At 46.7% G+C, this 144,179-nt stretch overlaps 1 protein-coding gene across 2 annotated transcripts; it reads right to left on the reverse strand.

Moving 5' to 3' along the window:
- Positions 1–44,139: 44,139 nt before the first annotated feature.
- On the reverse strand, positions 44,140–105,195 carry OGDH (oxoglutarate dehydrogenase). Of its 2 annotated transcripts, XM_044279181.1 has the most exons (23): positions 105,092–105,195; positions 93,400–93,654; positions 75,182–75,370; positions 72,144–72,246; positions 65,162–65,277; positions 64,914–65,068; positions 63,300–63,446; positions 63,108–63,198; positions 62,851–63,030; positions 62,634–62,762; positions 56,853–57,032; positions 55,678–55,830; positions 55,466–55,568; positions 54,433–54,561; positions 54,199–54,349; positions 52,123–52,250; positions 51,732–51,910; positions 51,205–51,276; positions 49,555–49,680; positions 49,140–49,212; positions 48,264–48,427; positions 47,987–48,141; positions 44,140–46,641 (listed from the first exon to the last, which is right to left on the reverse strand). In XM_044279181.1, the coding sequence occupies exons 2-23, from the start codon at positions 93,619–93,621 to the stop codon at positions 46,521–46,523; spliced, it is 3,066 nt and encodes a 1,021-aa protein (XP_044135116.1). In that variant the 5' UTR covers positions 93,622–93,654; positions 105,092–105,195; the 3' UTR covers positions 44,140–46,520. The 2 variants fall into 2 exon arrangements, with proteins under 2 accessions (XP_044135116.1, XP_044135117.1); XM_044279182.1 differs by lacking the exons at positions 72,144–72,246; positions 105,092–105,195 and adding an exon at positions 72,457–72,550.
- Between the last annotated feature and the right edge of the window lie 38,984 nt (positions 105,196–144,179).

Genomic DNA, 144,179 nt, shown 5'->3' on the forward strand with positions numbered 1-144,179 from the left:
CCTGTACTGTGACATCACTGTGAACATTATCCCTGTACTGTGACATCACTGTGTACATTATCCCTGTACTGTGACATCACTGTGTACATTATCCCTGTACTGTGACATCACTGTGCACATTATCCCTGTACTGTGACATCACTGTGTACATTATCCCTGTACTGTGACATCACTGTGAACATTATCCTGTACTGTGACATCACTGTGTACATTATCCCTGTACTGTGACATCACTGTGAACATTATCCCTGTACTGTGACATCACTGTGTACATTATCCCTGTACTGTGACATCACTGTGTAGATTATCCCTGTACTGTGACATCACTGTGTACATTACCCCTGTACTGTGACATCACTGTGTACATTATCCCTGTACTGTGACATCACTGTGTAGATTATCCCTGTACTGTGACATCACTGTGTACATTACCCCTGTACTGTGACATCACTGTGTACATTATCCCTGTACTGTGACATCACTGTGTACATTATCCCTGTACTGTGACATCACTGTGTACATTATCCCTGTACTGTGACATCACTGTGAACATTATCCCTGTACTGTGACATCACTGTGTACATTATCCCGGTACTGTGACATCACAGTGTACATTATCCCTGTACTGTGACATCACTGTGTATATTATCCCGGTACTGTGACATCACTGTGTATATTATCACTGTACTGTGACATCACTGTGTACATTATCCCTGTACTGTGACATCACTGTGTGCATTATCTCTGTACTGTGACATCACTATGTGCATTATCACTGTACTGTGACATCACTGTACATATTATTCCTGTACTGTGACATCACTGTGAACATTATCCCTGTACTGTGACATCACTGTGTACATTATCCCTGTATGGTGACATCACTGTGTACATTATCCCTGTACTGTGACATTACTGTGTGCATTATCCCTGTATGGTGACATCACTGTGTACATTATCCCTGTACTGTGACATCATTGTGCACATTATCTCTGTACTGTGACATCACTGTGTGAATTATCCCTGTATTGTGACATCACTGTGCGTATTATCCCTGTACTGTGACATCACTGTGTACATTATCCCTATACTGTGACATCACTGTGTACATTATCTCTGTACTGTGACATCACTGTGTACATTATCCCTATACTGTGACATCACTGTGTACATTATCTCTGTACTGTGACATCACTGTGTACATTATCCCTGTACTGTGACATCACTGTGTACATTATCCCTGTACTGTGACATCACTGTGTACATTATTTGTGTACTGTGACATTACTGTGTATATTATCCTGTACTGTGACATCACTGTGTGCATTATCTCTGTACTGTGACATTACTGTGTTATCCTAGTACTGTAACATCATTATGTACAATATCCATGTTCTGTGACATCACTGTGTGCATTATCCCTGTACTGTGACATCACTGTGTGTATTATCCCTGTACTGTGACATCACTGTATGTATTATCCCTGTACTGTGACATCACTGTGTACATTATCTCTGTACTGTGACATCACTGTGTGCATTATCCCTGTACTGCATATTACTGTGTACAAAAATGATGGGAGTAATAATCTCAGAACATTGACAGATATAATGGAATAGAAATACATATCAGTCACATTGCATATTTGTATTTTGCATATGACTTCATGTTCGCCATGCCCCTTCTCATCCCCTTGCCTAAAGGTATTTATATAAGGCTCACACAGTAAAAACAATGGCGTCATAAGGACAACCCATACCCAACACCGACAGATCCCGCCGTTAGCATGTTCACGCGTTTACATGCAAATGACGTGTACGGCTCCATATGCTGCCTCTGCTTGTTGTAAGACGACACTGCGTACTGCAGAAGGGTCATGGAAGATTTTGCTCAGACGTGTCGGCTGATGAAGTTTATATTTAAGGACCAATTTGTTCTCCTGCTGTGTAAGTGTTATTCTCCTGTCTTACTTTGTTTGCATTTTTTTTAATTCTGCTTTTTTCGGCTCAATTAAAAAAAAATCTGAGCGTTAAAGAGAAGCTGTCACCATGAAATGCAGTGCAGTCTGCAGGTTATAGAGCAGGAGGAGCTGAGCAGATTGATAGATAGTTTTATGGGAAAAGCTTCAATATAACTTTACTTTATATTTAAACCTCTTCTGTTTTTATGCTTAGGAGTCATGTGGGCGGTCCTACTCAGTGATTGACAGCCTTGACAGTATGCGTAGTCATGCCGAGCTAGCTGTCAGTCACTTTGTGGCACAGCCCACATGACTCTTAGGCATAAAAGGAGCAGAGATATAAATGTATAAATACAAGTTTCACTGGATCTTTTCCAATCTGCTCAGCTCCTCCTGCTCTATAACCTGCTGCCTGCAGACTGCACTGCATGTTCATGGTGACAGGTTCCCTTTAAAGGGGTTTTCCAACACTTTAGAACTGATGACCTATTCTTTGGAGCGCTGGTGTCTTTTCAAACAGCTGATGAGCGGGCAGGGGTGGATTGGGAACCTAAAGTGGAAAAAAATACCTAAAAGTGGCCCCCTATTGTGGGAGGGTCTAAATTGACAGGAGGCGGGGCAACAAAAGTAGGGGGGTCAGCAATACAATAGTGCAAAATACCACATACCACAGTGCCGCACAATATATTGCCCCAAAAGCCGTCCCTCTGAGTTGGCCATAAATACTGGCCAATTTCTCTCCTCCTCTTCCAGTTGTCTCTGACTAAGATATGGAGCAGGGAGATGCGGGACACAGCTGAATTCAGGGGGGCATGTCGCTGGCCGGGTCCATGTGCACAGAGTCAATTACTACTGATAGCTCATTACATACTCAGCCAGCGGCAGAGATGGGGGCTTGAGTGGCCCCCTGGGCATGGGCCCAATGGGGAATTTCCCTGTAAGTTTTATGGCCAATCTGCCCCTGTCAGCGAGGTAAAAGGGAACCTGACATGTTGAGCAGGGAGCAGGTTATAGAGCAGGAGGAGCTGAGCAGTCTGATATATAGTTTTATGGGAAACGATGTTATCCATCTATATTATTGCTCATTCTGGGCTTTGCAGTCCAGGAGGCGGTCCTATCAGTGATTGACAGCTCTCTATGTATGCACAGTCATAGAGGGCAGCCTGTCAATCACTGATAGGACCGCCTCCTCATAGAGGGCAGCCTGTTAATCATGGATAGGACCGCCTCCTCATAGAGGGTAGCCTGTCAATCACTGATAGGACCGCCTCCTCATAGAGGGCAGCCTGTCAATCACTGATAGGACCTCCTCCTCCTCATAGAGGGCAGCCTGTCAATCACTGATAGGACCGCCTCCTGGACTGCAAAGCCCAGAATGAGCAGGAATGTAAATGAATAAAATACAAGTTTTACTGAGTTTTTCCCATATACCCATATATCAATCTGCTCAGCTCCTCTTGCTCTATAACACGCTGCTTGCAGATTACTTTGCATTTTCATGGTGACAGGTTCCCTTTAAAGGGGTTTCTGATATTGATCACCGATCCTCAGGATAGGTCATCAATATCATATGGGCGGGGGTCCGATTTCCAGGACCCGCACTGATCAGCTGTTTGAAAAGAACACACGCCCCTGCGAGCATTGCGTTCTTCTCACTATTTGCCTGCTCGCCATCGCCATTGCAGCAGTGTAATTACAGCTCCTCGGCCTCATTCACATGAATAGGACACAGTGTAACTGCAACTGATCCTTCCCATTGAAGTGAATGGGACGGCGGAGCTGTAATTACACTGCGAGCAGGTAAACAGAGAAGAGAAGGCAGTGCTCGCAGGAGCGCCGCGTTCTTTTCAAACCGCCGATTAGTGGGGGTGTCGGGGGTCAGAGCCCCGCCGATCTGATATTGACAACTTATCTTGAGGTTAGATCATCAATATCAGAACCTGAACAACACCTTTAAGTACTATAGTCAAGATATAAAATAAGATGATTACTTCAGTCTGGGACAAAAACCGCTCACAAGCATGTAATTAGAAAAATATTAGCGCAATCATCTGTGAGTCAGAACTCCGCCGCAGGGATGAGGCGGCCGGTGTACATCATTAATAATTTTATGGAGCACAAGTTCTCACCTCAGGTAGAAGGTTATGCAATTATAATGCAGAATTTCATGTCTAATTATCCCCGTTAATTAAGAATTATTTGGATTTCTTTGTGTGACTAGAATTTCCTTCCACAATATTCACACCTTGAGCAGTGAAAGTAGTGTATATATTGTCCAGGGGTTGTCCAGGAACAGCACCTTGCAAAAACAGCCCCACACCTGCCCAAGGGTTGTGCCTAGTAATGCAGCTCAGCTCTGTAGAAGTGAAATTAGCGGAGCTGCAATACCACACACAACCTTAGGACAGTTGTGGCGCTGTTTAAGGAAAAAGCTGTCACATTTTTCAAATTTTTTACGACAAAAAACACCAAAAAGTTCAGTTGGGACCATAATCTACATCTACATGCATTTCCGTTCCCGAAAAAAAAATAGAACATGTCCTATTTTTGTCCGCGATTTGCAGACAAGAATAGGCAGTTATATTAAAGGCTGTCCGTGCCGTTCTGCAAATTGCGGAATGCGCACAAACGCCATCAGTGTTTTGCGGATCCGCGATTTGCGGACCGCAAACAAAAAAAACAACACGGTCGTGTGCATGTAGCCAAAGTCATACTGTAACATTAATCTAGACCTTAGACCAGACCCCAGAACACACATCTAAATAAATTCAGACTTCGGACTAAAAAAATGAAATCATACACTAGACCAGATCCCTAAATAAGTAGTTAAAGGGGATTTTCTGAGACTTTACAACTGATGACCTATACTCTATAGGTCATCAGTACCTGATTGGTGGGGGTCTGACACCAAGGACCCCCGCTGATCAGCTGTTTGAGAAGGCACCGATGCTCGCAGTAGTGCTGTGGCCTTCTGGCAGCTTTGCCTAGGCCATGTGACATCACGTTCATTGGTCACCTGGCCTAGGTGCAGCTCAGCCCTATAGAAGTGACTGGGACTAAGCTGAAATACCAAGCACAGCCACTAAACAATACACAGCGCTGTGCTTGGAGCGTCTCACAGTACTCACAGAAGTCATTGCCTTCTCAAACAGCTGATCGGCGGGGGTCAGGAGCATAGGTCATCAGTTGTAAAGACTTGGAAAACCTTTCTAAAGGGCATCTGTCAGCAGTTTTGTGCCTATGACACCGGCTGACCTGTTACATGTGCACTTGGCAGCTGAAGGCATCTGTGTTGGTCCCATGTTCATATGTGGCCGCATTGCTGAGAAATATGATGTTTTAATATATGCAAATGAGCCTCTAGGAGCAACGGGGGCGTTGCCGTTATACTTAGAGGCTCTGCTCTCTCTGCTGCGCCCCCTGCAGGGCCAGCTAGTGAAAGCATCATCACACCTGGCCCTGACTTCTACTAAAATCAATCAAAGTGCAGAGAGAGCTGAGCCTCTAGGTGTAACGGTAACGCCCCCGTTGCTCCTAGAAGCTCATCTGCATATATCAAAACATAATTTTTCTCAGCAATGCAGACATATAGGAACATGGGACCAACACAGATGCCTTCAGCTGCCAAGCTTGTACCAGGTCAGCCAGTTTCAAAACCCTCCATTTACTCACCATTCTTTGCTCCAGGTTTCTCTTTACTTCCAAGTGCTGCCATGTTCTGCAGCCAGTGACAGGACGTTGTGTGCACCACCGTAGGACCCTGTAAAAGCAGTAAGGATAGCGGTCACACGGCCGTTTTTACAGCCAATTGCATTTTATGGCGCTATTCACCCGACATTTTTTTAATGGCCATTGAATAGCGGCCGTCAGAAAATAGGTTGTGTCCTATTTTTGGCCTATAGTTTATTTTTTCACAGCCAGATTGACCTCATTGAAATCAATGAGACCGTATATAACAGCCGTTAGACGAGCGCACCTCCTCCACCTGCACACTCGTCTCTTGATGCAGCAGGACCTGCGCTCCCAGCGTGATGACGTCACCATGAGCTCCCAACAATATTTTTATTTTCCTTGGCACAATCTATGTTTAAAAAATCCAACAAACCTGCAGTTTTCGCACGGGGCTCCATAGGGAAGAGTAGGATAGCCTTCAGCTACGCAATTCATTAGAGGTATAATAAAATAAATACGTTTGAATGAGATTTGTGCTTGTGCTCATGTCTAGCGAACATAAGTCTTAGGCTGGCTTCACATCACGTTTTATGCCTCCGTTTGACATATCCGTCAGAAAATAAAGATACAAAAACGCAGCACCCCACGTTCTTGTATCCTGCATAGTCTGGTAAAAAAAACGTATACAATGGAACTCTATGGTGAACGGATGCCACTGTATAGCATCAGTCTGAGGTATTCGTTTAACGTGTACATTTTTGGTATACGTTAAATGGATGGGAAAAAACGTTATGTGAACCCACCCTTAGTGTTTGGCTAACTACGTCAGTTCCATAGAGATAGCGTGACCCCCCTACTCCATTCAGATGGAGGATTCATGACTCTGGTTCTTGTGATCTAAGGGGCCCCCAGTGGACCCCCCTTCCCCTATCTTACTTTTATCACCTATCCTAAGAATGATTGGGACCACAGAGATGTCGGCACGGGAGTGAACGAGTATTTCAAAGGTGAACCAATTAGTATTTCTTATTTTAACCCATATATAGGGTGGCCAACTCCTATGATGACCGGTGTTGGTAGGAGCGACCAGGGATGTTGGGTTTTAACATTTCTGATCCTTTGTTACCATAGGAAATAAACCACTGGAACCAGTCTGAAATGTAAAGCAGTATATTTTTTTCCCCAGAGTCTTAACATTATTGTGTTATGGTGGTACCGCATCTATTACCCTCCTTCTTACTCTCCGCCTTGGTCTCAAGGCTCTGGTCCTCCTACATGTCTCCTGCCTGCAGGCCGCGGCTTGCTCCTTCTGGCATAGTTCCTCACTCTGTCCCTGGAGCATGCATGTTCTCTTGCTGACTCACTCACTTCTGGTTGTTAATGGTGAGGTGCTACTAACTTCTGGTTGTTAATGGTGAGGTGCTACTAACTTCTGGTTGTTAATGGTGAGGTGCTACTAACTTCTGGTTGTTAATGGTGAGGTGCTACTAACTTCTGGTTGTTAATGGTGAGGTGCTACTAACTTCTGGTTGTTAATGGTGAGGTGCTACTAACTTCTGGTTGTTAATGGTGAGGTGCTACTAACTTCTGGTTGTTAATGGTGAGGTGCTACTAACTTCTGGTTGTTAATGGTGAGGTGCTACTAACTATAATTGAGGACTCCCTGCCTCAATCAACAAAGTAGATAAATGATAAGCAGTGTAAGCGAGCACTCACACTATGGCATCAGTTGTATATATTTATTATTATAGGTATAAAATGCCAATTATAAAATACAATATCACATTAAAAAGTTTTGTGCAATTGGTCGGCCGATCCTAAAAATGGCAGCATATATATAGGAAACCACAGTATGAGTTAATAGCAACAGTAGATGGATAGATGTTACAATAGCAGCATTCAAAATATAATCAAGGTACCATCAAATAGCGATCAACAAACTGGTGACATAGAAATAGTGCAATCAAATATTAGAAAAATCCCTTTAAATTATTTTTAAAAAAATTTGAAAATTATTTAAGCAGCTGTCCAGCAGAAATGTGTAAGAGGTATGACCCCTTGGTCATTAGTATCCAAAAATAACGTGTAGTGGGTGAAACACTTCAAAATAAGAATTGTGTCAACGTAGAAGACACCTGATAATTAGCTGTGCATTGATGGATGCTGAAGTATTTTTGTTTCCTTCTGTGTCTATTAGATATAACCGCTTGTAACAAAAATCGTCCCAATGGGTTTATCATCCAAATAGTCGATATCACAGTTCATCCAGTGTGGCTAATAATGGAGTGTCGCGCTGATATTAATCTGTGATGTCTTGTTTAATAGTGCACCTACATGAAAATGATATCATGGGCACAGCAATTGCATTTGTATGTTCCAACTAGTCTCAAATATTTAGGAGAGATCACTCTTACCTCCTGTCGATCTTGTCAGGAAAGACTATTCGTGTGATAGCCCGGATGGTGAGCTGGAGACACCCCAACGCCTCACTCCTCGTGTTCTCCGATGATCGCGCCAAGTATCGCGATGCTATGAATGAGACGCTATCGCGATGCTATGAATGAGAGCTGAAAAAAGACATCTGTCCATCCAGTTCGGCCTGTTATCCTGCCAGTTGATCCAGAGGAAGGGAAAAAAAATAAAATAAAAACTGTGAGGTAGAAGCCAATTGTCCCCATTTAGCGGAATAAAAAATAGTGTGAGTGCTCGCTTACACTGCTTATCATTTGACTCTTAAAGGGTCAGCGTGCGTGCCCTGATTTGTTCATGCCTATGGCTGGTCATCTGTGGGTCTAGAGAAGGGATTAGCAACCTTCGGCACTCCAGCTGTTGTGGAACTACAACTCCCAGCAGGCTCCTTTCACTTCTGTGGAAGTTCAGAGAATAGTCAATCAAGTGTGCATGATGGGAGATGTAGTTTAACAACAGCTAGAGTGCCGGAGGTTGCTGATCCCTGGTCTAGAGGAAGGTGCCTGAGTTTAGGTTTCCTAGTTGCTAGTAACCAGTGAAGGTGTTCTGTTTGTCAACCCCTGTACCGCCCTCTGCTTGTTTACCGACTCTTACCCTTCACTTCCTGTCCTGATCTTATTCTGTTTACCATATTGACCCTTTGCTGCCTGACCTGACCTCAGACTTGTTTCACTTGCCTACCCTGATCTCTGCCTGTTTTCTGACTTTGAGTATTGTCTGACCCCTCAGGTACTTTAACCTGTGTCTCTGATGTCAACGACGCTGGGGCTATTACAAGAGGAAGCAGCCTGGTAGGTCTCCTGCAGCGAATGCCAGATCCCTATACAGGGGTTTAAGTGTGAAAACCAGGGGCTGCTAGAATAACACCCTTATGGCTTGCCCTAAGTCAAACCAGTTAGTTGATGCAGTGGTTTGATGCCCTACGGACAAAGGGAGGAACTTTGCCGGGAAGAGCAGGTCACAACCTGCAAGCAGGAGGCACCTGGTAGTGGTGGGACCAGACCCTCAGCGGCATCAGCCACAGAAGGAGTGTAAGAGTTGTGGCGCCTGTGCCTGACCCAGCAGGATAGCGGCGGGAACGGGTGCCACCATAACATACTGCATTTGGTATTTGATATGGTATCATGGAAAGTAACAGGCGCATGGTCATTTGTGAAGGCTGTGGAGATAACTTTGTGATGTTCTTTTTCATATTTTCCATGAAGCTGTGCATGGGTGGCCAACTCCACCACAGGTGACACATCACGCCTCCGAGCACCCACAGCTTCAATCCATTTCCATCATGGTATTATTTTTAAGTTGGTGTCTTGTACTTTGAGGAAGGTTTCTTTTGGCAATGAAACCCCAGCACATCACGTGTTAAAAGCTTACAGGACAAACTGCGCAAAAACAGATCAAGTAGATGGCTTGTCCTGAGAACTGCATACACAGACGCAGCTAAGAAAACAAACAAGGCTGCATCGTCTTCAGCGTGTAGAACTTTGATTAGAAGATGTGTTTAACACTTCAGGTGCCCAGTCTAAGGGTTGGACCTTAGAAGTCCATAGACGTCCTTTAACAGGACATTCAGAATGATTAAACGGCCATAGAAAATTATATAACATTACATGACATCAATCTGTAAGGGTAAAGAGCACAAAACAATAATCACAGACAACTCCTTTAATATGTGTCCAGCTGTAGACCCCTGGCACACAGCTGAACGTTGCAGTCATCCAGACATTTCCCCTGCAGCAAACAAACAGTTCTCTGGCTCACACAGGGGGTCCGAGAAGGGGACCTACTTTATGACTTCTATATACCCTATGGACATGGAACATATGGACAGGGATTGTCCTAATTGGACAATCCCATTAATTTGAAATATATGCTACGGTCCACATGCAATGTCCCATTTAGTTGAGACCTCATTATGTTGCCAGCAAGTGTATTTTTTATTCTTTGTATATAGATGGCAGGTTTGTATTGATCCCTTCAGACAAACTTCTAAGAGAGGAGCTAGTTCGAGTGATTTGAGCCAATTTTACTAAAGGGTGCACACGTCTTAATAAATTTGTCAGATTTTGGACTGTCTCAAAGTTAGAAAATTAAATCTATGCTTGCTCATAGCATCAAAGTAAGCTCTACTGTCTTTTAAAATGCTATGGATACTTTTGGGTGGTGTTTTTATTAGTGCATTTTATTTATTTTTGGCTCAAAAACATTTTTATTTATATCTGGACTCTATAAAAAAATGTTTCCAACTGTTTGTCTTCTATGGCTTTCAGGTTGCCTTGACTCTGCAGTCTGTACTGCCCCCTTCTGAAATCGGTCAAAGAGCTGAACTGTTCCTTATCTCTGGTCTCCTGACAGCTCATAAACACTAATTTAAGCTAAACTCTTTATCAAACTGCTAACAATTTAGTGTTAATGAAAAGGAAAAAGAACAGTCTGAGTCAGTGAAGCCTGTAGAAGACAAGTGGTTAATATTTTTTTTTTTACAAAGACCAATTGAACACAATTGGCTTTTTAGCCCAAAATAAACATGCCACCAAAGGTGTCCATGTGAAATCAGTCTAAAACATAAAGAGCCAACCTACTTCTTGAAGACCATGCCACTTTTATCAGCACTTTCAAATTTTCTCTGTCCACAGCTGAGCTCTTCGACAGCTAAGCTTGAAGACTTAGGCCTCATGCACACGACCGTTGTGTGCATCCGTGGCCGTTGTGCCGTTTTCCTTTTTTTTTCGTGGACCCATTGACTTTCGGAAAATCGGAAAATGCACTGTTTTGCAGCCGCATCCGTGATCCGTGTTTCCTGTCCGTCAAAAAATAGGACCTGTCCTATTTTTTTGACGGACAACGATTCACGGACCCATTCAAGTCAATGGGTCCGTGAAAAAACACGGATGCACACAAGATTGGCATCCACGTCCGTGGTCGTAGGCTACTTTTACACAGAGGGATCGGAAGATCCGTCTGCATAAAAGCTTTTTCAGAGCTGAGTTTTCACTTCGTGAAAACTCAGATCCGACAGTATATTCTAACACAGAGGCGTTCCCATGGTGATGGGGACGCTTCAGGTTAGAATATACTAAAAGAACTGTGTACATGACTGCCCCCTGCTGCCTGGCAGGTGCTGCCAGGCAGCAGGGGGCAGACCCCCCCTCCCCCTGTAGTTAACACATTGGTGGCCAGTGCGGCCGCCCCCCCCTCCCTCCCCTGTAGTTAACTCATTGGTAGCCAGTGGGCCCCCCTCCCCTGTAGTTAACTCATTGGTAGCCAGTGGGCCCCCCTCCCTCCCCTGTAGTTAACTCATTGGTAGCCAGTGCGCCCCCCTCCCTCCCCTGTAGTTAACTCATTGGTGGTCAGTGGGCCCCCCTCCCTCCCCTGTAGTTAACTCATTGGTGGCCAGTGGGCCCCCCTCCCTCCCCTGTAGTTAACTCATTGGTAGCCAGTGGGCCCCCCTCCCTCCCCTGTAGTTAACTCATTGGTAGCCAGTGGGCCCCCCTCCCTCCCCTGTAGTTAACTCATTGGTAGCCAGTGGGCCCCCCTCCCTCCCCTGTAGTTAACTCGTTGGTGGCCAGTGGGCCCCCCCTCCCTCCCCCTCCTAATTAAAATCTCCCCCCTATCATTGCAGTCCCGGTTGCAGTCCCGGTTGCCATGGTTATTTAGCAATTTGTAGAATCATTATACTTACCTGCGAGCAGCGATGTCTGTGTCCGGCCGAGAGCTCCTCCTACTGGTAAGTGACAGGTCTGTGCGGCGCATTGCTTAATGATCTGTCACTTACCAGTAGGAGGAGCTCCCGGCCGGACACAGACATCGCAGCTCTCAGGTAGGTATAATGCTTCTACAAATTGCTAAGTAACCTTGGCAACCGGGACTGCAGTAGGGTCCTGGTTGCCATGGTTACCGATCGGAGCCCCAGCGATTAAACTGGGACTCCGATTGGTACTCTCCGCTGTCACCAATGATAGGGGGGGAGATTTTAATTAGGAGGGGGAGGGAGGGCCCACTGGCCACCAACGAGTTAACTACAGGGGAGGGAGGGGCCCACTGGCCACCAACGAGTTAACTACAAGGGAGGGAGGGGGGGCCCACTGGCCACCAATGAGTTAACTACAGGGGAGGGAGGGGGGGCCGGCCGCACTGGCCACCAATGAGTTAAAAACGGGGGGGGGGGGGGGGCAGGCAGCAGGGGGCAGTCATGTACACAGTTTTTTAGTATATTCTAGCCTGAAGCGTCCCCATCACCATGGGAACGCCTCTGTGTTAGAATATACTGTCGGATCTGAGTTTCACGATCTAACTCATATCCGACAGTATATTCTAACATAGAGGCGTTCCCATGGTGATGGGAACGCTTCAAGTTAAAATATACCATCGGATTGGAGAAAACTCCGATCCGATGGTATAAAAGGGACTCCTGACTTTACATTGAAAGTCAATGGGGGACGGATCCGTTTGCAATTGCACCATATTGTGTCAACCCCATCCGTCCCCATTGACTTGCATTGTAATTCAGGACGGATCCGTTTGGCTCTGTCCCCATGTCCGTGGATCCTCCAAAAATCAAGGAAGACCCACAGACGAAAAAACGGTAACGGATCACAGACCTACGGACCCTGTTTTTGCGGACCGTGAAAAAAAACTGTTGTGTGCATGAGGCCTTACACAATAGTCATCAATGTGGATGGATGATAAACCTGTTGCTACTTGGGCAAGATGCTTGGATATAAGTGTTTTTCCACAAACTCTTCCAAGATGCTTTATAATAGGGTGCCCACAGCTATAGACAATATTACAGTCCAGTGTGCCCAATGATTTTAATAGAATGCAGAGTCGTTGGAGGAAAGATGAACATTTGTGAAGGAGTGCCAGCAGCTAGATCCTCACTATCTGCTCTTGGAGATCCTCAATATGGAATGAGACAACCAAGCCTTTTTGTCTGGGATTAGAAGAACAGGTCTGTTTTCCATTAATGTCTCCACTCTGTTCAAGTGAATGGTGATGAGTTGCCACACCAGAAACTTCCCATGGGCAAACATGGAGCTGTTTCTGGAATATCAAAGCAGATTTCCATCCTAACCATACATGTTGCCAACAGTTTTCACCGGACTGGGCACCATTGATGCCTCCAGTAAAGGTGAGCATATACAGTAGACAGAACGGTTGAACAGCCGTTGAATAGACAATTATTTGGTGAACAATCATTTCAGAAGCTCAACCATAGACACTTTAGTTATTGGTTGTTACAATTCTCAAAACTGGTCAAACATGTTCAGTGTTACTGGACGAAGGACAAATCCTGTAAACGTTATTCCAAAGAAAGATCTTTCTTCCACATATGTTTTTTTCTTAAGACTTTTCTCTGACGATTGGATAAAAATTTCAATTGTGAATGACTTCTTTTCATATAATGGCGGTCTGTCATTGGTTGACTAAAATGATTGTGGTTACATTTCAGACATCATATAGTCCATGGCAATCTCTTTCTAACAAAGCTAGAACCTGTCCTGTACCTCACATGTATCCAGAGATCTCCCCAGTCATTGCTTCACTTCTTCTACTAGATTTATTACAGCTTGGCAGCTGAGGGGGCATGTCCTTTCTCAGAGGAGAGCTTCTAACATAAGATATGGCTGGTGACAGTTGAAGATTTAAACTGAGCACGTGCGACCACCTCAGTGAGGTGGACAAAAAATAAGGAAAAGAACAAACAACAGGTGGAACTATACAGATACATCTTATTGAATAACTCAGCGGCTGTACTATATTTTTAATTACATGCAATTACAAAAGTATTCAGATCCAGGGGCTGGTTTGAAAAATGTAGAATATTTTTCATTGCACAACCCATTTAAGGTCCATGCACTAGGCAGCAATGCCCATACGTGCAGCATGTACATTCAGCAATGATTTTTTATGGTATTACGCTTGATCACGTTCGATGGTAAAATAGTTTGCTGTTCTTATTTTCTTACATCCCTGGATGAGCAAATTGTGGCAATCACCTAGCCTCAAGATGCAGTAATCATCCATCTCGAGGTCAGACTGGTGCTGAATATTTTTTTTGCATGCTATAAATCATCCTCCCACAAAAAAGCTACATATCTTCCTGGATGATAACACCCCTTGTAGTCCTACCCGGGCAATTATCTGATTGATGCCACTTTTTCTTCCAATGACCCATAATAGGTGCTTCCTGCTCTGGATATCAAAGTGATCGTAGGACACATTTTTGTGGATCCCAGACCAGTGGGCATTGCAGCCCACACCAGACTGTATCCAATTATAATGAATTGACCCCACCAGAGCGTCTAGCTTGGGGGGAGACATGGGGGGGCAATGACACCATTGTTAGGCAGAAAGTTAAAGGTTTTAGGGGCCTTGTTTCTCTTCCCTGTATCTCTTTTCCCGCCCTTTTTTTCTATTTCAGGTAAAATCACCTCAGAGATGTCTTACCTGCATTCCAGAAGTTTCCAGCTGCTGCGTGTCAAGAAGGCAGCTGATTGGTTGCTGCTTGTTGCTGGGGGAGATTTCCAGCTCCCTGATTTGTTGCTGGATTATCGGCGGGAATCTGTTCCCCTTTATATTTCCAGGTTCGGCGGAGCTGGCTCAGAAGTGCCTGGAGAGCTGACCAGCGTCCCACCCCCCCCTTCCCCTAATTTTTCACGGTGTCTCCTGTCGCTGGGCTTTTTTTTTAGAGGGGTTGTGTCGCTCAGCTCATGCTGAGTGGATCTTGGTCTTTATATGGTTAATTTATTATTGGTCTTATGGTATCGGTTATGATGGTATTTTAAAATTAATTAATTTATTTAACGTATGGTTGTAAAATATTTTGACCCTTAATAAAGCACAGCGGCCATTTCCTCCACTATGTTGTTGATGTCAATTATTAATTTAGGAATACGTCAGTATTAGAGTGTGTCATTTGCCCCCATGCAGTTTTCTTCTTGTAAGAAATACAGATTTAGTATAACATTTGACGACTACATCTACAGATTAATGCCGAGTAATACCCTGCAGTCAGGAAGTAAGTGCCTACACGATACGCTTGTTTTGCAGGGGGGGGGGGGGGCTGTGTATTTAGAAGCGGTGTGTGAGTATAGGGGGGCTGTGTCAATGCGGCCTCCTAAGAGCTCAGAACACTGTGTTCTCGTACTTCTTCTACTTCTGGCACAAACGGCATATTAATAGGAGGAGGAGAAGATTAACTCCTTCCCTGATCCATGGGAGGAAAGCAGCGTGGACACAGAAGGCAGGAGCTTCAACATGAAATCACAAAAAAACGGCAGGATTTTCCATGAAAGGAAGGCACAGCTCATGTCAAACCTTTTCCCATGAGAAAAATTCTAAGGGAGTCACAAAGACCTATATTAATAGTAAAAGTCTACTAGTCTAGCAGGATGCTGGACTAGCAGATCATCCGAAGTATTGGATGCTTTGGAGAATAAAACTGGGACTTGGAAGCCCTCCATGAATATCTCCAAATCCTCAGATACAGTATTTTAACCACTTCCTGCTTCTAAATTCAACACTTGAACCCAGATGATTCAGGACCATCAGGTTATGGGCAACTGTGAAGCCCCCGATACTGGATTACATTCACTTTATTTTGAGAGTGTGGTATCATGCAGGGGCGTTGCTCGTGTCTGAAAACATCTGGGGCCCAAGCCCCAATGAATATGGCCCAGTTCAATAAGTCGTCCCCTCTCCCCCCCCCCCCCCCCACACACACCGCATTTTGCTGTACTTTCTATACAGCAGCACATACCTCTCACATCCAGTGCCTCCAGGTGACGTCTCCTTTGATGTAGATCTTCTCCGTCATCTTCTTCTCCATTTTGTCTGGACAACTTCTTTCAGCCGCGTCTCGTCTCTGCAGAGTGTGACGCACGGACCTCTTAGCTTCCTCACTTTTCTATTATCATCTCCCAACAGTGTCCCCACAGTGTTATCCTGCTGCTCACTGTGCTCCCCAATACCCCCAAATACTATCCTGAAGAAAAATTAGTGCTCCCATAGTAATAGTGCTCCTCATAGTCCCACCAATAGTAATTCCCTTCTAGAATGCCCCCATTAGTAATACTGCCGCCTCCCCCCAGTGGTAATAAAGCTCTCTGCAGACCCCTCAGTAGTAATAAGGCCCCCATAGTGCTCTTAGTAGAAATAAGGCAGATCTATAAGTCCCTCCTATAGAGCCCCCAGTAGTAATAAGAATGCCTAATGTCCCTTGGATTAGCAGTGCCTCCTGTAGTTATATTCCTCCCTCCACCATACAGTCCCATGTAAATAACATCACTCCTTCCTACAGCCCCCTCCAACAAACAGTCCCATGTAAATAACATGACCCCCTCCCCAGCCACCTCCAACATACAGTCCCATGTAAATAACATCTCTCCCTTCAGCCCTAATATACAGTCCCAGTTAAATAACCACAACTCCCAGTATTGCTCTGCCTCTCCCTTTACTTACCTCTCCTCATGTAGCAGATCTCACCACAGCTTCTTCCGCCAGGACTTCCCCTGTTCACTGCCGTCCTCTCCTGCACTGGTCACATGATGGTGACATCATTTTAGGTCCTTCTCAACCACTGCCTGTTTTACTGGTCACAATGACCTGTGATGTCATCACAGGTCCTTCAGCTCTTGCAGCACATTAGATTCAATTGTATTGCAATCCTGAGGATGGCAATACAGTTGTAACTAGCTGGCAGACAGGACATGTTTTAACCTAGCAACGCCCTTGGTATTATGCATCATTCAGTGAGATCTCCCATTTGATGCACCACCATTTACACCAAGGTCCTCCACAGAAGCAAGTCTACGAATATTTTCTACAAATACACCATAGTAATTCTTATTGCATTGTACTCATTATTGCATTGTACTCATGTACTAAAAATAATTTTTTAAATTGGTCTTTATTAAAAATATGGAATCCTTTTTTCTGTACAGAGCTGAGATGCTCTATAAGCAGCCTGTGGAGTTTCTGTCAGACCTGGAGCTGACGGGCTCCTTATCTCTGCTTTTTGACATTATAAACACTCATTATAGTTCTTATCTTACTGATAACAATGTGGTCTAAATAAGTGTTTAGGACATCTCAGTAGTTTAGAGATAAGGGTTATTAGACAACCAGAACAAAGTAAAAAGTACCAGTCACACAGTTAGAAAAACAATTAACCCTTTGTGATAGAATGGCTCAATATTTTTAATAAAGGCCAACTGAAAAAAATGATGTTTAGTCAAAAATTAGTAACATGCAATCAGTAAATACCTGAATAGTAATACAACCTAGTTTTTTTTCCTTTGATTATGGGTATAAGAAGCATTTTTTTCTGGGATTTTGTACCTTTTAACTTAGTCCCTATAGTGTGTTGTACCTAATAAAAGAATTATATTACCTTGCTCCCCACCGCTCCTGTCCTGTTCCCTGGCTGCGTTCGGCAATCTTCCAGTACAGATGGGGTCACATGCGATGCTGCAGCCAATGACAGACCTCCGCACTGACGTGTTCCGAAGCGGTATGTGACCCAGCAGTGATGCGCTGCTTGGGGACAGGTCACCACTGAGACCTGTCATGCGCTGTGAGTCCATCCGTATCGCCGCAGGAAGTAAACAGGCCGGGGACCAGAAGATCGCTAGACAGAGGACACCAGACTGGAACGGTGAGGAGCAGGTGAGTATGATTCTTTCATTAGGTGCTCTACGTTACGGGGGATGGGGTGATTAAAAAGGGACAAAATTCTGGGCTCATGCACACAACCGTATGTATTTTGCAGTCCGCAAAACACGGATCCGCAAAAAAATACGGATGGCGTCCGTGTGCATTCCGTATTTTGCGGAACAAAACAGCTATGTGCTAAAAGAATCAGGTGAACCACAGCTATGTGTCTGATTTTTTATCAAGATTTTAAGATCCATCATGGATATAAAGGAGCCCAAAACATCAAAGTGAACTAAATCTAATAGGTAGAAGTAGCAGTCACACCCAGGCCCTGCTGACCCCCACCAAATAAGGAGACACCATTATTATAAGGGACACATTGTAGGTGGGGGTCCGTGTTATGCATTTTGCACTGGGGCCCATGATCTTCTAGTTATACCTGTGGCGTGTTTATAAAGACTGTAATATATGATGTCATCATACCGTATATGAGAGATTCCCCTTTATATAAAATGTTATTACATCCGTGTGTATTATATGCTATGTTACCTCTACTGTGGCCACTGTGCCGTTATAAGGAGTCACCCCTGTGTATTATATGCCATGTTACCTCCATTGTGGCTACTGTGCCGTTATAAGGAGTCACTAGGCATAAGCTACAGTATGAGTGAGGCCAACCTCTGCTGGCACCACTGCGCTATCTCTGCATACAAAGAGCCTGAGGAAGTAACACTGCGCCGTTATAAGGAGTCACCCCTGTGCATTATATGTCACCTACGCTGTGGCTACTGCGCCGTTATAAGGAGTCACCCCTGTGCATTATATGTCACCTCCGCTGTGGCTACTGCGCCGTTATAAGGAGTCACCCCTGTGCATTATATGTCACCTCCGCTGTGGCTACTGCGCCAGTATAAGGAGTCACCCCTATGCATTATATGCTATGTTACAGTTGTGTTCAAAATAATAGCAGTGTGTTTTGAAAAGTGAATAAAGCTCTAAATCCTTCTAATAGCTTTTATTTCCATACACACAAATGCATTGGGAACACTACACATTCTATTCCAAATCTAAACATATATCAAATTTGTGTTGTTCCTCTAAAAAAATTAAGAAAAGTGAATATTAGACTGTTAAAAAAAAAATAGCAGTGCTTGTATTCTTCTTTACAAACTCAAACATTCACTATATAAACTGACAAAATGTTTGAAGATTTTGCTTTTCTTTGAATCACTTCACTAATATTTAGTTGTATAACCGCTGTTTCTGAGAACTGCTGTACATCTGTGTTGCTCGGAGTCAACCAACTCCTGGCCCCTGTGGACAGGTATTCCAGCCCAGGATGATTGGACTACATTCCACAGTTCTTCTCTATTTCTTGGTTTTGCCTCAGAAACTGCATTTTTGATGTCACCCCACAAGTTTTCTATTGGATTAAGATCCGTGGATTGGGCTGGCCACTCCATAACGTCAATCTTGTTGGTCTGGAACCAAGATGTTGCACGTTTACTGGTGTGTTTAGGGTCGTTGTCTTGTTGGAACACCCATTTCAAGGGCATTTCCTCTTCAGTATAAGGCACCATGACCTCTCCAAGTATTCTGATGTATTCAAACTGATCCATGATCCCTGGTCTGCGATAAATAGGCCCAACACCGTAGTATGAGAAACATCCCCATATCATGATGCTTCCGCCACCATGCTTCACTGTCTTCACAGTGTACTGTGGCTTGTATACAGTGTTTGGGGGTCGTCTGACAAACTGTCTCCGGCCACTAGACCCAAAAAGAACAATCTTACTTTCATCAGTCCACAAAATGTCTCTATAAGTCAATGTGCTCTTTGGCAAATTGTAACCTCTTCAGCACATGTCTTTTCACCAGTGGGACTTTGCGGGGGCTTCTTGCAGATAGCTTGGCTTCACATAGGTGTCTTCTAATTGTAACAGTACTCACAGGTAGCTTTAGACCTTCTTTGATCTTCCTGGAGCTGATTGTTGGCCTTGCCATTTTGGCTATTCTTCTGTCCATTCGAATGGTAGTTTTTTCGCTTTCTTCCATGTCTTTCAGGTTTTGGTTGCCGTTTTAAAACATTTGCGATCATTTTAGCTGAGCAGCCTATCATTTTCTGCACTTCCTTAAATGTTTTCCCCTCTCCAATCAACTTTTTAATCAAGGTACGCTGTTCTTCTGAACAATGTTTGAAACAACCCATTTCCCTCAGAATTTCAGAGAGAAATGCACTGTAACCAGCATGTACTACATTTGCTGCCTTCCTTCCTTAAATAAGGGTAATAATTGCCACCTGTTTTTCAAAGAATGAATGACCGCACTCATTGAACTCCACACTGCTATTATTTTGAACATGCCCCTTTTTAATTAGTGATTCAATTACACAGAATCAGCAGCATCCATGTCAAGACTGTTGGGTCTGTTGGATTTATATTACTTTACTACACCTGCTAGTAAATTATTTGCCATGTAGAAATATCATTCATACCAAAAACAGTGATTGATCAGGTTAGTGATGTCTGACTGCTATTATTTTGAACACAACTGTACCTCCGCTGTGGCTACTGCGCTGTTATAAGGAGTCACCCCTCTGCATTATATGCTATGTTACCTCCGCTGTGGCTACTGTGCCAGTATAAGGAGCCACTAGGCATAAGATACAGTGTGAGTCTAACCTCTGCTGCCACCACCGCGCTCTCTCTGCATACAAAGAGCCTAAGGAAGTAACACTAGAAAATGTATTCATATGGCCTGGGGCTAGAACACAGTAACAACAGCTCAGCTCCGAATACATAAATTACTGCAACACCTTTGTAAGTTATAAGCAAAGTATGATCACACAGAACTGGTCTAACCTAGGAAGGAGAACAGACTAATGTCACACTACGGTATTACGACACCATACAGCCTCCCTCTAAATTGGACCATGGCACCTATAGAAGTTGGTACTGTTCCATTTTTTGGTTTTCTACTATTCTATGCTTGTGTGAATTGTGTTGTATGTGTCTTTTGACTTTACAGGTCCAGTGTTAGGCCTTATTCACACTGATTATAAGAAGTGATAGTGAGCCAAAACCAGTAGTGAAGCCTCCACAGACATAAGGTATAAGGGAAAGTTCTGCACCTGTTCTGTGTTTAGAGGCGCACCTGGTCTTGGCTCCCAATCACTGATGGAAATCACTGACCAAACACTGATAAAATACTGACTGTGTGAAAGTGGCCTTAAAAGGTGTATTTGAGGTTAGTTTTTAGACTGCATTTCCTATGCGCTACTGTGCCAAATAAGTATAGCTGGGGGATGCCTGCCGTGGAGTTGCAACTTTTTTTTAAAAAAATTGTCCTTCATAAATATGACACAATAGTGATCTACTCAAGGACTTTCACAGAGTTGTCCCTAAAGGTTCCTTTACATGGGACGACACAGCAAGTGACTGTGGGGAAGGAAGCATCTCTTCCAGACAATTGCCTGCTCGTCAGGGGAGGAGACAGGTGTATTCATATGCAGCGATCTCCTCCGCAGTATGGGGAGGAGCAGTCGCTAATGGCATTGCTCGCCCTCATACTGACTAGTTTGCAGGCAACAGATGCTGTTTACACGATCTGCTGCCGGTAAACGATCATTTTTGTGACCCCATGAATGATCTTTTACCCAATGAACGAGCATTTCGCTCGTTCATCGGGTAATCAGCGGCACATTTACACCGCCAGATAATCGATAACAAGCGTTCCCCCAACCATAACCAGTCTCCCTGTGCTAGCCGCTGAAAAACATCCACATGGCATGATGCTGCCACCACCATGCTTCACTGTAGGTTTTCTCAAGACATGACGCTTAGAATTCAGGCCAAAAAGTTCCATCTTGGTTTTATCATACCAGAGAATCTTGTTTCTCACAGTCTGAGAGTCCTTTAGGTGCTTTTATTTTCGCAAACTCCAGGTGGGCTTTCATGTGTCCTTTACTGAGGAGAGGCTTCTTTATGGCCATAAAGCCCAGAATGAGGAAATACACCAGTGATGGTTAACCTTCTGGAAGTTTCTCCCATCTGCACTCTGGATCTTTGGAGCTCAACCAGAGTGACTATTGAGTTCTTGGTCACCTCTCTTACCAAGATCCTTCTCCCCCCGATTACTTAGATTGGTGGGGCGGACAGCTCTAGGAAGAGTCCTAGTTGTTCCAAACGTCTTCCTTTTAAGAACTATGGAGGCCAATGTGCTCTTGGGAACTTTCAGTGGAACATCATTTTTTTTTACCCCTTTCTAGAGCTGTTCCTCCACATAATCCTGTCTCTGGGCTCTACAGGCAGTTCTTTCCTAATCATTGCTTGGTTTTTGCTCAGATGTGGATGGTCAGCTGTGAGACCTCATATAGATAGGGCTGTTTCTTTCCAAACCATGCCCAATCAACAAAATTTACCACAGGCAACTCCAATCAAGGCGTAGAAACATCTCAACGATGATCAAGAGAAATGGGAGGCCCCCTGATCTAAATTTCAAGTGTCAAAGCAAAGGGTCTGAATACTTATGTCAATACAAGATTTAAGTGTTTTTTCCCCCAATAAATTTGCAAAGATTTTGAACATTATGTGGTATAGAGTGTAGAATGATGGGGGAAAACTTGATTTTTTTTAAAATTTAGCACAAGAACACAATATAACAAAATGTGAAAAAATGAAAGGGTCTGAAGCTTTCTGAATGCACTACATCTACAGAATGGGGTTCCCAAAGTGAACGGAGGCTTGGCCATTTCCAGCAGTGCCACATTGGAGAAGGTGGCTGTGCTGACACGGCTTGCTGTCCATTCAATGCTATGGGAATGCCAGAACAAGCTGAGCACGGTCTATTTTCGGAAGTTCCGTAGCAGTGAATGGAGAAGATAACGTTCATGCAAGATGTGTTCTCCTTCACTTTGGGGCCCCTTTCTAGAGATAGAAGTCGGTCCTAGAGGTGGCAATATGCATAAATGTTGAGATAGAACAACTCCTCTCTGAGATGGACTGTTGCATTTATAAAAAGCTGTCAGAGCCCCTTAAAGGGGTTGTGCATGTCCCTCCGGAACAGACCTGCATACTTACCTGCTTCCCGATGCTGGCTCCCGACTCATGCACCCTCCGGGCCCTTGCTGCTTTGGGTTCCTGGATGTAAACTTCTGTAGTGATTGGGTGCAGCAGAGTTTTACATCCAGGGACCCGAGAGGAGCAGGAAAAGCCGAAGAGCACGGGAACTGGGAGCCAGCGTCGGGATATGCTTCCCTTCGCAGGTGTGCCCAAAAAAAAAAAAAACACCCCTCCCCAAATGTACACAACCCTTTTAAGGGGCACCGCTCCTGACTTGGCTGCAAAGACACGTAGGGCCCCCCTGGGGATGTAAGCCGTAGCCTGGCACAATTGTCACAGAAGTCTAGGGGGTCCTACTGTACTTCTCTATGGGGCTGCATTAGGAGTTCTATTCTGTAGGATTGCGAATGAAGTAAGATAAAAAAAGACATGATGAAAATGTGTGGACCCGGCTTTATACTGTCATAAATAAAGGCACGCGCACATAAGACAGAGCTATTTGTTGCGCTATTATAAGGGTGGATCCATCTGGATGAGGGTGGCAGTCGTGTCCTGCCCTGAACCCGTTCACCAGCCAGGAATGTCACATTTTGTGTCTGGTCCTTCCCTGTTGGAGAGGAGCAGCCAAAACCTCCCACAGACCAAAAAATCCCTCCTGACCTAATCAAAGGCATCAATTCCCTGCAAGACTTCAGCCTCATCAGTCCAGATGTGACTGTTAACCATTGCTGCCTGCGCCCTGTACACACTGGACATGTAGTGCACAGTGAGCACAAATACTGGGAGTAGATCCAGTGTACATTCATGTCTCGGTACATGCGTGCCTCATGCTGCCTGACCAGGGCTAAATTCCCAATAAACCAAACCTACTTCTTACTGGCCACGACCCCTTAGCACCTAGTCATCCAATCTTTGCCTTTTCTTTTAGAACGGGAAGGAACGAGTCATAGCAAAGACATTTTTTTCCAGCAGGTTGTGAAATGCCGTGTATAAGTAATTACAACCATTGGAACGGCTCAGTAGCTTCCCTCTAAATATTCGAATGCTCTTCTGATTGACAGACTGAATAAAAAGTACGCTATGCTCTTAAAGGGCAGCTGTCAGCAGAATCAACCCTATTAAACCGGGCATACTGTCTGGTAGGGTTGATCTTGCTGATCAAAATTAAACCTGTCTTGCGAAAATCACTTGTGGCATTCCTGGGAAAAAATGAGTTTTATTCTTAAGGCAAACTAGGGCTTCAGTTCACTGGGGGTGGGGCCTATCCCCTCAGTGCACCTCAACGTTCCAGTGCTGGCCCCACCCCTATGTGCTGTGAAGACAGCATCTGCATAAAGAACAAAAGTCATTTTTTCTCAGGAACACCACAACCGATTTTCACAAGACTGGTGTCCTTTTAATCAGTACGACCAACCCTAGCAGGCATTATGCCTGGCTTAATGGGGTTGATCCTGCTGACAGGTAAAGGCGTTTTAGGCTTAACCACTGTATAAATGGAAAGTTCTAAAATGTTCAAAGTGTGCAACTTTGATGTCCGTGAATTCCAAGGGAGCAGCTCATCCTGGCACAGACAGGGGAAATGATGGAAAATGATGAATGAGATGGGTTCAGATTCGGCTGCAAAACCCCAAATTACGCCAAAAAGTGGCATACTAACAGTAATAAATGACCCCCATTGTATCTTGCTAGTCCTGCTCTGTGCTGAGAAGGGATGCTGTTGTATCCAGCCTAGGCAAGGTAAGCACATCAGCTGCAGAAATGTCACAAAGTCCAGACCGGGCGGTCTGGGAACTTAGGCCTCTTTCACACGAACGATACAGATTGTGTCCGGATCTGTTCAGGAAAAAACTGATGGTCAGTTTTGTCTGCGATTGTGTTCAGTGGTTCCGTTTTTTTTTCCCACACGGATGTTATTAGTTTTAATGCGTTTTTCAGACGCTTGAAATTTTTTTGAAGAATAACAATCTACATGTCCTACCGACCATCAGTGAAAAATGCTTTGCATCCGGATGCAATCGTTTCTCACGGAAGCCCCATTCACTTCTATGGGACCAGGGCTGCGTGAAACACGCAGAATATAGAACATGATGCGATTTTTTTTTTAAACTCATTTTTATTGAAGAATAACATGGCAGGTCATGTCATATGCAGTATCACACAGACATGATGCGATTTTAACGTAAGCAGAGATGGTGCAAGAAAATCAACACTCATGTGCACAGACCCATAGAAATTAATGGGTCAGGATTCAATGCGGGTGCAATGCGGGAATTGAACGTACTGTATGGAAAACTCGCTCGTGTGAAAGGGGCCTTAAAGTGCCCTTGAAAAAAAACTAAAAGAGGCCCCAAGTTGTAGGCAGGTCCAAATGGACAGAAGGCGGGGCCACACAAGTATCCGAGGACAACACAAGTAGATGGGACCAGCAATACCTTAATGCAACACAAAATACCGCCCCAGCAGAGCCAGATACCACAGTGCAGCACAAAATACCGCCCTGGCAGAGCCAAATACCACAGTGCAGCACAAAATACCGCCCCAGCAGAGCCAGATACCACAGTGCAGCGCAAAATACTGCTCCAGCAGAGCCAGATACCACAGTGCAGCACAATATACTGCCCCAGCAGAGCCAGATACCACAGTGCAGCACAAAATACCGCCCTGGCAGAGCCAGATACCACAGTGCAGCACAAAATACCGCCCTGGCAGAGCCAGATACCACAGTGCAGCACAATATACCGCCCTGGCAGAACCAGATACCACAGTGCAGCACAAAATACCGCCCTGGCAGAGCCAAATACCACAGTGCAGCACAAAATACCGCCCCAGCAGAGCCAGATACCACAGTGCAGTGCAAAATACTGCTCCAGCAGAGCCAGATACCACAGTGCAGCACAATATACTGCCCCAGCAGAGCCAGATACCACAGTGCAGCACAAAATACCGCCCTGGCAGAGCCAGATACCACAGTGCAGCACAAAATACCGCCCTGGCAGAGCCAGATACCACAGTGCAGCACAATATACCGCCCTGGCAGAACCAGATACCACAGTGCAGCACAAAATACCGCCCTGGCAGAGCCAGATACCACAGTGCAGCACACAATACCGCCCTGGCAGAGCCAGATACCACAGTGCAGCACAAAATACCGCCCTGGCAGAGCCAAATACCACAGTGCAGCACAAAATACCGTCCTGGCAGAGCCAGATACCACAGTGCAGCACAAAATACTGCTTCAGCAGAGCCAGACACCACAGTGCAGCACAATATACTGCCCCAGCAGAGCCAGATACCACAGTGCAGCACACAATACCGTCCCGGCAGAGCCAAATACCACAGTGCAGCACAAAATACCGCCCCAGCAGAGCCAGATACCACAGTGCAGCACAATATACTGCCCCAGCAGAGCCAGATACCACAGTGCTGCACAAAATACTGCTTCAGCAGAGCCAGACACCACAGTGCAGCACAATATACTGCCCCAGCAGAGCCAGATACCACAGTGCAGCACACAATACCGTCCCGCCAGAGCCAAATACCACAGTGCAGCACAAAATACCGCCCCAGCAGAGCCAGATACCACAGTGCAGCACAATATACTGCCCCAGCAGAGCCAGATACCACAGTGCTGCACAAAATACCGTCCCGGCAGAGCCAAATACCACAGTGCAGCACAAAATACTGCCCCGGCAGAGCCAAATACCACAGTGCAGCACAAAATACCGTCCTGGCAGAGCCAGATACCACAGTGCAGCACAAAATACTGCTTCAGCAGAGCCAGACACCACAGTGCAGCACAATATACTGCCCCAGCAGAGCCAGATACCACAGTGCAGCACACAATACCGTCCCGGCAGAGCCAAATACCACAGTGCAGCACAAAATACCGCCCCAGCAGAGCCAGATACCACAGTGCAGCACAATATACCGCCCTGGCAGAACCAGATACCACAGTGCAGCACAAAATACCGCCCAGGCAGAGCCAAATACCACAGTGCAGCACAAAATACTGCCCCGGCAGAGCCAAATACCACAGTGCAGCACCAAATACTTCTCCAGCAGAGCCAGATACCACAGTGCTGCACAAAATACCGCCCCAGCAGAGCCAGATACCACAGTGCAGCACAATATACTGCCCCAGCAGAGCCAGATACCACAGTGCTGCACAAAATACCGTCCCGGCAGAGCCAAATACCACAGTGCAGCACAAAATACTGCCCCGGCAGAGCCAAATACCACAGTGCAGCACAAAATACCGTCCTGGCAGAGCCAGATACCACAGTGCAGCACAAAATACTGCTTCAGCAGAGCCAGACACCACAGTGCAGCACAATATACTGCCCCAGCAGAGCCAGATACCACAGTGCAGCACACAATACCGTCCCGGCAGAGCCAAATACCACAGTGCAGCACAAAATACCGCCCCAGCAGAGCCAGATACCACAGTGCAGCACAATATACCGCCCTGGCAGAACCAGATACCACAGTGCAGCACAAAATACCGCCCTGGCAGAGCCAAATACCACAGTGCAGCACAAAATACTGCCCCGGCAGAGCCAAATACCACAGTGCAGCACCAAATACTTCTCCAGCAGAGCCAGATACCACAGTGCTGCACAAAATACCGTCCCGGCAGAGCCAGATACCACAGTGCAGCACAAAATACTTCTCCAGCAGAGCCAGATACCACAGTGCTGCACAATATACCGTCCCGGCAGAGCCAGATACCACAGAGCGGGCCGCAGCACGACCACGGGGCGCACACATTCGTGTGCAGGAGGCCTTAGTGGATTTTTTCATAGAATCCATAGCAAATATCCACAGCTGAAACTTGGATTTCTGCCGCACGTGGATAAGTCCCACTGTAATTAAAGGGGGGCATATCTGCCCCATGAATGGGTGCCGGCACTGTAGACATATGCATGTGACATGTATGAATTATTTGCACAGAAATGTCAGACATATTTAGTCCAGTCTGTTAGGGACGTAAAATGCCCCAAAATCTTTGGCACTGAAAGGGCTAAAGGGAATGTCTCATGTATTCAGATTTAGTTTTATTAATCAGATGTAACCCTGTAGAAGGCAAATAATTTGTTCTGTCTTGTCATTACTTTTTTTATTTTTGAAAAAGAAAAAAAGGTGGCAGCCATTTTGGAGACACACTCTCCATCCTGTCTGTATTGCCAGTGCAGCAGGGTGCGTGCGCTTTATGGCAGCCCGGACTGTTGGCTAGCTGCTTAAAGGGAACCTGTCACCCAAAAATCGCCTATTAAGCTGTTTACAGTACCTTATAGTGCTGTATAGTCGTTTCCTGATGCACTTTTTGTTAGTTTTGCAGCATGTATGCTCAGTCAGAAATCGATGTTATATTCAGCTGCTGCCCCGTGCTTCAAGTCAGGCTTGAAGTCACGGGGGCAGCGGCCTCGGCGTCTTACATGGCCCTCTCCCCGCCCCCTGCCTCTGTGACTGACAGCCGAAATCCGATTCCGGGACCGCGCTCAACGGCCGCATGCGCAGTAAAGGGCGGCAGGAGCGCGGTCCCGGCTGCCGCGCGTACTACGCGCCGTCTTACTTTCGCCGCACTGCGCATGCGCCCGACATCCTGTATCAAACGCGCCCGCGCCCAGATGCCGGGCGCGGGCGCGTTTGATACAGGATGTCTGGCGCATGCGCAGTGCGGCAAAAGTAAGACGGCGCGGCAGCCGGGACCGCGCTCCTGCCGCCCTTTACTGCGCATGCGGCCGTTGAGCGCGGTCCCGGAATCGGATTTCGGCTGTCAGTCACAGAGGCAGGGGGCGGGGAGAGGGCCATGTAAGACGCCGAGGCCGCTGCCCCCGTGACTTCAAGCCTGACTTGAAGCACGGGGCAGCAGCTGAATATAACATCGATTTCTGACTGAGCATACATGCTGCAAAACTAACAAAAAGTGCATCAGGAAACGACTATACAGCACTATAAGGTACTGTAAACAGCTTAATAGGCGATTTTTGGGTGACAGGTTCCCTTTAAAGGGATTGTGTCATCTGAAACATTGGTGGCGTATATCGCTAGGATATGCCACCAATGTCAGACAGATGGGACCCGCACCTATCTCTAGAATGGTGCTCCAATGTGAACGAGAGTGGAAAGCGTGGCCACCCCCCATTTCCATTCAGTTCTGTGGGAGCCCCAAAAATAACCGAACCCACTCTCATAGAAGTGTACGAAGAGCATTCTACACTCTCGTTCACTTTTGGGGCCCTGTTCTAGAGATAGATGGGGGTCCCAGAAGTGCTAGAAATACCAATGTATCAGATGACACAACCCCTTTAAAGGGCTTCTGTCAGCCCACTAAACCCTTTTTTTTTTTTCCCGTTAATATTAATCCCTACACTGCAAGCTCCCTGTACATATGCTAAATATAAATTTTCGTTCAGTAGATATTGTTAAAAATCAAGTTTTATAATATGTAAATTACCTTGCTACCAGCAAGTAGGGTGGCTACTTGCTGGTAGCAGCCGCATCCTCCTCTCATCATGACGCCCCCTCCGCCGTTTGATTGACAGGGCCAGGGAACGGGTTCGTTCTCTGCTGGCCCTGTTCGAATTCAAAATATCGCGCCTGCGCCGTACCTTTCTTTAATCGGTGCAGGCGCACTGAGAGGCGGCCTCTCTCCCGGCCGCTCCATCCTCAATGCGCCTGCGCCGGGTGTGGATGTGACGTCATCGGCGCAGGCGCACTGAGAGGCGGCCGCTCTGTCGGCCGCTCCATCCTCAATGCGCCTGCGCCGATGACGTCACATCTACACCCGGCGCAGGCGCATTGAGGATGAAGCGGCCGGGAGAGAGGCCGCCTCTCAGTGCGCCTGCACCGATTAAAGAAAGGTACGGCGCAGGCGCGATATTTTGAATTCGAACAGGGCCAGCAGAGAACGATCCCGTTCCCTGGCCCTGTCAATCAAACGGCGGAGGGGGCGTCATGATGAGAGGAGGATGCGGCTGCTACCAGCAAGTAGCCGCCCTACTTGCTGGTAGCAAGGTAATTTACATATTATAAAACTTGATTTTTAACAATATCTACTGAACGAAAATTAATATTTAGCATATGTACAGGGAGCTTGCAGTGTAGGGATTAATATTAATGAAAAAAAAAAAAAAGGGTTTAGTGGGCTGACAGAAGCCCTTTAAGCCCTCCACCATCACACACAGTCTAGCTGCGTCACCGCTCATCACCAGCAGGGGTCAGCACCTTTCTTTTGCTCTCCCTCTCCCAGCCTTCGATTACAGACGTAACAGCTCCATCTAGTGGCTGAACTGTGCTGCCAGTATTCCTGCGTCTTTTTCTGTCTGCACCTCTTCCTGGTGCAGGTCGCCTGACTGCCTGATGGGGATGATGTCCTTCTTAAGGTGGGCTCTAAAACACTCCCTCCCCTTCCCCCACACAGATCGGAGAATGACACTGGAGCTGCATACAGAGCCTCGTCTGTATAGGGGGCTATAGCACTGGTGTTACATCTTCCACCATCTGCCGATCATGTCTGAGTCTACACAGCAAAGTTTAAAAAAAAAAGAGCTCCAGCTATAGTGCGCATTCCAGTGGACATTTTAAAAACTGCACTATTCCAAAATGTTATAAAAAAAAATACCATCAACATGCAAAGAAAAGTTAAAAACCTAATAAATGATGGGTCATTTCCTAATGATATGTTCCCTTAAACCTTCCAAAAGGACAACGACCCTAAAAGAACGGCAGGGGTGGCACAGGGACAAGTCTGTGAATGTCCTTAAGGGTCCCAGTCAGAGCCCGGACTTGAACTTGGTCAAACAAGGCCTGAAAATAGCTCCTCATCCAACCCAACAGATCTTAAGAGGATCTGCAAAGGAGACTAAGAGAAAATCCTCACTTAAGGTTGTAATGTGGAAGAAGTGCAGGGGTGTGAATACTTTGTGGGGGGGGATTGCTTCCATCACAATTAGGCCGGTGGATTGCGATGTTGATGTGAATTGCTGCCATTTTGTGCCTCCGTCACCCACTGAGCTAATTGATAAAACGTGTAGAGGAAACATAAAGCGAATGGTTGGTAAGGACCAGGCCCGACACAATGGCTGTCAGTGTAATTCCATCCACGGCTATGGCCGCCTTCCCTTTTCTGCTATCACGTGGACTTCCAGGCACACAGACTTCTGATGTAATCTTCCCTCTGACTGCGTCTCCACCTGCGTAGAAGGAATCATTGGAGTGACTCATCCGGTTGCCATTTACATGCACATTTTCAGTCCCCTCTGACTCCTGCTCACTGGAAATTTTCCAGTCTGCTGCTGGATTTTATTCCCCTCAAATCATCCAACACATTTTCGTTCGAGAAAAACTTCACTGTTGGACTGTAAGGCTCTCGCCACTCCGGTTCTCCCTCCTGCCTGTACTCATGGTCACCAGTGACTAGCCGTACTGGTGACCACCGCTGCCCCCATACCAGGGCTGCCCGCAGACAGGGTGATTTTGGGGGCTATTCAGCCACCAAATGCTTTCAGTTGTACCTGAAGTAATCTGCTCAATAGTAAGCTTCCTCCACTGGGGGGCAGCCATTGACTGACCACTGGAGGTGACCATCGGAGGACACATGGCTGGAGCACGTAATAAGGACACTCTCTGGCCGTGGTACTGTCCGTGGGTGTACTCAGGGGTGCACCGCCAATGAGGCCAGGTGAGGCGATCGCCTCAGGCAGCACCAGGTAGGGCAATGAGCGCTTTCATTGTGGCAAAGGGGTTAGGTTAAGAAATTAGCATTGAGTTTTTGCCTCAGGCAGCAGAAAGGCTAGGTGCACCCCTGGGTGTACTCTTCAGCTGTGGTACTCTTCATGGCAAATGTCACTCTTAATGGGGGTACTCTTTGGCTGGGGCATTGTTAATGAGAGGATCTTTATGGCTAGGATGAAAGTTGTGGTCTCATGAACACAACCCCTGCTCTGCTCATATGCCCTATAGGCTTCCATTCTGGTGGACTTCAGGTTTCCATGTATTACATGGATGGATATTCATCTGAATAACCACCATATTATACTACATAGATCCTGAAGCAGCCATTGTAGGTAAAATGCCCTTCTGGCTGTGAGTTCCCCCATCAAAACCAGAAAACACCCCCTTTAAGGATGGGGGGCATCTGCATTAGGCGATAAAGAGGTTGTTCAACTTTGGAGGGGGTTTTGGCGACTCCCGTCACAGTCTCCTGGGTAAACCTACAAGGGGAAGTATACTTCCTTCCTTCCCGGCGCTCCACAGCCTGGGCTGCTCCCTGGATGTCAACCTCCTGTTTGACGCTGCTGCAGCCAGTGACATCTGAGGAAGGTGGCAGTTCACTACTGAAACGCGTCGCTTGTTTTTATACTTTTATTTATTTTGATAAATTTGTTAATTGGTATTCAGTGCAGCGACCTGTCAATCCCAGTGTCATATGTCACAGTACAGGGATAATGTACACAGTGATGTCACAGTACAGGGATAATGCACACAGTGATGTCACAGTACAGAGATAATGTACACAGTGATGTCACAGTACAGAGATAATGTACACAGTGATGTCACAGTACAGGGATAATGTACACAGTGATGTCACAGTACAGGGATAATGTACACCGTGATGTCACAGTACAGGGATAATGTACACCGTGATGTCACAGTACAGGGATAATGTGCACAGTGATGTCACAGTACAGGGATAATGTACACCGTGATGTCACAGTACAGGGATAATGTACATTGTGATGTCACAGTACAGGGATAATGTACATCGTGATGTCACAGTACAGAGATAATGTACACAGTGATGTCACAGTACAGAGATAATGCACATAGTGATGTCACAGTACAGAGATCTTGTACACAGTGATGTCACAGTACAGGGATAATGAGAACAGTGATGTCACAGTACAGTGATAATAAACACAGTGATGTCACAGTACAGGGATAATGCACATAGTGATGTCACAGTACAGGGATAATGTACACCATGATGTCACAGTACAGGGATAATGTACATTGTGATGTCACAGTACAGGGATAATGTACATCGTGATGTCACAGTACAGAGATCTTGTACACAGTGATGTCACAGTACAGAGATAATGTACACAGTGATGTCACAGTACAGGGATAATGCACATAGTGATGTCACAGTACAGAGATCTTGTACACAGTGATGTCACAGTACAGGGATAATGAGAACAGTGATGTCACAGTACAGTGATAATAAACACAGTGATGTCACAGTACAGGGATAATGCACATAGTGATGTCACAGTACAAGAATTACTATTAAAATGTGTTTCCCATTCAATTTTCCCTCATCCATCGTCATCTGTACCTGCACGGTCCGACTTGTTGAGCCCCATAGCAGCTGCCCTGTCTGCCACCCCCACTGATAGTTGCGCCCCTGGTCCTGTATCACAGTGTAACTGTGAGCGGTAATGGCATCCTGCCAGTCCTGCGATTTCATGGAGACCTGTTCTTCGGGCAGAATGAAGGAGTTATACATAATATATATAATAACTGCATAATACATGTAGTAAATAAAGGTTAGCATACAGGGCGATCTGTACCCGACTCTTCAGTCACCACCCATGGGTGCACTTATACCATCCACTAGCCTTGTATTATCAGGGCATCTGTATGAAGCCATAATGTAAAGGTTTGCCCTCCTCCCAGGGCATGATGCCGCCATTTTAAGCTCTTATATGATATCCTTGCTCTGGGAGATCTAGTGAACGGGGTAAGAGGTGTAGCATACGGGCACCATAGCGGATAAATGACTGGGGAGGTGAGAGGAGGCAGACGAGGGAAGCATGGGATTACAGCGAGCTAATGAGGAGTCATTGCCAGTGCTGACTGTCTCCCGCCCCCTTCGTGCCTTGACAGACTCCGGTTGCCATGGATACAGACAGTAATGCAGCTTCTTAATGGGAGGGAGACGCTAAATGGGAGCAGTCTGACTGATGCCAGTTTAAGGGGCCCCATTGTCTGGGCATCTTCTAATTGCCACGTAATGGAGTGTGCCTGCACCATTTTACAACGTAATGACTGGTTTACCTGCTGGCATCTCAGATAGATCAGTAATTAAAACGTAACCTAGTGCGACGCCGATGATGTAAGCATGCCCTTCTCCACGTACAGAAGGTTAGACGGAGAATAAAGGGCACAGGTGGCATCCAGAAGAAATGCTAGTCTCACACGGGCCAGACAGTTATCTTAAAGACACTTAATAATGGAGGGTGTGAAGGGTTACCAGACAGTGGACTGCTAAGGGTTAATGAACATGGTTCGAAGATGACCGTCGTAGCAGCAGTTAACCTCTCCAAAAGACCACCGCTTTCAGAAGACCACTCCCTGAGATAGGTTTTCTGCTCCACTTTAGAACATGCATACTGGCCATCTTCTTTGAGAAGACCACCCCTGAGACTGGTTTTCTGCTCCACCATAGAATAGGCATACTGGACATCATCTTTGAGAAGACCACCCCTGAGACTGGTTTTCTGCTCCACCATAGAGTATGCATACTGGCCATCTTCTTTATGAAGACCACCCCTGAGATCGTTTTTTTACTCCAACATACAGTATGCATACTGGCAATCTTCTTTGAGAAGACCACCCCTGAGGTCGTTTTTTTACTCCAACATAGAGTAGGCATATTGGCCATCTTCTTTAAGAAGACCACCCCTGAGATCGTTTTTTTTTTTACTCCAACATAGAGTAGGCATACTGGCCATCTTCTTTGAGAAGACCACCCCTAAGATATGTTTTCTGCTCCACCATACAGTATGCATACTGGCCATCTTCTTTGAGAAGACCACCCCTGAGACTGGTTTTCTGCTCCATCACAGAGTAGGCATACTGGCTATCTTCTTTGAGAAGACCACTCCTGAGATTGGTTCTCTACTCCACCATAGAGTAGGCATACTGGCCATCTTCTTTGAGAAGACCACGCCTGAGATTAGTTTTCTGCTCCACCATAGAGTAGGCATACTTGCCATCTTCAGCGAGAAGCCAAACCCCCCCCCCCCCCCAATTTTTTTTTTTCTTTATTATTTTTTTTTTTGGGGGGGGGGGGGGTCATCTCAAAGAAATTGCGGTTCATCCTATCTGTTACGGATAGGATGAACCTGCAGCTGTGTGGCAATAAACAGGTTAATGAATAATATCACCTGCCGATCCAAGATCGAGCGGCAGAGGAGGATGCTGGGGGTGGTGGTGGAATAACTGGCAGGGTGGTAATGGAGGGGGGAGATAATAAGAGACAGGAGGAATGATTGCGAACAATGGGGCGGTGGGAGTTTCAGAACCTGGGATGGAGAGGAAGGGTGGAGAGGGAGAGAAGCGAGGAAGGGGAAGGGAGGAGAAGAGCAGAGCTCAGAACAATGAAGCATGGAGGAAAAATATTGATAGTGAGATAGGTAGAGACGAAGGGGCACAGCGTGCCTGAGAGGCTGCGTCACCCGCCCCTCCTTTTGGCGCTCCGCAATGCCAGCTGTTCCCATAGAAACCATCAGCGGGATAGATAGATGTTAACCATTCTCCTGCTACGTCATCTATTAGGAGGTCTGCAAAGTAATGCTTCATTGCCCAAGTTACTAACAGAGCACTGAATCAATTAACCCGAGGCTTGATACGGAACATTTTCCCGGGAGGAGGGACAGCTCGTCACTTCCACTTATTACGCCTGACATGCAATAATTGACTAATAGCGCTGGTCTCGAGCAGTGTTCACATTTGTACCCAATTACGTAGTGCTAATGTCTGTATTCTTTGATGCGCAATTGAATTTGCGGTCATGTGATCTTTTGTGTCATTGCTGAGGAATTTAGCATCAAGTTGTATTTGTTGTATTCTCTTCACTTTGTACGTTTACTGCATCCTCCGATTGTGACGCGCTATGGAATATATGTTGGCGCTCTATACCATCTTCCCTACCTAGCCAGCAGAAATTTAGGTTGTTTGCTCTTTAAAGTGTGTGTGGTCTCCTCTGCCATTAACTACTGGCATAAAACGGTCTGCGGCGCCCTTGTGCAACCGCCCTCCCCTCCTGCTATCACTGCGGTAACCTAGGTTTGACCAACACATTCGCACTTTGTTATGCGCTAGCGCCACCTCCTGGCCAGATAGTCATCTAGGCAAAGTAAGTCAATGCTAGAGCAACACAACCAGGAATGGCCTTGGCCTGACTCCCAGCATCTGAAACTTTTTTTTAGTTTGCAGCGTGAAGCCAAACATTTTCTACAAATATACCCAAAAAAATTCCAGTTGTCCCAATGTATTGCATTTTCGGAACATCTTGGCATGTGACCAGTGGCGCACATAGAGAAGTACGGGCCCCATATCAAGGATCAAACCAGGCCCCCCACACAGGACAGAAGGGTTTCCGCCTAAACCCTTTTCAGTGAACCTTGGGCCATTTTTTATCCACTGCTTCATTTGCTAAAAGTTGCTCCTTTAGAGGGTGGAGTCCTGACCAAGTTTTCACCACCAGTAGAAGAGGAGATGATCCCAACTAAGACTGGGCCCCCTCTTGCGCTGGGCCCCATAGCAGTCGCATGGTCTGCCGCTATGGTAGTTACGGCCCTGCATGTGACCTGCACCTGGATACTGTGCCTACGAAGTCATCAAGTAGGTAGGAAAGCAGAAACCCTGGGGATCAGTACTGACCTGGTAGATCCCATGCCCCTTTCTCTAGTTCCCACAGCTGTGTTCTGTTTACCTGGCTGCACTGGTGACGTCATCTCGACAACATGTGACCGCTGCAACTGGCTTCAGCGGTTTACCAACAGGCAAGTGATTGGCCATGTGTTGCTGATGAGACAACACCGTTGCAGTCGGGTAAACAGAACCCAGTCAGGAGAACCAGAAAGGGGGCACATAATGTGCCAGGTAAGTACCGGGGGCGCAGCTATAGGGGGTGCAAAGGTAGCAGTCGCTACCGGGCCCAGGAGCCTGAGGGGCCCAAAGACCCTTGTGCCACATAAGAAGACACTGGTATTATGGAAAGTGCATGCTGGTCAAGTTGCACCTCTGGCTGCAGGGAAGGGGTTAGGTATAGAATTTGGCATGGGGTGGGGGGTTAGGGGGTGGCATTTACATTTTTTAATTTTTGCCTCCCTGGTCACAAAGCACCGAGGGAAGGGGGGCCCAAGCTGAAATCTTGCACCAGGGCCCATGAGCCTTTAGCTACACCCCTGGTAAGTACTGATCTGTTCTTTACAGCACGCTACTTTCCAAGGTTGTCTGGTTTACTCCTGAAACTTAAAGGGGCTGTCTCACTTCAGCAAGTGGCATTTATCCTGTCGAGAAAGTAAATACAAGGCATTTACTAAATGTACTGTGATTCTCCATATTGCCTCCTTTGCTGGCTGGATTCGTTTTTCCATCACATTATACACTGCTCGTTCCCATGGTTACAGACCACCCTGCAATCCATCAGTGGTGGTCGTGCTTGCACACTATAAGAAAAAAATGCCAGCCTCTCTGGTGGCCGGGACCATGGGAGCGCACATAAGCCAGAGCTTTTTTTCTATAGTGTACATGAACATGGTGGCCGTAACCATGGAAACAAGCAGTATAGAATGTGATGGAAAAATGAATCCAGCCAGCAAAGGAGGCAATATGGACAATCACAATACATTAGTAAGGTTACTTTCACACTTGCGTTTACATTTTCCGGTATTGAGATCCGTCATAGGGTCTCAATACCGGAAAAAAACGCTTTTCGTTTTGTCCCCATTCATTGTCAATGGGGACAAAACGTAACTGAACAGAACGGAGTGCTCCAAAATGTATTCTGTTCCGTTTCTATACCAAAGAGCAAACCTCAGCAAGCTGCGGTTTTCTTTCCGTCATGGGAGTCGGAGCAAGACGGATCCATCCTGGCACAAAATGTAAGTCAATGGGGAAGGATCAGTTTTCACTGACACAGTCCCCCACTGACTTTCGATGGAGTTCATGACGGATCAGTCTTGGCTATGTTACAGATAATACAACCGGATCCGTTCATAACAGATGCAGACGGTTGTATTATCAGTAACGGAAGTGTTTTTGCTGGATCCAGTGAAAACGCTAGTGTGAAAAAAAGACAGGGACGGATGGACGAATGGGAACCAGTGCACAGGACTGGAGCAGCAGGGAGCAGGTAGGTGTCAATCAGGCTAGGAACCAGGCTATACTTACTGACAGAAGACAAGATTCAAACAACGCTTTAAGCAGCATACAGACATGACACAAAGGGGCAGATTTACACATGAAAACGCGCAACGATTTGTACTGTACGCCACTGTACTAAGGCACTTTTTTCACCTGGCTTGGCAAGTGGGCTTTACTTAGTGGGTAAGGAAGAGTGGCACTGCTTGAAGGGGTTAAGGCGTAATTTACCACAATGTGTGCCAAAGTAAGCCAGCTAATAGGGGATATAGACTAGACAGCCTACAGGTGCGCCAGATTTATCATCCGGCATCGGCCACTGATCTGGAGCCAAATTTAGAGTATAAGGCATCATGCACACAGCCTTTGCCCGGCCACGCCCGTATTGCATACTGCAAACAGCGGGTCCGCGGTATATGGACACCGGCCGTGTGCACACTGCATCACAGATGTGGACCCATTCACTTGAAGGTCCGGTGCGGAACAGAGGCACAGAAGCATTATGGAGTGCTTCAGTAAGGATTCTCTCCGTGTCTCTGCACATGTTCTATTTTTTTTTTTGCGGTGCGGACAGATCACGGAACCATTCATGTTGAATGGGTCTGGATCCGTCCGCGGCAACCACATGGATGGTGCCCGTGCATTAGGGACTGCAATGAACAGCTCTCTATATATACACAGTCATAGAAGGGAGGCTGTCAATCACTGATGGGTCCGCACAGTCAGAGGGGAGGCTGTCAATCACTGATGGGACCGCACAGTCAGAGGGAAGGCTGTCAATCACTGATAGGACCGCACAGTCAGAGGGAAGGCTATCCATCACTGATAGGACCGACTCCTCATAGAGGGAAGCTGTCAATCACTGATAGGACCGCACAGTCAGAGGGAAGGCTGTCAATCACTGATAGGACCGACTCCTCATAGAGGGAAGGCTGTCAATCACTGATGGGACCGCACAGTCAGAGGGAAGGCTGTCAATCACTGATAGGACCGCACAGTCAGAGGGAAGGCTATCCATCACTGATAGGACCGACTCCTCATAGAGGGAAGCTGTCAATCACTGATAGGACCGCACAGTCAGAGGGAAGGCTATCCATCACTGATAGGACCGACTCCTCATAGAGGGAAGCTGTCAATCACTGATAGGACCGCACAGTCAGAGGGAAGGCTGTCAATCACTGATAGGACCGCTCAGTCAGAGGGAAGGCTGTCAATCACTGATAGAACCGCACAGTCAGAGGGAAGGCTGTCAATCACTGATAGGACCGACTCCTCATAGAGGGAAGCTGTCAATCACTGATAGGACCGCACAGTCAGAGGGAAGGCTGTCAATCACTGATAGGACCGACTCCTCATAGAGGGAAGCTGTCAATCACTGATAGGACCGCACAGTCAGAGGGAAGGCTGTCAATCACTGATAGGACCGACTCCTCATAGAGGGAAGCTGTCAATCACTGATAGGACCGCACAGTCAGAGGGAAGGCTGTCAATCACTGATAGGACCGCACAGTCAGAGGGAAGGCTGTCAATCACTGATAGGACCGCTCAGTCAGAGGGAAGGCTGTCAATCACTGATAGGACTGCACAGTCAGAGGGAAGGCTGTCAATCACTGATAGGACTGCACAGTCAGAGGGAAGGCTGTCAATCACTGATAGGACCGCACAGTCAGAGGGAAGGCTGTCAATCACTGATAGGACCGCCTCTTGGACTGAAAATCTCAGAATAAAATGGAATGAAAATTAATAAAAATACACGTTATACTAAATCTTTTCCCATAAAACTACATATCAGACTGCTCAGCTCCTCCTGCTCTATGACATGCTGCCTGCAGATTAGACACTATGTTCAACGTGTCACGTTCCCTTTGAGTGCACTGTGTAAACGTATGACATCTGTATGAGACCCACTGCACAACATGCACGATTGGGCAGCCATCCTGAGCCATTTTCAGAGATATGCTTTAAAGCTGCCACACAAACCATAGGAATCTGTTGACCGGAGTTGACACATTGACTTGTATGGGAGTGTTGTGGTCATGCTCTGTGACCTCTGCAAAGTTCATTGCACAGGGAAGGGGATGAAGTGGCATGTCCATTACCTGTTGTCTATGGTGGATCCATGTGTTACTCATGCAGAGGTGCTACTTTTCATTGTAATCCTGCCCGTGTTGATAAGCTGACTGCTGAGAAGTCTCTATAGAACAGTGCCAGCCTGTTATGAGGTTCAGTGGTCAGAGTGAAAACTGAAGGATTTATTTATTTATTTATTAATATATTGATGGTAGTGATGTAGAAAAAAAGAAAATCCTAAAATCTTGATTTAAACAATTTTATTTTCTGATGACACATTCCCTTTAAGGGTATCCCATAAACCCTGGGCAGTATCTGCTCTTATATTAGGCAAGAAATATATAAATGTCATACAGACAAAGGGAGAAACCAGGTGAATGACTCCTAAACCTAACAAGAACATTGCACATTACCAACCTTAGGTGTACTTACCATATTCCTGTGCAAAAATGTCATGCAAATCCAGCCAAACACAAGGCACAGCAATGACAAGTGCCTCTCATTTTTCCTCTTTATGCATAAAAATATATAAACTGTTTAAAAAAAAATAAGAGAACACTTGAATCAGACATCGAATTTTGATGAATGAAAGATTCAAGTTGATAATCTTTCCTTGTATAAACTGTGCAATTTGTTAAGAACAAGAAGATGGAAACCAAAATAAAGGCCTGTCTCACTTCAGCAAGTAGCATTTGTTACGTAGAGAAAGTTAATACAAGGCACTTACTAATGTATTGTGATTAGGGATCGACCGATATTGATTTTTTAGGGCCGATACCGATACCGATAATTTGTGAACTTTCAGGCCGATAGCCGATAATTTATACCGATATTCTGGGAATTTTCATTTTTGAAAAAAAAATTAAAATTCCCACAAATCTGCTGAAAATTAATGTTTATTTTTATTGTAAATCTTTCTTTTTCATTTATATTTAATATTTTGGTGTTTTTATTTTTATTACTTTTATTTTTTTTTAAACTAACTTTTAGCCCCCTTAGGGACTAGAACCCTTGTCCTATTCACCCTGATAGAGATCTATCAGGGTGAATAGGAGCTCACACTGTCCCTGCTGCTGTGTGCTCTGTGCACACAGCAGCATGGAGCTTATCATGGCAGCCAGGGCTTCAATAGCGTCCTGGCTGCCATGGTAACCGATCGGAGCCCCAGCATTACACTGCTGGGGCTCCGATCGGAGGAGCAGGGGAGAGGGAATCCTGTGGGGGGCGCACTGCGACTGGGGTGGGGGGGGGGGGGGGGGCGCGCACCACTGCTTAATAATGGGGGGGGGGGGCGCACTGCGCCACCAATGCTTAATACTGGGGGGGCTTGGGGGGGAGGCGCACTGCGCCACCAATGCCTAATATTGGGGGGGAGGGGGGCGCACTGCGCCACCAATGTCTGATACTGGGGGGCTTGGGGGGGCGCACTGCGCCACCAATGAAGCTTAATTTCTAATTTATTCATATACAGGAGGCGGGAGCTGGCTGCAGGATCACATAGCCGGCTCCCGACCTCTATGAGCAGTAGCTGCGATCCGCGGCACCTGAGGAGTTAACTACCGCAGATCGCAGCTACAGCTCATAGAGGCCGGGAGCCGGCTATGTGATTCTGCAGCTCCCGCCTCCTGTATATGAATTAATGTGATATTAAGCTTCATTGGTGGAGCAGTGGCCATAGCTCCTCCCCTCCTCTTGTCCCCTGTCCTCCCATTGGCTGGAGCGGCAGCAGCAGCACAGGGGGAGGAGACACTGCTCCTTCTCCCCTGTGCTGCTGCTGAGGGAACACGGAGAGCGCTGTCAGCAGCGCGATCTGTGTTCCCAGTACGCTATCGGAATATCGGCAAAATAAATGCCGATACCGATAACGTTCAAAATCCTGAATATCGGCCGATAATATCGGTAAATCCGATAATCGGTCGATCCCTAATTGTGATTGTCCATATTGCCTCCTTTGCTGGCTGGATTCATTTTTCTATCGCATTACACACTGCTCATATCCAGAGGTTACGACCACCCTCTAAATCCAGCAGCGGTGGTCGTGCTTGCACACTATATAAAAAAGTGCCGGCCTCTCTGGTGGCTGGGACTGCAGGAGTGCCCATAGGCACTTCTTTCTATGGTGTGCAAGCACAGGGTGGTCGTAACCCTGGATACAAGCAGTGTATATTGTGATGGAAAAATGAATCCAGCCAGAAAAGGAGTCAATATGGATAATCACAATACATTAGTAAGTGCCTTGTATTAGGTTAGCTATCACATGGAGGTTTGTGTGACCCCCCCCCCCCCCCCCAAGGATATGCCTCACCAGACCATAATCAACCCTTCACCAAACCAGTCACTCCAGATGATGTTGCAGGCAGCGTAACATTCGCTTAGGCATCTCCAGACTCTTTCACATGTTCTCTATGTGAACCTGCTCTCATCCGTCAAGAAAATGGGTCACCAAAAGTGGACATGCCAATTCTGGTCTTCTCTTAAGTCTGTTTCTCAAAGTTTGGTCAGGAACATGCAGAACCACAGCCTGCTGGAGATCATTTTGTAGGGTTCTGGCAGGGCTTCCTCGCACAAAGGAGACGATACCGGTCCTGATGCTGAGTTGATGCCCTTCTGCGGTTCCGTCCAGCACTCCCCAGGTCCTGGTATTGTCTCCATGCTCTTCAGACTGTGCTGGGAGAAACAGCAAACCTTCTTGCAATTACATAAATGGATGTGCCATCCTGGAGAAGCAGGACTACCTGTGCAACCTGATTGGGCTTCAGGTACCACCTATTTGTAGTGACAAGGACACTAGGAAGCCACAAAACTAAAGGAATCAGGAAGGATAAGTAGAGAGTAAATGCCTGCAGCCACCACCTACAAAACCATTCCCTTTTAGGGGGGGTTGTCATGTTGTTACCTCTCCAGGGCAGATAAATGTACAGACTGATATCACTTAAGTTTACATGACTAGGGGATACACTATCATGCTTAAAGGAGTTGTCCCACAAAATATATATATTATTTTTTTTTTAAACCAGCACCTGGATCTGAATACTTTTGTAATTTCATGTAATTAAAAATGTTGTATAGCCCATTCAGTATTCACTGAAATCTATCTGTATAGCGCCACCTACTGTTTGCCCTTTTTCTAAATTCCCTGTCCAGCTCACTGAGGTTTATATACATGCTCAGTTCAATCCTCCAACTGCCACTAGGCAGTATAAAGGGACACCCCCCCCCCCCCTTCCTGGGAGCCAAGCAAAGTAGCAGAGGTAGGGGAGAGAAAGAGCTGTATGCCAGCAACGGGAAGCAGGTATGTATGCTTCCCAGGTCTGCCAAAGGTAGGGGTGGGTGCTAAGTGTTCCCTTAAAGAGGTTGTCCTGATGGCCTATCCTTAATGACAGCAGCGCTGCAGTGACAAGCTCAGCCCACTAAAATGTTGACCAGCTAATCAGCGGGGATGCATGGTGTCAGACTCCCTAATCGGCGGGGATGCATGGTGTCAGACTCCCTAAATCAGTGGGGATGCATGGTGTCAGACTCCCTAAATCAGTGGGGATGCATAGTGTCAGACTCCCTAAATCGGTGGGGATGCATGGTGTCAGACTCCCTAAATCAGTGGGGATGCATGGTGTCAGACTCCCGGCAATCACCTAGTGATAGTGATTGGTTCAGGCTGTAACATCTCGCATCAACAGATAACCATGTATATTATGAATTTCCATATTTTTTATGTAACACATATTGTAGTTCCTCATCAAACGGGACAGGGGTCCGGCGCTCTAGCTGTTGTGAAACTACAACTCCCAGAATGCTCCAATAACTCACCAGCTTGCACATGGTTTGTATCCATTCTGTTTTCAGAAAGGCGAGCAAGCAAGGCTGCAGTGTACAGCACAAGGGATACAGCACCATATTAAATCTCTGAAGAGAAAGGAGGTAGATTTCCAACTACATTACATTTGCATTAAAAGTCATTGATCATAGCTGTGCAGAGCTAAAAAGCAGTTATTAGTAAAACTTCCTAAAGCGTCAAAAAACACAGCAAAAATCTAATACATTTCCACCTTGTGATGGATGCCACAGAAATGGTGGTTAAAGATTTTCCGGGACACTCTCTGAAGACAGATTTTTATTTATTTATTTTAACAAAATAAATAAGATTGCTTTGTGTCAGTGGCCTCTTCATTATACTTTTCCCGTTTGGTTCCTCTCTCTCCGCCGTGTGTCAGAATTTGGCACATGCAACTACAATGGGTTAATGGTTTCAATCCAAATGTGGGGGGAAAAAAACAAACTTCAAACTTTTGCAAAGGAGGCTGGGCACTTCTCATATTTGTTAACATTTACGTCACTTATTTCACAAGCTCATATGTTAGGGCGGTTCTTTATTACTGCCATGGCCAGAACCTACAGTAACACCTCAAAAATCTCTAATTGTTGTGCCGACTTATGGGCACTAGAACTGGAATGACAACTGTGACAGCTCCCATACCGCTGTCCTATGACAACTCTTCCTGTTTCAGTGATCAGAAGGGCACAAGTGTTAAGGGGACACTTGGTGACCAATCAAAATCCAGAATTCATTTTTCCAGAACAGGTGATTAGTTGCTATGAGGCCCCCTATCCTCAAAAGGGTCTTTACAACTGATGACCGGTCATCAATATCTGATCGTAGAAGTCCGACGCCATTTTGGAATATCTGATCGTAGGAGTCCAACGCCATTTTGGAATATCTGATCGTAGGAGTCCGACGCCATTTTGATTGGTCACCTAGTGACCCCTTAACACTTATGCACTTCTGAACACAGAGACAGGAAGTGTTGTCATGGGACACCTGTAAAGGAGCTGTTACAGAGGATAGATCATCAGTTGTAAAGTCTCGGAAAACCCTTTTAAAAGGGCATTCCCATCACAGACAATGGGGGCGTATCGCTAGGATATGCCCCTATTGTCTGATAGGTGCGGGTCCCACCTCTGGGACCCACACCTACACTGAGAACGGGGCGGTGGCCGGGCAAGCGCCGTGTTCTCCCATTCACTTGGCGGTGGCCGGACCCTGGGGAAACCCGGGGTTCTCCAGCCACCATTCTCCCGCTCCGTTCTCAGCGTGGGTGCGGGTTTCAGAGGTGCACCTATTAGACAAGGGGGACATATCCTAAAGATATGCCCCATTGTCTGTGATGGGAATACCCCTTTAAGATTACTCTGAGATGAAAGATGACAAGCAGAGGGGTTTTCTCCAAATGCTGGTACCACGACACACTGAATCAGTTTTAAAACTTAAAGGTTCGAGTCAGAAAAAGGGTATGTTTTTTTTTTTTTTTTCCCCTAGAAGCAGCACCATTCCCGTCCATGGCCTGAGGTATAGACGCTCAACCTCATTCTCTTGTATCAGAATGAGTCGCAATACCAGAAACAGATCATGGACAGCTGTGGCGCTGTTTACAGATAAAAAGCAGACCCCTTGTTCTAATCCTGGACATCCCCTTTGAGGGGTTTAGTAGTTCTCCTTTAAGGGGCCCGGATAAAGGTGATTGGCAATAGACTAAAATCGCTCCTCCCTTCCTAAATAAAAATATATAACTGTATAAAAGCTGTAGGAGTAATCTGCTGCTGTCTCGAGAATAATCGGCTGGAAGCAGATACCTGATATAGTGCGGTATATGATAAGTGGTTCATGGTACAAGCTGTCATATCAGTCTCTCCAGAGAGCGCAGAAACACCTACGACAACATGAATACTTCCCTTCAATTTGTCATGAGATAAAAGAAATCTGCAGATTCTTCCCCAGGCAGCAGGTCTCCCTCCGGGTGCATTGGCAGAGCATTACCCCGCAAACCTTAATGTTAATTAATATATAGGTAGACTGACATGGGAGATGTTAATGGGGTCCTGCACTAACCTCACTCGCAGCCATGCACTAATGGCCCACATCACCATAATATCTGTGCACAGGGCAGAGGTACCAGTTTAGAACGTAACCCTGGGGGGCAGCGTGGGTAGTGGCGGTTATGTAACACAGGAAGAAGCTGCGTTGATATCAGATTACAAGCGTTAACTAAAATGTATTTACTTGTATAAAATGTGGCTTTAAAAAATATTGCATGACCGCCCGAATTGTGTCCCTGGTCTGCGGGACTCCATGTGTCTCTTGATACTGTCGGAAGTAGACATGGGTTATACACAGTAAGGATTCCATAGCTCTCGTGTTTAAATAGTAAAAGCAGCGCCCCCCCGTACATATCGCATTCATATACACATCAGATATGTTCCGCTGCACCAGCAGATTCTCTCCCTTTGTAAGAAACTAAACTCCTGTTGGTTTTGCCCCATTAAAACCATTTAATGGTTAGTGGTTGTAGGGCAGCGATGAGCCGCCGTGGGTAACTTTTCTCTGGCCAGGTTAAAAGCAAAGATGCATAGGGGAGAGGAAGCCCCCGCTGAGTGTATGGATAGAAGATGGGGAGTGCAGAAGGAGGGAGGAAACGTGTGCTGGTCTAAGAGAGGCCCTTGAAGGCATCCAGATTGAAAGCAGTATCCAGGAATCTCTTCAGTTCCGTCGTGTGGGTCTTCTTGTTGCCGGTGGCTGGGGCTGCTGCGGGATCTCGGCCGGCATACCTGGAGCATAGAAAGAGAAGTGTCATCAGAAGGAGGACCTCCCACCGGAAGCCAAACTCTCTTAGGGCTCATGCGCACGACCGCATTTTGTTTTCGTGTCCGTTTTTTTTTTTTTTTTGTTTGCAGCATGTATGCGGAACCATTCACTTCAATGGGTCCGCAAAAAAAAAATAAAAAAAAATATGGAAATGACTCAGTGTGCATTCCGTTTCCATATGTCTGCCATTTCGTCCCGCAAAAGAATATAACATGTTCTATTCTTGCCTATTTTGCAGACAAGGACAAGCATTTTTACAACGGATGCAACACGGATGTCACCCATTTTTTATTTATTTTTTTGCGGATCGCTCATGTGCATGAGCCCTTAGTCAGTGATCATGTTAAGCCCTACATTTGGCGAATGTGCTATAATAAGATCCGGGGAGAACACTGCATGGCAACAGGAGTCTATAGGCGACGCATGCGATTGTATGTCATATGTTGGCTCTTTAGGTTTGGTGTATATGTTGGGAAATCTTCCTGCCATATAAACAAATTCTGAATGGCGCCCTATCAACTTCTAAACACCCCCCTTCCCTCAATGCCACGGGATATGTCGGGTGAAGCATACTTACTTGCGCCCCGACACTCGGTTTTGGCTCCTAGGATCCACAGCTATCTTCTCCAGACTTGCAGCACAGCAGGTAAACATATGGCATGAACAGGGGTCATGTGCACCGCTGCAGCCACTGACCGGCCACAGTGGCGACGTGTCCTCTAAGAGGCATATGACTCAGTGACATGCCACCTGGGGGACATGTCACCGTTCCAGCCAGTCATTGGCTGCAGCTGTGTCCGTGACCCCTTTTTCAAGCTGGAGCCAGGATAGAGTATCAGGAAACAGGTACATATGCTTCAACAGGGTGGGGGTTTAAAAACGGATATGGGGTGGACAACCCTATTAACTTCTATATCTTGTATATGATCCAATAAAATATATGGAACAATAAAACAGTTGTATAGCAACTTAAAGGGGTTGTCCATCAATATTAAAGGCGTTATCAGTTAATATATACTGATGACCTATTGTCAGGATAAGTCATCAATATCAGATCAGCAGGGGTCCGACCCCCGGGACCCCTGCTAATCAGCTGTTAGAAGAGGACGGGTGCTCAATGAGCGCTGCAGCCTCTTTCTAGGCCATGTGACATCACCGTACATCGCTCACATGGCCTAGTTGCAGCTCAGCCCCATACAAATGAATGATGTTGAGCTGCAATAACCAAGCACAGCAGCTGTACAATGCTTGCAAAGCTGCTGAAAGCTGGCTACTTATATGATGTGGACAGATGTGCTTCATACTCACCAGACAGGTTTAGTGCGGTATATTGTGGTGCGTAATCTTGGCTTCACATAATCGTAATATCCCTGGTTCTTGTGCTCCTCTTGGCACCAAACTATCTCTGCATTAGGGTACTTATTGACTTCTTTTTCCAGAAGGTCAAATGGGAATGGAGACAGCTAGAGACATGAGAGAAAAGTGAGCAAGGTTATTCTGCATGTCTAAAGAAACGGTCAGAAAGCCTACGCACGAATTGCTTGACCTGGTGCTATACTATGCTGATGTATGACAATTCTCGTACCTGCTCCACGCGGGTGATAGCCACCTCAGCTTCCATTTCCTTGGTGCTGCGTTCTTTGGTCAGGTCATAGTACACTTTTCCCGAGCAGAAGATTATGCGCTTCACTCCAGCAGGGTTCTGGGATGCAGGTCCAGCATCTGGGATAATTCTTTCAAAGTGTGTGCCTGGAAGGCAACGGTGGCAAGTATCCATTATGACAAAGTGGTCATCAGAGAGTGTATACAAAATCATATAGTATGTAGACCATTAGCATTTTTTGCATACCCGCAGGATATTCTATAAATTCCAACTCTGGCACCATTAAATATTGGAAGAAAGTAGGCGACGGTCTGTAATTCCTAAGACCTTAATGGAGAGGGCCATGCATAGAGGGCCATGCATGGTAAATGAATGGAGAATGTAGCAGCTGCAGGGATCAGGGGAAATTTGAGGGTCCCAAAGGTGGGGGCCACACCAATCAGGAATTTATAGTACATCCTGTGCACATGCAAGTTTAAAGGGGTGGTTCGAGCTAAAGATATTGGTGACCTAGCCTCAAAATAGGTCATCAATATCCTATCGGTGGGGGTAGGACAACTCCACCATTCAGCTGTTTCAGGCAGCTGTGGTGTTAGAAACTACATAGTGTACAGAGCTAAACAGAAGGCCTCATCCATTGTGTAGTTTCCGACACCAGAATACTGCAGCGCAGCGCCCCATTACTTGAATAGGAGCTGAGCTGCAGTGCTCTGGCACGGCCACTAGTCAGTGTATGTAGCTGAGCTCCGTACACAGTATCGTTTCCAGTGCAAAGGCTGCCCAAAACAGCTGACTGTTGGGACCATCAATATCTGTAGCCTGGAAAACCCCTAATATTTTCAGTGCAATCCGTCTTACCTGCCAACATGTCATCAAAGCTTGACCTGGCTTCAGGATGACGAAGGAGAGACTTTGGAGTGAAGACAATTAGCTAAAAGGCAAAAAACATTGAATGTAAATATAAGCGCAATGCACAATTATAACATGTTCATATAGAAGTTACACAGTATTCCTGTTTGTACATTTGTTTAAAAGGGTCATTTCATAAAGGCAACCTCTTCTCTAAAACCACAAAAAGCTGCCCATAGTCATCTGATCACTATTGGTCTTTCTTATGGAGAGCCCAGCAACCAGCTGGAAAGTTTGCAGTATTACATGGCACCCATTCAAATGAGTGACTATGTAATATATGGCCTGGCTGAATCAGGCATGACAGGCTGTATTGTACAAATATATATATTTCTGGCAGATATGTTTCCACAACCATACACACCGGTTTACGGAACGGGAGCAGGATCTGTCTGCGGAGCACATGGAAGAAGTTGGCTGGAGTGGAGCAATTGACAACGATCCAGTTACAATCATAAAGCTGACGAACAGCAAAGTCTTCAGAAGCTTTCTGGTGAGGAACGAAAAGGAAGAAATCACCTTCTGGTTCTGCATTTACTCCAGCAAATAAGCTCTATGTATTCTCATTCCCAGCATTATACACTTTTATTACAAGCTTTCCATCCATCTTCTATATTTATAGATAGATAGATTTGAGATAAATATATAGATGAGATCGATAGATAGACAGATAGATAGATATGAGATAAATAGAAAGATAAAAACTATCCCGTTCGTGTAGTACAGACAATCATACTATTAACCCCTAACTGGATGCTACTGGACAACTTCTAAGGCTACTTTCACACTAGCGGCACGGACCTCCGGCAGGGTATTCCGTCGGGTGAACAGCCTGTCGGATTCGTCCTGCCGCTAGTGAACGTGTGCACCCAGACTGCCGCTCCGTCCCCATTGACTATAATGGCGGCGGGGCGGAGTTCCGGCGAGAGGCTGGCGGAATAAATATCGGATATGTTGTAGTTTTATTCCGGCAGCCTCTCGCCGTGCCTTCGCCAGAACTCCACCCCGGCCCCAATATAGTCAATAGGAACGGAGCGGCAGTCCGGGGGCACATGTTCACTAGCGGCAGGACAGATCCGACAGGCTGTTCACCCGACGGAGGTCCGTGCCGCTATTGTGAAAGTAGCCCAAGTAAGGTAATATTCCCCTAATCCCCTTAAAGGGGTTGTGTCATGTTAGACATTGGGGGCATATGCCTCCAATGTCTGATAGGTGTGGGACCCGCACTTATCCTTAGAACAGAGCCTGCACTGCACATGCGCAGCCGTCCTCCATTCATTTCTATGGAAGTTCTGTAGATAGATGGCGCACTCTGCTATTTTTTGAAAACCCACTGAAATAGGCGGTGCAAGAGGGCGCACCACGCTACAGCCAACACTCCGTTCACTTCTATGGGGCTGACAAAAAAAGCCGAGCGGGCTTGGCTATTTTTGGGACTCCCATAGAAATGAATGAGGGGTGGCCGTGAATGCACAGAGCGTCCTCCTGCACTTTGTGAGCTTCTTTCTAAGGATAAGCGTGGGTACCGGAGGTTGGAGTCGCACCTATCAGACATCTAGCGATATGCCCCCAATGTCCAAAATAACACAACCCCTTTAAAGGGGTTGGGTGGTATGAAGAGAACGCAGTGCTCCCAGGAATGCTGTGTTCTCTTTACTGTTTACTCATCTTCAGTACTGTAGCAGTGAGCAGGGCAATTACAGCTCCTCCGACCCCATTCAGGAGCAGTTGTAGTTACACTCGGTCCCATTCAAGTGAGTGGGTCAGAGGAGCTGTAATTACATTGCTCTCCGCTGCAATGTTGCTAGTGAGCAGGTAAACAGTGAAGTGAAGGCGGCGCTCGCAGCAGCAGTGCGCTCTCTTCAAACAGCTGATAAGCGGGGTGCCAGGAGTTGGACCCCTGCTAATCTGATGATTGGAAACCAGACAAGTCCTGCTGGGAATCAATGCAATGGATGAAATCCTCATCTGCTAAAGTTACACAGAAAGTGAAGGAAACAAGAGGAAGACTTACTGGCCACACATCCGAGTCATCATTGCACATCTGCAGGAAGCGTTCAGGTCTTGCAGAGGAATGTTCGGGACCCTGTTGTACAAACGCAAATTTATGTTGTATGCAGTATAATTTCTTACATCCCCTACTGAATACCAAATCTAATCCAGACCTGTCATAGGGGCACTACTATAGAATGACAAGAGGGTGATTTTTTTAGGATGAAATGGTAACAATGTAGTAAGGTATGTGTCAATATAATTTGTGATTTGGACACAATATGCATAAGTATAGGATTAAAGTAAAGGTGTACTGCATGGGTTCAAGTGATGTGAACAGGATTATGCTCTGGCACGCTGGCATCTTCTGCAGAACCAGGATAATGCATTGGCATTGGATGAGTGACAGAGGCCACATACATAATTTCCTACAGTTCCGTCTCTATGTATGTAACGAACGTGCTGTAAGCTGCTTTATGTATTTCCTAGGATGACACAACATGCACACTCCTTTATTTTGCTGAAACCCGTAGGTTACCACTTTCTTACCATGCCCTCCATGCCATGGGGTAGTAACAGGACTATTCCATTCTGTCGTACCCACTTAGCCTGCCCTGGGCAGATGAACTGATCAATGATACACTGAGCAGTATTGTGGAAATCTCCAAACTGAGCTTCCCAGAGGACCAGTGCATTCGGGCTGGCCATGGCAAACCCAAGTTCGAATCCTGAAAGAGAGAAACCGTGTCATTTTACCTGAGGGGAATAACATACATACCCCACTTCCTTGCTTGTTAAAGGGGTGTCAGGTTCTAACCACCCTTTCTTGTGAAAGTCCCTGCAAACGGGACTCCACGTGCACAATTAAATGGACCATATCTAACTAGAAACCCACAAACTTCATCAGATAGATTGACTGGGTATAATACCACAGACTTACCCAGTACTCCGTACTCTGAGAGTGAGCTGTTGCACACTGTATATGGAGCTTGGTTGGGCCACAGATGGTTCATGGGGATACAAGTTCTTTTGTCCACATTTTGGTCATGTAACACATGGTGACGGTGGCTGATGGAGAGAGACAAGTGTGTAAGAAGATTGCAGTTTCTAGCGTCACTTACTACCAGATACAGTATGTAACATTCCCCTGGCACACACATCTAGAGAGTCTCAACACACAACAAATCAATATGAAACAACCATGAAGAATTCATTAAATGGTCACTTAGCTTTCACAAACTTTGCTTAAGTCAATAGTACAGGTGAATATTAGAAACTAGGGATCGACCGACAGATTTTTTAGAGCCAATACCGATCATCTATACTTTCGGGTAGATAGCCGATAATTTATACTGATATTCTGTGCATTTCCATTTTTGAAAAAAAATTAAAAAAATTAATTCCTACACAAATCTGCTGAAAATGAACATGTTTATTGTTAACGTGTAGCTTTTTTTTGTAAATATTTATTTTTCATTTATACTTAATGTTTTGGTGATTGTGGGGGGGGTTCCCTTTTTTTTTTTTTTTTCTTTACTAACTTTTAAGCCCCCTTAGGGGCTAGAACCCTTGTCCTATTTACCCTGATAGATCTCTATTAGGGTGAATATGACTTTACACTGTCCCTGCTGCCCTGGGCTTTGTGCACACAGCAGCAGGGAGCTGACTATGGCAGCCAGGGCTTCAGTAGCGCCATTGGCTGCCATGGTAACCGATCGGAGCCCCAGGCTTACACTGCTGGGGCTCCAATCAGAAGCTGCCACTGCACCAATGAGGAGGGGACCCTGTGGCCACTGCCACCAATGATTAATACTGGGGGGCACACTGCGCCACCAATGTCTTTAATACAGGGGTTGGGGGGTGCGCACTGCGCCACCAATGAAGATAACGCGCCCATTAATTCATATACAGGAGGCGGGAGCTGGCTGCAGAATCATATAGCCTCACCCGACCTCTATGAGCGGTAGCTGCGATCCGCGGCAGTTAACCCCTGCCGCACCTGAGGGGTTAACTGACGCGGATCGCAGCTACCTCTCATAGAGGTCGGGTGCGGCTATATGATTCTGCAGCCAGCTCCCGCCTCCTGTTGAATTTGAATGAATGAGTGAGTTAACATCATTAGTGGCGCAGTGGCCACAGCCCCTCCCCTCCTCTTATTGGTGGCACAGGGGAGAGGGAGACACTGCTTCCTTCTCCCCTGTGCTGCTGAGGGAACAGGGATCGCGCTGACAGCAGTGTGATCCTTGTACCCGATTCGTTATCAGCAAAATAGATGCCGATAACTTTGAAAATCCTGAATATTGGCAGATAATCCCTATTAGAAACTTTGTAATATATATTTTCTGAGAAAATGCCTCTTTCGCCACTGATCGGGCTCTTTTCCTGTCCATTTCTCCAAAACTAACATACTCTGTCTCGAGCAACCAAGACAGATTGTTGGCTCACTAAAGGACGAGATTATACACTGCCCAAGACGGATAATATTAGTTTAAGAAGGATGGGAGAGTGGGGAAATTAAAGAGCCTGGTGTGTAGAGAAAAGAGGCATTTTCTCTGATAAGATATAATACGTTTATTTTCGTCCATGCTATTGATATGTGCAAAGATGTGTGAAAAGTCTGTGATCACTAAAAAGAATTGTCTCGTCGGACAAATAATATTGCAAGCCAGGATTCGCCTTTACCTAGACATTTCCCCTGCAGCAAGTCTTACATGTTGTATTACATGATGACCATATACATTTAAGTCCTCCAGAGCGAACGCTGCTACTTGTTAGCAGCTCTGTATTCTGGTCCACAAGCTGGAAACCCACGCTATTCATAGGGAATAGGGATAATTTAGGGCCCCCAGACAAGTGGTAGTGAAATAGTTAGCAATTTCATTTATTTAATGGTCATGTAATATGCTCCAGTGTTTCTACAAAGAGCCTACACCTTCATTTAAAATTCAGTGTATACAATATTACAAAATTCTCCTTGTCCTCAGTGGCTTATGTGACAAACACATTACAACCATACCTGAATGTGCCTCTCTCTACATCTTGTCCACTCAGACGGATATGGATGCCTTCCTTTAAGAGTGACCCAAATGCCATGTACTCAGCCAGTGCCCAGTCAACAGTCCTGGACTTCACCATCTCCCCTCGGGCCTTCAGTACACGGCTAAGACCTGGGGGAGGCAAGAGGTTAATGTGTGTGCCTAGTGCAGTTAGATTCCCCGAAGGATAAGAAAAAAAACAAAAAAAACCTTACCTCCATGGATAGTAAAGTCCTCCACTGGAACGGAGCTGGCCACACTTCCTATATGAGCCAATTCATCTTCACTGAGGCCAGTTGAGGGACAGGACATGCTACGAGGCTGTCCATCCAGAGTGAAGAAACCTGTAGGCCAGTGGATGTAATTACAGCAAGGGACAAATGGCTTACACTTCCCCTTTTGAGACGATACAACACACTCTGCACCCTAGCTATCCTTTACGATGTCCATAAACCATAAAAGATCATACTGAAGAGGTTCTCCAACTGGGGTCACCCCTTTAAAATGACTGGTCTGAAGGTCATGTAATAAAAGTAATGAGTTAGACCCAACAAGTATTTTTGTTTTTTTAACATCCTCCAATACTTTTATTTTATATATAGAATGCCAGAAATGATTGCCAGTGGGTCTGGAAGGTGACTTTAAAGGGGTTCTGCAGCTTTTTGGACTTTTTTTAAAGGGGCCCTCCGGGCTTTTAATATTGATGACCTATCCTCAGGATAGGTCATCAATATCAGATCGGCGGGGATGCCGGGTGTATGAAGGGAAGGTGCGCGCAGTGTGCACTTGCCATCTCCAGTCTCTCTTCCTGTTCGCTGCTGCTTTGAACACCAGCCTGTGGCAAAAAAAATAAAAAATTATACTCCCCCCACTATCCGTGGCTCCCTTCTGGTCCCCGCGTCCTGTACACTTCTGGACAGACGGGGTCATGTGTGCCGCAGTCGCTACTGACTGCCCTCTGTGGTGATGCCAAGTGGCACATGATCTAACAATGCCATGCCACTTACGGGTGCATCACCACTGAGGCCAGTCAATGGCTGCAGCAGCGCATATGATCTGGTCTGCATGGAGGTTCACAGGACGGGGGGACCAGAAGATCACTGAAGGGAGCCAGAACGGAGCGGCAGGTATGATTTTTATTTTTCAATATGTACAACAGGCTGGGTTTCAAATATCCAAAAAGATGGACAACCCATTAATAGCCCTGCATGTCTGCATATATGGGCAAGAATGAAAGTGCTCACGTACCAGGCCATGGAGAGTCCAGCCAGTGCTTGATGTGAAGGATTTTCTCATCCTTGGAGCGGGCTTGCGCCTCTTCACAGATTTTGTCATATTTGGCTATCTCTTCCTATAGAGCACGTAAAAAAAAACAGCTTAATGCAAGAATTACAAGAAACGGCCAAACACCGTAATACTAGCCACATGCAACGGCAGGTTGCTGCGGTCGCACTTCATACCTCGTACTCCGGCTGATTGACCACTCCTTGTGATATCAGGGTCTCGGCGTATTTTTGTAGCACTGGCTTCTGTTTGCGGATCTGCTTGTACATCAGAGGCTGTGTGAACATGGGCTCATCCATCTCGTTGTGCCCATTGCGGCGGTAGCACACCTACACAAGAGAGGATGAATTTAATGGGCTTATACAGTATATCGGTCGTCAATGAGGATCTGAAACCAGGCACTGAATACACCCATCTCTGATCAGCAATACACGTCAATGGGTTCATCTGATAAGTATGGGCATCTTTACTGGCAGGACAATAGGCAAAATGTGTGCATCCTGTTCTGCTCAGCAATTTCTTCCAACCAGCAAACATTTCTAATTTATACATGTTTACAGGCACTGGCTTTACAGCACCCCAATGGAGTTCGCATCAAGCCTTCCCCGTGGTCTGAACAGAAAGTTTGACAAGTTATGCAGTGATATGGGGCACCTTTGCTGTTGTGATCCCTAAGAAAGCTGGGTGGCAACCAGGAATGTAGCTAAAGGCTCGTAGGCCCTAGTGCAAGAATTCAGTTTGGGCCCCCCTTCCCTCAGTGCTTTGTGGCCAGGGGCAGGGAAGCACATATCCTTCATTGAAACAGCACCCCCCTCCTCATACCAAATGCTTGACCTAACCTCCTTCCTCCAGCCAGAGGTGTAACTTGACCTGCATGCACTTTCTATAATACCGGTGTCTTCTTATGTGGTACAAGGGTCTTTGGGCCTCCTCAGGCTCTTGGGCTCGGTAGCGACTGCTACCCCTGTACCCCCTATAGCTACACCCCTGGTGGCAACCATCATGAAGTTGCATTGCAGGACTAGGTGAAGCTTTTTAGCCTAGTCAGGGCAGGTAGCTGATCGTCATTGTGATAGTGGGAGAAAGTAAGAACACATTTGAGTTTCCTAGAAAAGCATTGTTCCTTGCTCAAGAACAGAAAGGTTAAAGAACATGCGATACCTTGAGAAGAACATGACATTACTGAGAAAGATAAAACACACAATCATTAACACTATATTAATGTCACTGGTAACCTGATATGTGCACCATCACCTGACGCTACAGACACGTCTGTACAGCCTGATCTATAATTACACGCCTACTTTCCATGTCACGGTAGAGTGAAATGAATCTGGAAAGGGCCACTTACCAGATCCACAACCACATCTTTGTGGAAGGTGCTCCTCCACTCTGCAGCCACGTTGCACACGTACATCACAGCCTCGGGGTCATCAGCGTTGACATGGAAGATTGGGGCGTTGACAACTCTGGCCACGTCTGTCGGGTATGGGGAGGAGCGGGCCATACGAGGATCAGTGGTGAAACCGATCTGATACAGAGAATCAAACATCAGATTTACACTACTACATTCTACGGGTGTAGAGGAAAAAACATCAAATTATTCCAGGTTTGAAGGGACTGTCCAATCCCACACACATGGTGGCCTATTCTCAGGACAGGTTATCACCATCTTATCGGCGCGGGGGGTTACTGCATAACAAGTTGGGGGCGTGTACCTGCACAGTCTGAAAATTAAATGGAACCTGTCATCAACTTTATGCTGATCTCACTGAGGGCAGCATAAAGTAGTGACAGAAATGCTGATGTCAGCGCTGTGTCACTCATGAGCTAAAAGTGGTTGCTGAGAACCAGCATCAGAATCATTGCAGCCCAGGCCTCGAAAAGAGTCAAATCTACCTGAGAAGAGTCATGGTTATCCATAACCTCCTGCACTCTCGCCCATCTGCTGATGATTGGCAGGTCTCTCCTAGAGAGAAAGGGAGAAAACTAGGTAGAAGACGGTCAGTCATCAGCAGGTGGGCAGGAGAGCAGGAATTCATGGATAACCATGACTCTTCTCAGGTGGCTGGGACTCTTTTCCAGGCCCAGTCTGCAATGATTGTGATGTTGGTTCTCAGCAACCACTTACTTTTAACTTAATAAGTGACAGACCACTTGTCTCTACTTTATTCTGCCGTTAGTATGAGCAGCATAAAGTTGATGACAGGTCCCCTTTAAGATTACTTACCGGTAATAATTTTTCCATGAGCCCATGACAGCACCCTTGAGAGACCGCCTCCATCCAGGAACTTTCGTGGAGAGCACTTAAGGAGGGATACCTCCCCTATACCACCAGTTAATTGCGAGAACTTGTCCCAAAACACATCTAATATAACTTCCTTTTTTTTTTTTTTTTTTTTTTTTTGTGGGGGGGGGGGGAGAATATCCTAGGTGCGGTCATGGGCTCATGGAAAAGTGATTACATTACCGGTAAGTAATCTTAAATTTCCCTTAAGTCCATGACAGCACCCTTGAGAGACGACTAGAATAGTACCTAGCTCAGGGTGGGACAACTGCCTGCAGAGCTTTCCTGCCAAAAGATAGCCGCTCCTTAGAGTCTAAGTCTAATCTGTAGTGGTGAAAGAAAGTAAACGGAGACTTCCAGGTACCGGCCCTACAAATTTGCTCTAGAGATGCTTCAGCCCTTTCTGCCCAAGTAGTAGAAAAATCTGAAAGGGGGGGATTCCCCCGCTGAAGAATAGGCTAAGGTGATGGCCCCTACTATCCATCTAGATAGTGTTCTGGAAGAAACTTTATTACCTCTATTTTTACCACCAAACTGTATAAAGAGCCTAGAGGATTTTCTCCATTGATTAGTGACTCTCAAATATTCTGATAGGCATCTTTTGACATCTAGACAGTGGAGCCTCCTCTCTTTCTCATTCGTTGGGACCTGACACAAGGATGGAAGATAATATATTATCTATGAAACATGGAGACCACTTTAGGTAAAAAGGAGGGATCTGGCTTAATGAGCACTTTGTCTTCCATGTTGTTTTTATAAGGGGGAGCGGTTGAGAAGGCTGAAATTTTCGCCACCAAAAAAGCAGTTTTGAAAGACAAAATTTTAATAGGTAAATCCTGCAAAGGCTTGAAAGGAGGCTCCATCAATCTAGATAAAACTAGATTAAGGTCCCAGGGGGGACTGAGGATCTGATTACAGGCTTAGGCCCCATGCACACGGCCGTGTGCGGGCCGTGGAACCGCGGCCTGGATCCCTCCTGAGAGCAGGAGCGCACGGCGTCACTGGTTGCTATGACGCCGTGCGCTCCCTGCTGCCGCCGCAATACAGTAATACACTGGTATTATCTATACCAGTGTATTACTGTACTGTGCCGGCAGCAGGGAGCGCACGGCGTCATAGCAACCAGTGACGCCGTGCGCTCCTGCTCTCAGGAGGGATCCAGGCCGCGGTTCCACGGCCCGCACACGGCCGTGTGCATGGGGCCTTAATCCTACTAATTGCTCTAAAGAATCTCCTTATCCATGGATGATTGGCAATAGGAGAATCAAAGTAGGCACTAAGGGCAGAGACCTGTACCTTAAGAGTACTCGGTCTTAGGTTTTATTTTTGACATGGGAGGAGAACTCAAGGGATCTACCGATATTTTACAGAAGTTTAGGAAAGTCTTCCATATTCTGAGATAAATGGTAGAGGTTACTTCTTTCCTGCATGATAAAAGAGTAGATATAACTTCCTTAGACAGGCCCCTACGTTCTAGGATTTCCCCCTAAAATACCATGCTGTTAGATGAAGGCTTCTCACTTCTGGATGGAAGACAGGACCTTGAAACAACAGATCCTGCCTGTCCGGAAGAATCCAGGAATGTGTCAGGGAAAGTTTCCTCAACCAAGTGAACCAAGTCCTCCTTTGCCAAAAGGGGGCGATTAGAATAAGCCTCGTCCATTCCTGCCTCAACTTCTGTAATACCCTTGGAAGGAATCCTAAAGGAGGAAAGGCGTACAGAAGCTGATTCGGCCACGGAAGGGAGAACGCATCTATCTCTGTCGGAGAATCTTCCGGATTTAGGGAAAAGAATAGGTTGCATTTTTTGTTCTGTCTGGTCGCAAAGAGGTCTATTTGAGGAGGAGCCCAAAGTTGAATTATCTGGCTGAAGACTTCTCGGTTTAAGCACCATTCTCCTTGATCTAACTGGTTCATGCTTAGAAAGTCTGCTACCTTGTTCTCTACTCCCTTTAAATGTACAGCTTTGACAAAGGGAACTCTAGGCGGAACCCGTCTTTTATGATGCCCAATATCCACGGGCTTAACAAGATCTCTTCACATGCCTTAAAAAAATAGAGAAAGTCTTCCCCCCACTGGACAGAAACCGTCATTGCTGACTGTCCTTGGACCTTGAAGCAGACTGAGTGTTAACGAGAAATCCCTTATTCTTTCTGTTTTTGTTTTCTCTGTTGTTTTTTGTTTGTTGTTGTCTCTGTTGTTTTTTTTTTTGGAGGTCTAGAAACAGGAAAACGCTTTTTGTTATCAGAAGCCTTTTCTAAAAGGTCATCCAAACAGGCCCAAAGAGATAATGTCCCTGGCATGGGATAGAGCAAAGTTTATTCTTTGAACCTGTGTCACCTGACCATCCTTTAAGCCAAATAGCTATTCTCGCAGAATTGGATAGAGCAGCTGACCTGGCACTTAACTTTAAGGCATCTGCAGAAGCATCGGAAATAAAGTCCACTGCTTTAAGGATGGTAGGAAATACTTCTAGTATCTTGGATATGGGACTCCAGCTCTTGTAGCCATAATTTTAACGACCTGGCAGTAGAGGTAGTAGCAATATTTGGTTTAAATGCTTGGGTCGAGGCTTCCCATGCTTTTTTAAGGTATACCTCTGCATGTCTGTCCATAGGGTCCTTCAAACTACCAAGATCCTCAAAAGGTAAAGCCGCCTTTTATGACATTTTGGCGATAGGGGTGTCAAGTTTAGGAGGCTTATCCCAACAGGAGGACTCTTCCTCATCAAAAGGGTATTTTCTTTTTACATTCTTAAGAATAAAGAATTTCTTATCAGGCTTATTCCATTCTCTTTGAATTAAACATTTTATGTTTTCATTTAAAGGAAAAAATCTTGACCTTTTGTGCACCAGGTCACAAAACATTATGTCCTGGACAGACTTTGGTTCCCTAGGAACATCCACTTTCATAGTAGCTCTATTAGCTTTCAGTAGGAATTCTGTATCCTCAGGGGAAAATAAAGGTCTGCTCATGGCTTCTTTATCTGAAGATGAGCTTGAATTTTCCAGGATTTCTCCCTGCTCATTCTCATCTGAAGAGTCTGAATCGGATATTATACTAGCGTGCATTTCTTAAACCTTTTCATTGAATCCGAAACTTCAGATTTAACAATATCTTTGATACTTTGAAGTAAAGATGGGGATTCCTCTTCTACCACTTTGTTAACACAATGCTGACACAGTAACTTAGACCAAGAAGGGGTGAGCTTTTTCTTGCACACACCACATTCCCTCCCTTTGGATTTAGTGGTAGATTTCCTCGGGCCCTCTTTGATTTACCCCACCAGGAATACCGCTCTGGCATCATGACTCTCCTGGATATCAGCGCGCTGGGTACTCTCATCATCCATGATAATGGACAAGGATCGAGAGTTTTCCATTAGACTACTGCAACATTCTCCTCTGTGGCCTTCCATCTAGCACCCTCGCACCCCTCTAATCTATCCTCAACTCCGCTGCCCGACTAATCCACCTCTCACCTTATTACTCCTCTGCCTCTCCCCTCTGCCAATCCCTTCACTGGCTCCCCATTGCCCAACAAATCCACTTCAAAGTACTGACAAACACATACAAGGCCGTCCATAACCTGTCCCCTCCCTACATCTCTGAGCTACTTTCCCGATACATCCCCACACGCACTCTCCGATCCTCACAAGACCTCCTTCTCTCCTCTCCTCTTATCGCCTCTTCCCACAATCGACTCCAAGATTTCTCCCGTGCATCCCCCATACTCTGGAACTCGCTACCCCAACATATCAGACTCTCACCTACAGTGGAATCCTTCAAAAGAAACCTGAAAACCCACCTCTTCAGACAAGCCTAGAACCAATGACCCTGCTGCCTCTATACCGCCATGACCAACTTAACCCGCACCTACTGTGTCCTTCTCCCATACCATGTAGATTGTAAGCCCTCACGGGCAGGGCCCTCTCTCCTTCTGTACCAGTTTGTAACTCATCTTGTTTATGATTAGTACAATTGTCTGTGTTATGTATTTGCACCGCTTATCATATGTACAGCGCCATGGAATGAATGGCGCTTTAATAATAAATAATAATAATAATTAGAGATCCACTGAAGATCGTAGGCTGGCTGGGCTCCTTCTGACCGCGCGCTGAAGGGTTTAAATACCAAAGGGTCGGGTCCCTGCCGGTGCACCCATGCGGCCTCAGTAGGAGCTTCCTTCTCCTACTTCCGGAAGGCACTCCGCGTGCGTTCCAAGTACCGGAAGGGCACGCAAATAACTCAAACCCCAGAATAAAGGCCCCGGACCTCCTGAACACCGTCAAGAGGATTCGGCGTGTCAGCATCCCCTCTCGGTTATGCTGGGACTGCCCAGGAACACCGGCCCAATAAACTATCCAGGACACAGAAGGATGAATCCCAGACTTAGTAGGCGGCTCCTAGAGGAGCCTTTTGCCGCACCCCCATACTAAAGTGCCTGTGGGGCTCCTGCAGCCTAATTCAACTCTCCACAAAACGTCCTATCCATTGGACAGGAATCAGAAAACTGGTGGTATAGGGGAGGTATCCCTCCTTATGGTCTCTCCACGAAAGTTTACCGTCTGGGTCTGATGGGTACATTTGACTTATCAGCCAATATCTTTCCCTGATGCATGGGCCAAACATATGAACATAACCAAGGAAAACCATGTGACACAATTAACCAGGATTTCCTTGCCCCGGGGATCTTGTTAGATCCAGAGACAAATGTACTTGGCTATTGAAAGCAGTAATTAAAGAGATATTCCGGTAGGTAATGTGGATAGGGGATAACTTTTACCTACCGGAATACCTCTTTAAATGACATATGCATATATGTGCACAAAGACAAGCCATATACCTGGTTGTTGACCACGACATGGACGGTGCCATGAGTAGTGTGTGACGGCAGATCACTCAGATGAAAAGTCTCATACACGATCCCTTGTCCAGCAAATGCAGCATCTCCGTGTATGAGGATAGACATCACCTGAGATAATAAAGAGTGCAAACATGTTAGATCCATGAGTGACGGTGAATCTTGCCTCTGCATGAAATACCCATCTCCTCATCATTACCTTCTTGCCTTCATTGTCTCCACAATAGAACTGTTCTGCTTTGGTTTTGCCCTGGACAACAGGATCAGCAGCCTCAAGATGGGAAGGGTTGGCCACCAGTGACAGGGTGATGTTCCTGTCAGTTACCCTATTTATCCGCCTGTGATACATTCCCAAGTGGTACTTCACATCTCCAGATCCCTGAAGGAGAAGGGAGAGTAAATCATCATGTATCCTTACGGCATATGGTGAAAAATGGCCGAAAATAAAAAACTCACCTCATCTGCAGCTTCCAGCTTAGAGTCAAACTGGCAGAATATTTGCTCCAGCTCCTTCCGGATCACGTTGGCCAGAACATTGAGACGACCTCTGCAGGACAGATCGGCAACGTCACATTAAAAAAAAAGGTTAAATATTCTCAAAAGATAAGGCATCGATTACATCAAAAACTGGTCCAATATGTTGGCTACCTGTGAGGCATCCCCATGATGACATAATCCACGCCGTTCTCACTGGATTTATCGATGATGGTTTTCAGGGCTGGAATTAGGACTTCACATCCCTCCAAGCCAAAACGCTTCTCAGATGACCACTTACGATGGAGGAACTCTTCAAACCTACACATTAGATTGCATTATTTGTAATATTACATTAAGGGAGTTGTCTTGGATATTCATGCGGATGGCGTATCCTGAGGATAAGCTATCAATATCTGGTCCGACTCCCGGCGATCGGTTGTATGAACAGGCCGTGACCTGTTGACCTCGCGTTCATCGGTTACATGGGTTAGGCGCAGCTCAGTGCCATTCAAACGAATAGTCCTGAATGCCAAGCACAGCCACTATACAATGTACGGTACAGCGCTTGGTAAATTGCGAGGCTTAGAGCAGCGATCTCCTCAAGCAGCCGATCGGCGGGGTGGTCAACAATATTAAAGACCCAGACCACCCTTTCAAATAGGACCTCTCAGCTATTCTGTATCCAACCAAACCCATGATGCACTTCTCCTTCCTCTACCACAGCTCTAGTACCGCCCCTAACCACGCCCAGCTAGTTTATAGCTCCTCCCACCTATCTAGTTACATAGACACTTCCCGATTACTGCCCCAACCATGGACATGACATCACATGAAATAAGAAAGAGCTGCATGGGCATGGTTATGTGACCACAGTTGATAAGAGTGATAAAAGAAATACATTACAAAATTACAGCTACCTTCATAAATGGTTATTTTAAAGGATGTTGATTATGAATGTGAACTGGAAAACCCCTTTAAAGTCTCTCTCCAATTCTTATTCATACGACTATGAAATTCTCCAGGCACTATACGACTGCTGGGCAATATAGCTGCCCAGCATGCTCCAGGCTACTGTCCGCACGCATTATCAGGTCGGGGACATACTGGAATTGGTGGGACACTTTATACCGGGGTTCAGTTCCAGTTGTTGTGAGACGGTAGGTTAATGCATAGTTTTTTGGATGAGGATTTGAGACTGATTACCTTGCAGCCAAAAGTGGATCCAGCAAATTTTTTCTAATCCACTTTGGGCTTTCAGCTTCAAATCCTCATCCACAAAAAACACATGTGAACATGCCCAAAATGTCCTATTCACATCTATGAGGGTTCTGAGAACAGCCGCGCAAGTGTGTATGATGGGAAGGTGTAGTTACACAAAGCTGGCTGGAGTATTGGAGGTTGAAAACCCCTAGAAGACACTTGAATAGGCGATGATGTGACCTTAAAGAGGACCCGTCCCCTCTCCTGACTGTTTTAGTAACTACTTGTATTCCCCATCTAATAACCATTCTGGAGCATCTATTCTAATGACTATGTTGTACCATTCCTCTATTATGCTTGCTAAAATTATATAAATGGATGGCCAGCACTCTGCAATAAAGGTCCTTCAGGGTTTTACCCAATTGGAGTCATAAGAGCAGATGCTCCACAACTTTACAAGGGACCATCAGTGTTTGCTAAATTTGACATGTCAGGAGAGGTGACGGCTCATCTTCAAGATTTCTAAAGCGTTACCATGCACCTGGGAGAACCTGGTAGACTCATCTAATGAATCAATGACTGCACCTTGTAGATCTAACCAGTCTTGCGAGCAGAGTGCGTTTCTCTTCACTGGTGAACTGCATAATTCCCGGGGCCTCAAACTTCTGCCGGATCCACTGACACTGCTCCAGGTCATTGATGAACATGAACTCGACTCCGATGTGCTGGCAGTAGGAGGTCTGTACACAGAAATGACAGATGGAGCAAAGAAGAAGAGCGAGCACAATGCGGTTTTACTTCAACAACGTATCCCTCAGGTTGTCACCCCTCACCTCCAGTCTTTTAATGATCTCTCGAAGGGGCAGCGCCGTCTCATTCCCTCCGATAAATGTAGTGGTTGGCAATTGGAAGACTTTGTCCAGGTCGGATTCCTCTAGGCCGTAAAACCCTGTGGAGGGTGGCGATCAGAGACAGACAGACGGTAGGCAGCGTTACAGAAGGAGAAACACAATGCAGCCGGCCATGCAGAAGGCATTATAGAAAGGGTGTGATGGCGGTAACAGTGGAGTGACATATCCAGTGGAAAGAGAAGGGCGTTGGCACGGAAAGACACAGGAAAACAGGACAAGGTACATTAGAGGAGAGGGCATGGCACACAGTTATGAATATGGTGGCATTGCAGTCCATAGGATGTGGTGCAGATTTGCAGTACAGAGATGGCGGCATAAAGTTAGGACAGGAAGCAGATGAAGGGGATAAGCAGCGTGGTAGTTGGGGAGTAGAAGAGAGAGATTAATCTACAACTGTCCTGAGAGCTTCATTTCATGTTCATTCTCTTTCCATTACAATCATATTTGAAGTAAAAACTGGTCTAATCGCATACACACCCATACTATACCAACTACCACACAACACTCCGCCTATATCAACAACTTTACACATCCAGCTCCACAAGTATAGCCAAGTGGCACAAAGTTGCATAAAAAGATTACTCAAAGAGAAAAAAAAATGGACGCTATCGCCTAAAAACAGCGCTACACCTGTCCACAGGCTGCATCGGGTACTTCAAGCACTACCACTGGAGTAAATGGGCTGAGCTGCAATACCGCACACCGGCTGTGTGGAAGACGGCAGCCATGTTTTTCTAGTCCTGTACAAACCCTAAGGCCCCATATTGCGCCTGAAGCTCTAATGATCCCAGAGGCTTTCTAACAGCGATGCCTGTGCCACCATCTAGTGGCCACCTAATGTTACTGCATCCTTAGGTTGGGGAGGGGGGGGGGGGGGGGGAGTGCTGCTTTACTGCAAAAACAGCACCACACCTGTCCACAGGTTGTGTCTGGTATTGCAGCTCAGCTTCACAGAAGTGACCAGGGCAGAGCTGTAATAGTACAATCAGCACGTGGACAGGTGTGGTGCTGCTTTTGGAAGAAAGCAGAGATAGTTTTCTAGTCCTGGAGAACCCCTTTAGGGTCCATTCACACGTCCGTAAGTGTTTTGCGAATCTGCAAAACATGGACACCTGCAATGTGCAATCCGCAATTTGCGGACCGCACATCACAGACACTATAATAGAAAATACCTTTTCTGGTCCACAATTGCGGACAAGAATAGGACATGTTCTATTTTTTTCAGGAACGGAATTGCGGATTCTGAAAAAACGGATCCCGAAAAAAATGGATGAGGACCCCGAAAATGCGGATTCACAGCCGTTCTAGCCCAACTGAAAGTGAACGGGTCCGCAAATTGCGGAACGAATGCAGACCCAAATTACAGACGTGTGAATGGACCCTTACCGGAACATTTCAGGCAAGACTAATACACTGGGCCTCATTTATCAAAACTGCCTGAAAGGAAGAGTCCTTGTTGCCCATAGCAACCAATCAGAATGAAATTAAAGGGGGGTTTCCAAGAGTATTTTTTTGTACTGATGACCTACGCTCAGCACTCACAGGAGCACAGATGCCTTCTCAAACAGTGATCGGATACTGATGACAAAATAAGGCCTACTGTGTTATGTCACGTACAGGGGCCTGAACACAAGGGACGCCGCTCCCCTCAGGCCTCCATTAGACATAACAAAGGGTCTAAAAGAAAATCCGTCTGTGTTGTCCACACCAATCAATCACAGTGCTGCTTTCATTTTTTAAAGACACTATGCGAAATGAAAGCCGCACTGTGATTGGTTGCTATAGGCAACACAGACAAGATTGCTTTTAGACAGTTTCATCAATCTACCGTTTTGTCCAAAATGTATTTGGATAAAGTAAAAAAAAAAACACCACAAAGGGAACCTACAGCATCCCTTCCCTGATGAGCGGTTATGTGACACCATTTTGTCATAGCAGGGAGTTCTCTCCATATTGTCGGGAAGTCATATCTACATCCCTGACAGAACAGCATGTCCTATCATTTTGTATTGATACCCACAACATAGCCCAGTGGATGGGCACACAACCAGGCTCTGCCACGAGTTTCCACTATGGCAGACATTACAGTAACTCCGGCCAATGTCACCTACAATCTATACACTGACTCATCTGCTCCACCGTACACCTCTGCTCTTTTGATAGTAGCCCCCCCCCCCCCCCCAATACATGCATGCTCGTCTGAGTGTGCATGTGCTCTCAATAGGAAGAGCTGACACACATCACAGGTAGCAGCTTATCTCTGGAAACTGTCTGACCCTTCAAACCCCATCCCCAACATCCATCATCAGAGGACACCCCCTTACACTACCAATGGTGGGCTTGTCCTGCTGAATGGTCATATCATTTGTACGAACAGTATAGGCTTTGTTCTGTGTTCTGGAGTCCATTACAGATGCCCATGTACCAGTTTATTGGTTCCACAGATTATACAACGTAGTGTGAACACTGCCTTATATACAGGGCCTTGCAGCAGATCCCTTCACACCTCATTACCGCACTTGAGGCTTATGTACACATATGATGCCCAGCAGACTACAGATATCATCATATACAGCAGCCTGTATCCTGTGAACAGAGCACTTTACGAAATTCAGGCTACTGTAAACAGACGCCGCTATGGCCGGGGTAGGGATACCCTGTCTGCTTAGTACCACAGTTACCTGTGGGGGGAGTGATCCCGATTACAGCATATTAGGATATTATGAAGCCATGACAATAGCTTTGGTTACAAATGGGACTTCCATAACAGACATGTGCATGGGAGGAGGAGGAGGAAAGTATGGAAAGGGTATGATGGGGAAAAGGTAGTCGGAAGGGGATGGGCGTTAAATAAAGGATATTTTCCGTACCTCCCACCGTGAGAACTCGCAGCCGATCCAGGAATGCTGACGGGTCTGAGTGTGTTAGGAGAGTGCGGCACAAGGGGGTTGGGGGGTAAAGAGAGAGGGAGAGTGCAGCATGGGGAAAAGAGAGGAATCTTTAAACAGAAAATCTCAGCAGCACACATAGGGGCTCATTCAAGCTGCAAGCCATCTCTGCAACGTAACTGGGAGAGGAAAATAAAACCAGCACTCGGGCGTGTCATAGCATCCAGCGTGCCGCCACCGTGCACACTGAAGTGTAATAACCAGCGAGGCGCAGAGATCCAGCTTCCTACATATCTTATTGTAAGGCGGCCTTGAAGACGCACTCGCACTCCACACACACGGGCGGATGACACAAATATCACAGTAAGGCTGGATTCACACAATGTCTGCCGTATGCACCGGAAATGCATCCATCACATGTGTCCAGAGGCCCTCAGTCACCCGATGTAGGCTAAAAGAGCATCCTTTCGGTCTTCGCTGGGGCGGTATACAGTGGGTATATCTGTATTTCTGCTGCATAGAATAGCACCATCTACTGCGCTATTTCATACTGAGGTATTCAGCCAAAAATAAAAACATATACTGCATGGTATAAAACTACATAACCACAGAGGAGAAGACTGAAACAAAAGACCGTACCCAGGACCAGATGATCGGTGCGCCTTACAGCAGAAATGGCCCGCTGCAGCTTAAAGGGGGTTGGTTCATCTTACCCACCGACGGCATATCGCTAGGATATGCCATCAATGTCAGAAAGCTGTGGGCCCATACTGTTCACACTGAGAAGGTTCTTTTTATTTCACAAACGTCAAAAAAATATGAAAGCTCCTGTCGCCTGCTGTATTACGGAGGTATTTTCCCCTAGAAGTATTCCATTTAGCACCCAGTACTAGAACCCTTTACCAAGTGTAACTGTAAAATACATCAGGTGATTTATGACCATTACAAACAGCATTTATTATGCAGAGAAAGTTTCCATGGTTACGACCACCCTGCAGTCCAGCAGCATGGCCGTGCTTGTACACTAAAGAAAAAAGCACCAGCCTACGTGAGCTCCCACGGTCCAGGCCACGAGAGAGGCTGGCGCTTTTTTTCTATAGTGTGCAAGCACGACCACCACTAATGGATTACAAGGTGGTTGTAACCATGGAAACTAGCAGTTTCCATGAGTGCATCTCCATCTACCACCTCACGGCTTCACTGAAGAAACATTCCACACAAAGCCGACTTAGAAATTCTGTGGCCGGAGTGGCTCAATGAGTGACAGCCTGGCCTGTATACAGTAATACGGGGAAAGCTGTCAATCAGTGATAGGACCGCCCCCTGGACTCCTAAGCCCAGAAAGAGCAGGGATTTATTGATAGTTTTACAGAATCTTCTCCCACAAAACTATAACATAACAATCTGCTCAGCTGCTCCTAAACTATTATGCCAGTAGATCGGGCAGCATGTGCATGCCAACTGCTTTCCATTAAGACATATGGATGCTATAGGATGGAGTCCCCTGTTAGGGACCCTTTCTATGAACCAGAGCTGAAAGCTGATATTACTCATTGGCTCACACAATGATTACATGGACAACCATTCATCTGAATGGCCACTACACTGACTTCAATCTCCCCCAGCAAACTCAGATGCTTGCTGGTGGTCTTGGCTGACTCTAGGCTGTACCAGATTGTGCCAGCTTAAGACGTAACCTGGTACCATTCTAAAATCTATTTAAAGGATTACAGATTTTTCATAAAACTTCAATGAGACGCCCAGAGCTAAGTAAAGGGTCTGAATACTTATGTCCATGCCGACTTTTAGTTTTTCCTTTTTCATAAATTAGCAAAGATTTTGAACATTCTGTGTTTACTTTTTCATTATGGGCTGTTCAGTGCAAAACTTGATTTTTTTTTTTTTTTTTTAGCACAGAGACACAACATAACCAAATGTGAAAGAAGACTGAAGACTTCCCGAATGCACTGTATATAGACAGACGCACGATATACGTTTTTCCAAAAATTCAGTCACTTAGTGCTCATCACATAGAGATCTACCAACAAATCCAATTCATGTCTGTCTGTCTCTCTGTCTGTCTCTCTGTCTGTCTCTCTGTCTGTCTCTCTGTCTGTCTCTCTGTCTGTCTCTCTGTCTGTCTCTCTGTCTGTCTCTCTGTCTGTCTCTCTGTCTGTCTCTCTGTCTGTCTCTCTGTCTGTCTCTCTGTCTGTCTCTCTGTCTGTCTCTCTGTCTGTCTCTCTGTCTGTCTCTCTGTCTGTCTCTCTGTCTGTCTCTCTGTCTGTCTCTCTGTCTGTCTCTCTGTCTGTCTCTCTGTCTGTCTCTCTGTCTGTCTCTCTGTCTGTCTCTCTGTCTGTCTCTCTGTATCGCACTCCTTTATAGTACATTTGACTCCACTAAAGGGTTTGTATGACAAACTCCACAGCCTGGGCCTAGGATCGAGGTGGTCGCACATGCTCATTGCTGCTCCTTTCATCCCTATGGGACTGCCGGAGATAGCTGAGCGCTGTATGTGACCATCTCCAGCAGTCCTATTTGGTTGAATGGAGTAGCAGCGGACATACAGGATCCCCTGTTCCATTCAAATGGGAACCCAGGGCCCCATTATCGTAACCGGCAGGGGCCCCTGCGGGCAGACCCCCCCCCCACTAATCACACACTGATCCCCTATTGTGTGAATAAGGAATAAGTCCTTGTCGTAGGACAACCCTTTTATCTTTTAGAAGATAATTTCAGCTTAAACATACATGAGATAAAACAGCATGACTACATTGGGAATACATTATCATACACTGGACCATCTGATTAAGGAGAGGAACAATCATTACTCATGGTTACAATTTACAAATTTCAGACAAACTTTATTTCAAGGAAAAAGACACAAAATACTTACGTGAAGAAGTCCATCAGATCAGTCCACAAGCAAAAAACATATTCATGCCCACCACATGCTCTATACCCCAAGCAACTGCGGCCCCACCTGATCCCTGCACACACCCAGAACATGCCACGTGTGGTTAGTGTTTACCAGCTGCACTAATCTAGGTTAGTGGTTTCTGGTGTGAGAGCAGCAGAAGATTCTGTAGCCTAATAACCTGTTGTTACCCGTTCTACGCTCAGGGCACCAACCAACAGCTTCTTATTCTTAAGGTGGCCATACATTCGAAATAACGATCGGACGCATTCCGGCCAATCAGTCGTCCATGGGATCTTTCGTACGAATGTTCCCACCAACTAAACTGCCCAAGCAGGGAGTTCGTTTTTTATAAAAACAGACTTCCTGGTGCTTGAGCACAACATTCAGCCGATCATGCCATCAACATGCAGTTTTGGCCGATGAACTGCCAAAGTTTACCAGCACAGTGGATTTCTGCCGTCAGCCATTGCGCTAGTTCTTCAAACGACAGTCGGCGGTAATGGGCAAAATCTGCCATTCCGGCCGACTTTAATCTTACGTGTATGGCCATCTTTAGGGGAGGACTAAAGGAGACCCATTCAAGCCATCCCTAGCCGGCACATCAACCCTTGCTTCGTCTCTGTAAATATAGGTTTTACTCTTGGTGATTATTTGTTGGATATCAGGTCCAAGGGCAACGAATTACAGGGGTTGTCCAAGATTTTGATATTGATGGCCTATCCTCAGGGATGTCAGGACCCCCGCCGATCAGCTGCTTGAGGAGGTTGTGGTGATCTGGAGCGCTGCCTCCTCATCTCACAGCTGATCGGCGGGGATGCCGGGTGTCGGACTCCCACCGTTCAGATATTGATGACCTATCCTGATGATAGGTGATGAATATTAACAGGTGGACAAGCCCTAATACCCTTAATAACAAAATCTCAGACGTCCCCTTTAAGAACCAGTATCAGGCGTACTGCCATGTCTAGACTATGGAGAAGCTGTTAGCTGGGAGCTCTGAACCTACATAATAGCAAGCAGGGGACAAACAAAAATCTTGAGGGTGGGCGAGAGGGGAGTGATAAGCAGTGACCATTCTAGTAGAGCTACTGGCCCTCACCGAGTTTGTCTGAGGATGTGATAATGTCAGCTGGCACACAGGAATCCAGATCTGCATCCAGAATGCCCAGTGGGTCAAGCTGGGCAACATGGTGCCCACGGATCTATATAGAGGAAAGGTGCCGGGTAGAAGAGAACAGTAAAGGAGGACAGAGGATGGATGAAGTGGAGTAAGGGAAAAGGATCGTTGGGAAGTAAAGGAATGGGGGAGGGGATACAGAAGAGGCACCACGTAAAATAACAAACACAAAAAGAAAGGGAAAAGAAGAGGAAAAGCAAAAAGAGTTACAATGAGTTTGGTCCATAATCCTCACCGACATACGGCGGACCGACAATTACTGGAGCGTCATCAAAATTAACAGTGCTAATTCCGAGGGGGTCAAGTTTTGCAATGTGGTGACCCCTTACCTAGAAGCAATGACACAAACTGGTTAATGACACCTACCCCACCCCTATGTGATCAACAGGAGAAGTGACAGAAGTGACCACCTCAGCAACATAGAAAGACGGAAGAGATTTACGCTGTGGTTAAAGGGCATTTCCTCCTCAAGGAACACTTAGCAGTAACTTTTTGTCTTTGAGCCGCCCCCTCTGTTAAAGCCTCATGCACAGGACGGTATATTGCTTCGGTGTGCTAAAAGTGCACTGTGACCCATACAAGTGCACAGATCTGAGAGTCAGAGACCAAAAGGAAAGCGCATGGAAGCGTTTTGTTTTTAAGGGATCCGTATTTTTTTGGACACGGCTGTGTGCATGAGGCCTTGGCTGGAGGAGTCTGAATGAAATTCCTTTCCTAGTGTCCCAGTGAGACATCCTGCGCCCAGTATGGTGGCATGCATAGGCATTGGTCACCAGCTCTTTATTAGGCCCCTTTCACACGAGCGAGTATTGCACGCGGGTGCAATGCGTGATGTGAACGCATTGCGCCCGCACGGAATCCGGACCCATTCATTTCAATGGGTCTGTGTACATGTGCGTTGGTTTTCACGCATCAATTGTGCGTTGCGTGAAACTCGCAGCATGTTCTATATACTGCTATTTTCCACGCAACGCTGGCCCCATGGAAGTGAATGGAGCTGCGTGAAAATCGCATTGCATCCGCAAGCAAGAGCGGATGCGATTTTAACGGATAGTTGCTAAGAGATGTTGTTTGTATACTGTTTTTTATGACGCGGGTGCAAAAACGCATCAAAACGCATTGCACCCGCGTGATAAAAACTGAATGCAATCGCAGACAAAACTGAATGACTGTTTGCGAAATCGCACATTTTTACTGAGCGCATTCGCAACGCAGCCGGACCTAATCTGCACACGCTCGTCTGCAAGGGGCCTTAGTGGCATGGGTAGAAGCTGTCAATCAGCAGAGGGTGGAGCCCACCGCTCATGAATATCTAGGACTCCACAGTCCAGCGCGGCTTTCATTTTTGAACTAGATTAAAAGAAATAAAAGCTGCGCTGTGATTGGATGCTGTGGGCGCCAAACACAGGGGGGCTATTTATCAAACTGGTGTAAGGTAGAACTGGCTTAGTTGCTCATAGCAACCAATCAGATTCCACCTTTCATTTTCCAAAGGAGTTGTCCAAAATAAAAGGTGGAATCTGATTGGTTGCTATGAGCAACTAAGCCAGTTCTACTTTACAGCAGTTTGATAAATGATCCCCACGGTTTTCATAACTCTCTCCTGATTTTGTTCTAGTGTCTGCACCATTACTTTACCACTATTCCAGACATAAACTGCATGGTACTTACATGTCTGTCTGTTTGGCCTACCCAAGAAACAAAATGGCTACAGAGAGACTCAGGATATTACACCCATCATGTATGGTTATAAAAACTCAGGCACTTAAGGGGTATATAGGGGGTATTCTAACAACATTTATAGCATATCCAAAGGGCACTCAACAAGGGGGATCTAAACTCTGTGGCATTAACCCTTTAGTAAGCAGGGGTCCCACCATTATGATGTAGAAGTCAAACAGCAGCTTGTGCAGAACATAGGGGGATCAGAGGAGGGTGTCTGTGAACTCCCATAGACTAGAATGGAGGAAAGAGTTTCTCACTCTTTTGTGGGGGCCACCTGGTTCCTACTACACCACAGGGGGCCCAGGACGTCCGCTCATCCAAGTCCCTGAAGGAGGTTTCCACCTCATGCCTGTGGTCAGCTTCGGGCTCGATTTCTCTTTACAATGTTATATACCTATAGGAAGCATAGACGGCTACAACAGTACACTCTGTAGCTGCACACTTTGTTGTCTACCATAGATCCGCTATGAAATGCCCTAATCGCTGGCACTGAATGTGGAATGTCAGTGGATTCGGTAAGGAATCGGGCACGGACGTATGACCACAGCCTAATAACAGACTGTAGACTAAAGGAACACTACTGCACGTGTACACTCCTTGGTCAACCTGTATAATAAGGAACTGCATTTACACCTCCTTCATATCTTTGGAACGGCTTCTTACACAAAAGTGATGTACCCCTGCCACTACCCTGAAGAAAAAGGGCCCTTCCTTAAGGTGGTTTGCATGCTAAAGAACCTGCTAAAAGACAAAGGGGATCTCAACGTTTATGCTATATCACTAGGCAATGCCACAATGGTCAGATAGGTGCTGGTCCTACCTCTGGGACTCACTCCTATCTCCAGAATGGAGACCCAAAGGGTAGAGCAGTTGTGCATACGCGACCACCCTCCATTGACCACTGTGGGAGTACCAAAAACAGGGTGCTGGCTGAGCCATTTCCAGCAGTCCCATAATGGTGAAGGTGGTTACGTGGCTCGCTCTCCATTCATTGGTATGGGACTCCAGAAAATAGACTAGTGCCCACTTGACTACCTTTGGAAGTTCCATAGCAGTAAATGAAGAAGACGCCCCGTTCTGAAGATAGCAGCGGGTCCCAGAGGGAGTGGCACCAATTTGACATCTGCAGCATATCCGAGTGATATGCTATAAAAGTTAAGGCGGGATAACCCCTCTAGGTACTATAAGAAAGGAGAAGAAAGCGAATGAGACTAGAGAGACAGGCAAGAACATACCTGATATGCCCGGATGAGGGACTGCACAGCAAGATGATCCTCCACTAGTTTGTCTACATTTGGCTGCGCCTGCACTAGTGACTGTGCTTGGGTCAGTGCAGACAGGCTGGTACCTAGGGGTGGAGGGCTCTGGTAAGCTGTTCCAGGTGCTGCGCCGGCATTGGCGTTCCGGAAGAAGATGTCCCATGACTGTAGAAACAGGAAAAGGAACTGTAAACACACTATGCCAATGTAAGAACGTCCTATACATGATGCGTGTTGGAATGCAAAATCAGTGCAGTCCAAGACTGACAAAGAAAGTCTCTGAAATAAAGATTTTACAAACAGTGCTCAAAGGAAGCAAAATTGCTAACAGCACTAGGTTGGAAATGGAGAGAGCAGAACAAACATACCTTTGGTGGATCTTTTAATATCAGGAGTAGTGTGAATATGAAGTTTTATTCTGCCTGGTTCTGCTCCTGCAAATGCCCAGATTACAGCTTCACTGCAAGGTGCTCTTCTGCATTGAGCTGGTTCACAGCCCCCCTCCGTTATGAGTGACAGCTGAAGTGGTCTTCTGGTTGGCTACTACAGCTGTCACTCAGAGCGGAGGGCAGGAGCTGTGAAGCCGCTCAATGCAGAGAGCACTTTACTCTGCCCTGGGCACTTGCAGGAACAGAAGCTGGCAGAATAAAATGTGGTACAGCACTGGCGTCCTCTCTGTGCACAGGCAGAAGGCTGTCAATAAGCAGTAGGTAGAGCCCACCACTTAAGGGACTCCACTTCGCACACACATCATGGACAGGACTCCTGTGCTGCACCCGATAAAGTGCGATTTTATGAAAATGACTGCAAGTAAGTGACAAAATGCCATCATCAGGGTGACTGGCACCACTATCGCTACGATATGCTCCCGTTGTCCGATAGATGCTCCCGTTGTCCGATAGGTGCGGGTCCCAAAGAACAGAGCCCCGAAAGTTTTGGAGGGCGCACTGCGAATGCGCAGCCGCCCTCTATTCATTTTTATGGGGTTGCTGAAAATAGCCGAGCGCTGGCTCAGCTAATTTCCGTAGAAATTAATGGGAGTGGTGGCCTCGCAAGTGCGGTGCGCTCCCATTCACTACTACGGGGAGAGCGCCAGGTGGTGGCCAGACCCCGGGAAACCCAGGGTCCTCCGGCCACCACCTTCACCGATCAGTTCTCTGTGTAGGTGCAGCTCCCAGAGGTGGGACCTGCACCTATCAGACAATGGGACATATCCTAGCGAGATGTCTCCGATGGAAATACCCCTTTAAGGAGCATTTAAACACAAGAATACAGAATAAACACTACATAGTCCTTGAGTCTCTCTCTTCTGCAGATACAAGACAATCATAGAGAAGGAAATGCCCCATAGCTAGCACTCCTAACCACCTGAAATAGATGCTCCTGGAGTCCCCATCCCATTTTAAAGGGATATTGCAGCAAAAAAAAAAAAAAAGCCTACCGTGGAATACAAATGCCCGGCTCCCTCAGGCGGCTCCACTTCCAGCTCCTGTGCAGATACGGAAGGAAATGGATGTGAATGGCGCTCACCTACCTCAGCCATTGACTGACTGTCCGGTATTCACAGCCATTTCCTGCTGTGTCTGTACAGGAGCAGGAATGGGAATGCATCAGGGAACTGAGCACTGGCAGAATGGCCGCCGTGGGGGATTATTTTTCTACACCTTTTGTATCCCACTGTAGACCTTTTTCAGATTTTACTGTAATACCCCTTTAATGACTATAGAACAGAGGTTGTGCTACATTTTTTCCAGAAGAGTAAAAATACTCCTCTTACAATTTTTAAGGAATAGTTGCAGTAATTCAAACAAATAATACGTAGGCCTACAGAATGTTAAGGGCTTGTTCACATTTGCAATGAAGGCTCCGATCAAGGCCTCTGTCGCAGATTCTATCAAATATATAAATAAAAACTGAATGGCTCCGTTTTGTGCCCAATCCGGCACAACAACAGAAATAAATAGCGGTGGTGTGAACATGGCCTAAGAGGTGGGTATTAATGTAGGCGAACCAGTTCTAGTCTAAATAACCCTTCTTTTCTCCGTTCAGCACCCTCCAACATACAGCTCCATGTAAATAAGAACATTGCCCTTTCTGCCGCCCCTTCAACATACAGTCCCATGTAAATAACATCACCCCTCCCTCCAGGACAAGGCTAATTACCCCCGGGGAGGGGTCTGGAGTGAATGCACAGCAGGCAATTATAGCCGAGTGATAAAGTACAGTCTATTATAGCGGATCTTCCCTGCACTTTATATTGAGGCCGTCTTCAGCAGTGCACTCAGCAGCGAGGAGAAGCAGTGCTCAGCTGAGAGCTTCTGACTCCTCGTTCTAGGTCTCAGTGCTGGGAACCCCACCGATCAAAATTTTTGACATGTCCCTAGGACACAGTCAAAAGTTTCAAAAACTAAAGCCCACTGCCACCAAGAAGCTGCTTACCCCGCCAGACGCCACCCTGTGAAGATCGTGCACCGCTGCACGAGCCTCCCTCCACCCAAACCAACCAACAACAAAGATCCTTGCTGTATGGAGCTTTATTATTGCATATTTTAGGCACCAGCAATATCGCTCTGCTGCCTGCACAGTTCACAGCGCACCCTGCGCTCATGAATTACCGGGAAAAGTCTAACGTGTGCTCAGGTTTGGACTTGCCCACCGGGGAGGCGGGGGATTCCTCAGGTAGGCCCCCAGTCTCCTGCGCCTGGAGTTTAGACAGAGTAGTAATTATTTCTCTTGGTTCTCAGGAGAGATAATTATTGTAGCCACTAGGTGGCAGTATCGCACAGTGAGGCAGCCTCCTACTGGTGTAAATTGCACAGGAGGCCCCGAAGTATCTTCTAAACTTCCCGGCTGCTGGCAGTGAAGGAGGAGAGAACATGTCTGGCCATCCTCCTGACCTCCCTGCTGTCAGAAAACTGGCTGCTGGAGAGAAAGACTCCTCTGCTGTGCTGGGCTGATTTCTCAGGTGTGTCACAGTAGTGAGCTGTAGGAGACTGTAAGGGGGAATAGGGGATTTGTTTATAGTAGATCAGATCTGTGTATGTGTGCTGCTCTCTGCAGAGTTCAGAGTGGCATTGGGGGGACTCTGCCCTAGGTCCCCCCCAATGCCTCTGCTTTAGGTGCACCCCCATTAGTGCCACAGCTCCAGATGCCCTGACTCTAAATGCACCACTAATATTGCTTCTTCTCCAGTTACCCCTGTGTGGTGCGAGAAAGCAGACTGCAGATTCGGCTTCCAGGATCTTCTGTGCGTGTGACGTCACCGCGACGTTGTATGGTTTATTCGGTGGTAGTGATGATATTCCGTATCTACAGGCATCACTGCTGCCATGTAAAGAGATACTGGTGGAGGAGGATTTAAAGGGGTTGTCCAGGTTTTCAAGTTATCCTCTCCACACCATAGGGCAGGGATCAGCAACCTTCGGCACTCCAGCTGTGGTGAAACTACAATTCCCAGCATGCTCCATTCATTTCTATGTGTGTTCTTAGAAGAGGAGAGTAAGTATGCATGCTGGGAGTTGTAGTTTCACAACATCTGGAGTGCCGGAGGTTGCCTACCCCTGCTATAGGGCATAACTATATAATTAGTGGGGTCCGATTCTGCGACCACCACTGATCCCAGGAACGGGTCCTGTTCCTCCTTTTTGATGGTGTGGCAGGTCACACATATGCGCCATTTATTCTCTTTGGGACCACTGGAAATATCCAGCGCTTTACTCTGCCATCTCCAGCGACCCCATAGAGAATGGATGGAGAGGCATATGCTCCACCTGCCACTCAATCAAGAAGGGGGATCAGTGGGGGCTCCAGTGTTCAGACCCCCATGAATCACTTAGTTATCCCCGATCCTGTGGATAGAGGATACATAGAAAAGTGGACACAGGCCCTTTAACAGACGAGCATTTCTATTTTAGTTTGACACATATTTTGGGCAAGATTTGTAATTTGTACTTTATTTTAATTTTTTACACCCAAAGAAAACCTTTAAGGATAGGAACAGCTATGACACGACAGGTGATAAGTGTCTGACTGATGGGGGTTTGACTGCTGGGACCCCCATGATCAAGGGAACGTGGTCTTATGACCCTTGTGTACATAGATAGGCAGTAATGTAATTGAATGTCTCAGGACCCTTTTTTCATGATCAGTGGGTGTTCCAGCAGTCAGACCCCAGCAATCTGATATTTATCACCTATCCTGTAGATAGGCGATAGGTCATTATGGTAGGACAACCCGTATAAATATACTGTAGATTATGTGCAATCTGAGGAGGTTACGATTTGGTAAATTTCATGCCAGACATTTATGCTTAAAGGGTTTGTCTCACTTCAGTAAATGGCATTTATCATGCAGTTAATACAAGGCACTAACTAATGTATTGTGATTGTCCATATTACCTCCTTTCCATCACATTATACACAGCACGTATCCGTGGTTATTACCACCGTGTAATCCAGCAGTGGTGGCCGTGCTTGCACACTATACGGAAAGGCCGGAAGTGCTCATAGGCCAACACCTTTACCTATAGTGTGTAACCACGGCCACCGCTGCTGGATTACACGGTGGTAATAACCATGGATACGTGCTGTGTATAATGTGATGGAAAGGAAGCAATATGGACAATCACAATACATTAGTAAGTGTTTTGTATTAACTTTCTCTACATGATAAATGCCAATTGCTGAAGTGAGACAAACCCCTTTACCCCCTCTAAGTGTCCTACACTTAATAGGGTCAGGCATAAATGTCTTTGTGTGTGCATTGCGCTGCGTGTGTCTTGTTTCTGACTGACTTAAGTGCAGGATATCCACATATGTGTAACTTCTGCCACATGTATGCTGTGAATGTCTGCCATCATACTTCATCTGTAATATTCCTCCTGTTATCACTGTAAGGGCTCAGGAACACGACCGTTGGATGTTTTGCAGTCTGCAAATTGCGGATACGCAAAACATGGATACCAGGTGTGTGAATTCCACATTATGCGGAACAGAACAGCCGCCTCTAATAGAACAGTCCTATCCTTGTCTGTAATGGGGACAATAATAGGACATGTTCTATCATTTAGCAGAGCGGCCATGCGGACATACAGACACGGAATGCACACAGTCATTTTATTTTGTTTTTTTTGAGGCCCAATTGAAGTGAAGGGAACAGTACAGACATGGAAAAAATAAATAAAAAGTTAGTGTGCAGGAGCCAAAAGGTGGGCCCCCAGATTAAGTTACACTGGTGGGCCCTAAGTACCCCAGTCCGACACTGCGTGTAATGATATATATTTTTTTTTATAAGGGAGTAAAAGGCGTCTACGGCGTTATTGCGACCTCTGCCATAGTACATTTTCCCGTCACTTGTCTAATATCATTGCAGCACCTGAAGATACCACATCCCTCTGCCACCACCCATTGATATGGGAACAGAACTACCCTGGAATGGTCCTACTCTTCCCAGGGGCCACAAAGCAGGCAGCCTCTAGGTGTTAAGATGCTAAAAAGTCTACTGAGAAGTCGGGGGCCACCTGGGAGCCTACTGTGTCAGTTTTGACGGTAAGAATAATGTAGCTTGCAGGGCTGAACTTCTGGTCAAAACAGAGGAAACCTCGACAGAACCCAACACGCCCCATTATAAGTCATGGGGGTCCCTTGGGCACTGCTTGGATCCGCGGTATGAACTGTGGCTTCTGCAGAGGTGGCGTGTCTGTGCAGTACGGTAATTGTTAGGTCATTTCCTTATACAGTCTATGGGCCCAGGGCATCAGCGTGCACAGCGCGGCCAGTGCTAGTCCTTCTAGGACTCCTAACCCCCATAGATAATGGTCACCTGCACCGCCAGACTGTAATACACCACACCGCCAGACTGGTCAGTAATAACCGGCTTCACACAAATAGCAACTCCCTTCTTTTCTGTTAATTCAGCAGAGACATTCCCCAAGTCAGGACTTTTAAGGCGAAACTGTCAGCAAAATACTATTTCCTGCCGTGTTTGGGAACACAAAGTCCTAGTGTATCTGTGAGGTAACCTCCCCGGAGAGCTGGTTAAAGGGAAACCAGGGCCGCCGCTGCCAATCAGCGTTGTACAACAATATAGTCTGTATGTGCATGCTGCCGACAGCACACTCTGAACCAGCCTTGTATACTAGGGGGCTGCTTATACAGGGCATGTTCTGTGCAGGGGTGCACAAGGGAAGCTGAGATATGGGGGGCTGTTTGATGGGACTGCCCCTGTGCTGCTTGTTACATAAAGGAATCTGTTATAACCCGTGTCCTCCGCCACTCTGCTCACCGCTGGCATCTCTCCCCAATGGGCCTGGCCGCCAAAATATCTGCGCTTCTTCCTTGCAGGTCGTGGCGTGCTTCTTGCTGGCATTCCTCTCCTTCATGCAGGCTAGCCCGGCTCCTGCTCTACCCAAAAGGGTGCATGCGCTTTGCCTCTTAAAGGACCAGTGTGTGCAGTGTGCACCCTAATACTCATCAGTCAATGGCTGTCGACCTTGGGGTACTTAAAAGGGTTTTCCAGTATTTTTATACTGATTACCTATACACAGGACAGGTCATCAGTATCTGATCGGTGGGGGTCCAATACTGTTGCCTCCTCACAGCTTACCGCTGTATAGTGGCGGTGCTTGGTATTGCAGCTAAGCTCCATTCACGTGATCGATGAACGTGTCGTCACTGACCTGAGGAAAGCTGTGAGCTTCTCAAACAGCTGATCAGCGGGGGTCCCGGGTGTCGGACTCTCACCGATAAGATATTGATGACCTATGCAGAGGATAGGTCATCAGTTATAATGTCTCAGAAAACCCCTTTTAAGGCACTTTGCCCTGTGACTTGGCCCTTTGCCTCATCTCCATTCTGACCCTGAGCCACCCACCCTGAACTCGGACTGTTTATCAGGTCTGCATGCCCTGACTTTGGCTTGTCCCCGACTATGTTTTTGCCCGATTCCTCTGTTTTCTACACAAGAGTCTCTTGGCCCCCATGGGTAAGTAGTCACTTGAACAGGGACTACACCAAGAGGTTGCGGTCTGGTAGTTCCCCTGCAGCGGAGTCCAGATCATTGTACAGAGATTAAAGGGTGATGGCCAGGACAACCACTTAGAAGACGCTCATAGGAGTAGCCCCAGTGACACAGATCCATTTCATAGCAGGAACTAGGGATCAACCGATTATCGGTTTTGCCGATATTATCGGCCAATATTCAGGATTTTCAATGTTATCCGCATCTATCGGGAACAAGAATCGCACTGCTGTCAGCGCTCGCCGTGTCCCCTCAGCAGCACAGGGAAGAAGGAAGCAGTGTCTCGCTCCCCCCTGTGCCGCCACTGCCACCAGTGAGAGGAGGGAGGGGCTATGGCCACTGCGCCACCAATGATGTTTACTCACTCATTTATTCAACAGGAGGTGGGAGCTGGCTGCAGAATCACATAGCCGGCTCTCGACCTCTATGACAGGTAGCTGCGATCTGCGGTAGTTAACCCCTCAGGTGCCGCATCTGAGGGGTTAACTGCCGCGGATCGCAGCTACCGCTCATAGAGGTCAGGTGAGGCTATATGATTCTGCAGCCAGCACCCGCCTCCTGTATATGAATTAATGGACGAGTTATCTTCATCAGTGGCGCAGTGCGCCCCCAAGCCCAGTATTAAAGACATTGGTGGCGCAGTGCGCCCCCCACCCCACCATTAAAAACATTGGTGGTGCAGTGCGCCCCTTCACCCAAGCCCCCCCAGTATTAGTCATTGGTGGCAGTGGCCACAGGGTTCCCTCTCTCCTCCTCATTGGTGGCAGTGGCAGCTTCTGATCGGAGCACCAGCAGTGTAATCCTGGGGCTCTGATCGGTTACCATGGCAGCCAGGAAGCTACTGAAGCCCTGGCTGCCATAGTCAGCTCCCTGCTGCCGTGTGCACAAAGCACAGAGAGTGTGTGAAGTCCTATTCACCCTGATAGAGATCTATCAGGGTGAATAGGACAAGGGTTCTAGCCCCTAAGGGGACAAAAACAAACACCAAAATAAAGAAAGATTTACAAAAAAAAGCTACACGTTAACAATAAACATGTTGATTTTCAGCAGATTTTTGTAGGAATTTTTTGTTTTTTCAAAAATGAAAACGCACAGAATATCGGTATAAATTATCAGCTATCAGCCTAAAGGTTCACAGATTATCGGTATCAGCTCTAAAAAAAATCAATATCGGTCGATCCCTAGCAGGAACATTGTGGTCAAAGGTGATTTTCATGGACGGGGTCCATACAGTAAAGGATGTGGTGGATCTCCCCTAAACAGCTCCCCGTCTCACAGCAGATTTGGTCTTGAGAAGATCATCCGGTTTTCATTACCCGAGTGCTGACAGTCTATAAGTAATACCCAAGCCCAAAACACAAAGTCAAGCAAAAGACCAGAGGTCGAGTAAAGGGTGAATTCCCTCTCGTCCCCACCCTGGGTTGTTGACACTATTTTAAGAATCCTGGTAAGTCAGAAGGTGTGGGGGAGGTGCACCCTTTTAGACGAGGCAGGCATACAATCAGTGTAATCAGCAGCGATCAGTCCCGTCTCAGTCCTAGGGAGAAACCACAATAATAGAAACGACTGTACTAAATCCTGGGCCTATGGAGGGCAGTGCTCCAGGCGGTGGACTAGGGAAGGTTAAAGGAGAAGCCCTTCCGCCTGTATTGTGGCACTAGTGCTTCCAAGGACTCAGGGACATGATGTCCTCTAGATACCACGTGAATTCCTACACCCTCCTCAGTTCCAGTGCGTCACTGATGTGGTTAACCCCGTTATAACCAAAGGTACAACACTATGCTTAATACCTGCATAATACTACCTACCCCTCCCAGATACTCAGCTATTTCTGAAAATGTTAAATAACATCCAACATGGCCGCCTTGATATTCTCGCCCGACTTGAAAATCAAGCTGGACAAGCATGACGGCTCTAAATTCTTAGCAGATTAGAACAGACAATTTGCGTACGACCAGACGTGCGGCCGAGCCATACCCGCCCGCGTCTACAAGATTTTGCTGTAAACATTGTGCGGCCACTGGCTGCCACACGTGGGCCAGCCGACGATATAAACTGTATTTATATAAAAATAAAATAAAAAAAAAGCTGGACAAATAACTTGAAATCCAAATACAATTCGCTCCAAGCCTGTAAATGAAATGGTTAACAACAATGGAAGCTGGATGGAGAATGGAGTAAATCAGAGACAACGTAGCAGAGCACAAGGGGTTAAAGCCTGCATGCTAACGACCTGACCCAACCTCTTTTCGAGGAGGCTTTCCCGTTGCTAGCTGGCGCCTCGCCAGTCCGGATGACGCGCTATTTATTCCAGCTAGAACTGGTCTGCACGGTAACAGGGTGACTTAGCTGTGGGCACGGGGCCTGTGCCAACCTATAGTACGAGACCCAGAGCCCGAATAAAAGACAAGATGCACCATTCACAACCCAAGGAAAGCCGGGGGATGTCCGCCAGGGCAGCCGCATTACCCGTCAGTCTCATACATGAGACCAGAGGATGACCACAGGACTTTTTCCGTACTAGTATTTTAAGAGGTTTTCTGAGATTTTAATACTGATGACCAATCCTCTGGATAGGTCATCAGTATCTGATCGGTGGGGGTCCGACACCTGGGACCACCGCCAATCAGCTGTTTGAGAAGGCACCGGCGCTCCTGTGAGCGCCGCAGACTTCTCCGTGCCGTACATGGTATCGCGCTCAAGCCCATTCACTGCAATGGGGCTGAGCTGCGCCTAGGCCATGTGATCGATGAACGTGACCTCACATGGTCTAAGAAAAGCTGTAAGCTTCTCAAACAGCTGACCGGCGGGGGTCCAGGGTGTCGGACCCTCACCGATCAGTTACTGAGGACCTATCCTGAGGATAAGTCTTCAGGTATAAGGTCTTGGAAAACCCCTTTAAGCAAATGGCCTTCAAGAAGAGGGATTCCCCCCCCAAAAGTCCATCCATGGCTGCATTATAGCACTGTATTAAAGGGGTATTCTGGTAGTGACACGTTATCCCCTATCCTGTATTCGATTAGTGGGGGCCCTACTCTTTGGGGCTCATTTAAAGAGGCCTTAAAGGGTAAAGGGCCCCTATTTTAATGATCAGTAAGGATTCCAGAGGTAGGAACCCTACCGATCTAATAGTGATAGGGGTTAACTTGTCACAGCAGGGATACCCCTTTAAGCCATAATGGTGCATTTACAGAAGTCTATGGGGCAATAACGCAAACTGAGGATGGATATGTAATCGAGAAGAAACATTGTGCCAAGTTACTTTGGAAGGTCTATTATGAAGGTGTAATTCAGAGGCATCATGCAGGGGCACGCGGAGTGCCTACAAGTTCATGGTACGGGGCTGTAGGGACTCCATGTACCTTCATACAGGACACTTACATGTCAAGACCAAAGCAGCTTTGTGTAGGTCTGCAAAAACGGAGATCACAGTCATAGGCCATGATGGGACCCATACAACTACTTGGCGACAGAACCGTGGCTCAGTTCTCCAACCAGGAGGAGTGATCCTGGCATGGTCGATCCAATGTATGAGATCGTGACGTGAATCTGCTTATTTATAGCTACTCGGTATGTGTACCAAAGTTCAGCACAGACCGCCATGTCACACTGTAGCATTCTTTTATTACAGACTCTGTGCACAGTGAGGAGCAATGCTTTCTTAAAGGGGATGTCCCCCTATCCACGGGATAAGAGATAAATATCTGACTGGTGGGGTCCAACCACTGGAGCCCCCGCCAATCTAATAAAAAAAAGGGGCCCATGCTCCCTGTTTGAATAGAGAGCCAGACAAACATGGTGGCTGCCACTCCAGAGACAGCTGAGCGCTTGTACTTACCTATCTCTGACAGTCTCATAGAGTTGACTGGAGTGTCAGCATGCATGCATGAACGCAGTTAAACAGGGGAGAATGGGCCCGCCTTCTCATAATCAGTGGGGGGCCCCAGCAGTCAGACCCCCACCGATAATACACCTACCCCCTATCCAGTATGGGACAGAGCCGTAATACAGCCGTGTTCATGAGCCCCAAGGTTTATACCCTAAATTTAAATCAGAAAACTCTGATGGCTCTATGGTCCCCGTTTTGGACTGGGTTAGTTTACACCGGTTAACGGACGCTCATAGTTTGAATTGCGCACAGGAGTGGATTATGACACTTTGGCCACAGCCTGTCCAGTCCCCGGTGGCACTATAGCCAGATTTCAAAGTCTAAACATCTTAAGTCTCTAACCTTGAAGCTTGAGCACATATGACAGGTAACAGGTACGGTATCATCCCTCCCACCATCTGCAGTCACACCCCTCACCCTTCGCTGGAAGGAACGCGATGCAGATAAGGCCTCTCTACCTCCATACATCACATGGAGGACGTGCAACCTTGGGCTATAGATCGGCAACTGCTCTCCTACCTCAGGGCCAATAACCTACGCACCTCTGCACAGGCAAACACATTATATAGAGACAGAGGTGGGAACAACGGCCTATAGGGAAATACGGTAAAGACGACAGTCCGACTATCCTGGCTTATGGCCACAAACTAAAATGTAAAGCTAGGATATCTCCCGATGGTGGCCATGCTGGTTGTCGCCTAAAATGTATCTGTCTCCTTTATATGTCTCATCTCAGACAATGGGGGCATATGGCTAGGAAATGCCCCCATTGTCTTATAGGTGCGGGTCCCACTGCTGGGAACCGCACCTGTATTGAGAACGGAGCCCAGAAAGTGGCGGAGGGGCGCACTGCGCATGTGCAGCCGCCCTCTATTCATTTTTTATGGAGCCGCCGAAAATAGAGCACCGCCAGGCCCATAGAAGTGAATGGGAGCAGTGGCCGGTCATGCACGGTTCGCTCCCATTCACTTCTATGGGGAGAGCATTTGGTGGTGGCCGGACTGGAGTCTTCCAGCCACCACTATGTGGGGCTCCATTCCCAATACAGGTGTGGGACCTGCACCTATAAGACAATGGGGGCACATCGCTAGGATATGCCTCCATTGTCTGAGATGAGACATATAAAGGAGACATACATTTTAGGCGACAACCAGCATGGCCACCATCGGGAGATATCCTAGAGTCAAAGTCTACTCAGATACTCAAGCCATATGTGATCTGGGATGTACGAGATTAGAAAAACACGGCTGCTCTCCTCCAGAAATGGCACCACTTTTCTCCATGGGCCGTGCCTGGTAATGCAGTTCATCTTCATTCTCTTAAAGGAGCCTAGCTGCAATAACAGAGAGCGGCCAGGGACAAAAGTCGAGCTGTTTCCAGAAGATGGCAGCCATGTTTTTTCTTAAAAATGCTTTAGGGTGTGGCTACAGAGGGTGTAAACGCTGTGGATTTTCCGTGGATTTTTTTTACAGTAACAGCGAAGTGTACGACGCCTCGCCCAAACGCAATGGAAACTGACTTGCAGTGTGGATTGCAAAGCCCCTCCTTGATTTCTATGCAGCGATCAGCTACCTGCAAATTCCCATAGAGCAGCTGAGCACATGTCTACCAACTGCTCCATTCCTTTCGAGGGCTCCATGCAGTACGGGACCCCCGTTTTAGCAATCAGTGGGGGTCCCAGCAGAAGATCCCTCACTGATCTAAAAGTTATTCCCTGTCCTGTGGATAGGGAATAACTTAATATAACCGGAATACCCCTTTATGGCTGCCATACACATTCAATGGCTGAACGGCTTATCAGCCAACAGCTCCGTTGACTTCTCCATCTCCAATGGGAAGAAAGTCGCTGCCACAAACCATGGCAATGGACAAAAATATTCAATATTCACCATATACATTAAAGGGGTGCTCTCTCACTTCAGCAAATGGCATTTATCATGTAGAGAAAGGTAATACAAGGCACTTACTAATGTACTGTGATTGTCCATATTGCCTCCTTTGCTGGTTGGATTCATTTTTCCATCACATTATATAATGCACGTTTCCATGGTTATGGCCACCCTGCAATCTAGCAGTGGTGGTCGTGCTTGCGCACTATAGGAAAAAGACCCCTGGAAACAAGCAGTATATAAATGTGATGGAAACCTGAATCCAGCCAGCAAAGGAAGCAATATGGACAATCACAATACATAAGTAAGTGCCTGATAGTAACTCTCTCTACATGATAAATGTTATTTGCTGACGTGAGACAGCCCCTTTAACGGCAGGCTCGGCAGACAATACTCTAAATGTGTATGGGCAGTTTTACAAATGAAGATTAAAACTGAAGGTGATTTGGGTTCAATTGTAGCTTAATTGCTGTGCAAATAAAACGTCCTACAGCTTTCCAATATGCTCACAATTGTCAAGATAACAGCTGTCTATCAGTGAATGAAAACCAACAATGAGAAGAAACCTGTACATAGCTAGTGCTGCTCTTGGGTGAGTAGACGATACAAATGGACCAGGTTACAGTCACTCCGTGCCACGTGCAATGGCTGTGAAGTGGACGCGGTGTGGTGAGAACTGCGCTCTGTATTCACGTAACTCATTACAAACTGATAGGTTTTTCACTGTGCTTTGTTAAAGGGAATCTGTCAGCAGTTTTGATCATAGGCTACTTTCACATATGCGTTTGGCACGGATCCGTCTTGAATCTGCTCTCTGTTGCCGAGAGTGACAGCCACCGTGGTCTCCTGGCTGGATGCTACAGCTGTCACTCACAGCGGAGGGGAGGGGCTGTGAGCAGCTCAGTGCGGACAGCACTTTACAGTGAAGCTCCGCCTCCAGTGCACTTAAGGAGCTGAATCTGGCACAGTAAAAGTGCTAATTCTCAAAACTGCTGACAGATTCCAGATGACAGCCCCACTGTGAGTTACCGTGCAGTCAATAGCAGTGCAGTGAAGTGAAGTGAAGCACCAATTAGTTTGTATTGAACACCGATGCGGTGTGCAGGGCTACACTGTTCTAGTAGCTCAGCCGCTGCAAAGTATGTCCGGACCCTCAGTCTACTAGACAATGCACTTTTGAGACAAACATATCAGCAGCAACCGCCGCCTATTCTTTCTTACAATGTATCAGTCCGGGCTGATTATCTCACAGATCATTATCTAGACTGGATACAATTGCATCCACTGAGGGCAGGACTAGCCAGGAACTACATTATCTGAATGTACACAAAAAAAGATGTATTCACTGACAGCAAACAAGTATCCTGCAACTGCCGAGAAACTAAAACAAAGTATATTAGAAAGATGTACAATATTTCATTCATACACTGTAAAACTCTTTTAAAGGGGTTCTCCGGGACTAACACTGATGACTAGCCTGAGGCTGGATTCACACATCTGTGTGTCCCGGGATACGACCTCTGGTTTAGACTCAAAATCACAGCATCAGAGTTATGGAAACAGTGTCATTTGCTGTGCTGTATGCGGAGCTCCCAAACACTGCAGTGGGGATTCAGAACGAGCATCTAAGGGGTGATGCACATGAGAGTGCGGTCCGCACGGGCACCATCCGAGTGCACGCTGTTTGCAGATGCAGACTCATTAACTTGAATAGGTCCGTGATCTGCAAGAGAAAGTGCGGAGGTACGGACCAAAATCCAACGGAAACTCTTTGTAGTGCTTCCGATCCGTATCTTGAAGATTTCGCACCCATTCAAGTCAATGGGTTCGCATTCGTGATACGGAGTGCACACGGCCGGTGCCCGTATATTGCAGAACCGCTGTTTTGTGGTCCGCAATACGGGCGCGCACACACACGCTCATGTGCAAGAGCCCTTAGTCAGGGATCAGCAACCATCGGCACTCCAGCTGCTGTGAAACTACAACTCCCAGCATGCACATTTACTTGGCTGTTCTTGTAACTCCCATAGAAGTAAAAGGAGGATTCTGGGAGTTGCAGTTTCAGATCAGCTGGAGTGTTGGAGGTTGCCGATCCCTTATCTCAGTAGAAATAAAATATAAAGGGGTTAATTTATTAAGACTATCATTTTAGATGCCCGCCTTAAAGGGGTTCTGCACTTTGTTTTAACTGATGATCTATCCTCTGGATAGATCATCAGCATCTGATCGTCCGGGGTCCGACACCCGGGACCCCTGCTGATCAGCTGTTTGAGAAGGCAGCAGTGCCGCGGCCTTCTCACTGTTTACCGCCGGCTGAGTGATGTCACGACTAGTATCAACTAGCGTGGGCGCGGCTAAACAACATTCAAGTGAATGGAGCTCAGTCGCACCCAGGCCAGTTGATACTAGTCGTGATGTCACTGGGCCAGCGGTAAACAGTGAGAAGGCCGCGCCGCTGCCTTCTCAAACAGCTGATCAGCGGGGGTCTCCGGTGTTGGACCCCCGCCGATCAGATGCTGATGATCTATCCAGAGGATAGATCATCAGTTAAAACAAAGTGCAGAATCCCTTTACTAAGGCTTTGTGGTGGTCCGCCAAAGTTATGTAGAGGCGCCGGCCTCTACATAACTTTGGCAGATCCAACTCTGCTTCTAGATCTATGCCAGATTTAGACCATTCTCTACGCCTAAGGCTACTTTCACACTGGCGTTTCAGGGATCTCGCAAACGGTTCAGCCCCAATGCATTCCGAATGGAAAAGGATCCATTTAAATTGCATAAGTTTGGCTCCGTTCCGCCTCCATTCCACTCTGGAGGCGGACACCAAAACGCTGCTTCCAGCGTTTCGGTGTTCGCCTGGCGATGCAGAGCCAAATGGATCCGTCCTGACTTATAATGTAAGTCAATGGGGACAGATCAGTTTTCACTGACACAATATGGTGCAGTTGAAAACGGATCCGTCCCCCATTGACTTTCAATGTAAGTCAGGACGGATCCATTTAGACTTTTTTTTTTAAAAGAATAATGCAAACGGATACAAGCGTTTGCATTATAGGTGCGGATCCGTCTGTGCAGATACCAGACGGATCCGCACCTAACGCAGGTGTGAAAGTAGCCTAAAACAGGTGTAGAAAATGATGAATGAGACCGTCCGCCGTCTTCCCCGCCAACTTCCTTAGACCCGGAGTGAGTGGGGAAAAGTCACACATTGCGGTGCAAATAACCTTTGTGCCGCAATCTGTGCCAGAAATACGCCTAATATAGACATTTTTTGGCAAGTAAATGACCCCCAAAGTGTAGATATCATAACCAACTGGAAAATGGATCCCGTTAACAGGGGCTCGCTAAGGGTCACTCTTCCTGTCTTTGTGTTTTAGTCATTGACACCGCCTTAAACTCGTGCCAAAAACTAAGCCGGGAAGAAGAGGGAGATCGGGCACAACTTCATGGAGAAAATCCCTTTCTGTTTGGTGCACATAACCTCAGGAAACCCCTCCCAGCTTATAATATCAAACCAAAAGTTATTCGGCCATGACGCGTCGGCTACAGCTGCTGCCATAAAACCAGCAATTACCACTCTAATAAGCACGTTTAGTGTGTGCTGAGGGTTTCCTCTCTGTCCTAGTTACTGTTCATGGTCGGACACCCAACGTGTCCAAATGACCTCAATGTGGACAGGAGGCCTGGTGCCCAGTGAATATACATGATGTGGACATCTGAAGCAGTAAGGCTGGGTTCACACCTGAGCATTTTACAGCGCGTTCTTACGCGCTGTAAAACGATCAACAAGCAAAAACCAATGCTTCCCTATCAGAATGGTTCTCACCCGAGCATACGACGCCCCAAGAAGTACAGGAGCTTCTTTGGGGCGCATTGTCGCACGTTCCCGCACATAGACCTAGCGGGAATGCGCGACAATGGGCGTTTGCTTGTTTCACTCACTCGTATGTAAACGCCCGATAAGCACGCTTGTAAACAGCGCCCATCGGGTACGCTTATGTGTGAACCCGGCCTCAGCCATACGTGTCCAGCTCACATGCATCCTTCATCTACTTGATATATGTTCTATATAGAGGTCAATGACTTCCTATGGTTGTCCACCAGACGCCAGAATAGAGTATCGCACAGAGGGGAGGGACGACCCTCAGTGCACACAATTATGCAGCTGCCTTAGCGATGTGAACAGGGATCTGGTTTAAAGGGAGTCCATCACCTACTTTACTCAAATCACACTGTAGGTCACATACGGTAGCTTTTATTGCCTTGTCTGCTGCTCTGATGGTCCAAAAAACAAACTTTGAAGCCATTTGCAAATGAGCCCGTAAGCGCCCGGGGCGTTCTCTATGTGCTACTCTGCAATAACTCCCACCCTGTCTGGCTGTAAGCCAGCCTAGTATGCTCCTGACTTAGGGCTCATTCACATGTACGTATTTTCTTTCCATGCCCGTTCAGTTTTTTCTTTGCGGACCGTATACAGAACCATTCCTTTCAATGGATCCGCAAAAACCGAAAAAAAAAAAAAAACAACGGAAGGAACTCCTTTTCCATATATCCGTTCCGCAAAAAAATAGAACATGTCCTGTTACTGTCCGCATCACGGACAAGGATAGGACTGTTCTATTAGGGGCCAGCTGTTCCGTAAAATACGGAATACACACAGAAGTCATCCGTATTTTTTGCAGACCGCAAAATACATAGTCGTGTGCATGAGGCCTTACTGTCCTCAGTGCCTGAATTCCCATGCTGGCGCATGCGCAGTCCCTTAATCATTACTGCCGCCTACGGTTGGTACTGTATGCACAGTGTGTGCAGTCGCTGGATTTTAGGCGCAGGGGACAGTGACCTCATGAGGGTAATAGGCTGGCCTACAGCCAGACAGAGGAAGAGTTATCGCACAGTAACGCCTAGGGACCGGGCACTTGCAGCAATAGAAAACACCCCTGGGCGCTTGCAAGCTCATTTGCATATGGCTTCAAAGACAAAGCAACATAAGGTACCATTTGTGGAGTGTGATTTGAGCAGGTTTACATAAGTAAAATAGATGAAAACCTGTTTTCATCAGAGAAGTCGATGAACCGCAATGGTCCCATGGAGACATGCAAACACAAGAAAATTACAGGCAACGCCTCAGATCTCTGCAGAGGCTGCACGTTGCTTCCTTACAAATGGTGACCGGTGAGATCCACCCTTGACGTGAAGTAACCTTGAAGGCCCATACATATTCCAGGTGTATATGAGATGCATTCCATACTTCCATTCAGATACCAGGTGGTGACCTCCTATCAGCGCAGAAATACATTCTCCTCCTCCTGCGTCTTACTTCCGCTCCCTCTTCGTGATCATTTCTGCTCTCTCTCGTATTCCAATCAGAATAAGATAGGTGGCCGGCTCCCTCCTTACCTTGTGGACACTCTTGGGGTTCTCCAGCCAGGCGTAGTACATTTCCTCCACATAATTAGAACTAGTCCCACTAAGAAAAGGCTCTGCGGCCCCAGGTGTACTAAGGCACCTGAGTGGCTGAAACGTCCTTGGGGCCGAGGGCCGACTGTGTTTGAGCGATCGAACAGTCTGAGAGGCCGTCAAAGGCCTTAGTTTAGCAGCACAAGTCCTTAAGCTATACATGGTTGTGTCCTTGTGGGAGACGATGACCCGAATCTGCAAGAAGAGGAGACACAAGTTAGTGGAGACAGTCACTGCACAGACCCCCCATCAAGGACCCTAATGACTTTACCCATAAAAGTTATCCTGGGCACAGCTACATGGGTGCGGTTATCGAGCCGTAGTGCTTGTCACAGCACTTTATACAGGAGCTGGGAACAGGGAGAGAACAATGGTCGCTGCAGCACAAAGCAGGACGTACTAGATGGTTGGCAAAAATGTGCTAAAAGTATGACACTGACCATCCAGCATCGGCCGAAACCGCAAAATGTCTGCACCTTGATCAACACGGGTAAAAACAGGACAGAACCAAACAAGAGCCATCAGTGCTGACACACCACACACAGGTAGGTGCAAAAGTAAGGTTACACCTCATGTGGGGCTAGGGCGGGGACATTTTTGCTAAAAAATAAAAATAAAAATCTATATTATTTTTAATCTAAGGATTTTCTTGATTATTTAAAAAATATATATTCTGGCCACAACTTATGTTTTTTGGTCGATGTAGCCACACGACTTGTCTTTTTGCAGGACGAATTGTAGTTTTTAGTGACATCATTTTAGGCTACTTTCACACTTGCGGCAGGACGGATCCGACATGCTGTTCATCATGTCGGATCCGTCCTGCGGCTATTTCGCCGTGCCGCTGCTCCGTCCCCATTGACTATAATGGGGACGGGGGCGGAGCTCCGGCGCAGCAAGGTGAAAGGCCGCCGGACTAAAATTACTGCATGTCAGACTTTTTAGTCCAGCGGCTTTCTCTGTGCACCGCCGGAGCTCCACCCCGTCCCCATTATAGTCAATGGGGACGGAGCAGCGGTCTGGCGAAATAGCCGCAGGACGGATCCAACATGGTGAACAGCATGTCAGATCCGTCCTGCCGCAAGTGTGAAAGTAGCCTAACTTTTTGCTTTTTTTTTGTGTGAAAAAACAGGATCTTCTGACAGTTTGAACATTGACCCTGCAGAACAAGAAAAAGTTTTCATTGGCACCATTTTGCGGTACATGGAAATTCTTAACATTTATTTATTTTTTTGGGGGGGGAGAATAGGAAAAAAAAACTATTTGATTATTTTTTGCGCTTTTTTTTACGTTATGTTATCTTTATTATATGTGTTGTAGCAAACTAAGTAATAATGCAATTTTAGCATTTTTTACTAAATAAAACCATTTTTATAAACTATTGGCATTCAATAATTTTTGCGCTCTCGCTAAGGAACTGCATTATAGCCAATCACAGCACTAGGGACAGGCAGGCTATTAGGCTGTGTCCACGGCAAAGTGTAATAGACATACAGTTATGGCAGGCCGGGGGCCCCTTGTTAGGCCTCCAGCTGCCACAGAAACACATTGATAACCTGCAATTGTGTTTGCGGGGGGAGGGGCTTTGCCTTATACCTCTGTGTAACTGCCTAGATACCGAGGTCACTACTGTCCGTGGCATCTAGCGAGTTAAATGGTTGGGGGTGACAGGGAACGAGTTAAGTGGTCGGCTTTGAAGATACCAGTTGTAGATCTGGAGCACTGATTCAGCACAACCTGTGTGGGGGTGTCTTCAGTCCTTGTCGTCTGAGCCAGGTTTAGGCTACTTTCACACTAGCGTTCGTCGGTCCGCTCGTGAGCTCCGTTTGAAGGAGCTCACGAGCGGACCCGAACGCCTCCGTCCAGCCCTGATGCAGTCTGAATGAATGCGGATCCGCTCAGACTGCATCAGTCTGGCGGCGTTCAGCCTCCGCTCGCCTCCGCACGGACAGGCGGACAGCTGAACGCTGCTTGCAGCGTTCGGGTGTCCGCCTGGCCGTGCGGATCCGTTCAGACTTACAATGTAAGTCAATGGGAACGGATCCGCTTGAAGATGTCACCATATGGCTCAATCTTCAAGCGGATCCGTCCCCCATTGACTTTACATTGAAAGTCTGAACGGATCCGCGCAGGCAACGGATTCAGCAACAGGACATACATCTCCAACCAAACAACCACAAGTGGAAATGAGAAGTGAGCAAGGATATTGTGAGCAGGTCACACGACTGTGTCCGCTGTGAAACCTCCACACACAGCAATGTCAGAACTGACCTTATGTAACTGAGGAACATGATCCCCGTCCAATGCAACGTCACCGTGAGGCAGCCGTGAAGGCAAAGTACCCGGCATGAAATCTGGGCGCAGTCATGAGAACCGGCTGATACCAAGCTGAGCAAGCAGCAAGTCCACAGAGATCACTGCTTCCCTAGATAATAAACTGAGCCGCTCTGTATAATCTGAATACCAAGATGTCAGCATTTCTACAAGAGCAGACCCACAAAGGCATGCATCGGGGTAGCTGAAAGAAATGCACCGGATTGGATCCATGTTGGACAACCATCTAATGGTTCTGGGAGATAAACGGGCATGTTGGATTTCAACATGCCTGATCCTTCTGTTCTCAGGGAGCTAAGTCTGGCAGCGGCTTTCTCCCCTCTCCCATTGGTATGCCGGATCTGGGTAATGCTAGTTTCAGACGAGCTGTGTGTAAGCATGATTTCCCATTCTGACCTCTGCTCCTCTGACAGCACCGCACAGCATTACACTGATTTATAATGCTGTGTGTCCCTGCCAGACCTGTACCGACTGAATTAGGGTACTTTCCCACTTGCGTTTTTCTTTTCCGGCACCGAGTTCCGTCCTATGGGCTTAATACTGGAAAAAAAACGGTTCAGTTTTATCCCCATGCATTCTGAATGGAGAGCATTCCGTTCAGGATGCATCAGGATGTCTTCAGTTCAGTCTTTTTGACTGATCAGGACAGAGATAATACCGCAGCATGCTACTGTTTTATCTCTGGCCAAAAAAACTGAACAATTTCCTGAATGCCGGATCTGCCTTTTTGTCCCCATAGAAATGTATTAATACCAGAATGTGCAGACTGAAAAAAAAAAAAAGGTGAAAAAAAAAAATGCCAGATCCGTTTTTCCGGATGACACCGGAAAGACGGATCCGGTATTGCAATGCATTTTCAGACTGATCAGAATCCTTACAAATGCCATCAGTTAGCATAAGTTTTGCCGGATCTGCTTGCCGGATAACCCTGCCGCAAGTGTGAAAGTAGCCTTACACTTGAGGGCATTGTCAAAACAATTCAGTAGATTCGAGGTCCGGCAGGGACACACAGAATTATTATAAACCACTAGAATGCTGTAAGATCCTGTCAGTGGATCAGAGGTCAGAACGGAAAACCATGCTCGAACTCGCATTGAACTCACTTGTCCGCAACTAGCCTAAAGCTCTAGAAAAAAGCAGAAATATAATCATCTATGGAAAGGATGCAAATTGTATGGAAAGGACGGCAAGACGTGACTCTAGGCCAGTTTTACACATCCATAACCCTCCACAGTTTTACTCAAAACAGAACGAAGCAGAAGTGGGGGCATCTGGGTGTTGCGGATGTAATATGGGCCCTAAAGGCCCCTTTAAATGGAACACTTATTGCCTGCCGATCACTGGATGAACACACAAACACTCGTTCATCGAGGGTGAAAGCACTGCTCATACGTCACCCAAAGTCATAAATTCTGGCCAGCAGGCTATGTGGTGGTCCCAGAAGCAATGATTCTCTATGGGGGTCAGCTATCACACAACCCGATACAGTGGAGGAGATAGCTGCAAGTATATGCAGCTCTTACCTCCTCTGATGAGCTGGCAATTATCGGGAACAAATGGATTACTCTGGGTAATTGCCCTCTGTGTCGGCCCATGTAAATGGCCTTTAAAATGTGGCCTTGCAAAACTGCTCTTGAAGAAAGCGTGCACTGAGATAAGGCGTGTGAATCCAGGCTGCCAGGCGTCTTCTACTGAGCAGATCCAGTCTGGAAACGTAAGAATGTCATTGATGTGACGATTGTTAGTGAAAGGTGGAGTGGGCAGTAATTTCGTGCAAGAGCACCTGTGAGATCTATCTATGGATATGTGAGGCCCTCACCCTCACATCCATTAACGCGAGGCTATTAAAAAAGCTGACAACGTTTCCAGCATTAGGAGATATCTGACAGCGCATCACAGTCCCCTGTATTAATACAATCGTTCAGCCTGAGGAATGGGTATGTTACTGTGGAGATAAGTGGCTCCTAGTCACTCCTGGTGCTGCTCATCTTCGGCAAACACAAAGTCTAACTTGTCTGATCCCATCTCAGTAGACATCAGGCTGATCCCATATTGTCGGCGGACCCCTTGTCTATGGCAAGAGTGTGAACACACTGCCTAAAGGGAATTCCTAGCAATTTTGACAGCTACCATCACACATCGCTTGTCCCGTATAACTGCACCCTCAGCTGTTTTCAATGGGTACAGAGGATTTCCTGAGGTAAGGACAAATCAGCCATATTGAAAAATCAACATTCTTAACCTACCAGTCTGTCCGAGATCAACCTCTGGACAGGAAACCTAAACTGCACTCATACCGAAATGCCACCCTTCCCCCACGGAATTCAGTGTATAACCCCTACTCTGTTTCCTCACGCCTGTGGTCTGGGCGATAACCCGGCGCACGCAGTCCCTCCACCGGGACGATAACCCGGCGCACACAGTCCCTCCACCGGGACGATAACCCGGCGCATGCAGTCCCTCCACCGGGACGATAACCCGGCGCACGCAGTCCCTCCCCCGGGACGATAACCCGGCGCACGCACGTCATCCCTTGTGACATCCATTGCAGTGCACATACTGCTTGTTTCCATCTTCCCAGATCAAGACATATCTACAGGGTGGTGTACCCGCTTTATTCGGATCAGCTGCCACTTTGGTCTTGCTCTTTGGAAATCTCTCACAAATGTTTGGTGCTGCAGTCACTACCCCTGATGGCAGCTCCTAGGGGACTACACTGCACTTTCAGAATGTGTCACCAGATGCCAGTCAAGATGAGCAACATACCCAGCTCTGCTTCATACATGACATTCTATAGGAAGGTGACATCCGTCCTTATTGACGGGATGCGAGTCTGGAAGTTGAACCAGTCTACAACCTGTTCGCTGCTCGTGCAGGGAACATAGTCCCGACCTTCAGGGAAGGACGCACACAGGACTGAAGGACATAAACCAGGCCGGAATTACAACTGCTGTACAAGCGAGCTACACCTCCTCAGTAGACTGCATTCACACAACTGCAGATCCGCAAAAATAACCGTGACGTTCGGTGTAGCTCTGTCACAGTAGGTCGGCACCAGAACTACACATCGACATTGTAGTAAAGAGAGATCTCTGCTACAGTGCTGATCCCATTGAAGTCAATGCTTCTGGCCATGGAGCTACACTGCCAGGCAGATTGGCAGGGGTGCAGGGTGTCAGACCATCATTTACTAAAGATTGCACAAATCCTTTCAAAGGGTTTTTATAAAAAAATAAATAAATCCTTTCAAAGGGTTATCCCACAAAACAGTTTTCAAAGCTCTTTAAGGTTTTTTTCACACTTGCGTTGCTTGATTCCGGCAGGCAGTTCAATTGCCTGAACCGCCTGCCTGATCAGGCAAACTGTATGCAAACGCATGCCATTTTTTCTGACTGATCAGAAAAATGCATTGCAATAACGGATCAGTTTTTCCGGTGTCATCAGGCAAAACGGATCCGGTATTTTTCTTCTTCTCATTTTTAAAGGTCTGCGTATGCGCAGACCGGAAGGCCGGATCCGGCATTTTGAATGCCGGATCCGGCACTAATACAATTCATATGGAAAAAAATGCCGGATCTGGCATTCAGGCATGTCTTCAGTTTTTTTCGCCAGAGATAAAACCGTAGCATGCTGCGTTTTTATCTTTGGCCTGATCAGTCAAAATGACTGAACTGAAGATTTCTCTCCATTCAGAATGCATGGGGATAAAACTGATCAGTTCTTTTCCGGTATAGAGTCCCTAGGACGGAATTCTATGCCAGAAAAGAAAAACGCTAGTGTGAAAGTAGCCTAAAAGGGATTACACCTGCTCAACACTGCAATTACTGTGACAGGCAGGTAAACAAAGCAGAGAAGCCAGCACTTGTACCAGCACTGCCTTCTCTTCAAACAGCTGATCGGCGGGGGTGCCAGGAGTCGGACCCCGGCGATCTGTTATCGATGGACCCATCCTAAGGGCTTCTTTCCCATTCTGTGGGAGGGCAGTAGCTCCCATGAGACAATCAAGAATTAACCCATTCCTCCCATGCACAGAAGAAGAGTCCATCACATATGGCCCCAGAGATACAGTACATATGGATGTAATCCCACCAGAATAGCCTTCTCCACTGTCTAGAGAGAGAGATAGCTATATATTTCTATGAATTTAGAAGTATGGCTTTAAGATAGATGTCTGGGCCGCTTCACTACGAGATCAGTACACCTGGGGAGAAAGGGAGCAGGGCGGCTAGCGAGCATGTTAGTCCACCATTGAATACAGGAGAAGGTGCAACTGAAGAATAAAACTGTAAGGGGCGCTACAGGGGAAAACGTAATGTACATAAAAAAATCGTAGTCATTTTGACTGCATGTATTTTATATTAATTTGTCCAACTTACTGCAAAGTAAGACTTTTCGTGGGATAACCCCTTTAAAATGAACTGTGCGACATTTGTAAAAAAAATTGCTTTTGTGACTCACGTAATTGTGGTGAGGGAAGAAAATGGAATCTGTAGACACGCACGAACGGCTCGTGTAATTAACCAGCTGGGAGGCTATAGGCGTCAGTCATAAAGAGTGAACACTCCCTGCGCAAGGTCAAGAAGCGCTACTTCCAACGCACAGAAATCATACCTATATATGGTTCACTACTGTATTTATGAGGTTGTTTGGGCTTTTACTATCGCTCGTGCCGTCTCCCTCTTCTCTTCTGATGTCTATGGCCTGCACACGCCGTCTCCCGATACAGCTGATCATTGGGGGTGTCGGACCCCCTCTGATCTGATATTGATGATCTATCCTGAGGTAAAAGCCCCTTTAATGTGTGGAGACAGCTTTGACCAAAGTCACTAGGTCTGCAGCTGTTCTACCCCAGTGATCCCATGACAAGACGGAAGGCCCTTTCACGTGGATGTTCCCGATAATTGCCTGATCATCAGCGGGGACGCGGGGGGGGGGGGGGGGGGGGCATTTACATGCAGTAATGACCTCTGTTGTATGCAGATGTCCCCATAGACAATCAGTGTTCCTGGGCAGAAGATCTCTGTTTAGACAGCTTGTCTGCCCATTCTTTGGGTGACTGCCGTCATCTTTTACATAAGTCAATTATCGGGAATAAGTGTTTATACCCAACACTCATCACTGATATCTACCAGATCACCAGTATACGTAAAAGGACCTTTAGGGCATTTTTCATAGGCTGACAGAGTAGGCAATAAACAGGAATAAGGAAGTTTGCATGATCACTGATTCATAGGGATGGATGATCGCTGATAGGAGCATTTATACCCATACAGACTCATGTGGTCATTTACCAAACTGGTGTAAAGTAGAACTGGCTCAGTTACCCCTAGCAACCAGTCAGATTTTGCCTTTCATTTTTGACAGCTCCTTTAGAAAATGAAAGGTGGAATCTGATTGGTTGCTATGGACAACTAAGTCAGTGCTACTTTACACCAGTTTGATAAATGACGCCATCATTGTTTACACAGGATTTTTGATCCTGCATAAAAGATGTGATCGCCTGACAAACATTAATAATGGAGAAGAGCAGTCGGATGACCAGCGAAACGTCTTCAAGATAAAAATACACAAGAAGTCCGGGTGCTCTGACTATGGGTCCATTCACACGTCAGTATTTTTCTTTTCCAGATTTCCATTCCGTTTTCTGCGGATAAGTGTTTTTTCCGCAAAAAACTTCTGTTTTTACTAGTTGTACATCCGCATCCATTCAGTTTTTCAGCAAAAAAACGGAAGGGAGCAATATATGTTGCTAGGGTACAAAAAATTTATTTTTTCTCTATTTTCTGGAAACGGATCTGGAATTGCGGAAGACATATTGATGCATTCCACATGACATCCGTATTTTTGCGGACACATTGACTACAATGGGACCACGGACCACATTCTGCGGACAATAGTAGGACGAGCTTTTTTTTGTGGATCCGCATAACGGAACGGACACTGACAGCACACTGAGTGCTGTCCGCATTTTTTGCGGGGCCACTGAAAGGAATGGGTCCATATTCCGTTACACAAATTTGTGGCGTGTGAACAGACCCTTATTACTACTGATATACCATGACCTGGATGAATGAGAACCTTCACAGACATACTGCCACACCAACGTGCTTTTGCTCTTTTCTTGGGTGATCGGTGGTGCCCTTACATGGGACAGTTATCGGGATCGAGTGTTTGTAGGAACGTTCATTCCCAGTAATCGCCCCAATTCTCAGCCATGAGTCTACCGACGCAAACTCACAGCATCTTAGATCTGTAGGACACTGCGAGCTCAGGTCAGTAGGGCCACAGATTTCCCAGGCACTCTTCATAAATAGAACAAAGCCTCCAGGTATCACATACTTCTGCTCCCATGCATCTATTTACACACGTGACAGTCCCCAATTCTACAGGAAGTAACCTAATGACAGAAATCCCATCCAAAGTGTGAAGAAAAACCCGCCATTGTAAGCAGACATTCCAGTAACTCCCAATACAAACCAGTCTAGGCCAGCTTTACCCCAACCCTACAGGGAACACCCTACCACCTTCCTCAATGGCAGGACTGTAAAGAAACCGAGCTGTAGCCCAGATGCATTAGGAATACCGCTACATCACAATGGTACCTTTATCTAGTGCACTGCTGCCAAACTACAACCCTGACACCCTCTCAGCTACTACAAGGGTGACTGGCACGGGGATGGCTCCGCCGACCCGGCTCAGTGACGCAAGACTGGTTGGGGAAATGAGAATGGATCCCATCAAATGTTTAGTAATTACCTCAGCTGGGATCTTGCTTTAAAGGAGGGCTTGTCAGTAGGACCAACCCCATTAAACCAGATACTGCCTGGTAGGGTTGATCCTGCTGGTTAGAATTATACCCATCCTGTGAAAATCAGTTGCAATGTTCCAGAGAAAATAAAAAACTGCTTATTCTGGGGCTTCAGTTCAGAGGGGCATGGTTAACACTGGAACGTGAGTAGCTAGGCCCCACCCCTCCAGATCACTTTAATCAGCAGGTTCACAACCCCCATATAGTGTGCACCCAGTTTAATAGGATTGATCCTGCTGACAGGTAAACCGCCATGTGTGGGGGGCAAACGTTGTTGATTTTCGTCCGCAGAAATGCGCGTGGAAAGTCTCCAGGGTTTTATAGTAGCTGCAAATCGGATGAGACCAGAAATCTGGGAAAGAAATCCATGGTGCGAATAGCAACGCAGAGGGCGAAATCTCCAGAGGAAGTCCTAAAATCTACCACAAGTAGCCTTACCCTCTGCTCCAGAACGAGAGAAAAAAAACGGAATCACCAGAAGCGGAATATGACAGATTTCGCCTCTGCCTGACAGATCCCATTGACTATCGGGAGCGCATTGGGTTTCCATCATGGATACCAGCATTTTGCTCCTGGAATCCTGGTCGCAGATGTGAACCCATCCTTGGGGTAAGTGCACAAGCGGCAACAAAACTGACGAAAATGAATTCTCCCTTAGAGTATGTTCACACAGCGTTCCTCACAACTGTGTAGCTGGGGCACCCATACCCTACCACACTTAATTCTGGGTGCACGCCCCCTTCTGCCGGTACAAGGGAAGTCAGTCTGTCCTAACATCCAACTTCCTGAGGAAGGGCTCGGTGACGTCCACCACCAAGATGGGCATCACATGAAGGAGATACAGGAACAGTCCAGCGTCTTCTAATGCTCTATGGACGCTTTGGTCTAGCTGAACCAGTGCTCTAGATTCAGGAGGTCCTGCTCTTACAGGTATCACAACTTTACAGAGTTTTGGGGACAATGTACTCCTTTATACTGTCCTCCAGAGTTCACCTTCTTACTACTTTTATACTATTTGTGTCACATAGGACACTGTAGCACATTGCCAGCTGAATGGTTGCCTGCCAGTCATGCGAATTGGAACCTAGGTGCTACCCTCATGTACAGTACGGTTCAATACTTTCTTCTGAAACAGGAAAGGATCAAGCATTTTCAGCTGGTGGCCGGGCTCCGAGGAGGGCGAGGCCAGGTGACAAGTAGTAAAATGCTGCATCGTCAAGGACGGTGGGCTTGTTTTTGAAGGGTTTTGTATGGTCTTGTGTGTTGGTCTTTTGGTCACAGGTTCTGAGGACTTTTTGCCAATGAGTATGGATTCTCCGAGGAGCCCATGTATTCTTCGGGTAGGTTCACATATTTTTGGGGTATGGATTTGGTGCTGAAGCCCGTTCCCATAGCTGGTCGCTCTTCAGTTCATGTGGCGCTAGATCTTTCGCGTGCGGTTCTCTCGACCACGCCATAAATCTAATGTACAGGTCCGTTCTTGACGGACACCTTGGAGAGCTGCAGTCTGCTGAGCTCCATTCAACTAAACCAACCCGCAAGCAGGACCACAGCCTTCAACGTGAAAACCGTGGCGGATTGTGATGTGGTCAAAACCCGTGGTGTGAACCTACCCTTAGGCATAACTCCCGGCACCATATTATAGTCGGCTCCACTAACGGGAGTCATGTGGTTCCCATTATCAGAAACCCTTGTCTCACCCCGACACAGGTGCCCCATCCCCTGACCACAGTGCTATGTACAGTATATACTACCTAATGCTCTACGTGACACATGATCCCTGCACCTAATAAAAAGCAATACTGGATCCATACAGAATTATGTTAGGCACTACAACACCCAGCATGCACTCACTGATCTCTTCCATGTAAAAGAATGGAGCATGCTAGGAGTTGTAGTGTCACAGCAGCTGGGGGTCGCTGATCCCTGCACTAGGTCTTACCAATACAGACCACCAACTTCTTGTACTATCTGTGACTGTACAGATGGATTGGTATGACGTCACAGTCCACCAGAGGACACCCAGTAGCCCAGCACATTCCTACATATCAGGCATGAAAGGCATCTAGAAGGGGTGAAGCCACCATGTGGGGCCGGAAGTTCCAGTGTGCCTTGCAGGCAGTCACCTCCAGACGCCCGAGCACTTCTGCTGCTTCTACACGGAGGGCAAAGTGACTCCTAAAGTAACGACCCCTAAAGCATGCTTGCACGGGCCCACCTAACTTGACCTCGCTGCAGCCTTGCACATACAACCTTCACTCTCCTGCAGTACAAGCCCCTCCCCACAAGCCTTTCCATCGACCAATAGCTGAGGCTGTAACAACATCCTAGCCATAACGGCTCTTTTCATTGGTCCTCCACCTGAATAACACCGGCGGGGAGTTATATCCAGCTGTCGCCCGAATCCCCGCCACTGACGTCATCTTCTATCCCACTCCCTGCCTTCAACAGTATCGTCCTATGCATCCCTCCGTAGCGGGCCCCGCTCACCTTGGCTTGCAGAACGCAGCCACTACCGTCCGCTCCGTCCGGCTCCCGCCCGACGAATGGCAGGGAGAGCTGGAGGGCGCGGCCACAGAATAGAACAACACGCCCTGCCGAATATTACGTACATGTCCACGCCCATGCAGGGTGACGCACTTCTACACGCCTCGTTACTCCGATTTTTTTTTCTCTTTAATTCAAGAGAAAAATAGCTTTATTAACAATGACAGACCAAACAAGCCACTTACATAAGCAGGCTGGTGAGGTTATTATTAGCCTGTCAGCTGTTGCTCCGGGGACTGGGCTGTAAAGTTTTGTTCCCTGCCATTCTTGTCCTTGAGAATGTTCTTGTTGTCTCAGGTCTGACCGGCCGCTCAATACATGGATTTTCTACTTGTAAAAGTAAAAGAAATCATGTGAGATACGTAATAAGCGCCACAACCTGCTGTATTTATTAACTCCTTGAGACCTGGAGGATTTTTCATTTTTGCTTTTCTATTTTTTACACCCTGCCTTCCCTGAGCCGTAGCTTTTTTATTTTTCAGTTCCCATAGCCGTCTGAGGGCTCGTACTTTCTAAATGGAACCATTCACTGTTGTAAGCATTGTAGTGAGACGCTGAAAATAAAATTCCAAATAGGGTGAAATTGGAAGAAAAAAAAAACCTCTGCCACATTTTTATGGGTTTTGTTTTTACGGCGTTCTCTATGCGGTAAAACTGACCTGTGCCCGTCCTTCTCCAGGTCAGTACGATTACAGCAATAACACATTTTAGATTTTGTGCTACCGGAGGTGACTTAGGGCTCTTTCACACGTGCGTATTTCTTTACCGGCATAGAGTTCCGTCGTCGGTGCTCTATGCCGGAAGAATCCTGATCAGTTTTATCCTAATGCATTCTGAATGGAGAGAAATCCGTTCAGGATGCATCAGGATGTCTTCAGTTCCGGACCGGAACGTTTTTTGGCCGGAGAAAATACCGCAGCATGCTGCGCTTTTTGCTCCGGCCAAAAATCCTGAAGACTTGCCGCAAGGCCGGATCCGGAATTAATGCCCATTGAAAGGCATTGATCCGGATCCGGCCTTAAGCTAAACGTCGTTTCGCTGCATTGCCAGGTCCGACGTTTAGCTTTTTCTGAATGGTTACCATGGCTGCCGGGACGCTAAAGTCCTGGCAGCCATGGTAAAGTGTAGTGGGGAGCGGGGGAGCAGCATACTTACCGTCCGTGCGGCTCCCGGGGCGCTCCAGAGTGACGTCAGGGCGCCCCACGCGCATGGATGACGTGATCGCATGGCACGTCATCCATGCACATGGGGCGCTCTGACGTCATTCTGGAGCGCCCCGGGAGCCGTGCGGACTGTAAGTATACCGCTCCCCGCTCCTACTATAGCAACCAGGACTTTAATAGCGTCCTGGCTGCCATAGTAACACTGAACGCATTTTGAATACGGATCCGTCTTCAAATGCTTTCAGTTCACTTGCGTTTTTCCGGATCCGGCGCGTAATTCCGGCAAATGGAGTACACGACGGATCCAGACAACGCAAGTGTGAAAGAGGCCTTAAGGACGTGACTTAATAGAAAATTCTGTATATTCCAATGCAATGCTGCCACCTGCAGTCCTGCATTGGAATATACCTGTAATAAGCCTGGTTACCTTGAAATGGCACCTGTGTTGACGGCATATGGAGTTGTCGCGTGACTCTAAGGCCTCTTTCACACGTGCAAAGCGTTTTTCACTGAAGCCCCATTCCATGGGACCAGGGCTGCGAGAAAAACTCAGAATATAGAACGTGCTGTGATTCTCACGCAACGCAGAACTCAAGCGTGAACAAAAACACTTATGTACACAGACCCATTGAAATGGTCAGGATTCGGTGTGGGTGCCATGTGTTCACTTCACGCGCGGAAATCTCGCCTGTGTGAAAGGGGCCTAAGAGCTCATGCGCGGTCCACAATGCATGGGAACCGACCGTGGGGCCACTGCATGCCGATCGAGGACCCATTCACTTGAATGGGGTCCGCAATCCGCATCCAACGGTGCGGAGGCACGGGCAGAAACTACGGAGTGCTTCCGTGGGATTTCTTGCCTCCATTCTGCACCAACCTTCAAGTGAATGGGTCCGCATCCATGATGTGGCGCCAGAACGTCCGGGGCCCGTATTTTGCAGACCCATTGTTTGCGGCACACAATACAGTCCAGCCGGCACACAGTTGTGTGCATGAGCCCTAATACTGTTAAAATTCTCTATAAGGCCTCATGCACACGACCGTTTTTTTTTTTCCTGTTTTGCGGGCCGTTTTCTGCATTCCGTATACGGAACCATTCACTTCAATGGTTCCGCAAAAAAAAACCGTAATGTACTCTGTATGCACGGAACACGACCGTGTACATTCGGCCTTAATCAAATCTCATCCACTCGCTGCATTAAAAAATCAGTGGAAATTGATTAAATCTGCAGCGTGCCAATTTATTCTGCAGATTTCCACCCCCAGATATCATCCTTTGCAATGCCTAGAGTGAAGGGTGAAATCTTCTGAAAATCTGCCTTCAAAGGGTTGTACCAAATATGAAAATTATCCATTAGGCCTCATTCAGACGACCATAGTGTTTTGCGTACCCACAAAACACGGATACCGGCCGTGTGCGTTCCGCAATTTGCAGACTGCACATGGCTGCAACCGTCATAGAAAATGCCTATTCTTGTCCGCGATTGCAGACAAGAATAGCACATGCTCTATAACACGGTGTGCTGTCCGCATCTTTTGCGGCCCCATTGAAATGAATGGGTCCACACCCGTTCCGCAAAATTGCGGAACGGGTGCCGACCCGTTCATATAGCTGTTTGAATGGGCTCTAAACCACAGGACAGGGGATAAATAACTGATCAGTGGGGGCTGGGGGGGGGTCTGACTGCTGGTCCTACCACCACTGATCACAAGAACGGGAACCCAGAGTTCCCCAAATGAATGGAGAGGTGGCCAAGCATGTGCCCTGCCGCTTCAGTCATTCTCTATGGGACTGGCAGAAATATCTGAGCACTGTACTTGGCTATTTCTAGCAGTAGCATTTACAATAAATGGAGCCGCAGGGCGCATGCTCAGCCTGATGTCCCATCAGCATGGGAACATGGGACCCCCGACCCCCCCTTCTCAAGATCAATAGGGGGTCCAAACAGTTGGACTTCAGTTAGTTATCCCCTATCCACATAAAAGCGTAAATAGTGGCATAAACTAATCGAAAATCTGATTCCCTCCACCTTTCACACCCTTCTCACCCTGGCCCATCTATGGGATTTGAGGAGGTTATGCTCCGTCTCCATTACTATACTTCAATTTAGAGCCTGTGGCATTACATATCGACCTGTAGAGATCAGCCAAAGGAATCCTGCTGGACTTAGGGCGGATCACAGAATCCATAAGATCTGGCACATATTATGCCTGCACATTTTGCAGACAATTTTTGCAAAAGTGTATCATAGTGACAGTAAAATAGTAACATAGTGATAGTAACCTAGTAACATGGTTTCTAAGGCTGAAAAAAAGACATCTGTCCGTCCAGTTCAACCTGTTATCCTGCAAGTTGATCTAGAGGACGGCAAAAAAAAAAAACCCTGAGATAGAAAACAAATTCCCTCATTTTAGGGGAAAAAAATTCCTTCCCAACACAAAAATCCAACTTGGACAGATTTTTTGCAACTGTCGTGTTGCAGTTTGTTGCATGTCGCAGGGCGACACCATTGACTATCATTGCAAAAAAATGTGTGCGACACATGTCTCTTTGTAGCCCTAGCTAGTCCTTTTCCATGTCAGGGTTACCCAGTGTTTTTTGGCATTTAGTATGTATGGGTGACTTGCATTATTCCTTCCCATGTGCATAACCTTAGATTTGTCAGTGTTAAAGGGCTTCTGTCAGCCCACTAAACCTTTTTTTTTTTTTTTTTTTTGTTTACTTATAATCCCCATACTGCGAGCTAAATAATCATTTTGGTTCAGTAGAATTTGTTAAAAACGTAATTTTAAAATATGCAAATTACCTAGATACCAGCAAGTAGGGCGGCTACTTGCTGGTAGCAGCCGCATCCTCCGATCCTAAAGACGCCCCCTCCGCATGTTGATTGACAGGGCCAGGGAACGAGATCGTTCTCTGCTGGCCCTGTTTGAATTCAAAATATCGCGCCTGCGCCGTACCTGTCTTCAGTCGGCACAGGCGCACTGAGAGGCGGCTGCTCGCTCGGCCGCTCCATCCTCAATGCGCCTGCCCTACTTGCTGGTATCTAGGTAATTTGCATATTTTAAAATTACGTTTTTAACAAATTCTACTGAACCAAAATGATTATTTAGCTCGCAGTATGGGGATTATAAGTAAACAAAAAAAAAAAAAACGAAATGATTATTTAGCTTATGTTTGCAGAAATCGCACTATAGGGATTATAAGTAAACAAAAAAAAAAAAAAAGTAATTTAATAACTATTTCCCCCCTTAGGCTACTTTCACACTAGCGTTCGGGTGTCCGCTCGTGAGTTCCGTTTGAAGGGGCTCACAAGCGGCCCCGAACGCATCCGTCCAGCCCTAATGCATTCTGAGTGGAGGCGGATCCGCTCAGAATGCATCCGTCTGCCAGCGCTCAGCCTCCGCTCCGCTCAGCAGGCGGACACCTGAACGCTGCTTGCAGCGTTCGGGTGTCCGCCTGGCCGTGCGGAGGCAAGCGGATCCGTCCAGACTTACAATGGAAGTCAATGGGGACGGATCCGCTTGAAGATGACACAATATGGCTCAATCTTCAAACGGATCCGTCCCCCATTGACTTTCAATGTAAAAGTCTGGACGGATCCGTTCAGGCTACTTTCACAGTTAGAATTTTTTTTTACAATATAATGCAGACGGATCCGTTCTGAACGGATCCACCGTCTGCATTATATGAGCGGATCCGTCTCAGACGGATCCGTTCTGAACGCAAGTGTGAAAGTAGCCTTAGGGGCTAGAACCTGGGATCTTTCATCCCTTGTCCTATTCAGCTCTATCAGGGTGAATAGGACTTCACACTGTCCCTGCTGCTCTGTGCCTTGTGCACACAGCATCAGGGATGTTACCATGGCAACCAGGGCTTCTGTAGCGTCCTGGCTGCCATGGTAACCGATCGGAGCCCCAGGCTTACACAGCTGGGGCTCCGATCAGAAGCTGCCACTGCACCACCAATGAGGGGGAGGGGAGAGGTCCCTGTGGCCACTGGCAGATCAGCAGTTAACCCCTCAGGTGCGGCACCTAAGGGGTTAACTGCCTCTGATCGCAGCTCTTCACTAGTGGGCGTTCCTTCTTCCTGCGCTGCGATTGGACAGTGCTACAGCCAGGAAGAAGGAACGCCCACTAGTGAAGCTGATGTCTCCTCCCATCGCTCCGATAGTAATCAGCAGCATGTGGAGCAGGAGAGGAGACAGTAATGGAGCACTGCGGGCGAACGGAGCGGCGCCCAGGACTAATGGTGAGTGCTGAGACATCGCTGGGCGCCGCTCTGTGTGGCCTGAAAGTCAGTCTAACACAATACAGGAGGCGGGTGCCGGCAGCAGAATCGCATTGCCGGCACCCTGCCGCTGACAGAGAGCTGCGATCAGAGGCAGTTAACCCCTTAGGTGCCGCACCTGAGGGGTTAACTGCTGATCTGCCAGTACCCGCCTCCTGTATAAAGGGGTAATTTATCATTGGTGGTTCAGTGTGCCCCTCAACCCCCCATCCCATTAAAATCATTGGTGGCACAGTGCGCCGGCCCCTCTCAACCCCCCAGTATTAAAATCATTGGTGGCAGTGGCCACAGGGACCTCTCCCCTCCCCCTCATTGGTGATGCAGTGGCAGCTTCTTATCGGAGCCCCAGCTGTGTAAGCCTGGGGCTCCGATCGGTTACCATGGCAGCCAGGACGCTACAGAAGCCCTGGTTGCCATGGTAACATCCCTGATGCTGTGTGCACAAGGCACAGAGCAACAGGGACAGTGTGAAGTCCTATTCACTCTGATAGAGCTGAATAGGACAAGGGATGAAAGATCCCAGGTTCTCGCCCCTAAGGCTACTTTCACACTTGCGTTCAGAACGGATCCGTCTGAGACGGATCCGCTCATATAATGCAGACGGTGGATCCGTTCAGAACGGATCCGTCTGCATTATATTGTAAAAAAAAATTCTAACTGTGAAAGTAGCCTGAACGGATCCGTCCAGACTTTTACATTGAAAGTCAATGGGGGACGGATCCGTTTGAAGATTGAGCCATATTGTGTCATCTTCAAGCGGATCCGTCCCCATTGACTTCCATTGTAAGTCTGGACGGATCTGCTTGCCTCCGCACGGCCAGGCGGACACCCGAACGCTGCAAGCAGCGTTCAGGTGTCCGCCTGCTGAGCGGAGCGGAGGCTGAACGCTGCCAGACTGATGCATTCTGAGCGGATCCGCGTCCACTCAGAATGCATTAGGGCTGGACGGATGCGTTCGGGGCCGCTTGTGAGCCCCTTCAAACGGAACTCACGAGCGGACACCCGAACGCTAGTGTGAAAGTAGCCTAAGGGGGGAAATAGTTATTAAATAAAAAGTGTAAAAAAACTAAGTAAAAAAAAAAACCACCAAAATATGAAGTATAAATGACCCCCTTTTCCCAATTTCACATATATAAAATATATAAATAATAAACATATTACATATCGCCACGTCAGAAAAGTCCAAACTATTAAAATATAAAAAAAAATCTAGGTGGTGAACGCCGGAACAGAAAAAAATTAATAAAAACTGCGCGATTCGCCATTTTTAAACATGCGGAATGCACGTGGCTTTTTTGGTTTATTTTTTTCCGCGTGGTATCGAATGGTATCGAGTATCGCAATACTTTTTCATGGTATCGAAACCGAATCAAAAATTTGGTATCGCAACAACTCTACATACAGTATACTGTCCTCTGTAGTATATACATACAGTATACTATCCTCTGTACTATATACATACAGTATACTGTCCTATGTAGTATATACATACAGTATACTATCCTCTGTACTATATACATACAGTATACTGTCCTCTGTACTATATACATACAGTATACTGTCCTCTGTAGTATATACATACAGTATACTGTCCTCTGTAGTATAGACATACAGTATACTGTCCTATGTAGTATATATATATATATATATATATATACAGTATACTGTCCTCTGTAGTATAGACATACAGTATACTGTCCTATGTAGTATATATATATACATACAGTATACTGTCCTATGTAGTATATACATACAGTATACTGTCCTCTGTAGTATATACATACAGTATACTGTACTATGTAGTATATATATACAGTATACTGTCCTCTGTAGTATAGACATACAGTATACTGTCCTATGTAGTATATATATATATATATATATATATACAGTATACTGTCCTCTGTAGTATAGACATACAGTATACTGTCCTATGTAGTATATATATATACATACAGTATACTGTCCTATGTAGTATATACATACAGTATACTGTCCTCTGTAGTATATACATACAGTATACTGTACTATGTAGTATATATATACAGTATACTCTCCTATGTAGTATATATATACAGTATACTGTCCTCTTCTGCTGATATTGGAGGTATTGATGGGGCTGCAACAGAACCTCTTGAAAAGACAGGTAATGAGGCTCGCTATCATGTCCTAGGAGCTGGAACAATTAAATGCCCAGAGTTTTCCATTTATTTAACCCTTTCTACCCCGAGCCAGTTTTCACCTTCCTTCCCAGGCCATTTTTTGCAAATCTGACATGTGTCACTATTTGTGGTAATAATTTTGGAACGCTTTTACTTATCCAAGCCATTCTGAGAATATTTTCTCGTGACACATTGTACTTCATAAATTTGAGTCAATATATTTCACCTTTATTTATGAAAAAATGACAAATTTACCCAAAATTATGAAAAATTAGCAATTTTCTAAATGTCAATTTCTCTGCTTTTAAAACAGAAAGCGATACCTCATAAAATATGTATTACTTAACATTTCCCATATGTCTCCTTTATGTTGGCATCATTTTGTAAATGTCATTTAATTTTTTTAGGATGTTACAAGGCTTAGAAGTTTAGAAGCAATTCTTAAAATGTTGAAGAAAATTTCCAAAACCCACTTTTTAAGGACCAGTTCAGGTCTGGTCACTTTGTGGGGCTTAGGCTACTTTCACACTTGCGTTCGGAGCGGATCCGTCTGGTGTCTGCACAGACGGATCCGCACCTATAATGCAAACGCTTAGATCCGTTCAGAACGGATCCGTTTGCATTACCATGATAGTGCAAACGGATCCGTTTTGACTTTACATTGAAAGTCAATGGGGGACGGATACGTTTGAAAATTGAGCCATACTGTGTCATCTTCAAACGGATTCGTCCCCATTGACTTACATTGTAAGTCTGGACGGATCCGTTTGCCTCCGCACGGCCAGGCGGACACCCGAACGCTGCAAGCAGCGTTCGGGTGTCCGCCTGCTGAGCGGAGCGGAGGACAGACGGTGCCAGACTGATGCATTCTGAGCGGATCCGCATCCACTCAGAATGCATTAGGGCTGGACGGATCCGTTCGGGGCCGCTTGTGAGAGCCTTCAAACGGAACTCACAAGCGGAGCCCCGAACACAAGTGTGAAAGTAGCCTAACATAGTGACCCCTCCCATAAATGACTCCATTGTAGAAACTACACCCCTCAAGCTACTCAAAACTAATTTTACAAACTTTGTTAACCCTTTAGGTGTTCTACAAGAATTAAAGGAAAATAGAGATGACATTTCAAAATTTCACTTTTTTGGCAGATTTTCCATTTTAATCGAGGGTTAACAGTCAAAGAAAACTCAATATTTATTACCCTGATTCAGCGGTTTACAGAAACACCCCACATGTGGTCGTAAACTGATGTAAGGGCACGCGGCAGGGCGCAGAAGGAAAGGAATGCCATACGGTTTTTGAAAGGCAGATTTTGCTGGACTAGTTTTCAGACACCATGTCCCATTTGAAGCCTCCCTGATGCACCCTTACAGTAGAAACTCCCATAAAGTGACCCCATTTTGAAAACTAGGGGATAAGGTGCCAGTTTGATTGGTACTATTTTGGGGTTCATATGATTTTTAATTGCTCTATATTCAATTTTTTGTGAGGCAAGGTAACCAAAAAATGGCTGTTTTGGCACCGTTTTTATTTTTTACAACATTCATCTGACAGGGTAGATCATGTGCTATTTTTATAGAGCAGGTTGTTACAGACTCAATGATATCAAATATGTCTACTTTATTTGTTTGTTTCAGTTTTACATAATAAAGTCTCCATTTTCTGAAACCCTTATTTATTTTTTTTTTTCTGCAGATTGTCTTGTGCAGACAATTTCTGCAGGAAGAGTTGACATTTTTTATTGGTACCATTTTTGGGTACATATGATTTTTTGATCATTCATTATTACACTTTATGGGGCAAGATGACCAGAAAATTGGTAATTTTGGCACAGTTTATATTTATTTATTTTTCCAGCGTTCACCTGAGGGGTTAGGTCATCTGATATTTTTATAGAGCAGATTGTTACGGACGTGGCATGTATACTTTTTCTTATTTTTTTAAGTTTTACACAATAATAGTATTTCAAAAAAATAATAATATGTTTAGTGTATCCATAGTCCGAGAGCCATAGCTTTTTTATTTTTTGACCGGTTGTCTTAGGTAGGGTCTCCTTTTTTGGGGGATGAGGTCACAATTTGATTGGTACTATTTTGGGGGGCATACGCCTTTTTGATCGCTTGGTGTTGCAATTTTTGTGATGTAAGGTGACAAAAATAGCTTTTTTTGATACAGTTTTTATTTTTTACGGTGTTCACCTGAGGAGTTAGGTCATGTGATATTTTTATAGAGCTGGTTGTTACGGATGCGGCGATACCTAATATGTATACTTTTTATTTATTTATTTCACTTTAACACAATAATAGCATATTTGACACAAAAAAATGATGTTTAAGTGTCTCATGTTCTTATTTTAGGGGCTCATTTTTTTGCAGGATGATGTGACAGTTTTATTGGTATCATTTGTGGGACATACGCCTTTTTGATCGCTTGATGTTGCACTTTTTGTGATGTAAGGTGACAAAATAGGCTTTTTTGACACAGTTTTTATTATATTTTTTAATGGTGTTTATTGGACGGGGTAGGTCATGTGATATAGTTATAGAGCCGGTCGTTACGGACACGGCAATACCTAATATGTGTGGTTTTTTTTTTTTTTCAATTTTTTATTATAAAATCAGGGGAAAAGTTTTTAATTTTTCACTGGAAACTTTTTTTTATTAAAACCACATTTTTTTTAAACTTTTTTTAACTTTATTTCTGACTTTATTTCTAACTTTTGAGGGTCTGATCCCCTCTGCAATGCATTACAATACATCTGTATTGTAATGCATTGCCTGTTAGTGTATTACACCGAGTAATACACAAACAGGTTGCCTAGGAGACCCAGTCTGAGGCTGGATCTCCTGGGCACCCGTAGAAGGCAGGTCCCGATGCCGTGTAAGGCAATGGGCAGCCTCTGCACGGCATCCGGCTGACCATCGAGTCCCCGCCACAGCAGCGCAGGGACCCGATGGGCTCCCTCACCCACAGCAAACCCCTTCTATGTTACGGTCAGCGCTGACTGCGGCATAGAGGGGTTAACGCGCCGGCATACAGCAGGGGTCCGGTCAATGGGAACGGAACAGCCGGTCCCCTGCAGATGATCGGGCGGGCGCAGCTCCTGCCCGTAATAGTACTGCGCACGGCGGCAAGTCACGTCCCGCTGCGCCGTACTATTATGGCGCTGGTCGGGAAGGGGTTAAATACCCCTGTGAAAACTGAGGGCGGTTCCAAGATGCATCCCGGTCTTAGTCCAGCAGCTGACTGATCGGATGAATGATCTGTGGGGGTAGAAGTGTCATGTCACAAGCTTGTTTCCGCTGCAGGGAAATGAAACCAGTTCTACGATATGTAAGACATGTTTACTGAAGGTACAATGTGAACGATGCATCCAGTGATGCTGGGTCCATGGCCGCGCCTCATGCATATAGCGTACTTCCTGTCAGCTGTATGATATATGGATGCATTCAGTGCAGGGGCAGCTCTGTCTTCTGGAATAGAAACAAACTGCACATTTGAAATGTTAACACTGTGATAATAAAATGATGATTCTTAATGCTTTGTCGCACACCGTTCGAGGTTTGCTGTGTATAGGGTTCCCACCCCAATTGTAGATAATAATAGATCACAGCAGATTGTCATCAATGTAGGGTGCTTTTATTGCTGAGTACATAGGGAAAACATGCGACAGTTCGCGTGTGAACATTTTCGGCACGTAGGCCTTCGTCAGACACTAAAATTGCAATAGAACAAAATTGATCAAAACATACAAAAATGACAAGTACAAGGACTGACGTAACAAGGGACCGGCTGCAAATATCGAAGACGACTATACTCTAGGGTTGTCATGCAAACTACATCCCTGATGTAGTAATAATAATCCAACATATCAAACTGAGGATGTGCACTACAGATATTCACAACAAGCTGAATACATAGCGCAAATTGATCTTCATTATGATGTAGTAATGCTGAATACATAACGTAGCTGAATGCATGGGATAGGCATAAGGCTATCCTTCATATAAGATAGGGCCAGAGACTATTCATAGGATTCAGATATATTGGGCAGACTAGATGGGCCAAATGGTTCTTATCTGCCGACACATTCTATGTTTCTATGTAATACATAACAATGATAAATACATAATGTTGCTGAGTACTTAACGTTAGTCCTCTAGGATCTCCAGTGGTCTGGGCTCTAGGTAAGTACTATACTGAGTACATCAATAGAAGAAAATGGGGTTGTAAATATCATAGACCAGGCATACTCAACCTGCGGCCCTCCAGCTGTTGCAAAACTAACACTCCCATCATTCCCGGGCAGCCTACAGCTATCAGCCTACAGAAGGGCATTGTGGGAGTTGTAGTATCACAACAGCTGGAGGGCCGCAGGTTGAGCATGCCTGTCATAGAGGACTGCGATCCGGCTGTATTCTCTGCTGAATATATCGTCCATAATAATGTCAGGGTGCTGAGTACATCATGGTGATTATATGCGTCATGCTGGGTACATAGTAGTGTCCACTGGAATTCGTATTGAGAACATGATGGAGGAGACTCCCCCAGTGCTAATCAATTAAGGAAAAATGACCATGCCAAGCATATCTACACTGGTAATATGTGGTAACGTACTAAGGTGAACCCCTTCACGCAATATGTAACATAAGGTTATCTACAGGTAGGTCTCTCTGTGTCATGCTATCACTTTATATCCAGGAATTTCTAATTGTTATTAAGACTCCTCAGTACAAAGAAGAAATCTATACTGAACGATTACACCAGGAAAGATTGTGAAAAAATATGACCAAATATGAAAAAAATATATCCAGGCCTTATAATCTCCTAGGAGGGGACTTACCTATGCCGTATTTTCTTTCCAGGTCTGTTCCGTTTTTTTTTGCGGACCGTATGTGGAACCATTCATTTCAATGGGTCCGCAAAAAATACGGAAGTTACTGCGTGTGCATTCCGCTTCCGCATGTCCATATTTCATTCCGCAAAAAAATAGAACATGTCCCATTATTGTTCGCATTACGGACAAGGACAGGACTGTTCAACTAGGGGCCAGCTTTTCCGAAATGCATATGGACGTCATCCGTATTTTTTGCGGATCCTTTTTTGCGTGCCGCAACATACATACGGTTGTGTGCATGAGCCCTAACTGATACCTGTGGCAAGTCCGCACCAATGTCCACAACGAATCCGCACCTAACACATGTAGATTCTGGATTTTGATGCGGAAATCCTAAGCTTTTACCACTGGGTTTGGATGAACAGCTAAAAATGGTGTTTGCAATTTTACAGACCAGAAGAGACATCGAGACATCTGCCCACGAAATAGGGGTCATTTTTAGAAGGTTTCTTCATTTTAAACTGCATAACAAGATCCGACAGCTCAATGTGTTTTGACCAAACTGTTTGTCACCACCGACTACTATGTGTTTACTCACAGCCATATATGTCACTGTCACTGTGACTTTTCTAGTGTCCTGAAGCAAGGGTATTTCAGTACTATGGACATTTTTGGAGATTTGCCCCTATTGCTACTACACAAAGCCATCAACTCACTACTTGTAGCGAACCTGTAAGGGTTAACTGACACTATGATTTGTGCTGTTGTGTGCATTTATATGTTTATTGTAATAAGTCCTGTTCATTTGCACTGTTATTGCACTACATCTGCACTGCACTGTGGAAAGGGTTAAAGGGGTATTCCGGTAGGTACAAGTTATCCCCTATCCACAGCATAGGGGATAACTATCAGATCAGTGGGGGTCACAGCAGTAGGATCATGAGAACAGGGGCCCTGTACCCCCTGCAGGCCCCTTGGTGCTCCCCTAAAATGACCGGAGGGGAAAAAACAGACACCCTGACCTTTTGACTGTCTGGTTTAGCTCTATTGTTTATGTCTGAAGACTTGTTTATGTAAAAAAAACTAGTCATTCCCATAGACTTGTACTGAGACTATATACAGGTCTATTGCAGACTGAAATTGCAACATTGTTTCTAATTAGGCTATGATTCTCCATTCTTCCCCTCCTGATAGAAGGTTCTAATTCAGTTAGAAACTGCATATACAGAGAGCAGTCAGAGCCCCTTTTCTGCAGATAGGAACCAGTGCTTAGTAGAAGAGACTGCACGACTGACCAGAAGAAGACGCTGAGATGGGGATACTTTGCCACAGACCCTGGGTCACCAGCCTTTTGACCAGAGGACAAGTCAGATGACTGAGCCACAAACCCTAGAACACAAGCCCTTTGGCTAGCATACCAGCATTCTCAGAGAGAGGGACAGCGAGCTCAGGCCTTCCCTTAGCTCAGAACCTTCTTTGGCCAGGGAGGACACTAGAGAAGCCAGCTCGGTACCTTGTGTGAAGAGCTGGATATGGACTAAAGATTTCTAGGCCAAAGGACTTAGAGCGGAATCCACAGCTCAAAGCGATGCAAACTTTTTCCAGTACAAAGTATATTCCTTTTCTGGTATTTTAAGGTGCATATAAACTTTGTTAATGGATCAGGAGGGGTGCCGTGGGAGACACAGTCCACACATACACACACACTGCTCATCAAGACCCTAGAGCCAAGAGGTGAGATGTGACCTTATGTCCACATAAGACCAGGCATGAGATTGGTAATTAGCAATCATTCCATTAGCCTAGTTAGTGTCTCAGAACTTAATTAAGCAGCTGTTCTCCCAGCCACTACTCCCATTATGTGGATGGTGACGAATAGACCCAGTGGCGCCATCCCCACAGGATGTCCTCAGGATGTCTCAGAAAAACACATCTACCAATGCACAGTTAACATTGGGAGAGGTGTTCCCAGGACAGGAGGACGAGCTCAAACCTGGGGATGGCATTGCTGTACTTAGGACACTGATTAGGGGATGGTGGGGTTGTTGGTGGCTAAAGATGGATTCATGCAGGTCGTGGTGTCTGTGGTCTGGATAATCATTAGCTGTGACTGCAAAATATAACGGCGGGTGATACTAAAGCTATGGGCCAAACTAAAACATTGGGAGACAGTGGAAAGAGCCTGGTCCAGGACAGTGGAACTACAGGTGCCAGCTTGGGATATCGTGGACTAGGTCTAGGAGGTTGTCCGCCCAACTGTCCGGCTCATCAGGGCCATCTACTTTCATTTGCTTTATAACTGTGGATAAAAGAATTAAGACAGTTGCATCGTTATCCTGCCTAGGTGATTATTACGACCCACAACCGAGAACCCGAGTGAATGGGCAGTAGCCGTACTTTAAACTAGCACATTGGACTCTTCATGGTTTTCCAGTTTAGAGGCCTATGTTGCAGACCTTGCCACAGTCTTGTAGACCTTCATTCCCATCACCAGTGGTAGTTAGAAGCCTACTGATCAGAAAGTGATATATCCTTGTGTTATGCCATCATTTTCTGTGTAACCTTTTGGGCTACTTTCACACTGGCGTTTTGGTTTCCGTTCGTGAGATCCGTTCAGGGCTCTCAGAAGCGGTCCAAAACGGATCAGTTTTGCCCTTAATGCATTCTGAATGAATAGGGATCCGCTCAGAATGCCTCAGTTTGCCTCCGTTCCGTCTTCATTCCCTTTAGGAGGCGGACACCAAAACGCTGCTTGCATCTGACACACAATGTAAGCCAATGGGGACTGATCCGTTTTCACTGACACAATATGGCATAATAGAAAACGGCCATCCGTCCCCCATTGACTTTCAATAGTGTTCATGACAGATCAGTTTTGGCTAAAGATAATACAAACGGATACAGATGTTTGTATTATCTGAATGGATCCGTTCTGAACGGATGCATGCGGTTGTATTATCTGAACGGATGCGTTTATGCAGATCCATGACGGATCCGCACCAAACGCAAGTGTGACAGTAGCCTTAATGGAAGAAAAAAAATCCTATAAATTGCCACTTAAAATTTTATCATTTACATATCAGTGATAAATCAATTTGTGTTGTTTGTTGCCTCTAAGAACTTGTCATTAAAGGTTGTCCCAAACGAATACAGTATGAGGTCGAATGAAAGTTGATAGCAAATAGATAACATCATTCCCAACTACAACCACTATCAACATACAATCCCATGTAAATAACATGACTACCTCCCCAGCCACCTCCAACATACAGTCCCATGTAAATAAAATCACTCCCTCCTACAGCCCCCTCCAACATACCGTCCCATGTAAATAACATGACTACCTCCCCAGCCACCTACAACATACAGTCCCATGTAAATAACCACTCCCTCCTACAGCCACCATTAACACACAGTCCCATGTAAATAACATCCCTCCCTTCAGCCCTAACATACAGTCCCAGTTAAATAACCACAACTCCCAGCATTCCTCTGCCTCTCCCTTCACTTACCTCTCCCATGTAAATAACATGACTACCTCCCCAGCCACCTCCAACATACATTCCTATGTAAATAAAATCACTCCCTCCTGCAGCCCCCTCCAACATACAGTCCCATATAAATAACATGACTACCTCCCCAGCCACCTACAACATACAGTCCCATGTAAATAAAATCACTCCCCCCTACAGCCCCCTCCAACATACAGTCCCATATAAATAACATGACTACCTCCCCAGCCACCTACAACATACAGTCCCATGTAAATAACATCACTCCCTCCTACAGCCACCATCAACACACAGTCCCATGTAAATAACATCCCTCCCTTCAGCCCTAACATACAGTCCCATGTAAATAACATGACTACCTCCCTGGGGTTAAGAACATCAAGGCAGACGCTTTGTCGCGTTGTATTCCTGGGGGGGGGGGGGGGTCAGTCTAATGACCCTAGTCCCATTTTATCTGAACGGGTAGTAGTCATATCCGCTCTTTATCCTGATCTTGAGGGCAGGGTGTTGGAGGCACAGGAGGACTATTGTCCTCAGGGGAAGTTGTTTGTTCCCTCCGAATTACGTCACAAGGTGTTTGAGGAACATCACTGTACGTTGCTTGCTGGGCACCCTGGGAACAGATCGACTGTTGATCTCATCTCTCGCAGATTTTGGAGGCTGGGGTTGCGTAAGTGTATTGAGGACTATGTATCCGCCTGTGGTACCTGTGCACATGCTAAGGTGACACATACTCGGCCTTCCGGATCTCTGCTTCCATTGCCCATCCCGTCCAGACCTTGGACCCATTTGTCCATGTATTCTATCACGGATATACCGAATTCTTCGGGAAAAACTGATTCTGGTGGTTGTCGATCGTTTTAGTAAAATGGCACACTTTATTGCATTACCTAGTCTACCCAATGCTAAAACTCTTGCACAGGTGCTTGTTTGACAACATCGTGAAACTACATGGCATTCCCTCTGATGTGGTGTCTGATAGAGGGACTCAGTTTGTTTCCAGATTCTGGAAAGCGTTCAGTACTCGTCTGAGTATACAATTGTCCTTCTCTTCGGCTTTTCATCCTCAGTCGAACGGACAGACAGAGCGCACTAATAAGAATCTGGAGACTTACTTGAGATGTTTTGTTTCAGAGAATCAGGAAGAGTGGTCTTCATTTTTGTCGTTAGCTGAGTTTGCTATAAATAACCGTAGACAGGAATCCACTGATAAGTCGCCGTTTTTTGGGGCATATGGGTTCCATACACAGTTTGGTACATTTTCTGGTGCTCAAATATTCGGCATTCCTGAGGAGGAACCATTTTCCTCATTTTTGTCTTCTATCTGGCGGTAAAATCCAAAATAACCTGAAAAAGATGGGCAACAGGTATAAGCGTGCCGCTGACAGTAGACGTATGAGTGGTCCGAACCTGAGAGTGGGTGATTCTGTGTGGTTGTCTACAAGAAACATTAAATTTAAGGTACCTTCTTGGAAGTTGGGCCCAAGATTTATTGGTCCATATAAGATCACTGCCATTGTTAACCCTGTAGCCTTCCATCTTGAACTTCCTCAGGCATTGAAAATCCATAACGTATTTCATAAATTGTTGCTAAAGAAATGTGTCGAACCTGTTGAGCCATCCTCCTTGCCTCTCGCTCCTGTCATGGTGGACGGCAATTTAGAATTTCAGATCAGCAGGATTGTGGATTCCCGAGTTCTCCGGAGATCCCTCCAGTATCTCGTTCATTGGAGAGGGTACGGACCAGAGGAGAGTGTGTGGGTTCCAGCAACTGATGTTAATGCTAGTCGTCTCGTGAGAGCATTCCACAGAGCTCATCCTGATATGGTCACCCGTAGAAGGGGGGGGGGGGGGGTACTGTCACATATGTGACAGGTCTCAGAAGGTCTGAAAGATTATCTACGCATTAGTGATCTGACAGCCTCTTTCGGTTTCACTTTGTCTGTGTGTTGCTGGTATGTCCACACCTCCTGTTCATGTGACCTTTACCTTGCCCTATTTAGTCTGACTTTACCCATCACTCCTTGCTTGGGATAGCTTCATTTGGTCTTGGAAGAGCTGGAGTGTGGTTCTTGTTGGAGTCCTGTTCATCCATCATCCTCTGAAGTTAAGTGTTCCGCTTGTTGTGTTTTGTATTCCCCCCCCCCCCCGGTTGTTTACTAGGCCTCACTGAGACGCTAGTTCCTTCACCAGGGAAGTAACGGGTGGTCTCTGCCCAGTCATTATCTTTAGGGCATCTGAGGGTCACCAGGGTTTTCTAGGTTCCTGTGTATGGGTATCTCTACCATCGAGAGGTGCCCATACGGATAGGAGTTAGGGCCAGGAGCAGGGTTTTATAGGTGGTGACCCTTTTCCTTCCCTAGCGGTGAGGCCTAGTGTCTTTCCCCTTCCTTCTTGTTGTCTTTTGGTGTTCTCCCCTACTACATCAGTGACAGCCCCTGATTAAAGGGTTACTCCCAAATAAGCAAGTAACAGCATATTGATAGGATAGAATTGCTAGACTGAAGCATAATGGCTTCTGAACTTTTCTCAGCTTTCTTATTCTGTGCAGTTTATACAATGCAACCCTATCCCACAAAGTTGGGGGTCATTTATCATCCAGAAATACACCTATATTAGGTGTATTTCTGGCGCAGATTGCAGCGTAACGGTTAGTTGCGCCACAATCTGCAACTTTTCCCCGCTAACGCCAGGTCTAAAAAAGTGTGCATGGTGTGGGTGGGTAAGGGGACAAGCCGGCAGGCCCATCTCATTCATCATTTTCTACACCTGTTTTAGACATAAAAAATGGTCTAAATGTAAGACAGCAAGGACACTGTCTTACATTTAGAACTGGCGCTGGATGCATCGACGTTATGTAGAGGCCGGCGCCTTTTCATAACTTCGGCGGATCCACTAACAGATATAGGGTTTATTAAGACTGGCATCTAAAATGTTGGTCTTAATAAATGACCCCCATTGTTTCTAGCTAAATCTAGTCCATAATTAATTTAATATGTAGACGATCGAAGAGTAATGTTAGAAAAGGGCCACATGATGTTTCTAATGAACAGTCTTTCTGTGTCCACCTTAGTAAATATGCTGAGGTGGACGCACATGCTCAGCCTTACTCCTTCAATTATGCAAGGGATCACTGGTGTGGTGAGTTGACTGCTGACTTAAGAAGGTAAGATCATTCCAGACCTTTCCCACCACCAACTCCTCCCTTCCCCAGTAAACACACGGAACCCGAATTCTTGGTGGAAAAGGCCATAGCAGCCGTTTATTAAACAACAATATTATACAACATCATTATAATGCATACATTAATATATATGTAAACATATACGGTAAATACAATGAAACAACATTCACTTTGCGGAAGGATCCTAGAAGGCAACCCAAGCAAGCTGCTATCTTCACTCCACACATCTTATCTTTACCCTATGCCACACTCTCCGACCCAAGGGTACCAAATCCTCCAGAATCAATATCTTCCTCTACCCCTGTAGGCCTTTTAGCCCAACAGGAGCCCCCCAGCTTTCAGCTTACCAAACCACATAAGATGCACGTTTCAACGTGTCATGCACCTATTAAAACATATGATTGCCTTCCAGGACCCCCGTTAACCTGCCCCCTGCTATGACATGAAAGTGCAACAAAGTAACTCAAAAACAGGGCGGGTGGGTGGGCAACTCGCCAAAACGCAATGGACACTCTACCCCAGACTATATGCAGCGCGCAAACTGACAAACCACCCCCCAAACCCTCCCCTAAAACACTCCACCCCTTCCCAACCAACTTAACCCTAACCTGGCCTAGAAACTTCCCCCTTTCAGTCAATTTACACTGCGCTACATCTGCGCCTCGCTCCGTTGTCATGCTTCTGAAGTTGCAGTGTCTTGTCTACTTTGCAGAGGACATGCTGAACAGTCTGCTGACCCTACCAGGCATCCACTGCATGTCTGGAGAATATCTGAGGATAGAAGCAATTTTTTAGATGAATGTAAATACAATTTTTTTTTATCATATTAAAGGAGTTTTCTGAGATTCTTATATTGATGACCTGCTCAGGATAGGTCATCAATATCTGATTGGTGAGGTCCAACTCTCAGCACCCCAGTTGATCAGCTGTTTGAAGAGGTCATTCGGCTCTGGCAAGCACCGCAGCCTCTTCCTAGGTCAATGACATTGCATTCGTTAGTCTCATGGCCTATGTGCAAATCAGTCCCATTCAAATGGGCTGCAATACCAAGCAATACCAAGCTGCTATACTGTACAGTGTACGTCTCTGTACTTGGTAAGCTGCGAGGAGGCTGCAGTGCTCTTCCCATGCTGGGTGTCAGGGCCCCACCTATTAGATTAATATTAATGACCTATCCTGAGGATAAGGCCTCCTGCACACGAACGTGTGTGCCCCATGGTCGTGCTGCGGCCCGCAAAATGCAATGCACGAACACCATCCATGGGGTAGCTGCAGCGGATCGCGGACCCATTCACTTTAATGGGTCCGCGATCCAGCCGTTCTGCAAAAAGATAGGACATGTTCTATCTTTTTGCGGAACGGAAGTACGGGACGAAACTCCACGGAAGCACTCCGTAGTGCTTCCGCAGGGTTCCGTTCCGTGCTTCCGTTCCGCACCATTCCGCATCTCCGGATTTGCGGACCCATTGAACTGAATGGGTCCGCATCTGTGATGCGGGATGCACACGGAACGGTGCCCGTGTATTGCGGATCCGCAAATATGCAACGGGAAACACATGTTCGTGTGCAGAAGGCCTAAGTAATTAATATAGGAGTCCTGAAAAACCCCTTTAAAGGGACACTGACAGGGCCAATAAGCATATTGAGGTCTATATATGTGACTACAGGTCTTATACAGGGTATTACAATCATATAAGTATCCCCCCTTGTCCACATTATACATACAGTAAACTTAAGTTTTATAACCTGCTCCAACGGTCTTCAATCTGCCCAAGGGGCGGCGTTTCACCTCTCTTGCGCCCAGCCAGCCTCCCCCAACTGCCGCTTTGAAGCGCCGCCCAGCTCATGAATATTCAGTTTGCTGGGCGGCTTCTGCGGTCCCCGCTCTGAAGCGCTGCGCTGAACAGTGCCCTGCGCATGCGCCAGATCTTGTGAAGTCGGGGACAGTTGCAGTGTCCCAGGGGGTCAGTAGTGTATGCTGGGCTTTGTAGTGCAGATTGACCACTAACCTGGGATCCACTGTCGTCTTCAATTGGGGCAAATACAGGAACAGGCAGATGTTAAAAGTTCGTGACGCCAGTGTCAATTAAACGGTGACACGCCGTGTAAAGTATGGTGGAAGAATGAAGCAAGCACAGGATAGCCAACAAAAACTGGAACTTTTACTGAATATCAGTCAGGATAATACATGGACACAGGTACAGCACAGTTCCATGAAAGACGGTTGGTTTCTTGTAGCAATACAGGTGGTTCTTGGGAATTACAGAATGGCCGGTCTTAGCAATGTATAATACAGAGTGTTGATTGCAGGAGATGCAGTACAGGCGGCTTGCACACTATTCCTGACTGGTCCCGCTACACGTGACTTTCCCTCCAAGGTCTAATGCCCTTTATCTGGCGTACCCTTGAAGCTGTCCTTATCTAGTACCTCCTCTGTTATCTTGAGTACCTCTTGCTTATCTGATCGGCCTCTGTGGTAATCTGTGTCTTGGCTGGTGTCTGGCTTATGCTGCTTCAGCTAAACGGATGATGACTCAGGAGGGGAACCTTTTCCTTGGATCCGGAACCCGGTTACAGGGCCTTTACTACCCTCTCCTAGCCGGCAGGCTTGGGGCCTGCTTTGCTCTCACAGGCCCATAGCCTGGCTTCCACTCAGACACAGGATCATCTCTGACCTCTGCTCCCACTGTCTGTCTCTCCTGCTACTACTTCCTGACTGGGCCTTATATAACCTAGGGTTCCCTAGCTCCCTCTAGTGACTCAGAGCTGGAACTACACCCTAGCCGGCCTGCAAATGCACGTTTCACAGTAACAGGAAAATACATAGCATGACATTATAAGATATTCTATACCAACCTCCCCAAAAATACAGGGGGAACGACAATACCCAAGTGACCCTTCAGTAGTGACGGGGTATTACTCTCCCGTACACTACATACCCCGCTGCTTTAAGCTGAGTACGACCTCGTACTCCATCAGGGCCCGCCCAACTGGAATCATGACCTGAAATAGAGGAAGACACATGCATACATACATATATGTCAATTACACTCTTATCAGACCCAATTGGAAATGGTGAAGTCTGGTGACAAGGGGCGTCGTTCTCTTTTTCACAGGATAGTGTGTGGAACGGGGGCGCTGACCTGGCACAGCGGATGTTGAAAGAACCAGGATAGTCCATGACAATAAATAAGTCCATAATAAATTAACCTCTCAGAGGCTTGCACATAGGAAGTCCATCTCTGGGCACATATACTTGAATAAAAAAACCGGTTATTAAATACTGTCAGCAGCACATATATAAAATGACAATACAGGACTCTGACAATACCTGGGCCTTGTTATCCTGGCAAGTCCTGCTTACCCTTCAAAATAGTGCTGACATAAAAATGTCTTTTCAACCTGAAATGGGGGTAAAAAGGGAAAAACAGTGCAAAATAAGGCACAACTGGGATTGTAGCAGCAAACCGGATGTCCCAAACAAAACAAAGGCAGCTGGAAGCATTGATACACAGTGGCACATTATTTAACTAGGATGCCACCGGCCGTGGGTAACTGGCAGCGAGCTTCACCAGCTCTGCCAACTGGAGGGACAAACGGCCATTAGGGAGATGGGCATGAGGAAAGGCGTACTCACAGTACTCACAGGCGAGTGTCATATTCTTCCTCTGATGAAGAGTCAATGTCATATTCTTCTTCTGAGGAAGAGTCAATGTACGGGACTTGTAGCAACTGTTCTGGCAAGGCCGGCCACATTTGGAAACCGTCACCCCTGACAATCTTTAGAGGGGGAGGTTTGTCTTTCACGGCCTCCATTTCGGCCTCCGTCCTCGGAAACGGGAACCACCGCTCGCCTCCTGCGCACCCGAGGTCCGCCACCCAATACACCCTCTTTCGTAGGGCCTCTAGTTCCGCTTTAGTGCAGGTGGTCGGATCTACCGGAGGTCCAGGGGGTCCGGCCGCTGGGGTAACAATGGCAGCTGCGGTTTGGCGCCGGGCCTCAGCACATTCCTCTGCTCTCCGGCAGCTGTCCTGCCGCTCCTTCTCCTCCTCTCGTCTCACTGCATCCGGAGGGGGATACCGCTCCTCCAGCCCCTGCAGCACGATGGGCTCCCAGAAAACGTCTGGGCTGAGGTAGGCCTGGTTCTGCAGATGGGTGGTCCGGGCCTTTTCCACATGCGCTCTCTCTGTCTCAACTGGCTCTGACCTCTCTTTCCCAGAGTCCCAGTTCTCAGCCGGCGCCTTCGGGCGAGTCACTGCGGTGGTGTAGGGGCCCCTTAGACTTTCGGCGGGGGTGTATTCTACGATCTCCCCCATAGTCAGATTGTGGAGATGCTCCGGGAGGTAGTGCCGCTTTACCGATCGCCGGTTGACATAGAAGTCCCGGCCAGTCCCCAACTCCTGGATAAACCCATAGCCTTTTTCCTTATCAAAGGACACCACGATCCCGCCGCGCCTTTCTAGCTGGGGCTTACCCGGAAAGGAGTCTCCCTGTATGGACTTAGCCATCTCCTCAAACCGCTTCTTCCGGCTGGTGTTCTTTTTCGCCACCGCGGCTCTCAACTCCTCCATAATAGCCGGCCATTCTGCATGCCGGCGACGGATCGGTGGGGACTCAGGTCGGGTGATGCTTAGGTCCATGGCCTGGGCCCAGGGGGTGGCCGTCCAGGCTAGAGGATCCCACGGCCCCAACTCCGGAAAGTCCGGTGGAGTGGCGCCCCACTCGCACGTGGTCTCAACCTCTCTCTCTGCAGCGCACGCCATCTCTTCTCTTCCTGGTTGCTGCATCGACTCTGACTCCTCCCACACACTGGGCCAGTCCATCTCCATCTGAGCCCCGCCTCCCAGGCGTAACTCTTCAAAGTAGTTAGCCGCTTCGCCACTCCTCAAGGTGGGCGGCGCTCCAGGGCAATCGTCCCCTCCTCCTTCTTGGAAGGTTTCGGCGCCAAATATTCGCGCCTCTGCACATCCTGATGGCGCAGTAAAAAGCCTCATGGCGCCGGCGGCCATTTTAAGTGTCCGGATGCCGCAATTCAATGACAGCAAGCAGGATAATGAAAAGTCCAATCAATCACAGTCCACAAATACGATTTTTCTCTCTGGGGGTAGCGCAACACAGTACAGCGTCTCTGATTCCTCCCAGGCACAATTGTAATCCACAAGTTAGGAATAAAGGTTACAGTCTTCGCAATACGGTGGTGGAATAGTTAAAGCACACAGTTCACACTTCTCTGCACTGTAGAAGTATGCGGATCCTGTTCGTGACGCCAAAAAGAGCGATGCAGTGTCCCAGGGGGTCAGTAGTGTATGCTGGGCTTTGTAGTGCAGATTGACCACTAACCTGGGATCCACTGTCGTCTTCAATTGGGGCAAATACAGGAACAGGCAGATGTTAAAAGTTCGTGACGCCAGTGTCAATTAAACGGTGACACGCCGTGTAAAGTATGGTGGAAGAATGAAGCAAGCACAGGATAGCCAACAAAAACTGGAACTTTTACTGAATATCAGTCAGGATAATACATGGACACAGGTACCGCACAGTTCCATGAAAGACGGTTGGTTTCTTGTAGCAATACAGGTGGTTCTTGGGAATTACAGAATGGCCGGTCTTAGCAATGTATAATACAGAGTGTTGATTGCAGGAGATGCAGTACAGGCGGCTTGCACACTATTCCTGACTGGTCCCGCTACACGTGACTTTCCCTCCAAGGTCTAATGCCCTTTATCTGGCGTACCCTTGAAGCTGTCCTTATCTAGTACCTCCTCTGTTATCTTGAGTACCTCTTGCTTATCTGATCGGCCTCTGTGGTAATCTGTGTCTTGGCTGGTGTCTGGCTTATGCTGCTTCAGCTAAACGGATGATGACTCAGGAGGGGAACCTTTTCCTTGGATCCGGAACCCGGTTACAGGGCCTTTACTACCCTCTCCTAGCCGGCAGGCTTGGGGCCTGCTTTGCTCTCACAGGCCCATAGCCTGGCTTCCACTCAGACACAGGATCATCTCTGACCTCTGCTCCCACTGTCTGTCTCTCCTGCTACTACTTCCTGACTGGGCCTTATATAACCTAGGGTTCCCTAGCTCCCTCTAGTGACTCAGAGCTGGAACTACACCCTAGCCGGCCTGCAAATGCACGTTTCACAGTAACAGGAAAATACATAGCATGACATTATAAGATATTCTATACCAACCTCCCCAAAAATACAGGGGGAACGACAATACCCAAGTGACCCTTCAGTAGTGACGGGGTATTACTCTCCCGTACACTACACAGTAAGCGCCGCCCAGCTCATCAATATTCACTTCGCTGGGCAGCGCTTACTGTACTGGACTTCACAAGATCCGGCGCATGCGCCGGGCACTGTTAAGCGCAGCGCTTCAGAGCGGGGACCGCAGAAGCCGCCCAGCAAACTGAATATTCATGAGCTGGGCGGCGCTTTAAAGCGGCAGTTGGGGAGGCTGGTTGGGCGCAAGAGAGGTGAAACGCCGCCCCTTGCGCAGATTGAAGACCGTTGGAGCAGGTTATAAAACTTACGTTTACTGTATGTATAATGTGGACAGGGGGGATACTTAGATGATTGTAATACCCATTATAAGACCTGTACTGCCATATATATACCTCAATATGCTTATTGGCCCTGTCAGTGTCCCTTTAACTATAAAAAAAACAATTCTTTGTAGGATAACCACTGTAACTGGATGAGTGTGGCATGGAGCAGAGACAATGCCGAAGGGGTGTATTTTGGTAATAATGTATTATTACCTAGCCACCGGATAGGTGAGAACTGCTAGATCAGTGGAGGTCTGACCAACTGAAAGTCCTGTGGCTCCTATTTGCATGCAGTCGCGGTTACACATGTGCAAGCTGCTTCATTCAGAGTCTGCGGCACTGATGTAGATAGCTGAGTACTGTACTTGGCTATCTTCATCAGAATGGGGCAACAGCGCGGTTGCCCCTCTATTATAAGGGGAGACACGTGACTCGTGTTCAGCTGTCCTATGGATAGGTGATTAGTTTCTTGAGGTAAACCCTTTAAAGGGCATCTGTCAGCAGCTTTTTCCCTATGACACTGGCTGGCCTGTTACACGTGCGCTTGGAGGCTGAAGACATCTGTGCTGATCCCATGTTCATATGTTTAATTGAATATATGCAAATGAGCGTCTAGGAGCAATGGGGGCGTTGCTGTTACACCTAGAGGCTGTGCTCTCTCTGCAACTGCCGCACCCTCTGCAGTGTGATTGACAGGACCAGGCAGTGTAAACGCCATCATGCCTGGCCCTGACCTCCTAAAGTCAATCAAAGTGTAGGGGGGCACAGCAGTTGCAGAGAGAGCAGAGCCTATAGGTGTAATGGCAATGCCCCCGTTGCTCCTAGATGCTCATTTGCATATATTAAAACATCATTTTTCTCAGCAATGAAGGGACATATGAACATGGGACCAACACAGATGCTTTCAGCTGCCAAGTGCACATGTAACAGGTCAGCCAGTGTCATAGGTACAAAACTGCTGACAGATGCCCTTTAAGCATTACATGTCTCTCACTGAATTCAATAATCATGGACAGGCTCCAGAGAGAGAGATGCTTTTTGTAGGTTCTATGTGATCTGGACTACTTATGGAGGTTACTCCTACTTTAGTTTCAAGGTATCTGTCTGCCCTGGAATCATTTTATGACAACCAATGACTAAGGCCTCTTTCACGCGAGCGAGTATTCCGCGTGATGCAAACGCATTGCTCCCGCACGGAATCTGGACCCATTCACTTCAATGGGGCTATGTACACGAGCGTTGGTTTTCACGCATTACTTGTGCGTTGCGTGAAAATCGCAGCATGTTCTATATTCTGCGTTTTTTGTACGCAACGCTGGCCCCATAGAAGTAAAAGGGGCCGAGTGAAAAACGCATCGCATCCGCAAGCAAATGCGGATGCGATGCGATTTTCACGGATGGTTGCTAAGAGATGGTGTTTGTAAACATTCAGTTATTTATCACGTGCGTGAAAAACGCATCATTGCGCCTTTTACCCGCGCGATAAAAACTGAACAACTCAACGTGATCGCAAACAAAACTGAATGAACTTGCTTGCGAAATCGCGCAATTTTCACTGAACACATCCGGACCTAATCCGGACATGCTCGTCTGCAAGCGGCCTAAAGGTAAACTTTTTTTTTTTCTGTTCTAAAGTTTCTTTAATCAAAATCCTAGGTAAACAAGGTTCCCTCTGTCTTCACACCAGGGTGGACAAACAGGTCGCGTCACATTTCATTTTTTGTTGACAATGGTTATGCATTGTTTAAAGCAGGATCCCATATTCCTTGGGTAAATAGGGACTTCAGCCTTGGAAGCAGGCAGTGTGCGGAGTAACCTGGTCATTGTCTTATGATTGGATGTCTCTGCGCACACCCTCCATGGGTGACAAGCCATTGACGTCATGATGACTGCAGAAATGTTCTGAGCCAGCTGAAAAGCTGGAGCTCCACCTCTACCGTTGTTTGTTAGGTCCAGCACTCTTTCTCTTGTGTGCACTATATAACAAATATGAATTTTTTGGAGTCCCTATGGATAGACATAAGCGATTGTCAATGAAAGCAATCTTATTTGTAAAACATGATGATAGCCTTCAACCTTCTCCGCGCAGTGGCAGGACCCGGGCACCACTGGTAGCCTTTTACGTCACGTGCTATACCGATTGTTACAGCAAATATTCTGAACCAGTTTTGACTGCAGCTTGGAATTTATTTTGCACAATAAACTGTTTTTAGCAAACTGTACATTTATGTGAAGCGTCAATTTGTGGTTTTTACACCGTGTAAAAAAAATGCAAATTGCTGTTATGGATCCTGGGCATATGCCATCAATCTTGGAACCTCTTTAACTGGTTTGGGCTAAAGTTTCATATTTAAACATGGACACAACTTGTGCCATTTCGTAAAGATATAGTCAAAAAAACTTGGGTGTGGTGCATGTACTGTATGAGGAGCATTCTTTTAGTTTTGGTGTGTTTTGTGGTTGTCACATCTCATCGACAGTAGGTGAGATAAAGCTGACAAGTATTTTTTGCAGGAAGTTTAAGGCTGGGTTCACACCTGAGCGTTTTACAGCGCGTTCCTACGCGCTGTAAAACGCTCAACAGGCAAAAACCAATGGGCATGGTTCTCACCTGAGTGTTTGACAGCGCGTACGAACGCGCTGTAAAACGCCCTACGCCCCAAGAAGTACAGGAGCTTCTTTGGGGCGTAATGTCGCGCGTTCCAACGCCCGATAAAATCGCGCATACAGAGTACGCTCAGGTGTGAACCCAGCGTTAGAAACCAGTTTTTGTAGATGATATGTGTGGCCAAATAACAGTGCCACGTAGTACTGAAATTGTATTGTCATATAAAGCTTGTCCTCGTCTTGTCCCTTGTTTCTTTTACGATATGTTCGCTCTAGCTTAGCTATCATTCGAGCTTCTGTGCTCTATCCACAGTGTTTAATTGCGCTCTTTCATCTTCAAGCTGTCAAGTCAATTTTTTTTTTTCATTTTTTTTTTTCTTGGAGTTTTATGTTGAGTTACAGATGCCACATGAGACTGAGCTAAGGTATCATGACAAATGGCAGTTAGGGTACGGCCACACGGACAGGTTTCTGCATGCGGTTTTGGAATCCAAAATCAAGGGTTGATCATAGACAGATAGAAAGTATAAATGACCAATAGGACTTCTTCTGTTTTTTTTTAATTCACTCTTGGTCTTCCAAAACTGCATGCAGGAACCTGACCTTGTGGCCATACCCAACAGCTTATAAAGGTACTTAAAGTGATACTTGCTGAATCTGAGGACAGTAAGGTCCTGTGAAATACCATTGATGTTTGGTCTGCCAAGAAGAGAGGCAATGAGAAAGAGGCAGGGGCAGATTGCCCATAGACCTTACAGGGAAATTTCCCGGTGAGCCGATGCCCAGGGGGCCGCCTGAGTCCTCCTCACGGCCGGCCAGCGGAGGTTTTTGGGGATGTATTTTGTGCTGCTGGCAGTATTCTGTGATGGACTGTGGTATTTGGCTCTGTTGGGGTGGTATAAGGTGCCACAATATAGTATTGCTGGCCCTGCCTTCCATCAATTTGGACCCGACTACAAAACGGGGAGAGAGGACATATAGAAACTTAATGCACCAGTGCCCTGTCAAAGGTTATTGATTTAAGATCTTTTCAAATCATGATGTACTCAAGCACAATACAAGTATAACTGGGAAAGGAACTGTATTATTGCTGTACTGCGAACAAGTCATGCTCAGAAGTGTATTTCCGGTGTCCTGGGCCAAAGTGCAGAAGCTTGGTTGGCTATTGGCCAAAGGCATACCTCCCAACTTTTTGGACGGTCGAAGAGGCTAAATCACTTAGGCTAGGGCTACACGGTGACACTGGTCGTGGCCAAGATCCCTGAGTAACGGTAATCCCATAGAAATGAATGCAAGGAATCCAGGTTGCTGAGTAACCCTAGCCTTATGGTTCATTGTGTGAAAGTCCATTTTCCCTGTATATTTATACACTTTAATAGTTTTCTAAGCGCACAATAGCACAAAAATTATCTGAATATAGAACATTCTAAAATCCAGCTTGCATCTATAGAGATAGGAACTAAAGACTTTCTGGATAACTATTGTAAATGTAACAATGCAAATCTATACCTCAGATCAAAAAGAGGGACATTTAAGGAGATCAGAGGGACTTGGGTCCAAAATAGGGACTGTCACTCCAAAAGAGGTCTGGCCGAAGGCAATCTGTCACTAACTTCATGCTACACTCTCTGAAGACAGTAAAATGTAGCAACAGATTGTGTATGTCTGTTCTGCTGTTTTAAAGAATTTTACACTGCAGGCTAACCCCACTCTCTAGCCGCTGATTGACAGCTTTCTCCCCATGCACACTATAACACCGGCAGTCCGTACTCTCCAGCATCTCCCAGGATGGCTACTGGAATGATCACCCACTTCCCCACTCCGTGGTCTCAATGGTTCAGGCCCACCGGCAACCTCCAGCATCTCCATAGCACTACATGCAGGCTGCGGCCTACTCCTTCCTGCTGTGCCTTCCTCCGCCTGTGGTCATGCACACTCTCACCAGCTCTTAAAGGGACAACAAGCGCACACCCTAATCAGTTGCAGACTTTCCTAGGGAAGGCACCTAAGCAATAGTGTTTCCAGCTTGCACATTTCCCTGTGAAGGTGCACTCTGTAACTGATCACCCGTCCCTGACGTCTGCCTGACTACCGAACTTTGACATTTTGCTGCCTAGTCTGACCTTTGTCTCTCATATCGACCCTATGATGCCCATTCTGATCTTTGGTGTGATTATGACCTTGGCTTGTTCCATGATTATGGTTTTGCCTGAGCCATTGGCGCTCTGCACCAGTGTCTCTTGACCCCTGTGGTTTGGCAATCATTTAGACACTACTACTCCAAGAGGTAGCGGCTTGGTAGTTCCCCTGCAGTAGAGTTCATACAGGGGATAAAGTCTGAAAACAAGGGGAGCGACTTAGATTATGCCCTTAGGAGTAGCCCCAAGTCAAATCTGTTCAAGCAAATACACATCTTCTTCTGTTCCACACAGTATCAGAAAGAATGCTGTCAATCAGTGTTGGAAGGGTAGTGAGAGCCCACCACCGAAGGACAGCATAAAAAGGTGGTGATACTTCCCCTTTAAATTGTTTAGGAATTGGTTGCAATTGCTAGTAGGACTCTTAGGCCTAGTTCACACTTCAGTGTTTGGTCAGTGATTTCCATCAGTGATTTGTGAGCCAAAACCAGAAGTGGAGCCTCCACAGACATGAGGTAGACGGGAAAGATCTGCTCCTGTTCTGTGTTTAGAGTTGCACCTGGTTTTGGCTCACAAATCACTGATGGAAATCACTGACTAAACACTGAAGTGTGAACGAGGCCTTAGGCTTCATCCACACGTCAGTGTTCGGTCAGTGATTTCCATCAGTGATTTGGGGCCAAAACCAGGCACGGCTCTAAACACAGAACAGGCAGCAGATCTTTCCCTTATACCTTATGTCTTTGGAGGCTCCAATCCTGGTTCTGGCTCGCAGTCACTGATAGAAAACACTGGCGTGTGAATAAGGCTTTATTGTTATGCAACTGATCAAATTACTTTTGTGTCCCAGTATGTTTGTATATTTAGTGCAGTGTGTCCCTGTATCCCTGGGAATACTGGTGACTGTACAGGGTGAATTGTTCTGTCTTGGCACTGAGAGAGTACATTTAGTAATATACTGAGAATTTCGCATTACCATAGATATTTGGTGTAGGAATTTTCATGTGGGGTTCCTAGATGAACATTTATGGTATGTAATGTTTGTGTGGGAGACAATGAACTGTCAAGTAAAGGGTTCAAAGTGACAACTAGGCAGAGGTCATGCAATAAACACACGTAGAATACCAGATAAGCAGGATCAAAGAGCACTGGTATAGGCAGATCCAACCAGAACATGTAGGAGTAATGACTTTTGTACTTATGTCATGACATCATTAAAGGGGTTTTCCGAGTGTTTTGATGTATGTATGTATCAGTATGTGAGCAGTGGAGGTCCGACTCCCGGCACCCCCACCGATCAGCTAGTTGAATCGGCTGCATTGATTTTCATTAGTTACATGACCTAAGAGCCAAAATATTTTAATGTTACCGAGTTGCATGTTGTGTTAAATTTATTGTTATTTCTATGCACTGTGGCAACTTGCAATGTATGGGCAAAATATAGGGTTAATATTGTCAGATTGGTTAGGTTACCAGGGTAATGTACCAGGCCCTTCCCTGGCTAGTTAATAAGTCTAGTCTGGTCAGAGCTACAGGAAGGACAAGTTCCTGCACACCAGGCCCAGAACCTCAGCAGCCAAAGAAGCTACTCTACTACCAGAGTACTCCTGACTTGTTAATCTTTGCTGCTGTGGAAAGAATTATTGCCTTTGGCACCTACCATACTGTGAAATGGAATAGCCATCTGGATCTAAAATCTGCACCTCTGAGCCCAGGAACTAAGAAAGGGTTAACAAGTTGTAGGAAAGCGCAAGGGGCCGTCATTGACGGAAGATATCTGTCACCGAGGTTCCTGGCCTCGGTGAGGTAAGAGCCAGGAATTTTAAGTGTCAGCGGCACTATTGGTTATATAATGTGGCTGTAAAGCCGATCTGGGCCGGCTCTTACTGGGAGCAGCCAAAGTGCAGGGTGGGTGGCTGTTCCCCATGTTCCAGGCCGTTGTCGTTGCCTCTGTACTGCGTCCGCAAGCCTGTCTATCAGAGCAGATCCCCACAATTGGTGTCGGATGCGGGCAAACGCAATGAGGCAGGCCTGAAGCCCGAAAATCTTTTGTTTTTCCCTGACACAAGTGCATGTCCTACATTAAGCCAGCAAGGTTACGACCCGTGTCCCCTGACAAAATGGAGGCGGTCGTGAAGGCCCTCGTGGAGGCTAACTTGCAGGAACAGGAGACTAACAAAGCAGCAGCAGGAAACTAACCAGCTGCTATTGCAACATGTAATGGCGTTGCAGGCGGCAGGAGCGTCCCGGAACGTCCACAATGCCCGGAAAGCTGTCCGCGCAGCGATTCCTAAGATGACCCCCTCGGATGACGTCGAGACCTATCTGGCGGTCTTCGAAAAGGTGGCCGTGAGGGAAAAGTTACCCTGAGACCAGTGGGCTGAGGTCGTCGCTCCGTTCCTGGCGTCTGGTCCCCAGCAAGTATTTTTTGATCTCCCTGATGATCAAGGGGCCGACTACCTGACAGTAAAAGGTGAGATCCTGGTGAGACTGGGGGTGAATGTATTGGTCCAGGCCCAGCGGGTGCATCAGTGGGAATTTAACCTGGCTGAACCCGCCAGACCACAATATTATGATCTGCTGCACCGATTGCAAAAATGGCTGCAGCCTGACATATTGACTCCCACTGCTATGTTGGATCGGCTGTTGGCGGATGTCTTTTGGAGGGCTTTGCCGTACCCTCTCCAGCACTGGATCAGCCAGGTGTCTCCGGATAATGTCTTGGAGATGGTCGACCTGGTGGAGTGCTACGAGGCCACCAGAAATCTGCAGGGTGGTTCTTTTGGGAGGGGGCCAGCCAAACCGTGGAAATCTCCACTCCAAACCCGGCGGTTAGTGCCAGCCAAACCTGCCCGGGACGTACCCTCTGCAGACCCAGCCCTGGTGGTCTGCTGGCGGTGTGACGAGCCTTGACATATAAGAGCCGACTATCCCCATCGACTCATTGTATGCCAGGAAGCTGTGCAGCACAGGTACCTCCGAGACTGTAGACAATAGTCACCTGTGCCAGGTGGAAGTGGGGGACACTCTAGTGGTGGCACTGGTGGATTCAGGGAGCCTGGTGTCCCTGGTAAGAGCTGTCCTGGTCTGTATGAGTTAAAAATTGGGAGAGACTTCCCCGATTTCCCGGCAATATGGCCGGATACGAAAGTTACCAATACCTGGGAGACAGATGTAACCTTAGCAGAGTGGCCCGGCTCAGGGGGGAGGCCAGAACACTGGGAACCTGAGTCAGCAGTAGGGGTGACCGCCACTTCCGTGGAAGAGGGGGAGACAACCCAGCTAAGTGTGATGGTGGGAGACGAGGAGGACTTGCCGCCGGGTCCTGAGCTGGCAGACATCAATGTCTCTGGGGATAATTTTGGTACAGCACAGCACCAGGACCCGACTTTGTCTCGAGCCTGGGAAAATGTGGTAATAGTTGAGGGTGAGCCGCAACAACCGGGGGCCGAGTCTATGTTCCCCCGTTTTGTGGTTCAACAGGAGATGCTGTACCAGATAAATCAACTACAGGGTGAACATATTGAACAGCTGGTGGTGCCCAAGGCGTATTGCAAGCTCGTGCTGGAGTTAGCCACCAACATGTTCTTGGGGGACACCAGGGCCAGCAGAAAACGCAGGACCAGATTCTACAGTGGTTCTACTGGCCCAGTGTGTTCAGAGAGGTGGAAGAGTATTGCAAGTCTTGCCCAACCTGCCAGATAACCAGCCCCCAGCCACATTTCCGTAGTCCCCTGGTCCCTCTCCCGATTATTGAGGTTCTATTCGAGCGGATCGCTATGGATTTCATAGGCCCAGTACCGAAGTCTGCTAGAGGGCACCAACACATCTTGGTCATCCTCAATTACGCCACTCGGTATCCGGAGGTGGTGCCGCTGCGTCATACATCAGCCAAACTCATAGCTAAGGAGTTAATGGAGATGTTTTCCCGAGTGGGTCTGCCTGAAGAGGTTCTGACTGACCAAGGGACCCTCTTTATGTCCAAGGTAATGAGAGAACTCTGTAAGTTGCTCCACATAAGACAGTTGCGGATGTCCGTCTATCACCCGCAAACAGATGGCCTGGTGGAGAGGTTTAATCAAACATTAAAAAATATGTTAAGAAAAGTGGTGTCTAAGGATGGGAGGGACTGGGACCTTCTTCTGCCCTATCTCATGTTCGCAGTGCGAGAGGTACCCCAGGCCTCTACTGGGTTCTCGCCCTTCGAACTGCTATACGGCAGACACCCGCGTGGTCTGTTGGACGTGGCCAAAGAGGCGTGGGAACACCAACCCACACCGCACAAAAGTGTTGGAGTATGTCACCCAGATGCAAGGACGGATGGAAACAGTGTTACTTCTGGTTAGGTAACATATGGAGGCAGCACAGCAAGCCGATGAGCCAAACCAAAGAGAGGCAGGCAGGTGTCACGGACGGTGTACAGGAAACAAGACAAAGCAACATGCATATATGACTCACTGGATCCAAAGCTAAAGAACCAAAAGGGAGACCCCTGCACAAGACCTGAGACTTTCCCTGGCTGCTCAGCCTATGCAACGATCCCAGAGGTGGATGGTTGCATATCCACGTACCTCAACTATATAACCCCTGAACACCCTACAATAGTGAGGGGACACGACCACCGGCTCCCTACACCAGACACGGAGGGAGTCAGGGTCACCTGGGATCCAGCAAACAAAAAATAAAAGATAAATGTTGAGCACTTAACTTTGTAGCAGACTGGAAAACAGGATCAGCATGCACACACACTCCAGGAAGTTGTATAAGCTGCCCAGTAATGCATTATGGGGAGGAATTTAAAGGGAAGCAATCAGTCCAACTACATGACAGCTGAGAGAGGTTAACGAGATGAGGAACTGAACAGCACAACAAAGAAAACTCAAGAAGGAGGTTCTGAAAGGCCTCTGTCAGAGCTTCTCAGCTGTCTGGTTGTGACAGCAGGTTACAGGGAAATGCAGATGCCCTGTCCCGGGTACACTGTCTGGCGGGTGTTCACCCCCTCAGGGTTGAAAAAAGGGGGAGGTATGTAGGAAAGCGCAAGAGGCCGTCATTGACGGAAGATATGTGTCATCGAGGTTCCTGGCCTCGGTGAGGTAAGAGCCGGTAATTTTTTTTGTATTCAACATTTTATTCAAGTTTTCAGCTGAAAGTATCCAAAAGCATAAGGATAATATTGACAAGCTCATTGGTCAACAATACAGGTGTGTTGAAATAATATCAATTTTACATATATAAGAAAATACACATATAATAATCCCTCAAGATCTGTCCCTCCCCCCACCCCCAACACCCTTTCCATCTGGATACGGCTATGACTTGTCACCGCCAGATCTCTGAGAAGCTCCGCCAGACGTTCTTTAGTACCTCTTGCTTGAGGTTCTTTTGTTTTGGTTTCGTTTTGTCATCTCGTTTCCTTATGTCATCTAGTTGCACTGATTGCATCCCTTTATATCCCCTCCCATACTGCATCACTTTGCAGTTTATACAACTTCCTGGATTGTGCTCACTGCTAGATGCTGCAACTGCTGGTTCCACAGTTAAGTCTGTTCCTTTATTTGTGTTTTCCTGTTGGCTTGATCCTAGGTGACCCTGACTCCCTCCGTATTAAGTGTAGGGAGCCGGTGGTCATGTCCCCTCATTATTATAGGGTTTTCAGTTGTTACACAGTCTAGGTACGAGGGCATGCAATTATCTATCATAAAGATCTTTGCATGGGCTGAGCAGTCAGGGAGAGCTCTAGGGCTTTTATAGGGCTCACCCTTATGTTCCTTAGTTTGGGATCAAGTCAGTCGGATCTTTATTTGTGTCTTCTAGTTTTCCACAACACCATCCGTGACATTATAAACCGCCAAAACTGTCTTAAGCATGGATCTGGTTTCACTCTTGACTGAACGCATGCAGGGTCTTTCACTGGAGGTAGCAGATCTCCGTAAAACTGTATCTAAGTTTCAGGTGACCGGTTCAGCTTGCGTTCATGGAGTTTGTTCTGAGCCTAGGATCTCGCTCCCGGATACGTTCTCCGGGGGTAGTGAGAATTTTGTGCGTTTTAGAGAGGCTTGCAAACTCAATTTTCGCCTACTTCCCCATTCCTCTGGTGATGAGGAGCAGAGGGTGGGGATCATCATCTCGCTGCTCAGGGATAACGCTCAGTCTTGGGCCTTTTTGCTGCCGGTGGGGGCACGGCCCCTCCGATCGGTGGATGAATTTTTGGCAGCCCTGGGTCAGATATATGATGACCCGGATCGTATTGCTCTGGCTGAATCTAAACTGCGTCTTTTATGCCAGGGTAAACAGTCCGCAGAGATATACTGTTCAGAATTTCGGAGATGGGCAGCTGATACTAGTTGGAATGATGCTGCACTCCGAAGTCAATTTTGCTATGGTCTTTCGGAGGGATTGAAAGATGCATTTGCCTTTCATGAGAGACCTGCCTCCTTGCAGTGCCATGTCTCAGGCTGTTCGTATTGACAGGCGTCTTAGAGAGAGAAGAGATCACTCCTTCCTGTCATATTTAGTCCAAGGACAGTGGGGTGGTCTCATTCAGTGCGCAGGGGTCTCAGTCTCTCTCAATCCCCTCTGAGCAGGAGACCATGCAGATGGGTTTGCTTGCTTCTGATAGTAGAAGATTCAGCTCTCAGGGCAGGGTTTGTTTCTGTTGTGGAGGTATAAATCATTTGGCAAATGTTTGCCCCTCTAAAAGATTCAGGGAGAATTTTGAGGGTAATAAAGAAACTAAAAGAAAAAAATCCTCTAAAAACTTTTGTCACGGCTGAGGATGGGGAAAACCCTCAGCCGTGCGATGCCCGTAGATGTTAAGCGCTGCTTGGCCAGGACGACAGAATTAGGGAGCAGGTCACCTCCTATCGCGTCCCTAACCTGACCCTGACTCCTAACCATATGAGTCAACCCTGAAGGTGGGAGGACTCATACACCGGATGCCTTGGGGTCCCTGCTAGCCCTCAGGATTGCCCTGGAACAAGGAGCAGGGTAAGACGACCTGTTCCTCCTAGGCACGGAGGAACAGGAGTCTCACTAGCCAAGCTGCAAAGGGAAAAGAACATAAACAGCCTATGGATCTGGGTTCCTGTGTGTTTGTGTGTGTGCTGTGTCCACTGGTGTTTGGGTGTGGACACTTGCTGTATTGCACGGGATCCAGTCTGTGTGTCTGTGGCAGGTAGGTGTGGAAGTGCTTTTCAGCCTCCTGCCATATCCATAGGCCGTTTATGTCCTCTTCCCTTTGCAGCTTGGCTAGTGAGACTTCTGTTCCTCCGTGCCTAGGAGGAACAGGTCGCCTTACCCTGCTCCTTGTTCCAGGGCAATCCTGAGGGCTAGCAGGGACTCCAAGGCATCCGGTGTATGAGTCCTCCCACCTTCAGGGTTGACTCATATGGTTAGGAGTCAGGGTCAGGTTAGGGACGCGATAGGAGGTGACCTGCTCCCTAATACTGTCGTCCTGGCCAAGCAGCACTTTACATCTTCTGGCATCGCACGGCTGAGGGTTTTCCCCATCCTCAGCCGTGACAACTTTCCATCTGTTACCATTGGCAAGGTTGATGCAGAAATTGAAGCTTTTCCGTTTGCTTGTAGTTCCCGTTTTGTCCTACCTGCCAGGGTGGCGCTAGAGAGCAAGAACATTTTTTGTGAGATTTTTGTAAATAGTGGAGCAGCTGTCAATCTCATTGATAATCAATTTGCTATAACACATGGTTTCTAGGTATGCACTTTGGGAAAAGATATACCTGTTTTTGCTATTGATTCCGCTCCACTTTCACTTTCTCAAAAATCGTTAAAGGGCATAGTTCACAATATCTGTTTGACTGTGGGTGATGCTCATGTTGAGGATGTCTCATGTTTCGTCCTAAGCGGATTACCTACTCCTCTAGTGTTGGGGCTACCCTGGCTCATTAAACATAACCCCATCATTGATTGGCAAACAAGGCAAATAAATGATTGGAGTGACTTTTGCAGAGAGAATTGCCTCTCGGCGTCTCTTTCAGAGGTTTATACCAAAACTCTACCATCTTTTCTCTCAGAATTTTCGGATGTGTTTTCAGAGAGTGGTGTCCAGGAGCTGCCCCCTCACCGGGAGTACGATTGCCCTATTAATCTCATCCCAGGCGCCAAGCTGCCTAAATCTCGTTTATACAATCTCTACTAACTTGAAAGGGTCGCTATGCGTACGTATATCTCTGAGAGCCTGAGAAAGGGACACATCCGACCCTCAAAGTCACCTGTTGCCGCTGGTTTCTTTTTTGTTAAGAAAAAAGATGGTTCTTTAAGACCATGTCTGGATTTCAGGGAGCTGAACAGTATCACAATTCGTGACCCTTATCCGCTTCCTCTGATCCCGGACCTGTTTAACCAGATTGTTGGGGCTAAAGTTTTTTCTAAGTTAGATTTGAGAGGGGCATACAACCTGGTCAGGGTCAGGGAAGGGGATGAATGGAAGACGGCCTTCAATACTCCTGAGGGCCATTTTGAGAATTTGGTTATGCCCTTTGGTTTGATGAATGCTCCAGCCGTCTTCCAACATTTTGTGAACAGCATTTTTTATCATGTAATGGGGAAATTTGTACTAGTGTATCTAGATGA

The sequence above is a fragment of the Bufo gargarizans genome, chromosome 2, assembly GCF_014858855.1.
Source record: "Bufo gargarizans isolate SCDJY-AF-19 chromosome 2, ASM1485885v1, whole genome shotgun sequence".
Classification (NCBI taxonomy): domain Eukaryota; kingdom Metazoa; phylum Chordata; class Amphibia; order Anura; family Bufonidae; genus Bufo; species Bufo gargarizans.

What these genes read in the sequence shown, in the direction of transcription:
- OGDH (XM_044279181.1), bottom strand. Translation starts at nt 93,621, where the DNA reads ATGTATAGCTTAAGGACTTGTGCTGCTAAACTAAGGCCTTTGACGGCC. An exon ending in ATCATGGGGATGCCTCACAG is followed by an intron (nt 63,199 to 63,299) that starts GTAGCCAACATA and finishes TCTGTCCTGCAG; the next exon opens with AGGTCGTCTCAATGTTCTGG. An exon ending in GCTGGACTCTCCATGGCCTG is followed by an intron (nt 54,562 to 55,465) that starts GTACGTGAGCAC and finishes ACTGGCCTACAG; the next exon opens with GTTTCTTCACTCTGGATGGA.